Raw genomic sequence first — 112,001 nt, 5'->3', positions numbered from 1 at the left:
TTTTTTTTGTGTACGAAAGTAGCCCCTGCGTTCCCAGAAGCTGTGCGGAACGGCACCTTCCCTGCGCAGGGCTGAAAATCGAGTTATCTGGACTCCGCGTGGGTCGGCTCGTTGCGCGCCGGGCAGGGGTCCCTGCTTTCGGGACAGCAGGCTCGGGCGCTCAGCCCCAGGCCTGCAGGAGAAAGATGAACCCCGAGCGTCCCCGGCTGCTCCTGTGTTTCATCTCATGGCTTTTGGCCCACCCCTTCCAGCCGCAGCCAGGCGAGGAGGGCTTCGTGCCAGGCCTGGGTTTAGCCCCTCTACGGGTCCTGGCAGGCCCGGAGGAGGATATGGGCTACTTGCCCAGGGCAAGCTGTGGGGTGAAGTGCCTGGTGTTGGTGCTAACAGAGTGAGTTTAACATTATCAGCGCACAGGGCCACCTTTTGGGGTGTGATGGTTGCTAAATTGTTGGAAGTCATTATCGCTGGACTACTCAAACTATAAAATAAATCTTGTTCCCAGGGGAAATCTGCTGAGAAAGTAAAAAAATTGAGCTTTGAAGACTGATTCGGCAACCACAAAAGTATCTTTTTTCATTCTGCAGGTACAGTCACATTACCTTTCTCACCGTAGATGATATGACTTACAGGCTTTCTTGAAATACCACACTGAAAAATAAAATAGGAAGTTATCCCTCTTCAACATTTCATTTGGAAGATGCTGTTGCAAGTGTATCACCTTGAAATTTGACCTGCAGAAGATAGTCAGAACTGAGAACCTGAAATAATATAAGAAATGTTAGATGTGAAATGACTAATTGATGACTTTCTGAAGATGTCAGTATGAGGAAGAACATGACAGCTTTGTAGCACTCTGGGTAAGATGAAACATGAAAGCCTGAAACTGAACTGAGCAGAGTGCAATCACTGTTACATTAAATGAATTCCTTTGATTTATATAAAGAAAAAGTATTAGACAAAAGCCAGATAAAATTAAAAGGAAAGGGGATTTACACCTCCACCTCTAAGATAAATAAAACAATAGTAAGGATGATTATACGCTTAATAGACTACTAAGTAACTATTAAGTAACAAGATAGGGGAAAACAATGTGAAAAAACTCTACTTCATACTGGAGCATCAAAGATAAAAGATTCAAGCATCAAATCCCTTAAAGCAGGATGAAAGTAGTACAGCTAAAGCATCAAGTATCATTTTGAGTAGATGCTTGACAAGCCCTTGGTCCTTGACTTTGGTCTTGAAAGACTGAGCAAAGGTCAGTATTTCAGGCTGACGAAGTAATATAAAGAACAGTGAGCAATGCCAACACTACAAAATTATCTGTTCAAAGAGAAAGTATTTATCATTGTCACTCAGTGCTAGAAATGCCACCAGGTACACAGAATTACACAGTAAGGCTTGAAAGAGACCATAAACCATGAAGTTCTTGATTATCATAGATCCCCAAGCATATGTTATTTAGATATTAAGTATAAACCTAGGAGAAGAAGTAATTTAACACATATTCCCTTGTGCCATTTCAGAAGCAGCTGAGGAGGAAGACTTGAAAGAACAAATGCACATGACACGCCAACATTATATTCTGAAATTTGAAAAATAGCAAAGCAATACAGCTGTCATGCAAAGAGTCTTTCAAAGGGATCTATCAGAGTTAGACTGGTATCAGAAACAAGTTCATTCAGCCGTCTTGAGTTTTGAAGTGAAAGGGTGGATGGCAAAAACTACACTGATGTTCAAAGTCCTAAAAAGAGAAAACCAGGGAATGTTCTCCGAGTTACTGCTTGGAGTTTATCCTAACAGCAGAGGGCGGCAATTGGCAGGGAATGACTCTTGAAGCTACTCATTGCTTCTAATCGAGACGGCGAGCTGAGTAGGTGACATACGATGGAGATAAGTTAAACCTGTAGTTTCTATTTATTAACGGAGAAACCTTCTCAAATACAGTAAGAAGTCTGGGTTAGACGTGACAACACACAGGCTCCTGGGAGGACCGTGGTACGCTTGGCAATAAGTTTTAATTAATAATCTATTTCAAAATCACCAAAACAAATCAAAGTGTCCTGATACAGGAAAAGAAGCACTATAGCAGACTGTTATGCTTCATGAACAGCCTAGTATGAAAATAAAGGAGGAGGTGTGAAGGATGATAACACAGAGATATTATTCTCAAGGTTTCTTGTAAGAGGTCTCTCAGACCTTACACCTTGTTTTTATTCTTGCCTGTGTACATCCCAGCCAGAAACTTGGCTGTGTTGGAGCTAAATGAAATAACAGTGTACATCTGTACAACATGGTATTATTGTTTATGTAGCCATTTGGATTGGTGTTCACAGAAAAGGACTTCAGGGAAATTCCTTTTTCTGGGCTCCTTTTGCAGTAAATGGAAGCAGAAAGGCTCCTATAGCCTGCAGTTCAGCACAAGAACTTAATTTCACAGAATCACAGAATGTTAGGGGTTGGAAGGGACCTCTGGAGAGCATCTAGTCCAACCCCCTTGCCCGTGCAGGATCCCCTAGAGCAGATTACACAGGAACACATCCAGATGGATTTTGAATGTCTCCAGGGATGGAGACTCCACAATCTCCCTGGGCAGCCTGTTCCAGTGCTCTGTTACCCTCAGAGTAAAGAAGTTATTTTCTCATATTCAGGTTAAATCTCCTGTGTACCAGTTTGTGACCATTACCCCTTGTTCTGTCACTGGACATCGCTGAGAAGAGTCTGATCCCATCCTCCTGACACCTACCCTTTAGATACTTATAACATTGATGAGATCCTCCCTCACACTCCTCCAAGCTAAGCAGACCCAGCTCTCTCAGCCTTTCCTCATAGGGCAGATGTTCCAGTCCCTTAAACACTTTAGTAGCCCTGTGCTGGGCTCTCTCCAGTAGTTCTCTGTCCTTCATGATCTGGGGAGCCCAGAACTGCACACAGTACTCCAGGTGAAGCCTCACCAGGGCAGAGTAGGGGGGGAGGATAACCTGCCTCGACTCGCTGGCCACACTCTTCTTCATGCACCCCAGGATGCCATTGGTCCTCTTGGCTGCAAGGGCACATTGCTGGCTCATGGTCAGCCTGTTGTCCACCAGGACTCCCAGTTCTTCTTCTCCAGAGTTGCTTTCCAGCAGGTCAACCCCCAACCTGTAGTGGTGCATGAGGTTGTTCTTCCCCAGATGGAGTACTCTACGCTTGCCCTTATTCAACTCCATTAGGTTTCTCCCTGCCCAGCTCTCCAGCCTGTCCATGTCATGCTGGATGGCAGCCCTCTGGTGTGTCAGCCCCCCCCTCCCAGTTTTGTGTCCTCAGTAAACTTGCTAATGATACACACTGTCTCTTAGTCCAGGCCACTGATGAATATCTTGAACATGACTGGACTGAGTACTGACCCCTGGGGGACACCACTAGTCACAGGCCTCCAGCTGGACTTAGCCCCACTGACCACAATTCTCTGGGCTCTGTCCTTCAGCCAGTTCCCAGTCCGTCTCACCACCAAATCATCCAATCCACACTTCTCAAGTTTGGTTGTGAGGATGCTATGGGAGACAGTGTCAAAAGACTTAGAAAAGGTGATCTTTCTCCATGGATTTGAAGGGGAATGTGAAGGGCCAGGCAAGGCTAGCCTCTGTTAACACTTTCCACCTCTTTATTGTCCTAAAAAAATTCTGCACATAGATCTTTGACATATCTATGATGGGAGACTTACATTTCCAGTGTGGAATTCTTCAGACCTCTCTGCTATGACCTTGTGTGTAGGTGCTATAGAGTAATTCCAGCTACTACCTGCTATCTATACTGCTATAAATATGCTTTACATAACCCGTTTGGTCTCATTTATTTTAAGGTTGTTGTAATACAGGCCCTCGTGTCTGCTTTATTCACTAAGCTTTATCACTATCATCAGGGCTTTGTTGTATGTAGGACAGAAGTTGGAAAAGGGAAATCAGACATCGGTGTTTCCTTACACTTAATTTTATTTTTATCAGGGGACTTACAACATGTCTGCAACTTTTCTCACCAGTCATAGTAGCAACAACAAACTCCAAACATCTCAAAACACATCCACTATCTCCTGCCTAACTTAACCTTCTGGTATAATAAAGTGTCAAACAGAGAAGGAGATCTTAAGAACTCCATTTGATGCTTTACCTTGACTGTCCCTATTAGAGTTACCAAGTAGCAGATACTTTGGTTTGTTTTTTTTTTGTTTGAACCAGAATTTAGTTTCAATTTGAAACAATGCAACCCAAGCAGTATTTTTTCCTGTATTTTGATTTCAAGAAAAACCTCACTTTTGTTGATTTTGGGAGGGAGAAGTCTTGAGAGAAAGTAACTTAATTTATTAATTATGAAATAACACCCCTTTTTAAACATTTATTTTAAGTTTTAAGGCACAGAACAGTTTTCAATTAAAATGCTACACTGAAAGGCAAAATAATTTGCTTCAGACATAAAAATACTGTTACATTTCTGAAATAAAGCATTCTGTTTGCAAAATATATGGAAAATGTTAACATTCATGAACTCTTCACTTCTTGATTGAAGCAATTTATGAAATTGAGCCTATTTTCATAACTAGTTTTGATTTCCCTGAGATTGTTTTTTGTTTATCTATCATTTATTACAAATACTTTTCTCAGCTCCACCCTGAGTTTCAAACCCACATGATAACTGCAAGGTGTTTGTTTCTTTGCTTCTAAAAACTGTGAAAAATATCACTGATAAAGTACTGTGCCATCACTGGAGGTGTTCATTCCTATCTTATGTCCTGCCAAGGTCAGCAAAGCTCAAACTTCTGGAAATTTAGACTAGAAAGTTAGAGTATGTATGTATGCAACCTCATCTCTGCCAGCTCTAGCAGACACCTGCATATTCTTCCATCGTAAATGAAAGTTTCTTGCATCTCTTAGCCAATTATTCAAGCCATTCAGCAACCCTTCCGATGCACATTTCTACAAGCATGTAAGCCATTGCCATGGGTGCCTTCTAGCATCCTCTTTTACACACCCACCTTAGAATCAACAGACTTGGTTGATCCTCTAACTGCCAACACTGCAAAAGAACACAGAACAGAATTGGCCTTGCTGGTGCAGGAACGATGGCCTGAGGATCCAAGGCATCCTGCATCTCTCGTAGGACCAGATATCCAGAGGCCAAGCAGAGATGATCCATATATATACATTGCTTCTCTTCACACTCACAGATTTGCTCCATCTCATCGTTCTTGCTGTGCAGCACAGCCATCTGCAACCTAAAGAAGACAAGAAGGAGCTTGTGTACATCCTGCAGAGTGGCTGGTATGTTGATTAGTTCTTAATTTCCTTGATTTCAGAAATTAGAGTTTTGCTGAATCCAGGACTCTAAAAAGTCCTGAAGGTGCACAAAGTCCTCTGATTTTTGAGTATCAGGATTGACAACATTTGGAAAAAACCAGAGGAAATGGGAAACAAACTGCCTTTCTATGCTTTGTGACAGGTTCTGAGAGGTTGTCATTCATTTTCCTTTTCCATACAGTTTATTTGTTGTCCACAAAAATTATTAGATTAAAAATTCACCTAGAGGTTGCTAAGTGTTAAGAACAAAGTCCTTTATTTGGTTCCAGTGTTCAGTGACCTTCTTATTGCTCCAATAATATCAACGGTTTCTAAATACAAAAAAAGTTAAATGCCACATGTCAGATGATGGACAGTGGATGTTTTCCCAAGGGCAGACCTGAGCTTGGCTGAGTGGAGCTGTGGTTGGAAGAGAGATATCTACCCTGCCTGGGGCTGCAGACCACCTGGGAGCAGAGCAGTTCTGTTTCAGCACTGCATGCCAAGCTCAATGACAGGGCTCAGGGGTATGTGGAGTGTTTAGTCACAGCAGACAGTGAGCCAGGCTGAAATCACTTGAGTTGCTCAGCTAAGCATCTACAGAGGCTCCTGGTCAAACTCCATTTGGCAAAGGAGTGGCCACAGCCGAGGGGAATCGCAGTCATCCTGCCCGAGGTCCTGCCTGCAGCCTTCCCTCTCCTCATGGCACAGAGGTACATAGTGTGTGCCCTGAAATTCTTGGCTGTATGTAAATTATGACAGATCAAGAAAAGGGTTTGAACGGTCAATAAAGTATCCCTGTGCTAAAATGGTGGTACCTGTGATTACCTTTTACACACTGGGACAGAAGTTAACAGGAAGACAAAGCATCATCAGAAACAAGACAGCAATTTCAGGTTATACTTGCCCAAGAAGAAGTGAAAAAGCTTCATGATGCTGTTCTCAGTGTATGACGTAGGTGTTCACCACAAAGGAGACAGGCAGGACGCTATTACAATAATTCCCATGTGTACAGTAGATTGAACTCACAGTATGTTTGCAGACACTTTTAGAGCTAAGTTTAATTCCTTCCATGTCTGGGAGAAAGGAAGATAAATGAACTGTGTGGTCATCTCAGTAAAATCCAGCTAGACTTGTTATGTGAAGACAAACCTTGAAGAGAAACTGTTTTACTTGAAGAAGATTTAGTTGGAGAAGAGTCTGAAGGACCTAAACTTGAGAATGAAATTGGTTAAACTACATGGGGCAGTGTCTCTTCAAAGTGCTTAATCACAGCTGGTGGTGTATGTTGAAATGATGGAGGTGGCACAGGGGAGACACAAGAGTGGCTCATCCTACCTCTCTTTTCTTTCAAATGCTTTCTTTTCCTATGATTAAAATATATATTTAAATTATTGCCTCAGGTAAACTAAGTGATGGAAAGATTGAATAGGTGGAAGTATTACAGGCATTAAAACTGAAAAATGTGCCGTGGAGGGAGTTGGCAGGAAGGAAAAGATTAAATAAACTGAGAATCTGGCTAGACTCATGATTATACCTGTACCGTGCTACTCAAGTCAACTTTCCACCAGAGTTAATGATTACTGGTATGCGTCACTCAGAGTGCCGTAGGAGAAAGATTACTGAGAAGCCTATTTCTCAGCTCCCAAGACAGTTTTTCCATTGCCCTCTCATATTAAAACATGTTCTTGTAGAATGTGTATTGTATCCTCTTCCATTCCACAAAACACACAAATCATTTCTTCACTTAAGGCCCAGAGGCATCAGGGCCTCAAGGGCACCGCCAGGCCTGGCCATCCCTGCCCAGCCTCCCTCCACCTGCCCAGGGCTCAGGACCCCATGTCAGCCCCCCGGGGATGTCAGCCCCCTGGGGATGTCAGCTCCTGCGCCAGCAACACTGCAGAAGGGCCCAGTCTCCAGCTCCCCACAGCCCTGCCCTCACAAATACGTTGCTCCAATCAATATCCTATGTTTTCCTCTGACATTTTAACTCACTTTCCTCATCCCATCCTAATTCTTCCTTAGTTCTTCTCACTAGCTTTCCATAAAAATCTTCCTACAGCCTAGAAACCTCAGTTCTTCCCTACTCCTTTTTCCTGAATTTTACCAAAACCCCACATATTCATCATTGCACTGTGTTAACAGAACATGGAAAATCCTCATAAAATGACAAATCATAGTTTCATAATAGTTTCGTAAAACCATCATGCACATAGACAACCTCTAGAGGACTGCCAAAGTAGTATCTTAAGTATGTTAAGTAGTAACATAGGCTTAACATTATTTGATAAACTTGGACCACAAACTGGGAATGATCTTTATTTAAGCCATTCCCTGAAGCAGCCTGGCATGTGGAAAATAATGTGTTACTGCACAATAATGAGACATACATGGTAGAATAGGAGAAGTGTGTAAACTTTGAGGTGTGACTGAGTAGAGGAAGCTGGGAATAAAACGACAGGGAAAGGGAAGAAAAGGCTTTGAGTTAGGACTCTGGAAAGTCTTAAGTGCCTCAGTGTAAATTTAGATTCCTAAAATTCCCATTCAGCTGTCAGCTGTTACTGTAAACAAGTCAGTAACTAACTGGAGAATCTAGCATTTCACTGTCTCCTAGGTAAAGAAAAAAATAGTCCATCTTGTTTGAAAATGCCCAAAGGACTATGTCTTCAAGAAATGAGCTGCTGAGTCTTTTTCAGTGCTTCATGGTGTGTACAAGCTGGGCATACCTTAAGATAGTTCACCAGAGGAGTGTATCCCACATGTTCTCACAGTATGTCTGTTAATCATGACAATTACTGAACTTCAGAAGAAGGCCAGTGGGTAAAGTTTACCATCTGTAGAGCAGAAATTCAGAGGGCACATCACCTGTGTGGCTGAGCATCAGCTGAAACCTTCCTGGCAGATGTAGGTGCACATTGGATTTATGGCAAGTACACACCACTGCCTGTTTGTGCTGTGAACAGTAGTCACCTGTCTGCTCCAGCCAGACTGCTGGCTGTCCTAAACCTCCTGCCTTAACTCATGCTGATCAGGAAAAGCTAAATTGCTCGTGATCCTCTCCTAGTAAATCCACGCATGCTTTTGGAGAGTAATTTTGTTGCCAAGCTGTATGATATGAAGGGGGAGGAACCAGGCTTTATTTAATGGGTTAAAGAATACCCACTCTGGCCAAGTTAGGCTGTTACCACTTGCAGCAAGTAATTAAAAATTAATCAAGCTCTGAAAGGAAGTAAGAGGGAAAGAATGAGACTCAGTGCAGCAGAGAGAGTGATTGCCCTAACCTCACAGAATAGAAAACTTGGTTCTAGCTCTTGTTCCAAGGTCTGCTTGTGTATTTTACACTAAACAGAAACTAGAGTAAGTGACCAAGATCCAAGTGTTTCTGCATACTTCATACACAACTCCCATCACCAACTAGTGACAATCTCCCGCAATTTCTCACCCAGTTAGCATTTACTTTGACATAAAAGCTTCAGCAAGACATCCTAGAAGGCATGCTGAACAGACTACGGGGTTGCTGTTAGGGCATTTTAAGAAGGGCAGGGGTATATAATTTGTTGGGCACAGAAGGGACTGCACTTAGTGCTTTCTGAGTGCTCCAACCACTCACCTCATGAGCTCATCAACTCGTGTTGCATACCTGCCTCTAGGCCTTGCCCATGGAGGCTGTGACTGTCACATTGCTAGTTTTCAAAGTCCTCTCTTCATTATTACTGTTAATTAAGGTTTACTACACTAAAGCCTTGATATCCCCATATTTGTCTGGCAACATCTGATTTAGCAGCCCAACAGGAGCAGATCTGCAGAAGCTAAAGTACTAAGGACCTGACATTCACACGTTCAGGCTTTCCTGCAGACTAGCTCTAGCCTGGTCCTCTGGATAGAACGCCCATTAGTGAGCGGAGCAAGCGGAGTAACCTTTAGGACACTAAAAACTGAAGCATACAAATGATTACTTGGTTTTCTTAAAGCTGGTGTATGCAGCCTAATGTGCCCACATCAACACTGTTGCACCAGAAGTTCATGGTTCAGGAGGGAAAGTCGGTGTCTTGGTAAGTCTCTCAGCATGCGCGTTAAGAGTCAAGTTTTCCAGAGCTTATTGCCTACGTACTTTGGAAAAAAACTTCCGTCTCCTGGGCCAAAACAGAACTCCTCCATGAAGATCAGGTGTTGTGCATGTGCAACGCTCATCTCCTCTGCTGAATTTGCCAGCACGTTCTACGCGAAAAACGAATTGCCCGAAACTTTCCTACTCGCCACAAAGGCTGGGCAGCATTTATTTTGGAAAAAAAACAAACACCCAGAATTCAAAATATTTGGGGGGAGGGGGGGGGGGTGCGGGAAAATTAGGAGGATTTGATGCAACCTGCGGCTCGGAGAGGCTCGGAACGCCGCTCCGCAGCGACCCGTGTCCAGCAGAAGGACAGCCCCGCCGGGACGTCAGGATCCGCTGGGCAGGTTTCAGGCGCTGAGGAGCCGGGGAGCCCTCGCCTCGGCCCCCAGCCCGCCTCGGCTCACCCTCCGCAGCCCCGGGGCAGCGGGAGGCGCCAGGGGACGGGCCCGGGGAGGCGAGGAGGGGAAGCCGCGCTCCGCCCGCCCCTCGCCGCCGCCGCCGCGGAGCAGCAGCAGCAGCAGCAGCCGCAGCAGCAGCAGCCGCAGCAGCAGCAGCCGCAGCAGCCGCAGCCCGAGGTGAGGGGAGCGCAGTTCCCCGCGTCTGCCTTCCCCCGCCTCGGGGCCGGGCAGCCGGTGGGGCAGGGAGGCGGGCGGCGGGGCCTCTCCTCCGGGAGAGGCGGGAGGGGACGGGGAGGGGGAGGCGCCGCTCGCTGGAGCGGAGCCGGAGGTTTTGGCTGCGAGACGGAGCTCGGCTTAGGGCCTCTCGCAGGCCCGGCCCGGCCCGCCCGGCTCCCGCCGCGCCCCGGCTGGCCGGGCCCGGCCTGCAGGCCCTGCTCGCTGTGCCCCCCGCCCCGGGGGGCAGGGGCGTCCCGGGGAGCGGGGCCGAGGGACAGCCCTGGGGTCTGCTCGGGCGCAGCTCCGGGGATGGAGTACCGCTGACAGCGGGGTGATGGAAACCTGGAGGGGCTGGGGCCGGCTGCCCTTTCGGGTGGCTTTGTTTTCCTGACTTTCTGCCTGCGTTGAGATGCCTGGGCAGCTTGTGCCTCTCCTCGGCTCAGTGATGCACCGCTGCCGGGTCACCTTCAGTGAGAGCGTGTTTAGTTGGAGCTGCGTGAAACTCCATGTGGCTATTCCTAACTGAAGACCTCAGTTGAGGAGAACAAGCGTATCCACGGATTTGGTTTGATTTTGGTGGCTTTAAGTAATGCGTTTTTTCATTAAACCCCTGTGTCTGTAAGTTGAAGGCTCCTGTTGCATGTGTGCTTCTTCAGGATCCTGCTTGGCACACAAATCAGTAGTTTACAAAATTCGTCTGTTTTCTATGTAAATACGTTTATCCTGTGTCAAGTAGAGCAGATCTTTGGGAGATAGATTTCATTATGTATGACTTAACAGTTATTTTGATTAGGAAGAGCATCCAAATAAAAGTGTTTGAGGTGTTAAAGTGGAACTTGAGGCATCAACATTTTGGACAGTCATTAGTATTTGAGCATTTTTAAAGAATCCAGCTGCTTACAAATAAAATTGTACCTATACCCTGTAAATGGAAGTGAATCTGCAGTGTACTGGAAATAGCTCTAAAGGAGATGAGTGGTATATTTTCTTAATACTTCAGGAGTCAGAGCAGTACAGAGTTCAGTAGTAAATCAGGAAGATCTATATTGATTCATATAGATAATACTAAATAAATTTCTTGGAAGGCAGCAATTGCTGGAGGCCCTGTTCTTGGAAAAAAATGTCACCCTTGCAGGAGAAGACTGCAAAGTTACATACACCACGAATACCAGACAGTATATTTCTAAATAAAAAAAAATAATAATGTTGTGGTAATGATGGAAGAATCTGAATGGAAGATGTACTGAACCTTAGGTATTACAGTAAAGTGTAGCCAGTAGCCTTAAAGGTCTAAAAAGCAAGTTGTAGTGCTGAGTATTTTGGAAGATTGCCTTCCAAGGTCACTTGAACCATGAGGCAGGAGGTCTCACTGTCTTGCATTCAGACTTTCAGTACATTGAAATTAATTTTGTAGGTTGATGAAATCCTGTGCTGGGCCTAGATATGCTCTTGCAGAGGTTGATTTTCAAGTGGGGGGAAGTGGGGATGGCCAAAGGGTGTGACTTTTCTGTAGGTGGACAATGCAAGAGAGAGATCCTTGTAGTTCTCTGGGTATGAAAAGACGGGCATTGGTGTTTTGGGGTGCATGCTGAATGTGCTGACTGTGAGGAAGACCCTTCTGCAGGTGTTCAGCACCAGACTCCCATTTTTTCCCATCAGAGGTCAGTCCTTTTGGAGCATGCGTCTGCTACGTGCCTGCATTTCCTATAGGAGGAATGGGGATGTGCAGCCTTCTCACCTCCTGATGCTGAGTGCGTGCGTATGGAGAGCAGAGCTCATGGAGGACACCACAGAGAAGCATCCCAGGGGTTGCCCTGACTGTAGCTTGGGTGTATGTACTGCATCAAACACAGCATAATCAAACAGTCAAAAGAGGTGATTATCCTGCTGTATGCAGCCTTGGTGCAGCCTCATCTGGAACAGTGTGTGCAGCTCTGGGACCCACAGTTTAAGAAGGATGTGAAAGTACTCAGATGTGTTCAGATGAGGGCAACAAAGCTGGTCAAAGTTTTGAAGGAGCGTCCTGTGAGGAGCAGCTGAGGACTTGGAGCTTGTCTGGTTTGGAAAGAAGGAGGCTGAGGGACGACCCCATTGCTCTCTACAGCTTCCTGAAGAGGGGAAGAGGAGAGGGAGGTGATGAGCTCTTCTCCCTAGGATCCAGGGACAGGACACGTGGGAATTGTTCAGTACTGCATCAGAGGAGGTTTAGACTGGACATTAGGAAGCAATTCTTTACCGAGAGGTTGGTCAAACACTGCAACAGGCTTCCTAGAGAGGTGGTCAATGCCCCAAGCCTGTCAGTGTTTAAGAGTCATTTGGCCCTTTACAACATGCTTTAACATTTGGTCAGCTCTGAATTGGTCAGGCAGTTGGACTAGATGATCTTTGTAGGTCCCTTCCAATGGAGATGGTCAATTCTATTCTATTCTACCTCTGCCTGCTAAGATGAGGGGAATTAAATGAGGCCAGGTTTGTAGGAAGATCCAGTGTATTTTGTTACATTAAATTCACATACTTGGGAAAAATAAACGTGCTTTTTTTTGCACAACAACCAACATAAAAACCTACATAAAACCAAGAGCTTGTAGTTCATCAGGAAAATGGTCTTTGCATTACTGTGTATTAGAACATTGTTGGCATTAGCTTGGGAGTAGATGTTTGTTGTGATTAATAGCAGACATGTTACTGTTTATTTTGGAAGGGGCAATGTTAAAAACGCAGATGAGAGGTGAGGTTCATTGCAGGTTCCCAGGAGAGGAATGGAAGAAAATAAAAGGGGGAGCCTGAAGGATGTGGAGAAATTGAATGGAGACAGAAGAGGGCTAACAAGTTGAATGGGTGTACACAGCACAGGATCTACAAGATGAAGTTGAGGGGGCTGGGTGGTGTGGTAAGAGAAAGCAAAGGGGCCTACAGTGGCCCCTATAGTGGCCTACAGTTACTTGAAGAATAGCCTCAAAAATATCGGAACCATTTTTTTCCTTGGTAGTAGCAGGTGGTAGTGGTGAGATATTAGGAGAAACTTTTTCATTAGGGGGTGAGCACAGCCATGCAACAGGTTGCCTAGAAAGTTCATGGACTGCTTGTTCATCTTAAAAGCCACAGGTGTTATGACCTAGTGTTGGTGATAGCTCTGTGTGGAGCAGAAAGCTGGACTAGATAATAACTGTATCTCCCCTGTCAACAATGTTTCTGCACGTCTGTGATATATGATGTAGAGTGACCTATGGAATGGAGTGTATGATCAAGTATCAGAGAGGTATGTGTCTACAAATGACCAGGAGGATGAGAGACTGAAGCCTACCTGAAAAAGGCTACCTGAAGTCTACCTGAGAAACTTCATACCTACCCAGAAAACCAGGAAGGCATAAACATGGGACATGGTGGTAAGGCAGGGGCAGTGTTAGGGGACTGAAATATTGAGAAATGGTAACAGGAAGAGCAGGGTTTTGGAGAACAGTAGTAAGGATGAGCAAGGGAATAGGATAATTCTGTATGATGGAAGAGAAGGATGCTCCTGCCTGGGGACAGTGTCTGAAGCAGCTGAGCAGGAGCTGGGAAATGGGAACACGGAGCTGGGGAGTACTGGGAATCATGGTCAGGCAGGGAGATAAGTGCCAGTTGTTGGTTGAAGAGATGTATTTTGAGCAGAGGATGGTGAAGTAGGTCATGTATGCAAGCCATGAGATGCTTTGTGGGGATCAAGTGTTTGGGGTTGGTGGAGCGAGGCAGGAGTGACGGGCAGACATGGAGAGCTTGCGTGGCTGCAAGAGGCGGTCTGGTGCGTGGTGACACCGGGCAGGGGTCTGTTGGTGCGAGCAGGGAGGAGGGCATGTGGGAGCGGCATGGAAAGGGCATGGAGGCATCAAGGGGAAGAAGGTACCGCGCCTGGGAAGTGGACGGGATTGGCGCCGGGCAGGGAGCCGAGTCCCCGCAGCGGGACATCTGGGCGGCGCGGGGACAGCCCGCCCGCAGCCGGGCCGGGCGGTGCGGGGCGGTGCGGCCGGGCCGGGCGGTGCGGGCCGGGGCGGTGCGGCCGGGGCGGTGCGGGGCGGTGCGGCCGGGCCTCACTGCCGCCTCCCCTCCGCGCAGGCCGGGGCTGCTATAGCGACGCGGAGGACGCCGGCGGAGCCCGAGGGACAGCGCCCGAGCATGGTGAGCGGCGGGCGGGCGGTGGGTGGGGGCGGCTGCCGGCTCGGGCTGAAGCGTGTCTCTCTCCCGCAGCCCTTCACCAAACGTGCCTACTACCCGCTGGCGGAGGGGGGAGCCGGGCCCGACGCGGGGCCCGCTTCGTTCCCCGCCTTCCAGTTCCGCGGGCGCCACGAGGCCCCGGACTGGCGGCGGCTGAGCGCCGTGGACGTGGAGCGTGTGTGGCGGGAGGGGGACGTGGCGGCCTTGCAGGAGCACCTGGAGCACGTCACCTTCTGCAGCGCCGAGGGGGAGCGCTGCCCCCACTGCCAGGGCCCCGCCGACCCGCTGCTGCTCAGGCTGCTGCGCCTGGCCCAGCTCTGCACCGAGTACCTGCTGCACTCCCAGGAGTACCTCGGCGCCCAGCTCGGCGCCCTGGAGGAGGCGCTGCGGGCGGCCCAGGCCCAGCGCGACCAGCTGGGCAAGGAGGTGGCCCAGCGCGCACAGGAGATCAAGGCGCTGAAGGAGGAGTGCCATCGGAGGAAGAAGATGATCAGCTCCCAGCAGCAGATGATGCTGGAAGCCCGAGCCACCTACCACCAGGTAAAGGGAGAGATTCTGGCAGCCTGGACGCCCACCCCTTGCGAGGCATGGGCGGCGGAGCAGCTGGGGTGCAGTCACTCGCAGGGTGCAGGGCTGGAGCTGCAAGGACCAGTGGCCTAGCAGAAAGGGAGTGCATTGATTGCAGGTGCTTTGCTTCTCGTCTGTGTTTCACAGACGTTTGGGAGAATGCTGTGTCCTCTTGAACAAATCCTCTTTTCACTAACAAGTGCTCTATGTGCTTGGATTTGCTTTGATACATTTGAAGAGTCAGATATACACACCTACGAAACCTCTGACAAACATGTTACTGTTTTTTGTTGCTGCCCTTCCTTGGGTATCAACTACATAGTCAAAAAACGTGCAGGGCAAGTACATGAGAACTGATGCTAAGAAGTAACTTACCTATTGTGAGGTGTCACTTTCCTGCAGTCATGTTCTCCAGGCACAGAATTTCTACCACCAATATAAGTTCAACCATGAAATACTACTCTTAAATGGTATTGGTACCTACAAGTCATACATTTAAGACTCATTGGTCAATACTTTCACCTCAGGAACATTAATTTAATTTTAAATAACAATTTTTTATCTTATATTCTTATGCACAGTGTAGGCATAATATGCACATTGTGTATAACACTGTGAAAGGTAGTTGGAAGAATAATGTTACATAATTCAAAACCTAAATATTCCCTGTGCTAGTTTTGTGTCCTGCAGTAAGAGCTTTCCTTCACTACCAGCAAGTCAAACTGACATGATATTTGTGCTTGAATGGATAACATTATTTCACAGCCAATTTCATTCCATAAATCATGTGCAATCTGTTACACTGTGAGCTCCTCTTGGTTGGATACTGGATCTCTTTATTTTGGTTTTATGTTAGCACTTTTTTTGCATTTGTCCAACAAAATTTGTCTTAATAATTCATGGCTTTAGGGTTGTCTGACATACATGTTTAATGGGATACCTGACTATCAGTGGCAGTATTTTAAATATTAGATGAAATCTGGGAATTTGATTGTGCTGATGAGATTTCAAATCTGTTAAGTCAGTCTCTTACAGTTGTCTCACACTGGTAAGGGAAAAGGACTTAGTTGAGTAATAGTGGTTTATTAAAATACATTCATTTGGAAAAAGTATGAGAAAGGTAATGAGCAACCCTGCCTAAACTGATGAGGGGCTTTGATTCACAGTTTTACCAGTATGTTGCAAAATCTGTAGTTCGTAGAATCATAGAATGGTTTGTGTTGGAAGGGACCTTAAAGATCATTTAGTTCCAGCCCACCTGCCATGGGCAGGGACACCTCCCACTAGACCAGGTTGCTCAAAGCCTCATCCACTGTGGCCTTGAACACTTCCAGCGAGAGGGCAGCTACAAATTCCCTGGGCAACCTTGTGAAAGTGTCTCACCACCCTCATAGTGAAGAATTTCTTCCTAATGTCTAACCTAGATCTCCACTTTCCAGTTTTAAACCATTCCGCCTCATCCTATCACTACATGTCCTTGCAAAAAGCCCCTCTCCAGCTTTCCTGTAGCCCGTTCAGGCACTGGAAGGCTGCTGTAAGGTCTCCCCAGAGCCTTCTCTTCTCCAGGCTGAACAATCCCAACTCTTTCAGCCCCAGATGCAGCTTCTGTCCTTGTACTTACCCCTTTGTTTTTAATATTCTGGACATTAGTGAAGTGTACTTTGAACGTGAACCAAAGAAGTATCTTAAAATGAGTTAGATCCAGATTTTACTTTTAAATTATTACTTAAAAATAATACATAAATTCTACGAGAAGTAATTTTAACAGCTTTATGCTTCTGAAGGATGCTAGATAGCATGTTGATGTATGTACCTTTTCTTACAAAATTGTGTATTGTTGCCTTACTTTGGTTGAAATGCCTGAGTTTTTTACTTATCTATAGTTCTTGCATTGTCATCTTACGACTCACTTATGTATACTCTAACTCATTTTGTTGGGGTTTTTTTGTTTGTTTCCTGACTGTAGTGCTCTCCTTTGCTGTGATACAAGAGCTCCAGAATAGAATCAAATCATCCTGGTTGGAAGGGACCTTGAAGATCAAGTCCAACCATAACCTAAATCCCCCTGCCATAACCTGATTTACCCATTCAGTGCTTACATCATGTCACTAAGCACTATATCTACATTTCTTTTAAATACTTCCGAGGATGGTGACTCCACCACCTCCCTGGGCAGCCTGTCCCACTGTCCAACCTGACCTACTAGTTGGCTGGAGTCAGTGTGTATTTTGCTGAAGAGTGTTGTCTTACTTTTTTCTTACACTTCTGTACTTACCTATTATATTAATCTGTTCTCTGTGGTTTGTGTATGAATTTGAACTTGTTGGTCAGACACTTTTTGTTCAGAGTTTGTATAGAGCCTTGCACAGGGAGATTCTTGCCCATGACCATCACTGCAAGACATTAAATAACACAAATGCATTAAATAACTTTACAGAAATGTGTTACTGGTGGGAATTTTAGTAATTATTCTTGTGAGATGGAATTTATTAAAGTTACCTTCTTTTGACATTTGAACAAAATGTAGTAACTCATTAAAAACCTTAACCACTATGCTTACCAAACAGATGTTACTAATAATAACTGAAATGTTTTTATCTGTTTTTTGTAGTGTCAGTTTTGTGAAAAGGCTTTTATGACCTATTTCTTTTTACAAGGCCACATGCAGAGGCGTCATCCAGAAGAGTCTCAGATTGGTATGTGCTTTAATGTTATAAAAAAATTAAGATAAATAGCTTGGAAAAGTGTAAATATAGTGAGAATGGGCAGTCCATGATTTTGTGTAGCTGGGAAGAATTATTTTCATCTTCCATTTTTAGGTGGCAGATACCAATTCGTGTTAATGCAAGCAACACTGACTGACAAAATGTATTGGGTGACATATGTATAGTTTCTAGAAAATAATTACCAAAAAATTGTATGTCATATTTACAGTACCTTTTCAAACTAGCATTCCTGCTGAATAGCATAGTCAGTAGCAGAGGGCAGAGTACAGTTTCTCATTGGATGTGTGTTATGAAGGTGTGGGTAAAATGAACAAGTTTTACTCCAAGGAAAGTACATTTTGTGAATATATATGAATTACCAATACAGAAATTAATCCAGCTCACTTGAAATCAGTTTGACTAGGATCAGGCTCTCCCGAACTAAACTGATTGTAAAATATAGTGAGGAAAATAAGCTGTCAATAATAATATAACTTTATAAACTGTCAATAATAATAGAACTCCATGTATCTATGATGATCTCAGTTGCTATAACATTTACTTCTGTACTTTTGTCTCTCTCCATTGAAAAATGTTTAGTTTGAAGCATACTGCTCTCAAAGTTCATCTTTAAATTCTCTCCTTCCAGTTAAGACTGCATTCTTATGATTTATTGATAAGGACTAGCAAGTATTGATAAATGGTAGCTATTAGAAATGAGTTAGGAAAAAAAAGCATGTGGGAAAAAACTAGCAGGGTCTGAGCTGTAGCTTGTCGGGCAAATAAAACAGCAAAAGCAGTGAGAGTCTTGAGTAAGCAGCTACAGAAGCCTTAATATATTAGAGGAAGAAAGAAGCTCTTGAGCCCTTTACGCTTGATAAAAATGATACTGGAAGATGTTGCAGAACAGAACCAGTTAAACTAATTATCATAGAAATAATTTGTTTGCCATGGCTGTGTGAGAGAAATACTCTGTGCAGTTATTTCTGAAATGTCTTGTATTGTGCTCAGATTCCCAGATGATGGGCTAGTAAATCCCTGGTAAATCAAGAAAATTTTTCAAGGTGAAGGCGTGGTATAATTTTTGCATATTTTAACATGTTTTTGTACCATGACATTCCTTCTGACTCACTCCAGATAAATAAGGAGTTTTATTCCAAATGGACTGTTTACAGAAGTTATTTAGAATAAATTAAACCTAACAGAATTGAATAATTGAGGTTCATTTTGCCCTTCATACACCCTTTTTTGAGTCTGTTTTGCTTAGATTCCTTTGAAATGAGGTAATAAGATACTTTTTATTGTAAATATTTCATAAATTATTTCACATACTTGCTTCACATATTGGTATTTTTCAGTCTTTGAGGATCATATTAGCAGTCCAGAGAACATAGATGTTTAAAAGCATCTTTGGAGAATCACAGTAGTGTGAAGGGAAATGGTCTATGAGAGCCACACTTCGTGAAGATGTTACTGAAACGCTATGGAAACGTATTTGCATGAAGTATCACATTTCCAGAAACTACAGCAGATGTTTTTTAAATCTGTGTTTCTTTCAAACAGAACAGAAGAGGAAGGCAAAGACAGACATATTGCAGGATGAAGTTGATAAACTGAAGGAGCAGTTGCAGCTCACCAAGTCTCAGTTAGAGGCTGAACAACAGGCTAATATGGTCAGGTTTTCTAAGGTAATATGTGCTAAGTAATAGGGACCTCTCAAAAGAGTTAGTATGTTTGACTGTGTTCACTCATTTTGTAACTGGAATAGAACAAAAATACATGTACAGCTTGTCTGCCTGACAACAGTGGTGCTTGGGCATTAGAACATATCTCTCCCCCCCTCAATTTTTAACATCTGCTTTTTCCTTACTTTTGTTCTAGGCATGCTTTAAATGAATACTTAAGACTTCTGTTAGCACTTTCGAGTTCATAAGATGGGGGCCTGTTACTGAAACAGATAAAATTGCCTTGCTGTAGTTAAATATAAGCTGTTTCTAATATTATGAGATCTTTAATGACTAAATGTTTCTTACGTATGACTGTGATTTTATATGTAACTTCATAAACAGAGTAAGATCTATTCTTCGTTGTGAAGAACAAAGAGGCGTAAAGGAGACATTCAGAAGAAACAAAGCAATCTAGACCTTGCATGTTGATCTTTAAATGTTTAGAATTTGTTTGACTGGAAAGCCAAAGCAGAAAGTAATCTTAGCTACTGCTGTCTGAATAAAAAAAAAACCAAGACTTAGAATTATATAAAAGCACTATCTGTTTGTGATCACATGCAAGACTTTATTTAGGGTGATACTGAGTCTTGTGGTAGTGCTTACTAGTTCATAAAGAGAAAAAAAGTCTCTGAATTACATAATGGGGTTCAACAAGGGCAAATGTAAGGTCCTGCACCTGGGGAGGAAGAACCCCATGCTCCAGTATAGGTTAGGGGTGGACCTGCTGGAAAGTGGTTCTGAGAAGAAGGATCTGGGAGCCCTGGCAGATAAATTGTGAATTGTCCAAGAAGGCAAATGGACTCCTGAGTTGCATAAAGAAGAGTGTGGCTAGGAGGTCGAGAGAGGTCATTCTTCCCCTCTGCTCTGCCCTGGTGAGGCCACATCTGGAATACTGTACCCAGTTCTGGGCTTCCTAGTTCAAGAGAGATGGGGAACTAGTGGAGAGAGCCTAGTGGAGGGCAACAAAGGTGACTGGGGGATTGGATTCCGTCTTATGAGGAAAGGCTGAGAGAGCTGGGACTCTTTAGGGTAGAGAAGAGAAGGCTGAAGGGAGACCTTATGAATCTACAGTATCTATGTAATCTAAATTCTAATAAATTCTAATAAATATATAATCTAAATAATCTGAAGTATCTAAAGGGTGGGTGCAAGGAGGATGGAGCCAGACTCTTTTCAGTAGTTCCCAGCATTGGAATGAGGGGCAATGGGCACAAGCTGGAACATAGGAAGTTCCATTTAAACATGAGGAAAAACTTCTTTACAGTAAGGGTGACAGAGCCCTGGAACAGGCTGCCCAGGGAGGTTGTGGAGTCTCCATCTCTGGAGATACTCAAAACCCGCCTGGATGCAGTCCTGAGTAATGTGCTCTAGGGGATCCTGCTTTAGCAGGGGAGTTGGACTAGACGACCTCTAGAGGTCCCTTCCAACTTTGACAGTTCTGATTCTGTGATGCTGCTTAGCATGCTCAGCCATTCTAAATACAGACTGTGAAGTCATGTATTACATAGAGTGAATAGGTATCAATCATTCACTCACTTCCCCAGTTCAGGACCTAACATCCATCAAATTAACCTAGCAGAAGCCAAAAACAGTTTACTAAACTGTATCAGGGTGAGGAAGTCTGAACTCAATACAGTTGACAGCTTGCAGAGTATTAAGGAGAATGTGCATGTTTGTTTGCCCTGTTATTGTCCTTTCCCACTTACACACTTAGGGCCTCTGTAAGAAACAGGATGCTGAACTAGATTAATCTAAGGTCATTCTTGTGTTACTTCTTGAAGCATACTTGTTTTACTAACAAAACTCATAGTTTGCTACCCCAGAATTCTTAGGAAACTGGTGTTTTTTCATGGTTTTTGATGTCACAAGGTTGCCCATTGAAAGTGATTGCTTCCCACACATAGTTATGGTGCTTGAATTAGTATTGCATGTGGGGAAAAATAACAAATATGTTTTCAAAATAATTTCAGGAATGTGAACAGCAAAAATCAAAAGAAGAAGGAATTCTACAATCATTTCATAAATGGAAAGAGGAGGAAAAAGATAAATTGGCTGATGAAATAGAAAAAGTGAAAGAGATGTTTATGAAAGAGTTTAAGGAGTTATCTTCAAGAAATTCAACATTAGAAAATGTAAGTGATTTAAATTTTCCAATGCTTTAAGGTCTGTATCCGTTACAGTGGATGGTAGTGAAGTTCACATATATGAAATGTGATGTAGTCATCCTAGAGGTCTTCTTACAAAACTTTAAAAATAATGGAGGGCTGATAGCCATAATTGTATATTTGCATACAGCTTTCAATGATGCCTTGAGCAACTATGTCAGCTTTCTCTTACCCCTTGACTTTTGACTGCCTGTTTACAGATCAGTAGATATTTTTATTACTGCTGTCTGTTAGGTAACCTTGTATTAACATTCTTATAAATGGCACAGAGAGGACTAACCTCTCTGCATTATAGTCCTGACAGCAGAACTGCACATGTTTTAAATATGTGTTCTGGAAATGCTTTCCAGAATTTTAACTAGAATGAGAATTGCATGGCATTACTAGAACAGCTTAGATTTTGTAGCCGCTAGTTCCTGCATATATTTGCAAGGTATATTTATGTTAGATGTATATATTAATTATTACATAAAAGTTGATAAATGCTGAACACATGAGAAATGTGAGAAGGGTCTGACGCAATCTCTACGTAGTTATGTTTAGAGTACATTTTGTATTAAATGATAGTTTTATAAAACAAAATCTATATACATATTCAAGTCTTCATTTTCCCCCCCCTGCCTTTTAGCAACTGTTAGAATTACAAAAGTTCAATATGCAACAAAAATCCAACTTAGGGACACTGAAAGATAGCCCAGAATTTACAGAAGAGAAACCTCAGAGTCCTCAGGATTATCACAATATGGTTAAACTTCTTGAAAAACAGGTAACACTGTAACTTCATGTATTGCCTTTGATAGACTACTTGTGATTTGGGGGGTTTTTCCGCTTTGTACATTTCTGAGTATGATTCTAAATCTGTAAGTAAAATTCTCAACCTTCTCAATGTCTAAAAAAACTGTTTTTAAAGATTTACTACTATTTTTAGTACAATCTCTTTAATGGAAATCAAGGAATTATTTCCCTTATCCTTTAGAAAATATATTATTTGTTATTCTACGTTGTTAAATATATTAAGGTTAACAATGTATGGTTGCAGCTAAGTTCTAGAAGGCTCTAAGTTTACTTTTTTTTAATTTCATCTAAGAAAATTCTGTTCACTCTCAAACTCAGTTTATTAATACTGTTTTTAATCATCATTGTACAAAATACATTGTTAATGATTGTTTGAAATTACGTTATTTGGGGGGAAAAAAACCCTGTTCTTACTACCCTGATTGTTAACACACAGAGATGTAACAAAATAGTTGTGTATTTCTCACTCAAAGTCAAAAGATACATATAAATCAAGGAGCGAAGAGGTAGTTTCTAGCATGACTGTTAGGAAAACCACACTCAGATGTATTAAACGTGCCAATGACAGTTCTATGTCTTAAATATGGGATTACTCAAGTTTCATATCACCAAAATCTGCTGTGTATGTCGAACTCAATGTTATTAATAAGAACTAATATTGATTTCCTCTATACAGGAAAGTAAATGGACATCTAGAATGCAAGCCCTTCATCATGAACATAAGACAGAAAAGTCCCTGGTAAGTGGCACAGCAAACCACTTAAACTAGAAGGAGACTTATTACTTATTTTCTTACCCATGCAGTAGTTCTTGATGTGCTATCATACAACTGTTAGATTAGAAAGCCTAGATGTCAGGAGTGTATAATGGTGTCCTCTTAGAGGTATTTAATATCTCTGTATTTCTGTTACTCTAGGGCCTTGACTTTTCAGTTAGGGCCAGAGTTGAAATGGGATGTATCTTTAAAAATCAGACAGACACTTCAAACTGTATCTCTGTTTTGAAGAGCTCACAGCTAGTTCTGTGAGTACTGCATTATACAGTTTTCCCTGCATTCTGTGGATATGCTGGGTGGTTGAGATATAGCTTGCCAAAATGGAGTTTTCATCTACCTTGTACTTCCTGCTACCATGGACCCGTGGCATTTGTCTCAATCTTTTTTTCTCTTTTCTGTCACTTCTCTGCAGCTTTTTGTGTTGTGGCTTTCTAACTCAGAAGCTGTTCAGCTTTTCCAGGAAAAAAACACCATGACGTTTTATTTTGCATCAGTTTATATATTTTACTATGCAAAGCTTTATTCCTCAGATTTTTTTTATGTCTGCATTTCTTTTTAATATCTTCCCCGCTTTGTTTCTCTTGCTTCTTTTCCTTTCATTTTACTTTCATCTGCGTGACCATGTAAGAACTGAGCAGATCATAGTGGTCTGACCAATGCTTCTCCTCCTCTGACAAGAAAGCAGTGGAGAGGAACCATGGAACATTCCCCCAAAAGGATGTAGTTAATGATACCCCCCCACACAATTCAAGAATAGAATTAAGGGAGGAGTAATGTAAGTATTACTTTTGGGATGATGCCCCTAAAATATTGTTCCCTTTCTTCTACAGTCAGAGCTAATATATTAGATTTATCATGCAAATTCAAACCTCATCTCCTTAAAGTATTATTTAACACTATAACCAAACCATGTTTATAGATTTGTGTGCTTTCTCCTGCAATCTTATTTTTGGGCAATCTCATGTGTTTGCATGTCCCTTTGTATTGAGATTTAGGTAGTCTTCCCTCTGTAAATAAAAACTTATCCAGGCAACTGTTTTGTAATATATGCAAGTCCCAATGAAATCACAGGAGACACTAGCTTATTTAAGCTTTATAGCATTAAAATATTTTATATCATATTGAATTACTTTTCTTCTGATTGCTTTCTAGCTACTGTCACAGATAGAGAAGCTTAAATCGTCAGTGAGAGAAGAGCAGAATAAAACTAACACCTTTGACAAGAGGATTGAAGAGCTAGGGCAGAGGCTTCAGGAGCAGAATCATCTGATTATTACTCAAAAGAAGCAGGTCTGTTTTGTGAAGCATGCTGTATTTCAGAGACAATAGGACACAGAGAAACACTTTACTGGCATTTGGTCTTTTCTATATCTCTGGTTGCATAGTTAATAATCCCAGTTGGTAGGAGTGTTACTGTAGTATTTTGGTTACACTTTGGAAATTATGTTGATAAATAAGAACATATCTGGAAAAGAGACACAGGAATGTAAACCCAGGCTTAAATTAAAGCACAATTTAGAAGGAAAGGATTAATAAATCATATGCTTTTAATAAGTTCAACACAAAGTTAAAAGACTACCAGGTCACAGTAACCAAAGACCGCATAGATGAAAAATTTCTGATAGTGAGCAGGATTTAATCTGCCATAAAATAATTGTAAGGAGATACAGTGTTTGAAATTTGGAAATACGTGACTTCTCACACTAGAAATGGAGTATCATGTTTCTAATTGTGAGAATTAATTAAATTATTTGTTTGGAAGTGAATAGGGTTTTTTGTTAATATGTGCATTTGTTTAAACATGACTGTAGATTTTTCTGAGGTGATGAGTGGGTGACAGTCTATTCCCTTTGTTGGTCTGGTGTTCAGTCCTTACTATCCATTCCTCTGTTAGATTATTTTTCTTTACAAAGCATTACCTGATTCTACACACTTTTCTTGAGATCAGTTTTAAACCTTTACCCAAGTGTTTAAAGAATTGAAGAGACAAAGAATAGCTTTTACATCTCCATCTTAGCAAATTTGATAGCTAGGGCAATAGAAGAGGTCTTAATCCTAGACAAGTTACGTGGAGTAAAGTGACTGTTTAAAGCAAAACAGCATGACCACAGATATAAAATGAGTTTAAAAGGATCCAAGTTTGGTGCTTGTGAAATGCAGCTGTAAAGATCTACCTCCTTAATACCTGGGAACTGGAAGGGCTTGAGAAATAGATGGTACTTCTGTAGAAGCTGAACTGAATGCACAGTGAATTAAGGTGCTACTGTTTATGTCCTAACTGATACATAAAAAAGGGTGAGGGTTCAGTATCTTGTGCCAGCTCCAGCTGACATGGACTGTGTGTCCATATGGTTTAGGTTTAGCTTCCCTTTTGGGAATTGGAATGTAGAACAGTGTTTTAATGATACTGGATTCACAAGGTTCCTGTTTTCTTTAGATCAAATTACAGACAGCTTGTTTCCTCTAGGCTTTCAGTTTTGTTCTATGCATGACTTAGATGTCAGGTAGACAAAACTGTTGAGCAGGCCAAACTTTATGTTAAAAATTGATGTGTAATTATGTGTGTCCCTGGAGTGGAGCTGTGCTTGCAAAACTGAACATAAATTACTGAAGCAAATAGTATTTAAACTGTAAGAGCTGAAGTGGCCCATAAGCCCACTGTCATTTCATGCTATAGCTGGTCATAACAGTGTGTGCAAGGCATGAGTTCACATAAGACAACAAACTGAATTAAGTCTTCAGCATTCATTAAGCATCAATGAAATACACATTAGGCAGCAGAGTCCCACAGAAATAGTATTTGTCTCCCCAAAACATAAATGGTAATTTTTATTATGGAATAGCACTGAAACTAAGTATTTAGTACTAAATAAGTATTTCTAGATGTTGAGCATTTGCATATATATCTATTAATGTATGTATTTTTCTCTTTAGATAAAAGAATTGTCCACAAGGTCGGTTGCAAGCATGAAACCATATGATTGTAAGTACGAAATGTAAGAAAAAGCAGATTTAGTTCCTAATTTCAGCAGCTTGGCTTAAATAAATATTACAGATAATTAAAAAACACATACATCAACTGTACTGACTAAATATTGAAATAAAATCAGTACTGGCAATTTGTGTTTCACAAGGTACCTACCTGTAATACTATTTGCATGACTTCATATTTGTTTTCAGAGTTTTATGTTTTGCAGTTGTAAGGACCTGTAATGTTCAAAGTTGATTGCTTGAGTAGTGAAGAGATGTGAAATACAGCAGCTCTGTTGTAATATGTAAACATCTTTTGGCTTTGCTATATGAGGTGTAATTTTAATTATTTTTTCATGCTTGACTCTCAAAAAGGCACTCAAAAAGGGGAAAATACTGAAAGAGCAGACAAAATTGATTAATTTATCAGTTAAGGCACAGATGTTCAAAGAATTTTAAGAACTCTTGTATTTTTATCTGTGGAATTCCCTAATATCTGATGTCTGTTACAAACAGCTGAACCTAAAACTAATGTTTTGGGATGCAGTCCCCCACCACAAACATGAGTATAGTTGATGCTGCAGTTGCAGTGACTTGAAATAGGTTTATTGTAATAGATGGTGGCAGCTGGACTAATTCTAATCCCAGTTTGGAAACCATCTTGCTTTATTGTCAGGACATTAGCTTGAACAGAACCTAACAGGAGGGAGCAGGTTGTGAGGAGAGAATGGTAATAGTTTGGCTCTATGGCATCTCAGCTGGAGCTGGTCATATTCAGCCACTCTGAAGCACAGATCATGGCACACAAGGGAATTTGCCCCTAGGCCCCAAGATGATCTGAGGAATGTAGATGTGATAATTCCCTCCATCCAGTATATGTTCTATATAAGGTTTTCACTAATTGATAGGAAGCATGGGCGCAGCAGATCCTCTTCTGGGAATACAAGTGTCGATTAGGCTAGACTTGACTAAGTAGCCTTGGGCCAAAGCTTCTTCCCTGGGACATAAAGACAGCACACAGACGTGTCCAAAGAGATTGACTACTGCACCTTCACATTCCAGTTAGTGACAATATAATGACTAGTTTCTTTTCCTGGTTCTGGAAGTATTAAAAATGTTAAGTATATTTAGAGACATACTTTTATGTTGTGAAGGACCAATTTTTACTTTGTAAACTGTTTACACCAATATGCCCAAAATTCTGTAATTATAAATATGAATAAATATTGCAACATTTGTGAATTTTTATATGTCTGTTCTTTTTTGCTATAATACGTTTACATTATTTTTTACTTGTATGCTGTTTTAGTGAGCAGTACTGTAGAGCGTCTTGAAGAATCTAAACCAAGTCTATCAGTGATGCATGGTAAGTTTTTGATAGGTCCAGATCTAGTATTTTCAAATCTCACACTCTTGTCTTCTCAAACTTGTGGTTTGTCAAGTCATAACTGTAAGAGTATTTGTACTGATAGAGTGTAATTTGAATTGCTTTGCTTTATGTCAGCATTGAAAATCCCATGAAGTAATTGTAAAGATGCACTATTGACAATAACCAATGAAAAACAAAATAATTTCAGAATATGTATAGTATTGGACCACTTAAAGGTCAAATAAACTAATTGAGGAAATAAAGCAATATTTTAATCTGGACAGTATGCTTGTTTTCTGGGATTTGTATATGCTGGATAGGCATATAATGGAATTCGTATAGAGAAAAATGTGGAAATGTTTGTTTATAAGACTTGAAATTGTATTTTTCATGTGACTTGAAATGTCAAGGAGGAACTGTACAGAAGACACAATCAAAATAGACAGTCATCCCATCTAGATAGTTCTTCCAGAGTATATTTCTAGTTACATATAAATCATTATTTAGTTATCTTAACTTGTGACACTGTGATATAGTTTTGAAGTGGTGGGAAGTGATGAACCTCCATTTATGTTGTTTGGTACTTTGTGAAAACAGTTTTCACTTTTTTCTTACTATGCAAAGTAATGTAGAGAATTGTTACTGTTCCAATATTCTGTGATCAATTAATTCTTTACTTTCATTTCAAGTAGGAAAGTAATGGGGAAAAATTAACTTTGAGCAAGTAAAATACTTAAACCTTAAAACAATTTTATGAATTGCATTATTGAACTATAATTAAATAATCATTTTATTATTATTTCTCTTAGTTTAAAAACTTGTCAGGGGGAGAGGAAATGAAATGAGTCAAAAAAAAATGTACAGAATTTTTCTTCTTTAACATTCAAAAAATTATGAAAAGGCCTGTGAGGAAAAGGAGAAATATACAACAAGCTTTAGGAAACTTGATGAGGAATGAAAAACTGAGGAATATGAAGTGTTGATTTCAAAATACGCGTTGTGTCAAGAATTATTAAACTAAGGAAAAGAGTGTTTTATTATATAGTAAAATTATTTAAATAGTATAAAGATTTCTTACTAACCTATGCAACCTAGAAGTTCTTTGCTAGAAACTTTTAAAGTGAAACTATATAGATTAAACATTGAGTGGAGAAAACTAGTAATATATTAAGCATAGATTATTAATAATAGTATTTTAAGTAATCCAAATATTTTTCATTCAAACCAGCTTCATTGCACCAACACAGCAGTGCTGGTTGCAGCTAGGAGATCTCACAGCAAGTAGCGTAGCTATTGCCCTGAATTTAAGAAATGAGTTCAATGAAGTATATTGTTGTAAGGGCTTACTCACCAAGTTTGTCAAGCACTGTTTTCTTAGTACATTTACTTCCATTTGGAGTGAGGAGGAAAACGGTTCTGTGAACGTCAGTATTTACTCTGACAATTGATATCAGCTCATTCAGATCTTCCCTGATTTCTTGCTGCTTCAAATATGAAGCTCGTGACACCTTATGAACCTTTTCAAGATAGAAAAGGCTGTTCCTGCTGTTGATACACAAAAGAATCACTATCAGTTTATTATGAAACCTCAAAGACGGTGTTTCCTTCAGATTCCTTTGCTGATGATTATTTTATTTATCTCTGCAGGTCTCTCTGTCTGTCCCCTTTCTTCCTTCCTGGATTTTTTTTAAACTTACCCTACCTAATTTATGGATATGAAGGTTAGCAGAAATTATAGTGCCGTTCCCAGCATTTTCATGGCTCCTCGAGGGATTGACTTACATACTGAATTCAGAAATCCAGGCTGCATCTTGTGCCATCATGAGAATCAAAGTGCTTACTATAACTTCTGTACACAAATTAATGTAGCACAGAGCGTCTTTGAAATTACAAGAGCTGTAGTTTTCCTACCAAACAAATATCTGCATATGGAATATCTTCCTTTTCTTTCTTTTTTTTTCTGTCTGAAAGAAAACTAGTTTGGGAAAAGGCTCTCTTATGTCAACTTAAGTACACTTTTTAAAGTCTCTTGGAAGCTTTTGCATCCTAAGATTAGTTTTGCACATCTTAAGTCTGCACTGTGAAAAGATACCCGAATTACAAATGGGGTATCTTAAGTTTAAAATAGTGGAATAACTGTGTTATCCTGTTGCTTTTGTGTTACGTTCCTGATGTCTTGGGAGCTAATAATCTGCCTTGAATGCCATCCTGGCTGACCATTCTTCTCTCAGTTTCCGAGCTAGCTGCACGGTTTTGTGCAGATATAACTTAAGTCTTATCCTCAAAGATTACCTAAAACTTACAAATAGACAATGAATTAATGATTATTTTTAAAAATAATATTTTAAAATGATATTTTGGCTGCTATATTAATCTTGAAATTCTAGTTCAGTATTTAATATTATTAGGTCAATAACAGTAGGTCGAATTGAAGATAATGAAAAAGCAAAGATACTAGATTGTCCATTAAAACCTATGACTCAGTCTTCAAACATGGTACGAACTAAGGCTCAGCTATTGTTAGGGACATAACTGAAACATCTGTGGAAAATTTAGTCAAAGGAGTCATCCTAAACAGTTAACAGAGAATAGGGGCACCTTCAGAGTTTGGTTCAGCTGAACTAAGATCTGAATTGCTCTTTGAAGTTGCCTGTGTCTCTTCCTTGACTGTAGAAGGAGTCTGAGGTGACTAGGTTCCTAACTTAGAGGCCTCAGGTAAGTGTCAAAAATTTATCATATTTAAGAATATTGACTTTAAATTAATATTTGTGCTGCTTATATGCAGTATATGACTTCCTGTTGTTTACTCAGGAGAAAAATATATGAAGTGCATTGATTCAAAGATGACAGTCAAAATTACAGGTATCACACATTAAGTCTGGCATCTCTTCCAAAAACTTTGGAAATCTGAGTATAAATTAAAGGAGGAGATAACATCTGATAGCCATGGCTTACATTCCTTTCTTACATCCTGAAGAAGTGCAGCAGTTTACAGAAAACAAGTTTTATGTTTTATCCTTCATTTTAATATTGCAAGTGCCAAGTGCTTACTGTAGGGGATACTCTACTATAGGTAGTTGTAACACTTCTCTTCAGGCTAAAAATACTTTAGCATTTCATATTTCAGAGTAAATAGACAGGATTTATCCCTTAGATGTTGGCCAGAAACTGCTTTTCCAATAGTACTGTCAGAATATTGTTGTAGTAGTAGTAGTAGGTAAGAACAGCCAAATAATACATGATATGCTTGAAATATACACAACCTGAATTCCTCGTTAGATATATTTTCCTATTCCACCTGCATAGAAATTGTCTTTAAATACTGTTTAAAATTGATATTTAATGACTTGTCAAAGTATGCCAGGCACTTAATTTTTCAGTAATACAATTATCCACTGAAGAAATTGTCAACCTGTACTTTTGATACATACCATCTATCTCTCCACATGTATTAGCTGGCAGAAGAGATACTTTGGAAGATGTGGGATGACAGACACATCGTTGTGGAGGTCATCTTGACATGACTAGCTGGCCACCTGGGCACACTGCTGGCTCATGTTCAGCCAGCTGTCAGTCAGCACCCCCAGGTCCCTCTCTGCTGGGCAGCTCTCCAGCCACTCCTCCTCGAGCCTGTAGCGCTGCCAGGGGTTGTTGTGGCCAAAGTGCAGGACCCAAAATTTTGGCCTTATTGAAACTCATACAACTGGCCTTGGCCCATCAATCAAGTCTGTCCAGATCCCTTTGCAGAGCCTCCCTGCCCTCAAGCAGAGGGACGCTCCTGCCCAGCTTAGTGTCATCTGCAAACTTACTAAAGATGCACTCTATCCCTTCATCTAAATCATCTATGAAGATGTTAAACAGGAGCGGCCCCAGCACTGAGCCCTGGGGAACACCACTCGTGACCGTCTGCCAACTGGGTCAAGTTGCACCAGGGGAGGGTCAGATTGGATATTAGGAAAAATTTCTTCCCAGAAAGAGTGGTGAGGCTTTGGAACAGGCTGCCCAGGGAGGTGGTGGAGGCACTGTCCCTGGAGATGTTAAAAAAAGCCAGGTGGATGTGGTGTTTTGGGACATGGTTTAGTGGTTAGGGGGGGTAGGGTGGACAGTTGGACTTGATGATCTTGAAGGTCTTTTCCAACCTTGATGTTTCTCTGATTAATGATGGCTAGTATTAATATGGCTGGACTCAGGCCAGTAAGAGATGAATACAACCAGCTCTCATTAAGACTGGTGTTGATATCTATCATTTAGCTAGGTTCAAGCTGGAGGCTGACAAGAACTGTTACTCTGAGCATGAAGCTAGGTTTAGGTTTGGGACTGAGGCTGGCTGATGGCATAGGGTGAGGACATGTCTAGAACTTGCTACTGGGCTAGGTATAGGATTTAGCAATAATACTGTTTGGTTAGGGTAAGGGTTGGGACTGTTGAGGAGTAGATGAATCAAGTTTGGAGTTAAGGTGGTTCATGCCAGCAGCAGCAGATTATTTATGGAAGGGTCTTAAGGTCTGCAAAGGGACCAGAGAGATATAAATAACCCAGAGAGATCTGGTTATTGTTGAGCCAAGGTTTTATAGGGATCACTGAGCTTGCATTAGAATTAGACTTAGGCAGACATTGATTGGCAAATGAGAGTTATGGTTGAGTTAAGAAGGATCAGTTAAGCAAGGTAGCAGCTGCAGTCTGAAAAGGCTTGAGTATGAAGTGGAGATTTATCTGTTTCATAGCCCAGGAAAGGGTGGAGATGAGAGCCAGGGTTCATGTTGTGTCAGTAAACAAAGTATTATTGAGGTTGCATCTGAACTGCAAGACTGATACAATCTCCAGTTCTACCAGTACTCTGGTAGTCCAAAGCAAGTGATCTGCTGGAGTCCAGCATGACTGCCTTGCTTCAGCCTCTTGGGATACACTTCCAGTAAGGCAAGGACACAGTTTGGATGTTCATGTGGAATGAGGAACAGAAGTGAGTAGGAGCAAGTAATTAATATCTAGCTTTGAGTCCAAAAGAGAAGATAGCTGTCTGTCTAGGCTCAACACTTAGGCTACAATGAAAGCTAGGAGTTAGATCCTGGCCAGCAAGGTAAGATGTTGAAGATATTGATGCAGAGCAGTGCCCACTTGAGTCAGCTGAACTAGATTTAGGGCTGATAATTGAGAGGAAGGTAACTGCTTCTACCTAAGTTAGAAATTTGTGCTTGTTTAACACTGGATTGTGGCTTGTTGAGATTATGGGAAAAAAGGTATGATGGAACTAGAGAATACAATAATTACAATAATTCAGAGTAGTTAGGATTTCAGTCTGCATCAGCAGGATTGTTTTAGATATGGAGATTGCAAAGACTGCTTTGTGTAGATTTGAGGTTTAGCTGGGTAGTTGCACTTAAATGATTCCTGAAAATGAGCTTGATAATATTTAGATGCTGCTTATGTCAAGGATGTGCACTAAGATAAGAGCAGAAAGGTCTGATCTGATGGCTAGAAGCAGCACATCTCTGGTAGACATAAGGAGAGGGCTCCTTAAGAGATGTGATCTCCACACCTGCCTGTAAACCAGAGGAGTGGTGAACCAAGCTGCATTTTCTTACATTGGATTCCAGCATGTTGTCTGATAAATATCTCTTGGAATAAGTGTACGTGAAGAAAAAGAACAGGCCCACTTACACTGAAGAAGTTGGTGTTTCCAACTGTTGTTGCACTCACCCATGTCTTAGCTTTCAATCTCTGTCGTCATGCAGGGAACAACAATATTGCACATAGCAAGTAATATATCCTGGGTTTAGCCTTGCAACTATTCTTTTACTTATTTTAACTTCCTCTGTTCCTAGTATACTGAGAAAGAGAAGCATGTACCTTTATGCCAGATAAACAGACTGTTTTCAGGTCTGAGTTCTGGGGACTGGATTTTTCCTCTTAAATTACTTGACAAGGGCTTATGCAGAGATGAGTCAGCTCTTTTAAGCAGATTGCACTGGACTAAAGTACAGGTAAAACAAGTATAGATTAAATCCAATTACACAGCAGCTGGTTTACTGTCTAGTAGGTCCAGCCAAGAAACTTGGAGGACTCAATGCCTGTGCAGCTAAATTAAATCCCCCCACAATATCTCATCTGTGCTTCAGACTCTGTCTTCTAAAATGGGTGCACTGCAGGCTTTTGGGAATGATCCCAAACTGTGCTGGAACCAATAATGTTTTAGAGAATGTTGGCTGGTGCAGGGCAATGGTGTCCTAGGAACAAAAGTGTGGAAGATTATGTTCGTGCCCAGGAATGCTTTGGTCACTGCTAAATTTTAAAGCCTTAGTGACTGGAAGACCAGATGCCTATTTGTCAGTCACTCTCAGAGTTTTGCTTTTAAGTGATGCCATAAAATATATTGATATCTTGTGATATTGTGCTGGTATAATAAGCACTTTTTTAGAACTTAATTTAGTGCAAATTATATAGGAACAAATCTTGAGGCTGGTAACCTGCTTGGAAAAGCAGGTGAGAGGCTGAGTATAACCACAAGTATGGAAAGCATGAAGAGAGCTGCTGTCATACCCAAGGGTGTACAACACTGTGTGTTGGCCCAAAATATTGGCCAATAAATTTCCTCCTATACTGCTGATAGTTAAATGCTGAAAGTACAGTTTGCACATCTCTGTTTTTTTTCATAAATCCTAGAAGAGACTAAAATTCTAGTTTTAATTGAAATAAATTGATTTATGGAGATGAATCTTAACATTTTAAAAACCTGAATTGTTGTTAGTCTACATATAAGCATTTTCTTTCATCTTGTATCTGAAGTCTATAAAGTTGTAAATAAACTGTACTTTGGCTTTACATTTATATGCAGCAAATGGTACCCTACAGCTTATGAAATGATAATTTCAACATGTTTAGGAAGCTGTTTTCAGCAGAGAACATTTCATGTCTTTAAAGCATGATAATGCTGAATGTCACTATATTGGAGTGATTTGAAGATTTTTAAAATTTGGTTATATTGGAAATTATCATATATATATATATAATTTACCTACAACTTGCACATATGGGCTCAGTACTTAATAGTTCTCTGGAATGATAAATTAACATTTTTTCCTTACATTTTTTAGGGTTTATATTCTGGCTGTTTTACTTCTTTTTTTGTAAACTTTTAGCATCGAATTGCACATAAACAATATTTTAAAGTAAGTTTAGATATTGAAATGCTTCTTACAAGAAATGAATATTAGTAAGTATTAATAAGTATTAATTAAGTATTAATATACTTAATCCCAGGTGGCCTTGTCATTGTAGATGCCTCTAAACACCCCTACGTGGCCTCTGGGTGCCATTCCAGAAGGGCATGGCTTTTTCTATGACATACCAGCTGTGCCAATGGCTTAAAACTCTGATGTATCTGAGATGACACTGGGCACCCACATTTGGGCAACTGAATCACTCCTGAAGTGACAACTGTATTAGGGTCTTCTCTACAAAAGGTACCACCAAGGCAGTACTTAAAACCATGAGGTGCTTACAACTTAGCATTGGGTTTGTGATTGTTACGCAGCTTGTCAGCAATCAGGAAAATTGACATCAGTGTGGTTTTTTGCTAACTTTCCCACTCTGTATCTTGACCTTTTTCTGTCCTGTCCCATGTCCCTGTTCTTCCTCGTTATTAGAGCAGGCACCCTTGGTGCATATGCTGGAGCCCATAGAGGAGCTTTCAGAAGAGGAAAAAGGTAATGGTTGATTCAGCTCAAAATACAGTGGTATGTCTTTCTTGAAAATAAAAATGTAAATATAATTTGATAGCTACAGTATTTTTCATAGTATCTGAGTATGCTTATGTGGTTTGGATGGGAACGCTCCTTGCTTGTGTCAGTCTCCTGTTTGCTATGGGTGCCTGTAAATACTGTGATTTCCGTATGGATGCTCAATGTTTTTATGTAAATCAGGTTAACTCTTTGAAGCAGGTCATATTCCATATCACAGAATCACAGAATTGCTGGAGTTGGAAGGAACCTCTAGAGATCATCTAGTCCGACTCTCCCACTGAACTAGGATAACCTAGAGCATTTTACACAGGACTGTATCCAGGCGCGTTTTGAATGTGTCCAGAGATGGAGACTCCACAACCTCCCTGGGCAGCCTGTTCCAGGGCTCTGTCACCCTCACTATAAATAAGTTTTTCCTCATATTTAAATGGAATTCCTATGTTCCAACTGGTACTCCTTGCCCCTCGTTCTGACACTGGGAACTACTGAGAAGAGCCTGTTGCTGTCTTCCTTGTACCCACTCTTTAGATACTTAGATACGTTGATCTCTCCTCACCCTTCTCTTCTCCAGGCTGAAGAGTCCCAGCTCTTTCAGCCTTTCCTCATAACAAGAGATGCTCCAATCCCCCAGTCATCTTCATCACCCTCCTCTGGACTCTCTCCAGTAGCTCCCTGTCTCTCTTGAACTGTGGAGCCCAGAACTGGATGCAGTATTCCAGATGTGGCCTCACCAGGACAGAGTAGAGAGGGAGAATGACTTCCCTCGACCTACAGGCCACATTCTTCTTTATGCAACCTAGGATTCCATTGGCCTTGTAGGCAGCAAGGGCACATGGCTGGCTCATGGATAATTTACTGTCTATCAGGACTCCAAGATCCTTCTCCTCCAAACTGCTTTCCAGTAGATCCACCCCTAACCTATATTGGTGCTGGGTGTTCTTTCTTCCCAGGTGCAGGACTCTACGCTTGCTCTTATTGAACCTCATGAGGTTCTTCTCTGCCCAACTCTCCAGCACATCTAGGTCAGGCTGAAGGGCAGCACAGGCCTCTGGAGTGTCAGCAACCCCTCCCATTTTGGTATCACCAGCAAACTTGCTGAGGATACACTCTGTCCCCTCATCCAGATCATTGATGAACATGTTGAACAAGACCGGACCAAGTACTGATCCCTGCGGGACACCACTGGTTACTGGCCTCCATCTCAACCCTGATCCGTTGATATGTCTAAAGGCACCAGAAATAAGCAGAGCAAAAATGTTTGAAGGAGAATATCCCCTCACTAGGAAGTTCTTGGTGTTGAAGCTATTGCAGTGTGCGCTCACTCAGACTCTGCGTAAGAGGATAAAGAGCTCAGATAGAAGAAGGAAGTTGGTGGTGGAGGTTGGAGCCGATTGCTCTCATAGATGTACCAAAGGTACTTTTGCAAGAAATCTAAATTGCACCTACCTCTAAGCAGCCACAGCTCCAGCCAGGGTTGTGCAATTCTGAATGTAATTACATAGCCAAGTGTTGGCAGCTCTTCTTCTGCTTCATGTAAGAAAAACTTGGAGAAGGCCACATTTCCTGTGACGGAAGATAAGACATTGGTTCATCCTGCATGATATTCTTCTGAAGAAAGCTGACAGTACTTTAGATGAAACACCAAATAGCTGAATAGCATAATAATCTGTGCTCTGTGCAAAACTCAAGACCAGTCTTGAACCTTATAGCCCGTGAGTTTGAATTTGAAGGAATTATGCTGTTTCGAATATGAAATTGTCATCTAAATACATCTGCACACAAGTCAAAGGTCTCCCCAGGGAAAATACAGTGACTCTGACCCATCTGAAATAAAAGCTGCTCACATTTTTGCCATTCTTTCTGCTATTTCTCTTGCTTTCCATCTTCTCTCTTGATGGATTGTCTTTTATTCTTCTGCTGTGTCTAAAGGCATGGCCTGCAGTACAAAAGAGAGAGAGAAAGAATGCAGTCTGAAAAGATAGACCAAGATTCTTTTGTTTCCCCTGACAGCCATTTGTAAGGGGGAGTGTGAAAATTCTTGTCTTGGCAGATTATTTCATAGGATTATGTAGGAGCTGAAACAGTGGGTCAGACTTAAGGCCCCTTGTCTCCAAAGCTGTCAAATCTAGCAGGTAGGATTTTCTTAAAAAAAGAAAGAAAGAAAGTGGATCATTAAGTAGTTTCTCTAGCAAAGAGGATTTGGGTTGAGTTAATTAGCAAAAACTAATGTTACCGTTAATTAAGATAATGCTGGATAGTCTTGTTGCCCGTATTAGTATAGAGTAATTGTGAATTTTAAAATGCTTTTAGATGGATCTATTTTACTGTAAGGATTAACATCTGGAAGGGACGGGATTTTCAGAAGGCTTCTTTTAGCCTTCCACTTTAAAATGTTTCAGTTCTGGCTTTGTGGGAGGTTTTCATACTGCTTAATGCACCTTTTCCTGACTGGAGATAGTCTGGTAACTGTAGCACCAATGAGCATTTTGCCTCTTTTAGGACTCAGCTCTCCAGCCAAATCACTTTGAATCCCACCACTGTCAGGGACTGAGCTGTCCACACAGTTCCCAAAGCCGGATAAGATTTCAGCCAGATTCTGCCCTCTACAACAGAGACCTGTTAGTTTAGTAGCTGGACCATACCTATGTAGTTTTCATTACCTGTAGGTCTTCCCAGGATCCATTGGAACCCACTCCTCAAAACAATGTAAATATCATCTGTGTATCTTAGGGGGTTTTTGCATCCTCTTTATGATGTCTACCTTTTTCTTAAAGGACAGTGGCCCTTTTTGTTGTTTTTAAAGAATACATTTTTTTGAAATTCACAATATGGAATAACTCCCTCATTTATGCTCTGGCCTGTGAGCTGGCAAATGACTCTGCTGCCCTGTAACGCATTTTGGAAAGTGACAAACTCCTGCCCAAGATTTACCTTTCATTTCAGGGGGCCAAGTTGGAAGTGTGGTTTACAAGTTGGGAGTATGCTTTCCTGGGATGTGCTGTGCCCCCAGCTTTGCTGACCCCTGTCAGACAGAAGCATGGCCCACCATGGCCCCACAGATTATGAGTTCACTTGGTCTAGGTGGCATTCAGTAAAACTTTGTCTTGCTAGAGACACTTCATAGGCAGATTCCAAATGGGTATATTTTGCTCTCCTGTGTGACTTCCTAATACTTTGGCCTAACTTAGATGTCAATCTTTAATTTAGGTGGAAGAATCTGTCTAGATGATTCTTTATTTCTTGCATAAGAGTTCATGTAATTACTGACACTTAAAGCAAGGGAAAGAAATAGAGACTTCTTTGTCTGCTTTTAAGTATGTATGATGTCATAGACCTGCACAGAAGAAAACACAACACTGAACTTTGTCCTTAAAGGAGTTTCGAAGATAATTATTATCCATCATGTATATTCTGTGAAGCGGTCTGCCTCAGACTAAGGTTTTGTCTCTACCAAGACTTTTGAAAGTGTTAACAACTTTCCAAAGGTTTTCTTTCAGTAGGTGTTTTTTATCAGAGAATATTATGTTGTTTGAAGCTTTTCTTGAGAACAAGTTTGTCATATTCCTGTTGTAATTCCTGCTAGAGTTCAGATTTGTTTTGAAATACCACTTTTAGAGAATTTCATCAGCAGAAGATAGTCTTCCTTTTTCAGTACTTTCAAAGTCCAGTTCCACAAGTAAAGATCTCTGTTGTTAAATACTCAGTTACAAGGAAAAATAGAAGATACTTGTGATGGTGAGCATGAGGTGCTGAGATATAGATTCCAAGTGAGCTGACTTTAGTAAGCTAGCCCAAAATTTTAGAAAGAATGCAGCTCCATGCAGATAAAAAGAGCAGATCCATGTCTATGATGTTTCTAAGAAGTGCATGCTTCAGTGCAGTTGTTGTTGTCTCATGTGCTGTGGATTTTTCAAATGTCTCTTGAATGTATTTTTCCATTCTTATTTCAGAAATCGAGAAAGTTGATGATAAAAAAGGTAGAAGTAACCAGTATTTAACGAAGGCTTTGAATATTTATCCTTCTTTACTTAAAGAATTACGAGCTAAGTTGGAGCAAATCCTGGAGGGGAAGCTGGAATCCTTGGGAATTAAAGCAGTAAGATTATTTTGAGTTATTTAAAATAGGGGTAATCTTGGTCCCACTTGTTTTGCTGTTCTCTTTCACTCCTGTACAACAATCCTCAACCCATAAAATCCTAAGCTAAATTTCCACATGATATAGATACATGTAATTCATTAACCTGAGGGGGATGTCAATCCAGTTAGGGCTGTGGAGGATACGGCTACACCCGTGAGCAGTGTTACCAACTTTTGTGATTTTTCTACAAGCTTTGTGATATTTGGAGTTTAAAACAGCATATACGGTTGTAGGATGTAAATCCCAGAAATAACAGCCCCTGTGTTTACAGTACTGTTTGTTTCCTTAGGATGTTCGTGGTATCCCAAGCGATCGCTTAAATAAAATTTTGCGCGCTATTGAATCTGCTAGAGAATGCAAACAGAAGCAGGAGCCTGAGATGCAGGAAATTCGAAAGCATCTTGAACGCCAAGTTAGCTTTAGGGTTGAAGAGAAAGCATCATCTTGTAATAGACCCGTTTCCTGTCCTCAGCTTCCTTCAGAAGGTTAAAAAACCCTTTTATTTTGTTTTCTTACGTTTTAAAACTGCTACGGAAAGTTTAATTTAGAAACGTTTCTGTGTAGCTGGTTTCATAATTTTTCACATGAATAGCCTACATAGTTAGGGCTAACTGAACAGTTTCCCTTAAAGGGATCTTGACATTGTGTTTTACTGCAGAAATCCTAGCTCCCATATTGGCAAGATACCTGGTAACTCTGAACTGTTCTGAAGAAAAAAAATCAATTTTTTTTCTTCTTTTTTTAAAAATTATAATCTGCAGCAGAGACATCTTTGATTTTGGAAATGAGATATAAAAGATACCAAGCATTGTTTCTAATAGTGAGGTATGTAACTTCTCTTGTAGATCTACTGATGTTCAGTCAGCTGGGAAGTTCCTCATCTGCCACCCCACGAAAACCAGCAAAACGGTCTTCAACAGCTGTCCGCCCAGCTGAACAAAGAACAGCCTTCACTGAAAATACATCTACACCAAAGTAAGAGATGCTGTTCTCATAGTCCTCATACCTCAGGTAACAATCCCAGGTGTCTGGGGTTTTGTGGCTGATGTGAACAATTCCTGCTAATACGGGAAGAATCGAGCAAAGAATTTGCGTTACTCCTATATGAACTTCATGCTTACTTTGTTGATCGTCAGTCTTGAAATAACTTGTCTTATTTTTAGATCCAAGAACCTTTATGGAAATGGAGTTTCCAGAAAGACAGCTAGTATCACGTATGTTTTGTTCCCTTATATTTTTGAAGAAAACATTTTTGATGACTGAATATTCACGTGCTCACCATGCAAAAGCTATTATTAAGCAGAAATTATAAACACTTTTTGGGCTGCATAGTTAGTCTTTTTTTTTTTTAGTATTATTCCATTTGGGTCTGTTATTATAATGCCTGAAAGACAGCATGTTGTCATTTCAGCAGATGTGTTCCTGTTGTGAAGCAAAGAGGGACATTTGATAAAATCAGAAAGTATCACTTCCTTTAGTTTTGTTCTGAGATTCTCAGATGATTTTTCAGAGCCAGTAAAAAGCATTTCAGGACTCAGGTGATCTTGTTTTATTCGGTTTATTGATATTTTCTTGCTATGACCAAAATTAAACATGGTATTCAGTCACACCAGGCACATTACTTTGTCGTTTCCTGCACTTAAAAATTCCTAAATTACTTTAATCTAACAGAATATCAGAACAGACTTCCTGTGATTGCAGGTTGCTTGACCCTGAACTTTGCTCTCTCTGCTGATCCATGGAAGCCTGTCTTTTCTTGCCTGGCAAGCCTTGTTATATATTGGTCTGTTGTTTTGTAAAGATAGTTGCATAGTTGGAAACAGTCATGTCTATCTATATAAGAGATCATTTGGTGATAATTTTCTGAGTTTATGTAGCAGCATGATTTTTTTTAAATAGTTTTATGGATAGTTAGAATTTATGGGAGCTCCTGGGTTTTTTTTCACATAAGAAAAATGCACGTTATTGTTGGGAAGGAAAATACAAGGAAGCTTAAATATGTATATAACAACACAGTCAGTGAAACCCAGTAAGTTCTTGGGTCATGTGTGTTTGTGCTTTAGAACTCCACCATTCAGTTCAGAGGAAGAAGCAGATGAAGATGATATCAAGCAGTTTTACGTATCACCAGCTTTATTGCAAAAGCAGTCGAAAACATCAAGCAGCAAAGTCAGTGCTTTTCAGAAGGTTCCTAGCAAAAGCAGTATGGATGGGTCAGAGGAAAGCGAGTTTGAAGAAACGGGAACACCTGCCAAAACTTCAAAAGGTGTTTTCACTACTTTTGTATATGCATGTTGTAACAGCTGTCCATTATTTTGCTTTCCTTTATAATATTTCTGCATTAGCAAACATGATTAAGGCAGACTAAGTCTCCAGTGTATGTATATTTGTGTGCGCTTCATGTGCACATTTGAGAACAAGTCTTAGGAGGAGCAGCTGAGGGAACTGGGGTTATTTAGTGTCAAGAAAAGGAGGCTGAGGGGAGACCTCATCACCCTCTACAACTGCCTGAAAGGAGGCTGGAAAGAGGTAGGAGCTGGTTTCTTCTCACAAGCAACCAGTGGTAGAGCAAGAGGAAGCGGTCTCAAGCTGCCCCAGAAGTTTAGACTAGACATTAGGAAGAACTTTTTCACTGAAAGGGTTGTCAGACATTGGAACATGCTGCCCAGGGAGGTGGTTGGGTCACCATCCCTGGACGTGCTTAAAAGTCATCTAGATGTGGCACTTGGGGACATGGCTTAGTGCTGGATTGGTGAGTAGGGTTAATGGTTGGACTCGATCTTGAAGGCCTTCTCCAACCCAAGTGATTCTGTGGTTCTATGTTTTTCCTAATGTGTTGATATTAATATAGTACTTAGAGGTGTCAGTTCTGTAAAACTGAATGGTCTCTTCCAACCCAAACCATTCTGATTCTGTGATGATGCTTTTTTATATAAATTCAGAAAAAGAGACAATGTCTGCCTCAGAGAGCCTTTTTCTACTTATTTTTACATTGTGGAAGATTTCTAGAGTGTTTACAGTAAAGCCCCTTATTGTGAATGGAAAGTGTCAATTTATTTTTTTACTAATTTTAGGAACAGTTATTCAAAAACTGACAGAACAAGTTGGAAGAAGTCTTTCTAACCATGGGAATAAGAACAAACCAGCTGGAGGGATTAATGTTGCCCAGGCCTTTGTTAAAAAAGAAGAGGTGCAAGAACTGAAGGTATCACTTTTAATAGCCATTATTTCACTAAGTAATTGAACTAGATCTGTATCTCTTGGTTTTGTTTTTTTTCATGTTGAAACTGGCTTGATGGAGTGAAGAGCTTAATACTCAAAGATAGCTTTGGAATTATAACTAAGTACTCTTTTTGGGTATATCTGCACTGATACATGGAAAAGTGCTAGTGAGGGAGCTGTGGAAGTGTCCCCTTCATCCATGCTGCTTATCACCTTATACCATGACTGCTTTGGATTGTTAAAGCTAGCCTGAAGTTTGGGCACAATGGGTATCATTTTTGTCTCCTATTCTAGCAGCGTAGAGAGAGCCCTTCTTTACTTGCTTTCCTATTATCTTGCTTTGGTGGAGGAAAAAAATGAAATTGCTTATCTAATATTTTAAAATGTTTTTATTTCTACAGTTTTATCTGATAATGGAGCTCTTAAATACATTTTAATGAGGGAACAAATTCCATTTCCAAGTATGGCCTTTGTTCTGCTGCATGATTTACAATCATATACTGTTACCAAACTGCATCAGACATATCACTGATGTCTGTCCATTGAGTATGGCTTATGTTCACTATCAGAATACTAACACAACCTTAATCTTCAGGCTCATAAGATGTCAGTCTTCCCCTCAGTTTAGAGTTCTATCAGTTGTACACCAGATAGTGGATGGATTATGGTATTTCTTTGGAATAAGTCTTTAAGTTACAAAACTGCTTAGCAGTTTTGATTGGTGCTGGGTATTTACTTGATCAAAACTGTTTGAAGTTGACATTTTTGTCTGTATTTTGTACTTGAAAAATCAGTTGGGGTTTAGTGGATGTTTGAGGAAACTCTTTCTCCAGCATTTCTCAATATATGTGACTCTGACTTGCCCATTACCACACCCTCCAAATGCAGATAATTTAAAACAGCAAAATGTTGAATCCTGGTATGTTAATAATACAGCACCCTGAGCAGATCTGTCAGTTTCTGAAAAACAGTTTGCAGTGTTAACATTGAAATATGTAGCAAGATAGAGCGTTACCGCAGCCTCTTCCCTTCTTCTGACACGACACCTCCACATTTACTGATTTTTCTCTAGTATGTACATACCTTGCATTGTTTTCTAATAGCAGCCAAATCATTCTTTTGTGCAATGGAAGCACCTTCTAAATCTTGAGACTGTAATATTGAGAGACTTCTGGGAAATAAGGTTTTAGTTTTATGAGAAACCTTTTGCTTTCCACAATTAAGCTAATAAGGGTTTGATGCCATTGAATTGCATCTGATTGACAGACAGGGAAACACTGTAGTTCTTCTTTAAAAAGCTGAATGAAGATACTTGGTTCTCAGGCAGATGAGATAAGAAAGACTATGGATTTGTTGCCTCCAGGTTCATCTCTTTGACTTGACTCTCCTTTTGGGAACTCATTATGCAGATCCACCACTTAATTAAAAATGTACATGCTGACAGTGAGTCTTAAGAGGAATACATATTTTAACTTTGAGCACCATATGGGTTTTTTAATTTTCATTATTTAATTTTCTCTTTAAATAAACCAGTTTTAAACTAAAAGGCCTTTATTACAGTATTAATTTTTTCTAGTGTGCATACAGAATGCTTATATAGCAAACTAAAATGCCAACTTTCATGATAACATCATGTCTTTATTATGTTTGTGTAAGTAATATGCATCCTAATACTTAAAGGACTTTCCATCTCATTGGAATAGTTAATATCCCAGAAAAGACAATCCTTCTTTTGAGTTAAACAAGTAATACCTGAAAACATAGGTTTCTGCCCATTGCAAAACTGGCAGCACTCTTTAACTTTTGCAGTTCCTGACTTAAAAAAAAACCCCAAACTACAAACCCAGACTTTTAGTTTTAGAGCTATAGTAGTGAACTAATATAATTTAGATCATTGAATTATGTGGAATTTAAAACTGTGGTAATAGATGTTGTAAGGGCCAGTGCATTTTTCTTCAGCAGTTTCACATTGTTGTGTTTATAGAAGATCTCAGCACAATTTTAATAGACAAAGGAAAAATTAATCCTTTTTCTTTTCCCTGTTAGTTCACGGAAGTTGAAGACGGCGACTGGGATATTTCATCAGTAGAAGACTTTGTCTTGATGAAAGATGATAAAGGCCAGAAGGCACTGACAGTACAGAAAAACGAGTCAACTGCTGCACCTGTGGTACAAGCATGGGGTCTTCCAAAAACAAGTGTACCAAAGGGAGAAGGTAACTTATTCATGCTTCTACATTGTAAGACTTAAGTGCCTGACCCACCTAGAGGAGAACCTAAGTGTACTGCATTACACATTGTGATTCAATATATGGTGTTTTTGTAAGAAAAGAACTAGTAAGAAAAAACTGTGTTGATTTTATGTCCTTTAAATACATTCTGTTTATAACATGTGTAAACAACACACACACATAAAGATACTGAGATGCCAAGAATTTGAGATTTTAAAACATATAGTACTATTAGGCTTCAACCTTGTCCTAAAAATTAACCACCCAGGATTTATTTTTTTAATCTTTTCCCAAATTTAAGGGAGAAGGGAAATTTTCTTGCTTTGTCTTGAGAATAATGATCAAACTTCAGGTTTGTTCCAAGGTATTTAAGTAACCTACCAAGCTGAGGTAAATATTTGAGCTACTGGTAAAGTAAGAGCCTCAATCTTACACAGAACTTATATCATAGTTTCTAGCCCTAACATTTCAATATATTTAAATGTTAAAGCTGCATCAGTGATACAAAGATATTTCAGGTTATTTTTAAGAGAAAGTAATGTTGACACTGTACTGTGCATTGTATTCTGTGACAGAAACAGCCTTCACGTTATCAACACTTTAAATTTCTTCACTGGTTGAAACTCTGGACTTCCTGTAGTCCACAGGTGTTTTCTCACATAGCATGAGATTTTATCCCATAGATAAATAAAAAGTAAAAAGTAGCCCCCAAAATACTTTGAATTGCTAATATATTTTTTTTGTTGTTGTTATTTTAACAGGTCTTCATGAAACTGATAAAACAAGCAGCTTAGTCACTGTAACAGATTGGAGTGATTATTCAGATATATAACGGTTGTGTTCCTGATGGGAGGCTTTTGGGTTCTGTTGGGGTCAAAAATGTCACTGAAAACTTAAAATGTTTCATATAGGTCATGTGGTAACAAGGAACACTGTTTACAGAGCTCTTGTCTTTTAGTCCTGTTTTTGAAACCAAAATATCGGTACGCACACGACTGGCCATCTCTGTTTGGAAACGTGAGAGTTAATGCTGCTTTCTAGTGACCTCAACAGTAAAAGTCTCTTTGATTTCACTGAAGTGAAGATTTCACTTCTAATGTTTACATTAAAGATTGAAACTGGTCTTGCAAGAAAGCCTGTTAACCAATCAACAGAATTGACTCCAGAGTATTACTTGATAAAATTTTCAGATGCACATTTTCTTGTATTTTATCATAAATTTATATAAAATTATGAACATTTTAAATAAAATACTTCCATGTCTTAAAATGTTACATTTCTAACATGGTTTGCAATAAATACGAAATGAAAAGAAAAAAAAGGCCTCAGCTGTTAATCTAGTTACTATTAAATGCCTTGTGCTTTGAGGAGTTTGGGTTTTTTAATAGTCAAGTTTTAGTTTACGTGAAAGCACAAAAATGGGAAAAAAAATGTCAAGCTTGAGGGTAAGATGAGCCAAGTACTGACCTGCCATAGCACAAGGACTTTTCATATTTCTCTTTTCTCCATTATTGGCTGCCTTCTTAAAAAAACACAACAGTGTTGTGACGTGAATGAAATACAAAAATAAGGTAAAATAAAAAGAACCTCTGGAGTTCTTAGGCACTTTAGATGGCAGCAGATACAAAACCTTTTCTATCATACTGTGCCATTCACAACCAGGACTGTTCATTTTTTTTATATTTGCATCTTTGTCCCAGAATGAAACTCCAAGGGTCCATCAGTCCAAACCTCAAGACAGACCTGAGCTTGTGTCTAATTTTAGGGTCTCGGTCTAGAAAGCATTTTATGGTTATTCATAATCTCTGATCTCATTTTATTCAATCATTGTACAGATATTCCCACATCACATTTCTATGGACAGGTAATAAAAAAAATTAAAAAAAATAATAAAAAAGGATTAGCTGAATTTTTTAACTGTTGTAAATAATTCAGGAGTATTTAAAATAAAATTGCTTTGGGAACATCATAGGCAGAGCAGGCCAGATGTTATTGCCCAGGCGTTTCCCTTCCCTTTTGTAACCCAAGGGTGTGGAGCCATTCTGGAACTGAAGGTGTCCCACGCCCTACTTGGCAGGAAGGGACTTGTCACCTGGAGGGATGAGTGTTGTGCAGGGTGGGAGGCTGGTGGCACAAAGGAAATGTAAGAACCAGCTCTGAGCCTCGTCTTGCCCGCCAGAAAACTCCCCCCAAGCAGTAGCCTCCCTCAGCCTTTTCTCTCGCTCACCATCCCATGTGCATTCTCCTTCCTATGCACCCTTCTTGGGCTGTGCAAGACCCTCATGAAGGACTTTTTTTGTAAAACAACTGGTCCTGACTCTTCTTAGTACTTAATTAGTCTGCACCACTCCTGCCTTCCCAAATCCCACCCTTATTTTCACTGCAACCAGCCTCTCCCTCTTATTCCTATGGCTCCCAATTGACCAAGTTCCACGTTCATCCACCCGGGCAATGTAGCAAGGAGGTAAGAACCTGCTGATTCCCACTGGTTTGGGTATCACCCTGCACAGAGAAAGCAGGGCTCTTTTGTCCAGTATCCAACCCATTTCAGACACGGCTGCAATGACTTATCTGCTTTAGGGGATCCTGCTCTAGCAAGAGGGTAGGACTAGATGATCTCCAGAGCTCCCTTCCACCTCCTGCCATTCTGTAGTTCTGGGCCACCCTGCAGCCCGTGTGTCGGATGCCATTCCCATAAGCCACTGACATGCTGAGTTGGTAAATAACCCATTTATTTTTTTTTTTCCAAGAAAGCAACATCAGCTCATGATTTCCAGGTATAAACTTTACAATACCAACATCAATCTTAAAATATTATATAATAAAATTTACATCAATATGTAAAAAGCTGCAAGTTAATGTTTTAAAAAGTCATTGTCTTAGTTGTAATTACATTTGGGTTGGGGGGGGGAATCACTCTGCAGGAAACGTACAAACTCATTTTTAAAACGCTTTGAATCTTCCAACAGTACAATTAAACATAAGCATTCTTGTCAAAGTGCTTTGGTGGGGTTTTGTCTGGGACACTGTTGTGGACCTTTGTACGAGAAGACATCACAGATGCAGCTCCATTATATGCATAACCCCTCCTGAAAAGAAAAGAGAATCAACCATGTACAGCTCACCCCACAGACAGGCAACATCTTTGTATCCAAGCATTACAGCAACGTAAAACTAGAAGAAGTGTACAGGAACATACCTATACATTTCAGGGAAGGGGGCAGGGAGGGACACCTTCCTTGGTCTCATTCTGGTTTGGCGTTTCCACTCCAGCAACTTGCTTTGCAATTCACTTTTATAAAATATCGTATCTCCTCCTTTACAGCCCAGTAAATTAGGTCCCAATCCTGAAATATTTAGGCTGTGGCAGATCCTATGCTGTGCCTCTTCATTACCACCCCTCTTCTGCTGCTGGAGGTCTCACTGCCACCACCACTGTCCTTTGCCTCTCTCGCATTTGATCTGATGATTTGTGATTAAATAAACTATTCACATCTGTAAGATGACCTGGCCACTCTTCCTAAACCAGTGAATGCAATTTTTTTCCAGCTGTAGTAAATTTATCAACCATATATAACACAAGTATTTGTTCTGAGTCAATACCTTTTCCTAATTACATTAATGATGGAGTATTATCCTTAAATCCCATTATTTTCTTTCATCCAAACAATCCTCCTCACTACAAAGTGTTTTGGAAAGTAATCAAGCCACATCCATATATTAGGTAAAAATGCTCTAGTATTGATTTTTATCTGAAAGTACAACTTGTGTTTTACCTTGGAGAATTACTGTTTTCAGCTATTGAGAAGCAGAATATACTGCCACCAATTATGCAGAGTGAAGCTCCAGCCCATCCAATGAACAAAGCTGCTCCTAATTCATACCTACAGGAAGTTAATAAATGAGTTTAACAAAACAGATCATGAACTTAACAGTTTTTCAGAACAAAAGAACAACATTTTATTTTTTCCTGAATAACTTTCCATTGACGTACACGTTATTCATCGCAAAATCTGCAGCTCTGCTGTTCACCCATGTTCTTCTCATTATTTCCCTCTTACTCAAGAGCCAGACTTTGTCCCTGTGGTCACTTGGGCAATGCTTATCTCCACACACGGCCAGCCAGAGTGCCTGGCTTTTCCACATCTCCCCCTGGACTGCTTGCCTGCGGGTTTACATGATTCCCTGGTCCATGTACAACACAGTTCCCACCCCCTTGGACAATGTCAGGTTTGTTCCCACTGGCTTCCAAGCTGGACTGAAGCCTTCACTGAGCCAAGGACTAGAGCTGCTGCCTACAACTCTCCTTAACTCTCCACCCTGGTTCTTGGGATCTCTCTCCCTCCCTTAGCCACATTCCAGACCTGCTTAAAACATGAGGCTGTTATACCTATATATAATATGCATGTGCAATATGGATACACACACATATGCAACATATGCATGTACATGCACAGGTGTATCTGATACCTGCATATGCAGATATGCACATACATGCATACACATGCAGATGTACATGTGTGTACACATGCACACATCCGTGTGCTGGCAGCTTTCTGCTCTCATTCCTGTGGCTGGATTCAGGCTGGAAGACACAGCTCCACTCTGAGCTGTTGGGCACAGCTCCAGGTCACCAGCAATGGTCCTGTCTGCCACCTGGGGCAGCCACCATTTGTTTGACTCTGAGAGGAGATGGTGGTTCTTTAGACATGTAACTATACAAGGATAAGTCTGTTTCCAAAGCAACAGTAGTAAACTAAGGAAAAGAAGAGCATGGGAAAAGATTCTTTCCCCTGCCTGCTCAAGCTCAGCCTCCATAACCTGAGCTCTGGAGCTCCAAGATGAGCAGCAAGCCATGGCTGCCACTTGTCCACTCCACTCCCCAGCTCTTTGCCTGAAGTGCCACTCTTTAAAACACTTTTGAGATGACCTGCCTGTGGCTGCAGGCCCAACAGTCTCCAGAGTCTCATATCCCTCACTATTAGGACAGACCGTGTGTCTCCCACTCCTTCCCTGCTCTAGTTCCTCCTTGAGGAAGCCTTTGTCTCCTCCTGACTCTTAGGATCCTCTTAGGATCCCCTGTCCCCTACCCAGCCACAGTTATGGGTTGTCTGTGTGACAACCTGCCTGTACAACTGAAGGACTTCGTAGCTGCTTCCACATGGACACATCCTTATTTAATATCAGCTGAAGTACACAACTGAAAACACCTGTAAGCTTTTCTACAGAATTCATCTTTACAAAGATGACACTGTAGAAACACCCAAATATTGCCAGTGAGCCTTGACACCCAGAAAATTATAGTGACTTCTATGATAGGTCACAAAGGGACAAACACAGGCAGGAGAACAGAAACTTGCTTTTCTGTGTTTTCTTGAGGTTCCACGCAGAGGTAAAGCGCAGACTTTAAAAAAAAAAAAAAAAAATAAATGGCATGGAGAAAAAGCCACACCTTGGATATCTGTGCCATGGACACCCAGGTCCAAGCAATTTCTGCCTCGGGGATTAATTGTCAGAAAGAGATGGAGCTGTTACAGCTCAGAGGCTGGACACTTCATAAGGGCTTGGACCTGACTCTTCAAGACCCTGCTAGTGCTCTAACTGCCAGACTTCTTTTGCCTTTTCCATTCACATCATCCTAGGCAGAGCTTTTATTTATCATACCTTGCTAAAAAGGATCAGATTCCCCCAAACATTCTCCATACCCAGTGTGGAACTTAGGAACCCAGAAAAGTCAGCACAGACCACTGAGGTGCTGGACAACACAGGTGGACCAAGACTCAGGAAGGCTGTTGCTGTAACAACTTACTTGCCAAGACCATTTGCCTAGAAAGCAGGAAAGATAAGTTCATTTCCATCTAACAGCATTAAACAGTTGGCCAGGGGCTAAGGTGAGAGAAATAAGGAGACCAATTCCCATCTCCCTTCCTGAAGAATAAATCAAGATTACGTTGGGTTTAATTGGGTAGAAAAGGGTTACCTGACTGTTGCCCACTAGTTGAGAAAGAAGATAAGGGGTCCAGCCTTTGTTCTGGGGATTGGTTGTATTTTTTAACAACATTTGTTACTATGACAGGTAGAAAGACATTGCATATATGGACCCGTCTGGGGTGACTACCGCATCACTAGGTTAATGAGTTGCAGAGCTTCCCAATTAGTCTTTCTTCCACATCTTTAAACAGCTAAAAGACTTTTTGATTTACACTGGTGCTTATGAGGAAAACTTCACCTTCTCAATTGCATATCAACCTGTGTAAAGCTGCCTGGATTTTATTCAATCCATCTTTTCAGCATTTAAGAAGCCAACTCCAACCTCCCATCAAAATCTACTATGTAAAAATACCTTATCATATGACAAAGCCCTTATGAAGACTGGTACATTCAGAAAAAAAAAAAAAAAAGGAGATAGGCTTTTTTTTGGAAGAAATGTGTGCACTTGCTGTTTTTCCCTTCCCTTTTTATCATTAAAATCTTTGCGGGAAACACACCCTTCTGTCCTTATAAATCTTAATGAAACTGGTTGAACCAAAGCAGCCACTCTCTGAAGCCTGTGGCTGTGTATCCACTGTCTCCAATCAGTGAAATCAATCTGATTAGAGATTGCTTAGGGATCACTGGAAGCTCAGGAGGGAACAGGGCATTGATGAAGTGGCTTTAGAGGTGGTGATTGCTGAGGCCTACAAGAATTCAACTGCAGAGAATGGAAAGCCACCTCCAACTACGTTGATCAAGCAGGTGGAAAGCAGATTCTTTGTGGTAATCCAGGGAGGCAGAATTCAGTGAAAGAAAGTGCAGTACCAGTACAGAAGAAAAATATTCTAGTTGTTACATACATTAGGAGCATGAAGTAAATTTCCAAGCACACTAGTGGAAGCTTTATAAGCTAGCTGCATGTCAGCACATGTAAAGGACTTACCTACCTACCTAGCTACCAAATCAGCCCAACAACCCAAGGGAAAAAACACATTTTGAATGTATAATTATTATGATTCTTCGAAAATGAAAAATAGGTTCAAATGTAACAGCCATTCAGAGGAAAGAGTGAACTGTGCATGATCAATTCAGAGAAAAGAAGGCTGAATGAAACAATTCTCTATAAAAACAATGGGGAATCTATCAGATAATTTGGATAAACTAACACCATTTATCAGTAAGAATGATCTTGATTATGGAGTTCAAAATATGGCAAGAGACAAAAAAAGATAAAGACTGTAAGAGTTTTATCAAAAGTTATCAACTTTTTTTGATACAACAAAGGTTGTATCAAAAGTGACAAAATATTTTTTTAAGAACAGCTGTGAGAGCAACGTTAGCAAGACAGCAAAACAGAAACACTTATTTTATCCTGTTAGAGGTATATGAAGAATAATGAAATCCATCTTGACTGCAAGTATCAAACCACCCCGTGCTGTCCCTCAGACTGTGCATGTTATTACCTTGGGTCAAGCAATTCCTTTGGAGGTGTTTTAAATCGACAATGCATCAGGACAGAAAGTCCAGCCTAAGATTTATTTCTAAGTAAGGTGGGTTTTAGGGTGTCCCCGTGGTGCCTGTCACTCCCCAGTTAGGTACAGCAATTCAAACCAGAAGTCTCTTGGGCAACAGCTGTAGGTAGGTCTCTGACTCCTCCTGCCCCTGTACGTAATCAGGATGCCTCTTCCAAATGCAGAAGGTCGCAAGGAAGTTCTGATGGCTGGGATGATGATAAACATTTCCTGTCATTCATTCTCTATTAATGGCATCTCAAGCCTCTCTTTGACACCACCAGAATAACTTCAGGAGAGAAATGTGTGGCAACATGTGAAAGGCTGAAACCCAAAGCAGCACTCAGTGAAGAGCCAATGCCAAATTTCCACAATATACCTGCAAAGCATATAATTAAATGCTTCTGCAATGTATATCAAAGCAAGAGTTGAGACAAGGCAACAAAATACATTACTCCAATGTAATTTACATTGGTTGAGGGAGAAAAGAGTGAAATGCCACCATTAGCTTAATCTGACACAAGGTCATTGCATGAGCTAAACCATGTGCAACTCAAATTACAACTTCTGGCTTTCCTCTCTGCCTTTATCTCTGTTCTTGCCATTATATGTTCATGCAGTTGAGCTATGCTAGTTGCTCAAGAGAAAGCTAATTTCTGTTTTACTACCTTTATTTCAATATTTAATCTGGACTTCTCATTTGTTCACAGTACAACTCTGCTGTGAGGTCTGCTTGCCCTTTCACAGAGGAGCAGAGTAGGAATACAATGTAGGAAAGGGAATTCTGGCAACAACCACAGTATTTTTCACTAGGAACAGCAAGCCTGATGAATAATTAACTTCTGACTATATAGGCAGGCTCCATTTTCCTCACAGTACCTCACATCCTTGTTTCTTTTGGCGGCCTTTGGGTCCTGTCCTCAAGCAGAAACCATAGCAGAATTATGGAGGAAATCAATATGAAATTGCTTTCAAAAAACAGTGTCAGCCCTACTGCAAATGTGTATCCAGTTAATAAGAAGGACGTGGAGCTCATGGAGAAAGTCTAGAGAAGGGCCATGAAGATCATCCAAGGGCTGGAGCACCTCTCCTACAAGGATAGGCTGAGAGAGTTGGGACTGTTCAGCCCGGAGAAGAGAAGGCTCCAAGGAGACCTTATAGCAGCCTTCCAGTACCTGAAGGTGCCACACGAAAGCTGGGGAGGAGCTTTTTTACAAGGGCTTGTAGTGAGAGGACAAGGGGTAACAGATCAAAACTGGAAGAGGGGAGATTTAGGTTGGACATTAGGAGGAAATTCCTTAGTGTGAGAGTGGTGAGACACTTCCCAGGTTGCCCAGGGAAGTGTTCAAGACAAGGTTAGATGGGGCCCTGAGCAACCTGACCTAGTGGGAGGTGTCCCTGCTCATGCAGGGGGGCTGGAACTACAGGATCTTTAAGGTCCCTTCCAACTCAAACCATTCTATGATTCTATGATTCAGGCTATTTCCTTTCTATAAAGAAGAAACAGAAAGGCTCAGGTTTCCTTACTGAGACCATAATTGGGTCTCAGGGAAGTTTACACTCAATGCTTGATGCGTTCTGGAAGTAGCACCAAGAAAACTTTGAAATCCTTGTCTTTAAAGATAACTTTACATTATGTAAGAAGCCAAAACAAGAAAGTCTATGATGGTATAATTTACAGACAATGTTTTCAGACTTGGTGGATAAGATGCTAATCCAAAATCCAAGCACTGGTTCCTTAATTGCTGCCTTTGAAGGTCCTGAGAACAGGTTTAAGGGGAGTCTTTTAGGGATGCTTCTTACTTCTGGTATGGATCCTGCAATTCCACAAATTCACTCCCTTAAATTGAATTACATGTATAGTCAAAGCATTTATGCTCCTGCTTGTATCATCAAGGGTTATGATAAGGTTTATGATCCAAATTTCAGTCATCTGGATCTAAATATCTGTCATCAAAAATCCCACAGAGCCTGCAGAAACCTCTCTTCAAGAGGAATCAAGATTGTGCAGTACTTGACACTTCTACAGAAACCACCTTCTGTCAAAAGCTTAAGGAAATAATTTTCTTCTTTCTCGTCAAACAACACACCTAATGAGCACCTCTGTCTTGTGACATCCTTCTGCTGCATCTCTGACATAAACACAAGCTCCACTCCTGATTAGCCCTGTTTGCTCTGTGGCAAGTGCAGCAGAATCCCACTGAGCCACCATTAGCCTGGGCATGCAGGTTACAGTGAAATCACTGCACACGGAGGTGTTCATTCATTAAATTTCAGCACACAGTTACTCCAGTTGGAAAATACGATTAAATAAAATTGTAGCCCACTTTCCTTCTCTGCCCAGCAGGAGCAGCACCTGCTCTCAGTCTGAAGGGGCTCTGGCATGCAGTACGAAACTTAAAGTCTACTTCTTTGAAAGATTTATGGGTATAGGAAAGTACTTACTTTTGTGCAACAAAAGAAGGATCAAAGAACTCAGACGTAATCCTGTTTGCATACAGGGAACAACTAGTCATAGAGCACAACCCTGAAAAGCATAAGACAAACCATTCAGTGGAGCCAGCAGAAGAGCTTTGGGCCTGACCCTGAAGCCAATGAAGTCACGGAGAACTGTGCATGGAGTTCTGTGGAAAAGAAGCAGCTCTGGTATGACTTCACATATGCAGACTTAGAGAAATAAGGTATATTTACCAGAGAGTATGAAAATCAGTCCAGCTAAACAAGCTATTTTTGCTTTAGTCTGATCGGAGCCTCCAACTTTTGTACACTTCATCCCAACCAGTCCAAAAATGGCACCAAAGAAGCCCAGGCAGACGGCGGAGATCATCAGTCCTCTGCAGGCTTGGATGTAACCTGCAGTGAGAAAGAGTAAGGCTAACATGAGAACTGGGACCACAGGGGCTTTCACCATAGCTCCTCTCCCTCTGCACAATGTTACACATTCTCGACTGTGAACAGAATCGGACCTTGGCTGGAGTAATGTCACCTAACCCTTCAGTGTATTCTTCTAGGTGGTCTATGCCCTTCGTAGGGCATCACCACCTGAGCCCGGCTTGTAAGAAATATACTATGGCATTCAGGACTGCAAAAAATAATCCTGTGGCACCGGGTACAGTATCTGCAAGAAGCTCTACCTATGATGTTTTGAAGACCAACTCCACGCGGTCTGCACAGTGGCTGCCACGGGTTGCAGAGTCACTCTGTGCACATGGAGCGAGCCTTACATACCCGTCTTCTGTGTGTGTGTTGCAGGTGGAATACAACTGGCAGCAGGCTGGTAGCACTGACCCTGGCTGGGGTCCTGGGCCTGCCTGGACATGCCACCAATTTGATTTAGATCCACCAAGAAGGCCCTCATTCTGCAAGGAAGTCAAACATGTGCTCAGCTTCATGGACATCAGTAGCCTTTCCAGATAAAACAAATCACTACCATACTTCAGCCTGGGCTAATGGCTTGTGGCTGGATTTAGCCACATCAAATTTTGCCACAATGGCTGAGGCTGCCCTGAGCTGCAGCTCCCAGAGGCCGGGCCCTTCAGCAGGGCAACAGGTTGCTTGGCCTCTTCGCCCTTCAGCGAATATCTTGTAATTGCAAGACTGATAATCTCATTTCACTGTTTACAGGGTGGAACACTGCAATCTTACACAGCTGAATAACCATCACAAGATGTTTTTCTTCATAAGCTGTTGTTGGAGCTCATTTTAAATGAAAATGTACTTCCACTATTAAGGCATTCATTCTTTTTGCTTTGATCTCCAGTGGGTGGAAATGTCAAGAGCTAAACCACATTTTCACTGCCTATTACACCCAATTTTATGTAATAATAAATAAACAAAACAAAACAAAAAATCCCTCCTGCATAGAAGTCTTTAAGATATAGGAAATTAATAAATGAAAACAGGAATTAGAGGACATCTAGTCAAAACAGAAGGCAGCAGATTTAAGACCAGAAGTGCACTTGCTCATATAACAAAATGGTGGAACTCCCTTTCACAGGATATGTGGATGCTGAAGGTTTACAGAGAATCAAGAAGAGACTGGAACACTCATTTAAGATAAATCTGCATCTGGCTGGCAGGTCCTTGAGCTGCAGAAGGCTACCACTGAATCTTGGCCACCTTCTGCTCTCCATACTGCCACCCACTTTGCCACTGCTGGAGGCACATTAGCTCCAGGATGACTGCTCTGGGCTTGAAAAATGTTTAAAAAACCCCCACTGATTCACAGCTTTGCACAACAGGCAGCACACAAGAAGCCACTCGTAGTGTGTAACGCCCTGCTTTATCAGTCCTACCAAACGTAGGTGCTGTGCTGCACGTCCGTGAGCACAACCTGCTGCCATGTATCTACACCTCTTGGCACACACAGAGACTTCTTTCACTTGCAACGTGCTTCTGCAGCCCCATCTGCTAGTCAACGGAGCAACTGTAACTGTTGTACGGCTCTCATGTTGGAGAGCAAGAGCATAATTTGTGCCTGTTGAAGCATCTGTCATTATAATCAGGTATGCTAAGTTTGAACTAAAAGGTAGACTCCTATGGTAGAAGGATGAGCCACCCTTTGGAGAAACCTCCTCTTTTCCATCCATGATAAACGCAGCGGAGAACCTAAGGTGACTCGCCTCAAACACCCAGACTGCAGCAACCTAAAATCAGTCAAGACTATGACCTTTCTCATCCAGCTGGGCAGAGTAAAATTTCCTCAACAATGACACAGAACCGTCCACCCAAACAGTTCAGTTGAAACTTGGGTGATAGGTACACCTCTGCTTTTGAGTCAAATCCCCTCACAGAATCACAGAATGGTTAAGGTTAGAAGGGACCTTAAAGATCATCAGGTTCCAACCTCCCTGCTATGGCCAGGGACACCTCCCACTACACCAGGCTGCACAAAGCCTCATCCAACCTGGCCTTGAACACCTCCAGGGATGAGGCTGCCACAATCTCTCTAGGCAACCTATTCCAGCACCTCACTATCCCCATGGCGCAGAATTTCTCCCTGATGTCTAACCTAAATCTCCCCTCTTTCAGTTTAAAACCATTACCCCTTGTCCTATCACTGCCCTTTCTGGTGAAAAGCCCCTCCCCAGCTTTCCTGTAGCCCCTTCAGGCACTGGAAGGCTGCTATAAAGTCTCCCTGGAGCCTTCTCTTCTCTAGACTGAACAGCCCCAACTCACTCAGCTTGTCTTCATAGCAGAGCTGCTCCAGCCCTTTGATCATACTGGTGGCCCTTCTCTGGACCCTCTCCAACAGCTCCATGTCTTTCCTGTGCTGAGGGCACCAGAACTGTACACAGTACTCCAAGTGTAGTCTCACCAGAGCAGAGCAGAGGGACAAAATCACCTCCCTGGCCCTGCTGGCCACACTTCTTTTGATGCAGACCAGGATATGTTTGGCCCCTTACTCCTTTTTCTTCACTCAGGCAAAACCTGAGAGATCTCAGCAGGAAAAGGGCTTGATGAAGATTTCAAAAGGTGGTTCTTAGTGCCTAAATGCTGAGTATGAAGACAGCAGTCTTGCTTTGTTATTTTTTGCTACAGGCATGGAAAACTTGACTTTTACTACTTTTGGCCCTGTGTAATGTATTACCTTGTAGCACACAGGTAAAACGGGAGACAAAAGACTGGCAAGGAAGCTATTATTTTTTGACAGGTCCAATTTATTGACACTGTTAGTAGCTAATTGACACATTAAAGTGCTGAACCATGAACATATTCACCCAGAGGTCCTCTAAACTTTTATTTATGTCTGAAACTCCTAGGAGAAACAGGAAATACTCACCCCGACCGAAATAACCAGCATATGCTAGGAACCACCCAGCTAAAAATTCAGCTGTTCCTGAAGGTCAATACTCAGTTTTAAAATAGGTAGAGGGTAGTGAGACAGCAAGAAATAATTAACTCATTCACCCAGAAATCATTTTCAATTATAAACAGCATAAGCTGGAGGACTGCTCAGTTCTGCTGAATGAATAACCTTCCTCACTAAATATTTCACCAAATTGGGCAGCCCAGCCACAGTGAGATCTGCTTCAGTTCAACACAGCAGTCATCCAACTGGCACACATTTTTAAAACAAAACAGATTTTAAAAAGTAATCACAATCTATACCAGTAACATGGAAGAACAGAAGACTCTGTTAGTCCCACTGGGTCTACTGGAAGGATGAAAGGGTGAATCAATCACTTTACCAAATCCAGCCTCCTATTGTTTGGACCCTAGGTTAAAACTTTGCCTAGCATTTGGCTGTAAGAGTAATTAAACTTCTTTGCTTCCTAGAAAGCAAGAAAGTTTTATTGCTTACCAAGACTGCAGAGAAGTGTAAGGGGCAGCTATTTCTTCACACCCTTCCACCAAAGACCAAAGACTGTCCCCTTTCCAAGTATTTACTGTATGTATTTACACCATCTCCTGTAGGAAGCTTATCTTTACAGACTGACCCCAACAATGAAGCTCCCAAGCAACAAAAAGCCCTATGCTTTAAACAGACAAGCAGACAAAAACTACTCATAAAGTCATGTTTAGCAGCATTCCAAGAGAAACCTATTTGGTTTTGTGGTTTTTTTTTTTAAACAAATGTGTTTTGTCTTACATTGAAATTAATCTTGTTAGAGCTTTGTCTTTCTTGCCTCACTGCTCTCACACTTGCCTCTCATGCTCACAAAGAGTTAGGAAGAATTCATATAGTCATATCATAAAACACTCAGAAAAAAATATAGACAGTATTCTGGGGACTGTCACTTTCACAAGAAATGCCTCTGATAGCATGTTGCAGCCTGCATCATGGGAAGTTGAAGAGGTTGCCTTACAGATACAGCACAAATTCTTTCTAAAAGTACAGAGCCATTGATTTTGTACATTTTGCTAAGATCTAATATCCTCTTCTACATCATAAGTAAATTTCTGTTCAGCTCTGTTCTTGCAAAAGGACATTGGATCCAACATTGGAAACACAGTAAGTGATATGTCCTCTTTTGGGGAGGTGGTTTTATCGCCAAGTTTACACCTACAACCAGTAGCGCAAAAAGTCAACCCAAAATTATTCCAAGTCCCACAAACAGCAAGAACGGTTTTGCCTGCCCACAGAATATGGGGCTGCGCCCTTCACAAGGGCTGGCCAAACTGATTCCTTCTACAGGAATGCATAAATGTGGCAGGGCATCCCATGCAATTTTCTCGTGATGGCCTGAAAGCCATTGGGGCATCCCCGCTGACGTGCTGCCCTACGGCAACCCGGGGGCACAGTCCAAGACTGCTCCATGATGGAAAACAAAAAAAAGGGTAAGGGAAACCATTGCTGGATCACTCCTGACTCAATTTGTGACACTGCTTTTGAAGAAGGAAGGCCTCCTCCTGTACCCCACAGGACTGTCCCAGCAACCAGCATGGCAATACTCGGATTTATTATCCCCTCATTTTGCCTCTGATCCTCTGGTGGACCTGAGTAGTCACATCAGACAAGAAGTCTGGCAAAACTCAGAGGTTTACAATTTGATAAAAACCTGTTCCTGTAGCACAGGAACTGCTCTGCAAGGAAAATCCTTTCTAGCTACATGAGGAAGGAGTAGAGCGGAGCCATCTTTCCCTGAGACAACAAAAGCAGTTCTAATAATTTCCCAGTCCTGTCCTACCAATTTTTTGAGAGAACATGTTATCACTAGAATAACAGATCACAGAATCATAGAATACCAGGTTGGAAGGGACCTCAAGGACCATCTGGTCCAACCTTTCTTAGCAAAAGCACACCGTAGACAAGATGGCCCAGCACCCTGTCCAGCAGAGTCTTAAAAGTGTGTCTCACCAAAAGTATAGCGATGGGGTTATTGTTTCTGCTCACAAACGTCTCAGGGAAAATAGGAAGCCAGATCTGCCCTTTTCTGTGTCTTCAAGTCCCCCACCTGAGGATGGAGTGAGGAAGTTCCCCTGTTACAGATGACAGGGAATGGGACCCAGCTTAGCCACGGAAGTCGATGCAAAGGGCGGGGAGAGGCTACTTGAGGGGCAAGGCAGATTCAGCTTTGTGCTGACATATAAATCCTTCCGAACTATGTGTGACGCACTGCAGCCCTGAAGTATGCTCCTGCTCTGGGGAAGGGTTAGGGTGGCAAGGGGACACACACACCCACTGTCAGGAGGTAGCGGGTTCCCAGTACAGCCTGTAACCACCAGGAGGGGAGTCTGGGCTCACCACTGAAAGCAATCTCTGACTGTGGTGGCTGGCCCTCTGGCCCCTCCCAGCTTGCCTGTCCTGTCCTGTGGGGATTATGTTTCTCTCTCTCCAGGCTGCCTATCATTTGCTGCCTGCCATTTGCATTGTGCCTGGGTACCAGGATCTGGCTCCACAGCACTCTGAGATGTTATTGAGAAACACTGAAGCCAAGAACCTTTCACTGCTGATGAACAGTCTGGCCAGGAGGATGGGATGAGCCCCTTCCACATGTGCCTTTTAGATTCACTTGTGTCTAAAATGAGTTAGTGCTCTGATGGCTGTTTCACTGTGCAGCAGGTGCCTCAGAAACTTGTCTCTTAGGCAAGTGGAACATGTTACCCAATGCGCGAGGTTTCCCACACTTGAGCTTGGAGGAGGGGGTGGTAAGGACTTTGCTGCCATGTTTCTTCTCCTTTTTGGAATTTTAAACATGTCAAATTCTGCACACTTTGTAACTTCATTTCTCTTACTCTGAAAACATTAACCCAGAACTAAAAGAGCAGCTCAATAATAGATTTGGTGGATCTGAAAGGTTACGCACCAGTGATCACTCCCTGCCCGCCTACACACAGGCCACAGCTCCAGCCCAAGCCTGGGAACCACATTCTCAGCTGCTACATTATGCCATAGGGTGACTGACTCCAGCAAAGGCCAGTCAGCTCTCCCACCCCCCTGGAGGCACCAGCAAACTCCTCTGCAACTGTGGGGATGGGTCTAGGGAAGGCCTGGGGAATGGTACTTCTCCACTCAATGGAAGCATCCTGCAGAAGTAATGCTTAAGGGCTGCCTGTGTTACCTCTTTTTAGTATAAATACCTCTTTTAGCCCTTTGCACATAATAGTAGTGGGTTAAAGGTTTTCTGATATTGACATTAATTTGTGTCGTGATAATATTAATCCCTGTTATAATATATTAATCTCTGTTAGCGATATGATTAACAGACTTCCTTTCCGTTTTAAAGAAACCTTTCACACCAGAACCCACTCTCAGGCTCCGGCACAAAGGGAGTGTCTGGCCAGACTGTGAACAGCAGACTTGATTTTTTGGGAATACCAAAGGCACTGGGACATTGTATAGTTTATGAATTCGTGGCTATAAAACCTGGGGACAGGTGCCATCATTTAAAAAAACATTCCTCCCTTTCTTTACAGTCACTCCAGAACCTACAAACCAGTGCTTCCCCTGTTTCGATCACCTGTAATCAGTGTGGATTTATCCACTAAAAGTTAAGGTGTAAGTTTCCTGCAGTGACCCAGTCTCCCAGTAGGGCTTCCTGAAAGGGCAAAAATGTTTCCCCTCAACCAGGGAAGCATCGCAGCACCCACTCAGGCTTTGGTTTCAGGCACGCCAGCAAATCCCTCAGCTCTTGCTTCAAAATAGCACTGCCCTAGAACTCATCCGAGCAATGCATCACCTCTGCATACCTTTGCATCCCTTACTGCCCCGAGCTCTCACACTGTCATTTATCAATGAAGCAATTACAGCCGAGTTAATAACCGCTTAGGAAAAAAAGAAAAGAAAAAAAGAAAAAAAAGAAAAGAAGAAAAAAAAAGAAAAAAAAGGGGACATTAATTAAAAACAAAATGACGTAAAGGCTTGTTCTTCTCCACTGACCGTTGCACGGCTGGCAAAAGCATAAAAAAGAGGAATGTCACGACAGTCGGAAAATAAATCGGCAAGAAAAATGTGCCTGCATTCCTCCTGTATCAAATCCACACGCACGGAGTCTCCCGACGGTGAAAGAAGAAAAAAAAAAAAAAGGCAGGTAGCAACAGGGAGAGAAGCTGAAACGGGAATCAACCCAATATAAACTCAATCGGCGGGTTTTAGGGAAAAAAACACAGACCAAAACACTTCCACGGGAGTGCACACGCAGCGCGCTGCCGCTGCCAGGGGACAGGAGGGGACCCCGCCTGGGAGCTGCCTCCCCGGGACCCCTCGGACCGACACCCCCGCGTCCCCCGTCCCCACCCCCCGCCGCCGCTTCGGAGGCACCCGGGAGAAGCCCCCCCCGAAGCCCCCGGCTCCCGCAGACCGGCCCGGGGGTGGGGATGGGGTCGGTGGAAGCCTGACCGTCCAGCGCCAGCATGGATGGGAAGTCTTTGCAGTTGGAGACGCCGGTGGAATCGGTCACGCAGGTCTTCCAGAGGTTGGCCCAGAAGGTGGCGGTGGTGATGACCGTGCCGTCGATGGTGGACACCTTCCAGTAGTCGGTGGGCAGCGTGGAGGAGACCAGCACCCAGCCCGAGATGGTCAGCAGGAAGGCGATGATCTCCGCCGACGTGCTCGCCATGGGCCCGGCAGCGGGCAGCGGGCAGCGGGAGGGCAGCGGGCAGCGAGCGGGCGGGCGGGCGGCGCGGAGCCGCGGCAGCGGCACAGCCCGGCAGCGGCACAGCCCGGCGGCGGGAGGGGCGGAGCGGAGCGGAGCCGAGCGGGGCAGCGGCGGAGCCCCGGCCCTCGCAGCCCCAATCAGCGGAGGGAGCTCCCGGCGCCCCCGGGGCCGCCCCCGCCCCGCCCCTCCCTTCCCCGGGGTCCCCGCGGCCGCGCTGCGGCGCTGGCGGCGGGAGGGGAGGGAGGGGACCCCGGGCCCGGGTGGGGGAGAGGGGGGATCCCCGGGGCGGCGGTGGAAGACAGACCCGAAAGCAAAGCAGCACCGAGGAGACCCGCAGTGAGGGCTTCCTTGTCTCCTTCCCCTGCAGGGGGGCGCCGCAGGGCACGGGGGGGAGAGGGAGGGTGGCAGCAACTTGGCAAATGCTTCCTTAGCGTTTCCTCAGTGCCGCACCGCTTTCCGCGTGCGGACACCCCGCTGCCCCGCAACAAGCCGCCTCGGCAGGGCGGGTGGTTTCGAGCATTGCTTGTAGAATACAGGTGTGCCGGCCATATCGAGCACTTCGTATTCCTACAGGGAGATAAGCTTTTGAAAGACGTAGCAAGGTTGTTTTAATCCTCTGAATTTCAGCTGGCCTCCTGTTATTATCTGGCCACAGACGATACAGCTTTTAATAGCTGGTTTTGCAACGTGAGGTGCTGAACTTAGGATTTTCTACCTCAGTCTTAATGTGCTGGCGTTCGAGCCTGCAGCTCACAGGAGTAACGTTATCCACCGCGGCTTCTCCTCTTGTTCGAAGCTGTTTACTTTCCACATCAGTAGTATATTTGCCATTGATGTGGAAAGTACACTGCCGGTCTTTACTTTCCTCCTATTTATTTCAAAACTATTGTTACATTTTCTAAACCCTTTTGCCAGACGGGCAATCACTGGAGGATAAGAAGCCACATTTACATCATTATTCTTAGGATGAATGCTCTTTGGTTTTGCCATGTGGACATAAACCCGGATGCAATCACCTTCTAGATATTTAAAAAAAAAAAGAGAGAGAGAGAAAAAAACTAGCTAGAGTTAGGTGTACCCTTGGTCATGTGTCAGAGCTCAATGGGAACAGGCTGTTTGTTGATCTGTTAATGCCCCAGCAGGATAAACTGGGATCCACAGTCGTGTTAACTGATGCAGTGGCTCTGCGCACTCCTCAGTACCCTCTGACTTGCAGGTGACACGCAGAGGCATTGGTAGGCAATGGGGAAAGCAGGCAGTAGGTTTGCTAGCACAGCAGCATTGGGCATGGGGTATGCTACAGCTCCCATTCAACCTCTGTGCCAAGATGTCCTCTCCTATGGAGGGAAAAGAGGGATAAAAGGGAGAGAATGGGTCTGCTATGCTGTTGGGCAGTAGCCAGAGCTCACCTTGGGACACAAAGAACTGCTTCTGAGTCAGGGAATAGGGCAGGACCACAGATCCAAGTCTCACCTACATGACCTTATGATCTGTTTATTGTAGGGCAGGGCAGCAGAAAGGGAAAAGAAAAAATATTTTCCCCCATCACAGCACTTGGAAGTCTTGCAGACTAGGTTTCTTTTAGTGGTGGAAAGCTAGGTCAATCCAAGCAGCTATCTAACTGGAATCTAATCCAGTCTGAGGTAGGAGACTTGAGTCCCAGTCTGAGCCATGGTGTTTTCTTGGCGAGGGGAGCTCACCTATTCTTTTGCTGGTAAAGCAGCTCTGGTTCATGTGAAGCTTGTTGAATCCAGGGACTGGTGTCTGGGCAAATTTTGGCCAGGTCCCATCAGAAGTTTTCAGTGTGCTGCCACACTAGAACCAGGAGGCTAGAGTGAGTGTTGAAGGAAAGGAGCATGGCCTGGGAACCATTCGATCTGGGTCTAGCCCTGGGGATGAATAGGAGAAGAAAGAGGAGCTTGCTTGGAAACATAGGCACTCCTTCCCAGAGGGGCTGTGGAAGGGGCAGGTTGGGAGGATAACCCTGCTGAAGGTGGGTAACCTTGCTGAACCTGCTGCAGGCTCTGGCTGTCATCTCCAATAACCAATTCCGCTGTCCCAGACCACTCTGCTTTCAACAGAGCTGGACTTTGGCTGCCATGTGAAGTGTGGATCCATGTGTCTCTGGCAGGCACCTACCTACTACCAGGGACTTCATTGGGAGCCCATGCAGCTGGCTTAGGACAGATGAGGCTAATTCCACCTACAGGTGGAAGCAGGGCTATTTTATATGTTCATTCCCTTGCAACCTCAGTTTTATTCAGAATGATGTAAAGTGGCCTCAGAGTACATGGGAACCAGGCTCACTTCAGCTTCAGGGAAAGGCTCCTCTTCCCTACTCCTGACTCTGCTGCTTCTGAGGGGGTTTATGCCACTAGTCCAGTCATTCCCACCTTTCTCATCTAAAGTCCAACCAAGACATTGGGCTTTTGATCTCATCTGTGGTGATGTAAGCCTAAAATGACATTGTGCATGGCTGAGTGTTTACCCCAGGTAAGGGAAGCTGCAAGAGATACTCTTCCCCTGTGGCATTTCCTTTGTGTTGACTGGGGATCTGCAGGGATTCAACACCCAAAGCATTAATCTGTGAGGCTGTTTCTCCGCTTACTGCATTTTCAGCTTCTCTCTCTTGTGCAACTGCAAGTCCCTGTGTCATGAGCTTAATTCACACATTTTCCAGCTTCCAGTTTTCCAGAAGACAACTGTCCCCTTTCTCCCTGTTGCTTTGGTAGAAACTTAATATCCATATGAAGACATGTCTATAACACCCTCCAACCTATGTCTTCCTGCCACCATAGCTCTGATTTTGCTATTTTTAATTTGGGTAGTAGACTGAAAGAACTGACCCTTGCTTTGTTTCTTTATATCATGTTTGAGGACAAGCTGACTCAGGAATTTGTTTGAAGTTCCTCAGATCACTGTGGGACTGATTTCTGTTCTTTTCTGTACATAAATTGATCAGATCATTGCATTAACACAGTTGTGTGCTGAGCCATTTGAATGCATGTGGATTTATTCCCTCAGACTGGGAAAGAAAGGTGTTCTCACTTTTTTGTAAGAAAAAAAACATTTTTTCTGGCAAGTCTCTTTGGCTCTTGGGCATAAAAATGGCATTTGGGGGGGGGGGGTTATTAGTAAGTGTTTAGAACAGACTATTTCAGTTGTCAGAGACCTGCAACAGTCATCTGATCCAACTGCCTGACCAATTCAGAGCTGACCAAAAGTTAAAGCATGTTATTAAGGACATTGTCCAAATGCCTCTTAAACACTGACAGACCTGGGGCATTGACCACCTCTCTAGGAAGCCTGTTGCAGTGTTCGACCAATCTCTTGGTAAATAAATGCTTCCTAATGTCCAGTCTAAACCTCCTTTGATGCAGTACTGAACAATTCCCACGTGTCCTGTCCCTGGATCCTAGGGAGAAGAGCTCATCACCTCCCTCTCCACTTCCCCTCCTCAGGAAGCTGTAGAGAGCAATGAGGTCGTCCCTCAGCCTCCTTCTTTCCAAACTAGACAAGCTCCAAGTCCTCAGCTGCTCCTCACAGGACATTCCTTCAAAACTTTCACCAGCTTTGTTGCCCTCATCTGGACACATTTGAGTACTTTCACATCCTTCTTAAACTGTGGGTCCCAGAGCTGCACACACTGCTCCAGGTGAAGCACTCCAGGATGCAGTTTGTCCTCTCGGCTGCCAGGGCACTGCTGTCTCGTGCTGAGCCTGCTGCCAACTGGCACCCCCTGATCCCTTTCTGCAGGGCTGCTCTCCAGCCACTCCTCTCCCAGCCCGCTTGTGCTCAGTGTTACTCCAGTATCTGTGCAGAATCTGGCATCTGGACTTGTTAAATTTCATCCCAATTATGACTGCCCAGTGCTTCAATCTAAATCCCTCTGCAAGGCAGAGAGTCAACAGCACCTCACAGTTTTGTGTCATCTGTAAACCTGCTAATGGGGCATTCAGTTCCTGCACCCAGATAATTGATAAATATATTGAACAGGACTGGCCCTAAAGTTGAACCCTGAGGAACACCACAGGTTGCTGGTCACCAGCCAGGTGGAGCCCCATTCACTACAACCCTGTGAGCTCTGCCCTTTAGCCAGTTCTTCACCCAGTGCACCACAAATTCACTCATTCCACAGCTGGACAGCTTGTCCAGAAGAATGCTATGAAGGACAGTATCAATAACCTTACTGAAATGCAGAACAACTATGTCCACTGCCTTTCCTTCATCCACCAGATGGGTGACCTTATCATGGAAGGATATCAAATTAGTTGAACAGGACTTTTCCTTTGTCAACCCATGTTGACTGTGCCTGATGATTGCATTGTTCTTTAAATACCTTTCAAAAATACCAGTATAATCTTCTCCATAGTTTTTCCAGGAACTGAGGTTAGACTAACAGGTTTGTACCTCCCTGGGTCTTCCTTCACCCCCTTCTTGTAAACTGGAATAACACTAAAGCTTCCAGCTTTAAGCTACATATATTTAACCAATCAGAATGGAATATTATTAAACAGTTGTACTTTTAAAATTAACACAACTTCTTTTATTCTTATGTATAGAAGAGTCCTTCAGAAATGGGCTTTGCTCTCAAGTCTGAAATGCAGGATATTTTTTTAGCTCTTGCAGGATCAAAATCACAAGCAATCGTTATTGCCTCATAAGTTAAACACCGGATGACAACAGGATTTGTTCTGCAGCCAGGATAAGCAGGCTAGGGTCGTCATGCCTTTGTCCCAGAGTAATTTTTCTTGTAATTTTACTATGCATAGGTTGGGCAACCTGAGACTCTCTCCTGGCTCTGCCATGTTACGATTTCCAGGGTGCCTGGAGCACTTGTGCAAAAGTAAAACCCCCCCACTTTATTTTTCTGAGGCTGAAGGACAACTTCCTTGTTTGCCAGGGTTTCCCTGAGAATTAGAGTGTTGCAAAGGTAAGGGAGACGTGGGAAATACAGGCAGGCTGGTAAGAACGTCATAGTCTAGGCAAGGTCAGGTCTGCTGTCAGTGACAAATCTGAGGAGTACACCTCAAACTGGCGTATGCATTAGGGGAGATTAACACAACTGCAAAACGAAGAGGCTTGCACGGTGTTCTGCGTTGCGCAGAACAAAAAGTGCCGCCTGAAAAATGAACAACCAGATCCTCTTCTCCAAAGGAGAGTACACAAAGGAATGTTTCTGTGTCGTCTAAAAAAAAAATAAATATCCATCCAAGTGGGAACATCAGTTAATAATCACCAGTCCTTGCTGGGGTCGCCACTTTTGTTTTTCTTAAGCTATCAGAAATTAAATTAAATTAAATTACAGCACATCTTCTGTAAACTGCCAGGACAGGAATGATTTTAAGCTATGTGATTCATATATTATGTAACAAAAAAGTAAAAAATTAATAGGAAGTGACAACCCCAAGCATTTTAAAGGAGTGAAAAATTGCATTCCACAAGCCAATAAACTTTCCCCTCTCCCATCCTGTGCAGTGTGTTAGGACATTACAGACTTTGTTTCTTGACACGGAGATGAATGCATTATTTCTTTTTTTTTTTTTTTTTTAGCTCAGCTTAATTTTGTTTAAAAAGCCTGTGTTGTTCTCTGAAAGTTTGTAATACAATGCTTTTAAAAATAGATATAACCTGTTAAACAAACTGAGCAGGAAATGTGAAGAAGTGCATCTCCTCCTACTTTACTGGAGGTGCATTCCAGCTGGCCAGCAGCACAGGTGCAGCTCCTGCGTTCTGAACTTGCCTCCTCATGAAATTAGGTTTTGCTGAACTGGGGTAGGTGACAGTGGAAAGGAGGGAAACTCGGGGACTGATTTTTAAGAACGTGCAGCCCTGTGTAATGCATTCTAGAAAGTGTTTGCGAAACAAAAGATCGCTGTATCTAATGGAATTTAAAAGGGTTTAATTGAGATGGGAGGCAGATAAGCAAATGCCTTTCCAAAGCAGCGGGTGTTCAGAAGCGATCCTTGCAGTTAGCCCTAAAGATGAAGAGGCTGAGTCCTGACTAGCAGATGAAGTGCAGGCCAGGGTTGAGACCTTGGTGTTCCCAGGGCAGGAACACCTTCCCACCAAGCGTGTCCTCTGCCCTCATGTGCAAAAGCCAGTCTCTGCTGTTTCCTGAGCACTTGGTAGATCTGGGCATGAGCAGTCTGTAATCTTTTACAGGCACCAGAATAGCTCCCAGTTGGAGGACTTGGAGAAGCTGGAGTTAATGCTCTGGAAGGAGCACAGCAACTGGACAAATGGACTAAGTTGGAACATGGTAGATTCCCATTAGGTATTAGGAAAAAATTGTTCCCCCTGGGGATGGTGAAGCACTGGAGCAGGCTGCCCAGAGAGGCTGTGTGATCACCTTCCGTAGAGTTGTTCAGGACTTCACGGAACCCAGCCCTGAACAAGCCCACCCAATAAGATGTGTCTTGGACTAGATGTTCTCTGGAGGTCCCTTCTGTAAAAGATGACCTGCAAGGGTATGTGGAACCACAACATCCCTTGTTGTGTCTCAGACAGCTCAGGACAGAGTCTTGGGTTAGGCAAGCGTGAACAGTGCAGGCAGGCTATCCTTCTTCCCCCCTCCCCTTGCTCCTTTCCAGCTTGCCTCCCCTGAATTTCCAGCAGCTGCTCCACACATGTGCTGACCACCAGGCCTCGCCTTGGACCTCCTTACCCCCTAGCCCAGTTCCAGAACACTCTGGAATGTCTGGCTGTGGTAGCAGCAGACCCCAGAACCTTCTGGTTCCATGCAGGTGCAAAGCTCAACTGTCTGTCACCACACCGAGGGTGGTCCCTGAGGGGACAGAACGTTATATAAAAGAGGTGAAAGCCCATCACACCCTTGCTGATCCACCATCTGCAGACCAGGACCCGAGGCTAAGACCCTGCAGAGCAGGACAACACCTGGAAAAAGACCTCACTGGAACAAAGGTTGGTGATGTATCTGTCCTGTCATCTCATCTCTTTCCATCTTCACTTTTCTCCTAGGAGTTAAAGGGTTATAAGTCCCACTCATTTTCCCTAGTTCGCTCCCATTCACTAGTTGGAACAGTTGTTAATGTCTTCACAATTTCCTGCCATTAATATCTAATTAGCGGGCCCTTAATAAATCAGTTGTTACAGGGCCCTTCTAGGGCATTTGCCCGACTTTTTTCCACGGCGCTGCCGCCCAGACGGCACTCGCACCCTTCTTGGTGTGCGAAGATTCACCTCCCTTGAACCCCACCGAGTGGACAAGACACCTTCTGATCCGAGTTGTTCTGTGACCACGAAATTTTGTTACCTCACTGAAGCAACTAGAGTTGCACTGAGGTGCATTTGGCTGAGGGTATCTGTACGTGGTGCAGGGGTGCACTGATGGTGGTTACACCTGGTGTGCTACACTCAGAACAGGACTGCATGTGCTCCCTCCTGCCCTGGTATTTCACCCACATGCTGAAATCTTATTTTCACAAATAAGATTGGGGGTTTTTGTGGGGTTTTTTGGGGGTGCTTCTGGAGATGCTAAAGAAAACGCAAAGCATGGCGCAGAGGCCTCTAGCTCTCCCAGCATAATAACCCTTCCTGAGACAGTGGGGATGAAGAGAAGAGAGGAGCATCTGAAAAGTGGGATTCAATTCCTGAGTGGACACAAGGAGCAAAGCTGCTAGGCATACGCTTCAGCTAAAAGGGGGTAGTGGCAACTGGAAGCAGCAGAGGAGGAGATGACATGGTGTGAGGTGACTGGCAGGCATGGCAAAGGCCCCCGAGGAGGCAGAGATAGGCCACAGGAGATCATGGGTGAGGGGTGAATATTTGCACTGTGCTTTTTTTACCTAGCCCTGTGTAGATACCACCTAACCCCCCAAAAAATTAGTCCCAGTTTCCAGGTGGGAGGAAGAGGAGACAGGTGGAAGGTGAGGGCCTGCTTTATGCCTGCCCAGCAGTATCTCTGCAAGGAAGCTCTTTCCCATGCCCTCGTCTGGTTCCTCTCCCCGATTCCCACAGCAGCCCCATATTTACTCAGAGAAGGGTTGTGCCATGAGAGGGTATTGTGGTTTACCATCTCCGGCCCCACTGTTTATCAGACACTAGTTGTCCCAGCTGGTGGCATAGAAAGATTTCATTTAACCAAGAGCATGAAAACCACAACCTGGAGCAGAGCAGCTTTTGTAGCATGACTTAATCTGAGAGCAAATGAGCTGGGATCAAAAAAGGTCACGGTGACAAAGTGGAGTTAAAAGCTGACTTAGATCAACATGCTCAAGCAACTCGGAAACAAAGGGAGACAAAGGGAATAAGGAAATAATATGTGAATTTTTTTTAAATCAATACAGGCTCAAAAAAATAGATAAACTGCGGTTCAAATTAATGTGCATTCGCTCCATCAGCAATACTGCTTCTTTTGATCCCACTGTTTTGGTTTGGTTTCTGAAGTGGTGTGTGTATTTGCAATAGAAGTGGTAGATTTGACAAGAGGTGGGTAAAACCCTCCAGTGAAAAGGGGGGCTGCCTGCAGAAGCTCTTGTATGCAGAGGATGGATTCCAAATCAAATTTACATATGCCGAGCTTAGGGAACCACAGTCAAAACTGACAGTAATGAGATTTGAGGAGAAAAAAAAAAAACAAAAACCTTAAAAATGTAGATGCCAATGGGAGCATGCATGTGCTGGGGGACATGGTCAGGTTCCCCTTGTCTTCCCATCATTCAAGAGCATTGCATTGTCAAAAATCACATAAATCAAACGTACTCAGAATCTTTTTAGTGCACCAAGTGGTGCTTGTGTTCGTTTTGTGTGCAGTTTGTGTGTGGCATGTCATCTTCTTAATCATTCCTCAGTGCAATGTGGTGCCCCCATGCTGACTCTTGAGAAAACAGTGCCCGTGTCTACTACAGGTAGTAAATGAAGCAGTGTATTTATTACCTAGGAGAAAATTCATTTGGGCTGCTTATTTTTGCTGGGTCACAGTCCAGAGTAGCCAACAAGACATTCGCCAAGGGCAGGACACCATGTGCTCTGCCTGTTATGTTAATGCGTTCACGTTCCCATGCTGAAAGTATTTTTCTTCCACTACATTGCAGTAGTTCTACCTTGCCATTGCCCTTGTAAAGGAATAAAGCATTTTCCACTGATAATAGAGATTTAGGTATGCACTGTGTTTTTCTGGTTTCCTCTTTGCTCAAGTGTCTTTTCTCAGTTGGCTATTTCTGTGACTCATTTAAATGTTCATTCTAGCTTTTTAGTTCATTTTTGCTGCTAGCCAGGTGAAGAAGGGCAGAATCACTTTTGAGAATTTAGGGTTAAAACTTTGTAAGGTCTTTCTTTCATGTCAGAAATTAATTTAAACTTTCAGAAAAGAAGAAATTTTTAAACAGTTTTGGCTCAAGTCCAGCTTGTAAGGAAAGTTTGCAGCCCTGAATGGTGCTTCATGCACATGATCAATGTTCTGATTTTGGTGGTAAGGCTTTTATATGTATTAAAGTATCACACTGCACATTTTTTCAGTAAGCAAAGTTGCAAAATGGAAGAAAATGGGATAATGAAGCAACCTATTTACTTGTGCCAGCTCTGGGAAAATTAGTTTCTTCCCCCCTCCCTTTCTTTCCGTTGTAGTTATCTTATGTATTATATGTAGGTAGGAAACAGAAAACATCCCAACAGCAAATTAATGAATTTCAGAAGGCTCCCTGGTACAAAGTGGTGGCTTTTGATTGTAAATTGCTTGGCAAATACCAGCAAAATGTAAGTGCCAGCAGGTGCCAAAAAGTGACCGAGACACCAGTGCTTACTGTAGTGACTGCTTTTTGTTTTTCTACAGGATGGTTCACTGTTGACAAAAATTACTTTCAATCATGTTTGAGGATTAAGGGTTTATTTGGAAAGATGACCCAGAGTGATTTTTTCATATGGTATGCTGGGAAGTGCTGACTTTCCGATGTACGTACGGGAAAAAACTGATTTGGTAAGAGAGAGTTAGGACATCACTCAGAATGCAAAAGCTACAGGTTTGCTGCATCCATTAAAGAACCTGACATAAATGTTAAAAATTAGCTGAAGGAAGTGTTTGTGGTATTGCTGGATATACTGTTAATGCAAAATACTGTTACTTTAGTATTAAATGCAAAACATCATCATGCATGAAATTAAATTCTCAGTCATAAATCCTGCCCTTCCTCCTCCAGTCCCATTAAATACTGGGCACCTCTGGAGGATGTGCATATTTATGTGAGGGATTTTCTGGCCTGTAAAGGAAAGCTGGAGGGACTGCCTTAGGTGTAGGCATCAGCTTATAGGTGCCTGTGTGCACTAGAACCTCGTGGAGCTGCGGCCTTGTGCCAGCCATTGTCCTCACCAGGCACTTTCCAGTGACACGTCACATGCCCTGAGCTGGGGCAATATTGATTTTGGGATCACATGCCTGAACTAGTTTCATTTTGCCTCCCATCCCAAACAGCAGCTAAGCTCCAGCTGGGATCCCTGTCAAGCCCTGGAGGTTGCTCCAAGACCTTTTGCTGCCCATACTTTGCAGGAGGTTTTACCCAACTCAGCCGTGACTGTTTTCCAGCTCTGGCAGCACAAGCCCCAGTGCTGGACACCTTCACAAGCTGAGGTTTGCTTAAGTGTGACCCAAGGCATGAGTCCCTCTCACCTGCTGGTGGCATCTCTCTGCATAGCCCCACAGCAGCTCTGTTTCATGCCACTGCTTCTGGGGGGATGCTGGCCAACAGCCTCAGGCAGCTGTTACCCCCCAGCTCAGAGTGACTGGAGAAATGAAACAAATTATTGCGTTTGAGGATGGAGTTTGAAGTATAGAAAGGAAAAGTCACCGTTAAAACAAAGGGAAGATGCAGTCCTCCCCCGTGTTCAACAGAAGTTATTCCTCATCTTTTTCTAGCAAGCCTCACTCCTGGAACACTGACTGAGCAGCTCACCCACTTCACCAATCCAGTATTGTCCTGGCCTCTTCCAGGCCTCTCACCCACCCGTACGCATTGGCTGCCTGCTCTCGTCCCAACGAGTCACAGCACGAGTGGCTCAGCAAACGGGCATCCACAAGTTTTGAGCCCTCATCACTCTGCCCCTCTCACGCCTCCCCCAGTGGCTCCCACAGGCCAGTGTCGCATGCAGAAGCTGCCCAGTTGCCCAGCAAACTGCACGGGCACCAGTGTGTTTCTTGGCTTTTGGCAGGGAGTAGCAGCATCCTTGGACACATGCCCAGCAGCTGACAGGCTCTCTGCCCAGCTGCATTTCAGTGATTAACCTGCTACCTCCATCTGTCAGCTTAGGGGTTTCTACACCATACCAGAAAGACAGGAAAGTTAAAGATTTGCTTGAACTCACTGGAGATAGAATGATGCCTCAGAGGTGGGCACCTGTCTGGATGGTCAGCTAGATGTCTACCATGTGGTTGGTGCAATACAGAGAGCTGTAAATAAAGCCCGTTACAGCTCATGTTGCAGACATTGCTCTCCAAAGAAGGCTTGGAACAGCCAAGGGAATGTGTTTTTCAAGGCAAGACTGTAAGAGGTAACTGTCCTGTTTGCTCTGCCCCTGAACTCAACCGCTTTTCTGCAAGGAGCTTCTCAGCATGCTGGTGTCTGTTGGCTTGGGAAAAGGGCCTCTGCCAAGTTCTTCAGGCGTGGAGTAGGTCATTCCCTTCTCATTTTTAAAGTGTCATGGTTAATTTCTAATGAGAAGTGCCTTTGAACTTCTGAACTTTAAACTGAGCGGAGGAGGCTCTCCCTTGAGAACATCAAAACCTGTAGCTGTTCTCAGGGGAACAATTCATGCCACACACTCATCATGCCGAGAAGTTATCCTTAGCCTTTACGTGGAGCATGCATCATTGAATATATTGATATAGATGAGTAAATAAAATAAAGCCATTAGACTAGGATGCACATCCCTGAGAGCAGAATTTACTGTGCAGATTATCAAATGGACTGACATACCACTTGTCTTTCACAAAGAAAATCTCTCCTATCTTAGAACAAAGCAAACAAGCACACATATTTATATGTTTGTACATATTGAAAGAATGAGATACAAAGACTTTTTTATATCCCTGCCTTATGTCGTAAGAATGGGAAAGAGAGATCAGGCTTTTATAAAAACTGCTATTTCCTTGATACAAGAGCAAAATTATTAGCCAACAACCCTACCAACCACTTTTTAATCTTTTCTTAACAAAATTAAATACTTATACAGCTCAATAAGTTAGTATCACCACTACAAAGTGATGCAGCCAATACATAAAATGGCAAAACAGAAAAAAACCCCTTAGGATAAGTAGAAGAGACTAGAGTAATACAGCACACACACACCCCTCCCCCCTTTGCCAATAAAAATGTTTTTTCCCTTCTCCTTAAAGATATCTGCAACTAGGGATCACAGATAATGTCTGATCACAGGGCTTTCTCTTTATTCACAGAATTTCTTCTGCATTAGATATTTGTATCTACTACTACCCACCACCTGTATATCTTTAGGATTTTTCCTTACTAGAAGTGGGATGGGCATATCATAATTACAGCAATTCATTAGCCATATCAGGAATTATCTAGATTTACTTAAAAAACAGAAAGGCATTTCCTTTGTAAAAACCCCATGTCTAAAATTGTCTATCAAGACATTAATTTAATTAGGATTTTGCTTTTCATACCTTCCCTCCCCCCCCCCATCTACACCATTTGTTCCCTTGCTTTAGCATGCTTAATCCATTAAAAAAGGTTTCCAAAAAGAGCCAGCTGTGAATCGTGGGTCGTTACCTCTCATCGGCTCTCCTCCAGCAGCGGGTTATAACCAGATACGACATTCTGGCTTGGTTTGTTTGTGCAACAGCTGGGATTTTTGTAATGGGGAAGTAAGGTACTTGAGTAATCTCAGCTTGGTTTTAATAGGGCTGCAGCAGCCTGGAATGGAGAAGTGTTTCTGAGGTTCTTTCCCTGTTGGTTTCCAGCATTTAATGCTGATTTCACTTTTTTTTTCTTTTACGGTAGCACTCATGCCTGGCTAGATAAGCTATCTCAAGCCTTTCCTGATACTGCAGTGGGCAATAAGGATAGTGTTGAGCATTTCTGTAGGCATGCTCTGCAGGGTTTTTCACTTTAGAGTGCCATCAACTTCAGTTACGTTACCTTTACTGTCCCAAAATATTTGTTAGCTTGGGGCAGTACCCAGAGCTTTGATGGTGGCCCTGTGTAATCACTCTCTTGTGCATGTAATGTTGGAGTAATTTGTACTCATCAGTAGAGCTTGCCAGATTTTGTATTAAAAGGATGAAGTTGCCAGCTCATGTAAATTTGCTGTAGTCCTACTCTGCCTACTTCCTTCCTTCAGAACAACCAGCCCGCTGGCTTGCACAGTTATTTCTGCACTGTGCATCCTGGCAACTTATGGTCTTATTGAATGATTTCTGCTCATGATCAACTCACTAAATCATATCCAAAACTCATTGCCAGTGGTTCCTTCTGCATTATGAGCCTGATCCTGGTAGCTTTTGTTATTATTTTGGAAACAGTGAGGGATCAACACCGTAAAAGACAAATCAGTGAGGGATTTATTTTGTTATGTCAAAGAGTATTTTAATGTAGGTGTGAAGCAGCTGTGAATACTGTTTCTCCAGCTCCCAAACTGTTTTCTGATGCCCATTTCAGGAAGGATCTCTAAATTGTGACAGTAAGGGTTGCCTTTGCCTTATGTATTATAAAACCTAGGAATTTCTCTTACTTTTGTTGCTTCTTAAACTAAGACAATACTACGATGTAATGATTAGTGATCGCTCTTTGCTGAGGGCAGGGGTAATGTTTTAATGCATTTGTGTCTGGGGAGCAATCTTCAGATGACAAACCCCAAAGAAATGCAAAATCTTTCCCACCTTTGCAGGCTGTGACAAGAGGAGGGCGCAGAGTGTAACTTCCCCATTTGGCCAGGCCATGGCTAGCAATGTGATGCTCGCTTTGCACCTGAGTATGCAGAGACATCTTAACAGAAATGGTTTTGTGTGATGACTGCTGTATGTATGTTTGAGGGGCAGGGTTGCTGAAAGCAACTCTTTGTGAATACATAAATCACAGAAGGACCGTGTTTGAAGATTTTATTGTGTCTGGTGGAGGTCATACAATCTACACAGCATGTGCATATCTGAATTGAGTCATTATTTTGAATAATGATCCACACTTGCTCATTTTCCTGTGAACAGTTATGAGGAAGAAGGGCTCACTTCAGGCTTTCAACCCCTCCTCAAGATGTGTCAGTCTGTGCCATTTAAAGAGCACTGACAACAGCCATGTGAAATAGTAACAGGTGCTGATGACACACGAATAAACAGAGCTATTGATCTATGCAACACCTGGCAAAAGTAATCGTGCGATCTAACCACAGAGACACTCCTCTTCCTCTCTCTTCCCTTGACAGCCACTTTCATCATTACTTCTTTAGTGTCTCTGCAAGGGGCCCTTCATCCTGGTCACTGCGGCAACATTGGTAACAGCCTCATGAATAATGTAATCAGAACTTTCCATAGGTTCACTTAAATTTGCAATTAATATGATGTAATATGACAACTGGGGTTTGTCAGTAGGTACAGCATGGATAGCCCTGTCCCAGATTGTCACTGCAGAGCATTACCTGGCAAATGTAAGAAGTAGGATTCTCTTTAACTTCAATGTTCAAAGTCCAGAGAGTCACCCTTTTCTCCATATAAAATACATCAGGTGACTCCTACCCCAGAGGTAGGATTCAGTTCAAGATTGTAGACACCTAGATATTGGCATCTAGTCATGTCTGCATGCTAAAAAGATGTCCAGGTGCCACAGTGGTCATTGGAGCTCCAGGCAATATAGTCAAAGGAGTCTGGAGAGCTACTCAGCTGATCAAATATAGGGTGAAATGGGATGAACTGTGTCCTTGAAGTGCCTGTTTTGTTTCACTAACTGTAAAAGGAACCAAGGCTAACAGATTCCTATGTAGTCATCTATATTATGTCATGGGATGGGGTTTTTACTACGTTTAATGTTGAATCTCGTATTTACAAATGCATATAGAAACAGTCTGGAAAGTTTTCAGCATGCACAAATACAGGCTGGCAGCCACGTAGTTCTTTTGTATTGCTGGAGTTAAATTCTGCGCCCTCTTCTGGAAAAAATGCTTGTCATATTAATGTAATCAAATGTTTTTTAAAGGACATCTGTACAGTTAAGTCTTCTCTTCCTTTTTCGTAGAGCAGACTTGGCACAATTAACATTGTGTTACATGCTTGTTACATGCTGTCTGTTCCTTCAGTTCTGATCACTTACAAGTACCTGTACATATAGCTCCTGAGTAATGAATTTATCTGTTAATGAAGTTAATAAACAGACTCTGGTCTCTTGTGAAATATGACTTACAAGTGAATACACCAAAGTTCAATGAAAACAAGGATGTTTAAATTTTTTTTTTTAATTTTTAAAAAATCTATTGGTATCTGTTCATCTGGAAAATCCAGAGCAGAAAATGACTCAACAAGTCTGCATATAATCTCAACTAATGCTGTTTTACAGCGACATCACTCGATCAGCGTCTACACTGTTAAGATTTATGCAACTCATTCATAATCAGATCAGTCACAGGAAAGCAAACAGGAATTATTATTTCATTTGTAAGAGGAAATGGCACTTTTCAAGGCTACATCACATGCCTTATCTCCCTGAACAAGCTGAAATGTGGCAGATGGATAATGCAAGCAAAAGAAATAGTTGGACCCAGCAAGTTTGACCTGGGAAAGAATGGCAATCTTAGCTATCAAAAAAGAGAGCTACCAGTTCACCCACTCATGTGGAATGTTCATTGTCTGAAACTTGAAACATGTATGAAAAGGGGTATGACAACGGGCAGAGGGACAGCTGATTTCACAAACAGACCTAATTTCTTCTCCCTGGAAAAGCCTGTTTTCTTTCTGAAGCTCAGAGTGACTGGAGAGAGCTGACTATTTCAGTGAACCTTTTCAGCCCGTTAGCCAGGACTCTGCCAAAGATGTTATGACCAGGGTTAATATCCATTGTTGGTTTGTTAAAGGTACAAAGAGTAGTTTTGAAGGTACCTTGCAAAAACTTCTGCTGAGATCATACAGACTGGTGACTATGGTAAATTCCTGTGCCATTTTACTTTTTCCTATTCAATGAGAAATTTGGGAGAGGCATCATTCAGCTAAATTGCACAAAACCATTGACAGAACTATGCAGATCCCAGGCCAGTTCTCTTCTCGGGCCTGGATAAGGCAGGATCAAGTCAGAGACCAGTCTGACTGTTCCCTCTGCTTTGCTGAGCTGTTAAGTGTTAGCTTTGCCAATTGTCCTTGAAAAGGGATGCAGTACCTTGATGAGCTGGAAGACGGGTACAGGGAGAAGTTTGAAGCCCCCATAATCCAAGGGGAAATGGTTAGTGAGCTGCTATACCATTGGGTAAAAAACTGGCTGGATGGCTGGGCCAAAAGCATTTTGGTTAATGGGGTTAAAACCATACAGTGGCCAGTAACAAGTGATGTTCCCCAGGGCTTAGTGTTGGGGCCAGTTTTCTTTTATGTCTTTATCCATGATCTGGACAAGTGCACCCTCAGTAAGTTTGCCGATGACACCTCATTGGGCAGGAGTGTTGGTCTGCCTGAGGATCTACAGAGGCACCTGGAAAGCCTGAATCAATGGCCTGAGGCCAGCTGCATGGGATTCAACAAGGCCAAGTGCCAGGTCCTGCACTTGGGTTACAACAACCCCATGAAACACTACAGGGTTGGAGCAGTGTGGCAGGAAAGCTGCCCAGAGGAAAGGGACCTGGAGGTGCTGGTGGACAGCCTAATGAACATAAGCCAGCAGTGTGCCCAGGTGGCCAAGAAGGCCAACAGCATCCTGGCCTGCATCAGGAATAAAGTGGTCAGCAGGAGTAGGGAAGTGAATGTCCACCTGAACTCGGCACTGGTGACGCTGCACCCTGAGTACTGTGTTCAGTTCTAGGCCTCTCATTGCAAGAAGGACATTGAGGTGCTGAAGTGTGTCCAGAGAAGGACAGTGAAGCTGGTGAAGGGCTTAGAGCACAAGTCTGATGAGGAACAGCTCAGGGAAGTGGGGTTATTTAGGCTGGAGAAAAGGAGGCTGAGGGGAGACCTTATTGCTCTCTACGACTCCCTTAAAGGAGGTCATAGCAAGGCAGGTGTTGGTCTCTTTTCCCAAGAAACAAGCAATAAGACAAGAGGAAATGGCCTCAAGTTGTACCAGGAGAGGTTTAGATTGGATATTAGGAACAATTTCAGTACTGAAAGGGTTGTCAGGCACTTGGAACAGGTTCTCCAGGGAAATGTTGGAATCACCATCCCTGAAGGTATTTAAAAGATGAGTAGATGTGGTGCTTAGGGATGTGATTTAGTGGTGGACTTGGCAGTGCTGGGTTTATGGTTGGACTTTATGATCTTAAAGGTCTTTTCCAACCTAAATGATTCTATGATTCCATGCAAAGATGTGGAACCACCACCTTGGGGAAAGGACTAACACTGGATTATATATAAAAATTTTATGTCCAATCCTTTTGCTATTCCACAAAGAGCATGCTGAGTCTGAAGCTGCTCTTTTAACCGCAACTGCATTTGTTAGAAGTGCCCATATTTTGCATCTGTAAAGGTCCAGAGTCCTACTGTGCAGTTTCTGCTCACTGCTGGGTGTTGCAGAAACCACCAGATTTCCCAGTGTGGCAGGCAGAGTCACGCAGCTTTTGCAGAACCCCAGCATCCCCTGCTTCTCCCAGAGCCATCATTCAGTCCCCTAAAATTGAGAACCTTACAGCTCTGGCCAAGCTCTGCACCCCAGCAGCCCTAGAGAGCCACAACTGCTCCTCACTCCCAGCCTTGCCTGTGTGAATTGCTGGTGGCTCCTTTCTCCTTCAAAAATGAATGGCAGTTTACCTTCCTGCACTTTGGCTGATCTTGGATCTGAACACATTTTCATACTGGGACCTCACGGCGACAGGACACCAAGGCTTTCCAAGGTTGGGAAAAACCTGGTTTGGGGAACTGAATTTACTGTGAGTTCCCAAACTCTGCACTGCAATGCAGGAATGGGTCTGCTCACACTTTGATACTCCATAAGACCAACATGGAAGTATGGGGATGCAGAGCCTGCAACAGGAATGGAAGGTGAAGAAGAATGAGAAAGCAGAAGAAAGAAACTTCTATGATCCCAGGAGACATGGAAATACGAGGCACTTCAGAATATTCTGTCCATGGGCAGAGAAAACACAAGCATGAAAAGTAGGAGCAAGCCCTCAGCAAGAACCTGTCAGCACTTAGGACTGTTTTGACATGGAGCTAGGAAGGCATAGCAAAATGAGGTATGTGGTAAGAAAGGTTTACTCTCCATTTAATAGGTCTGGGAATGTGAAGGAGTCCATGATGTAATACACAAACCATGGGTCACACCTATGAGCCATGAGCCTGAGCCACCTGCTCATTTTGAATGGGATTTATCTCTCTTAGCTGTCTAAAGTTTAATATTTAGCCTAAGCCACTGACTCTTAAGTTCCATGTCTAGTGGATGGATGCTTCCAGAGGGTGATCTACCCCACTGACCTCATACACATTGCCCTCTGGTGACACCTGTCTGCTTTCACTTACTGCAGAAAGAGTTTAAGATTATTACCTCAGATATCCCCTTTAGACTGCTGAGATGAGTGAAGTGAGTCCCATCTCCTAAGCTCTGCTCAACTCAAGAGATAGTGCTGTTGAAATGAATGAGTGCATCTGTGCGCTTCTGGAAGAGCATCTTTCTGGAAAGGTGACAAACTGCACATGCTGTTCCCAGTGTGACACCTGTCTGCATCATCTCCTGTCTGTGGAAAGACCCTGTGGTCACACCTCAGAAGGACTTCTCTCCTCTTAGATGATGCCTGCTCCAGCTTGGTTGCATGAGCCTGGCATTAAATAATATCCTAGAAACTCAAGCAAAAAAATCTGCTTTTAGCATAACAAGTGGGTTGGCCTTTACGTGTGTGGAAGAGTCTGGCCTCAAATTATGGTGGAATCAAGGTATTGTACAGCAAAAAGGTCACATCAGGAAAGGGGAAGGAGTGCACCTTTGTTCATTGTTTTCCCAGGAGTTGCTGGTATTTATGTAATTCACTGGCTGTGTGCGCCCTGGCTGCCAGAGTACACAGCTTTTGAAGCATCTTTCTTTACTCAGGCAAACAGCAGGTGGGATCAGTGGGCAACATAGTCATTCTCATATCAGTCTCCCTTTCAGGGGTACGGATGCTAGGTTTCCTCTAAGTCTGCTCCCTAGGGAAAAGGATGTGTCTGACCAGGACCTTGAGAAATACAGCATTCACATTTACTGTGTTACTTATGATAGGGTGAAATTTCACACTGTGTTGCAAGTCATCTGGAATGTGTTTGCCTTGGCATGTCCTCTTATTGCCCTCAGTTGAAACACGGCCATCTCCTCGGGTGTCTGTTCACACAGATCTTGCTCATTGAGTCGTTCAGTAACTCTGGGAGGAAGACATGGCAGGCTGCTACCGCTCTGGTCACAGCTACAGGGTCCTTCTGGTGCTCCAGGGGAGACAAGGGAGGGGTTTATCACTGGTGCTTAAAGAATTGGGATCTCATTAACATACACCTCTAGGATGCCCACTGGGAGTAGCTCTGGACCTGTTCTTGCCACTTGTTCAAGAGACTGCTACATTTTCTGGTATGGAACGGGAGGAGCTGATAGGAATTTTTGAAACTAGTATATTCTGCGCAAAGTGAGCTGGATGGAAATGTCTGGGATTTTTTCTTTTCTTTGGCACTCAGTGCGGAGTAGGAAAGCTCCTGTATGAGAGGTTTTGTCCTAAAAACACTGCTTTTCCCAGGACAGGTCTAATGCTATCTTTGCCTTGTGAGTAGGCCTGAGTGTGTGTTGGTCAAGCCATCACGATACTCTTCAGTCATGTTACCTGACAGGCTTTTACAGGTATTCACTTGCACTTCACAGCATCTCTGTGGGGGGAAGAATGGCTTTTCACCTGCTTCATTTTCTACCTGAAGTCTTTTGCCACATTTTCACTCTTCTGTCATCACATCTGTTTTTCTTGCACTTTTCCCTTTCACAGCCCTAAGCCAAGAATATTAATAACTCCTTCCCTCTGTACTGACTCATTCAACTTTACCCCACCTAGTTACTTTTTATTTTTTCTATTTCAGGTGCCTCAGCTATCTCTGTGTTGTACTGAAGTGTTGCAGTTGTTACAGGGGCAATTACATGCCCCCTACGACAGCGTAACCTTGTATTGCACAGAATCTTGGAGTGGTCGGGGTTGGAAGGGATCTCTGAAGATCATCTAGTCCAACCCCCCTGCCAGAGCAGGATCAACCAGAGCACATCACACAGGAACGTGTCCAGGCGGGTTTTGAACGTCTGCAGTGAAGGAGACTCCACAACCTCTCTGGGCAGCTTGTTCCAGTGCTCTGTCACTCTCACAGTAAATAAGTTTTTCCTTATGTTTAGCTTGAACATTATTTTCTGCCCTTGAGGATTAATGTCTCAGCTGCCCTTTAATTGTAAAATGATCGCAAGAGTGTTCTGGATGTGGGGATTCATTCCCATTTCGATGAAAGAGAGGAACACAGGAAAAAACACAAATAAAATTGCCATCTGCCTCCCTCTCACAAGGTCCCATAAAGCTGTCTCTCATGGTCACTTCTAAGGCAAGCTCCATTTGCAGGGACAGTCAGCCCCACATTGCTTTCCAGGCAGGAGGTTTGCCTTTGCTCTTGCAAGGGAGAGAGAGACCTCTGTATGTGGGAGATGTTCTGCTGCTTTTCTCTGTCATTATAAAAACGTGAGTAAATGTGGTATTGATCATTTTTCCCTATGTATTTGTCTGATCCTGTTGATGGTACTTTGTAAATGCTACTTTTAATAGTTGGAATTGGTGAATGAGTCCATTCGATGTCACAAGCATCAGTTCTCCAGGCATCATTACGTCAGCCTTTCAGCAGAAGTAAATCATAGTAAGTGACCTGATTAGTAGTCCTTTTAAGCACATGAAAACATTTGTTTTCCTCATACCATACCATATAATTTTGTTTCTCACATCTGAGCCTTGCAGTATTTGAAAACAATTCTCTGTCTTTTCTTGATGGCTTCTGTATTTATCTTTTTTTTTTCTTATGAGTAGACTTTTCTCTAAATTGCCCCAATATACTGTATTTTCTTTTTCTAAAACTTTCCCTAACTTAATTTAGGATTTGACACCTACCAGACAATGCATAACAGGCTGAAGATCTACAAGAATCCCATGTTTGAACATTGCAGCTCTAGAATGTGGAGCTCTTCCTACCTTCTTCTCAGCCTTTCTAATGGGTGGTCTCTGTAGGCACTGGGTGAAGAAGACAAAGCTGCAGCTGCAGGTGCAATGCGTGTGTTAAACGCCTGGAGTTCAAATCTGGGTCAGGGCTACGGATCCATTTTTCTAACCTTCAGTATCATGGAGACACTCCTGTAAGGGACATTTAAACCCCTATTTAAACTCAAACATTTTCCCCAGGTGGTAGAGGGGAGCCTCACTAGTAGGGTAGTGTTTGTGGCCCTGTGCTATCTAAAGGACTTAGCTCAGGCAGTGGTCTTGGCTGTCCTGACTGGATAGTGGTTCAGCAGTTCTCAACTGAGACACTTGTGGTACTTTGAGTAACTGATCTAGTACCAATTGCTACTAAGATAACTAAACTGTGTCTCTGTGAAATTTCTTCTCAACTTTACCAGACTATTTTTTTTGCTTGAGTACAGGGCACTTCCTGGAAACCTTTACTAAAGCTAGGCTTTGTGCTCCATGGTCCTGAGATGCAAATTCTGTGGGAACATAACATACAGACTCTACAGCTGGTGCTTTCAGATTACGGAGATAAAATTATCTGCACAAGTAGCTACAGAAGGTGCTCAGGTACCAAATGACCATTACAAATAGCACACAGAGGTCCCTTCCAATCCCTACTGTTCCGTGATTCTGTGATCTGCCAGTGTCACAAATAGGTCACTTAAACCTCCCTTTCAGGGGGTGGTCATCCTAGCTCCGGGATGAAGCACATCTGAAGAAACTTGCACTAAGACATCTCAGCTAACCCAGCTTGAGCAGACTACCATTTCAGGGAGCAGTTTATGCCAGTTCTCTAGGATCTCTCTATAGGCAAGACAGTCAACAGAGGGGGAGAGATACCATATCCAAAAATAGTTGTCTGAGGTAGGTGGAGTGAGTGGCCTCTTTCTTTCTTTCTCTTGGCAGTAGGGAGAGTGGAAGCTAGTTATTTAATTCTTACTGTCCTCTTTGCGCCCATTTTTTGGACATTAGAGGATTTCCATCTTCAGCTGTGACAACCTGATACCTCTAATCATATAATGTTTGATAGAAGGTAATATCTTTTTATGTTTGCAGGATAGTGATCTACCTGACTGGGGAGAGATAGGATTAGTTATTTGCACTTTTTGCACACTTAAGTGGACAATAAATCCCTGATCTGCTAATTTTCAGTCACTTTGAGGTCTGTCATATATCTTTGAGAACATTTTTCCTCCAAACTAGCCATACTCTGAACAGTGATTTCTAATGAACCTAATTACAAACCCGTTTATCTCATTATTCCACTGCACTGAGCTACTGTTGTAGGCAGCTTTGGGTCTGCAAGTGATAAAATCTTAGTGGTTTTATATAACTTCTCTCTATAAGCAACTTATTGGTAGGAGATTTATCTTACAGCCTTTCTTGTGTTAACACTTCTTTGTGTCCCCATCACCTGCCGAAGAACATAATGTTTTCTGTAAATAATACTTAACCTGTATTCAGGACATCTCATTTTACTGTGTATTGTTCTCTGTTTTCACAGAAGTGTCTCACAGAGGTTTGGACTCTGCAGATACTCCGGACACAGTTCTTGCAAAACTGGTTATGTCTAATGTTTTGTAGCCGTTCCAAAACACCTTCGGCAATATCTGCTCTCTCACCTATTTTAACAATTTTTCATTTATTAAGTCTGAATGTTCTGTTGCTTGCATGGGCCTGGATTTTTGAGCTGACCTTGGAAAGTGCAAGGCATGTGGCAGTACTCTCGTTAATAGCAGTAGTAAGGCACACAAGATTGCAAGGCAGGCTGCATGGAAAGCAAAGGTGTGCAGTCTGAAGAAACACTGAAACTGGACTTAGGATCAGCTTGAAGAACAAAAGAGATGCAGCCCCACAAAATAATACAGCAGCTCAGGATTCAATTCAAAGTACATAAATCACCAAGGTGGCTCAATTTTGAATTTGTTCTGTCTGCTTTCAAGAAGGTAAAGATCTGGAGAGGATCTCCTTTGCAATACCTTTGTGACTAGTACCTTTGGCAGGTCTCTAGTACCAATGGCTTTGCCATCGATGGAGAGAGCATTGTTGTGAGCTGTTGTCAGCTGGGCTGGCTGCTGTGGACACTGTGTTCATGCACAGTTTTGGTACCTTCCTAAAGGCACAAGAATTACAGGCTGCATCTGCATTGCTAAAGGAAATCCTGAGGATGAGACAGTGCTGGACAACAGCAGTGAGGATGATGAAGGTCCTGGTGAAGTCCCAGTGGCTGTGTGGGCAACTGCACCTGGAGACTTCAGTCTTTAAGAACAGGACCTCAAACAACCAGGAGCCACCTGGAGTCAATATGTTGCATCTGGAAGGGGCTAGAACACTAATAAGGAGCCTTACTGCTGTTTCCTTATATTGGGGCAGGGTACAGCTCAGTCAGCTTTAGCTAAAAATTGTCATGCAGATTTGCAGATTGCAGAAGAAGGCAATCCCAAACAATTCCTTCCCAGCTTAGAGCAATTACAGTAAACAAAGCAATTAAGGGGCAGTGCAGGTACACAAGCATGTGTGGCTAGTGGCATTTTAGTTGCCCTAATGTATCTTCCAGCACCCTGACTGCAGGATGTGGGTCTCCTCTATCATATTTGCCAAGCCTGTGGAAAGTCTCAGATATTTTCAGGGTTTTTAAGATGGCCTGTGTTTAAACACCTCAGTTGTTCCCTTCACTCTTAAATTGGATGAGCTTTCCTCTCAGACCCAGATTAATCAGATTTAGTTCAAGAGTGTAACTGGCCTGCCCTCCCCCTGCAGAGAGGAGGGGAGAGAGGTACTCAATTTACCTAAAATTTGATCCCCTCCCTTCTGGAGTTCTCTATACAAGTGCTGAAGCAGAGTGTAAATACTGGTTGACAATGTTTAGTACTCAGATTACAAGTATGCTTAGAGATTATACTATTTATCACGGTCTGCCCAAATAACAAACAAGTAAACTTTAAACTTCTGTGATTTTTTTTTCCCCTAACTAAGCAGCTTAGACAAAATGACCAACTTCTCAGGGTGCCACTCCAGCTTGGGCTTCTCTTTGTCCACTGAGTGCAGTGGGAGTCCAATACGTCAGTGAAAGGTCTCAATCTCATGGCACATCTGAGCTTCTCAGCTGAAGAAGCAATTCACCTTTTGAGATAAGGCAAAATGTGTCCAGACACTACCAGAAAGCTCCTTACCTGGGACCACGCGAAACTGCAGGAATACTGCAGCTACACCTGAGAGGTCAAACACCCCAACGTATTTGGAGAGACTCCCTTACTTTTCTGGGCACAGGGCTGGGAGCAAGGATAGCCAGATCCCAGGTTCTGCTTTGGACTAGCCAGTGCACCTTTGTGGTCCACTTTAGTGTACAATAAGGAACTACTTCAAAAGCATGCATGCTTCAGACTGAGTTTTAGAGAAATGTTATCATTAAGACCTCACCTTGCTGATAAAACCTATTACTTTACTTAAATCTTATTTCTGTTAAGCTCCCTTAAAAAAAGAAGCAACTCTTAAAGTATCTTTTTCCCCTCCTTCATAGAGCTCAAAAACCTCTCCAGATAAGGAACACATCTGATAATTGATTTTGCATTAAGACCTAATTGACATTCCGGGCACTGCCATAATTCAACTGAATGGCCTTTAGAGGGAGGCAGATCCAAAGAATCTATGGAGAGAGGCAAGTATTTTGCAAGAACAGAGTGCCAGATCTTGGTGAATAAAACCCGAAGCTGAGACACCTGGCTTGATCTCTTTGGCCCTGAGTAGTACTGGTTAAGATTGGAATACCCCTCACATTATTCCACTCTGAAAGGACTCATAGAGCAAAGAAAGGCAGGGCTAAGTTATCTTAATCTGCTCATGTCAGGAGACCTTTCTGCTTTGTCATATGGGGAGTCTTCCTTTAGCCTTAGAAGCTCCCTGGAGAGTAGGATTTGGGAATGATAGAGAACCACAGGAGCACTGAGGGTTTTCCTAAAAATTTGAGAGAGGTGCCTTCGTGTCCAATATTATAAGGCATAGTTTGAAGTAAATCTGTGACCTGAAGCTTCCTGACTTCTGTCTGCTCTCCTGTGAGGGACTGGGCAGCAATCTTGTCTGAAAAATACTTAGGTGCAGACCTAGAGCCAAAATCCTAATGGGTGATTTTAAAATACTGCATATTGGATATGTGTGATGCTGTAATTCTACCTAATTGAAGCATTTCTTTTGCACTAAGAAGAGTTTTAAAGACAGAAGATTAAAGATCTTTAAAGATCAGAAATGGCAGCAAAATCTCTGTGGGTAAAGTTCCCTGCCCTTGCTATGTCCTTTTTATGTCCTGGTGGCACATTGATGGGGCAAGAATTTCCCAGTGGGCATTCAGCCAGGGCAGTGTGGCTGTGCAACACACTTCTGGCAGACCAGAGCTGTTTTATGGGGAGAAAGCAGATGTCCTAAATATAGCCTGGGATGAGATGCCGAGTTAGAGACGTTCATGCAGTTTTCAGCATGCGTACTTCCAGTTGTACAACTTCGTGGCTCAGTTTGGGCCACACCAACTGGCTCTTCCCAAGACGTATCAGCTCTGGAGTGTGCCCTGAGAAATCCTGAACACCAGTCTGGCCTGTTTTATTTTGTGCCGTAGACAGAGCCTTCACAGGCTCATGGAAGATTTACAGAGTGGCAGAGGTCTGGAAAAGGGCAAGCAGGGCCAAACTTGAAAACACCACAAATCAAAACAAATAACCCCCCCCCCCAAAAAAAAAAAAATAGACCTCACCCCACAACAGAAACACCAAGGAAATAAAAGTTCATACACCTAATGTCAATTGATGGATTTTTTGCTGACAGGTAGTGAAATAAACAATTTGTAAGTACCTGTAAGACAATGAAGAGATGCATAAATGCCAGTAGAGATAAGTCATGTCAAATCAATCTAATTCTTTCCTGATAGAATAGAAAGCCTTTTGGGTAGGAAGCTGTACTTCATAGCATCATAGAATCATCCTGGTTGAAAGGGACCTTGAAGATCATCAAGTCCAACCATAACCTAAATCCCCCTACCATAACCTAATATACCCATTCAGTGCTTACATCATGTCACTAAGCACTCTATCTACATTTCTTTTAAATACTTCCAGAGATGGTAACTCCATCACCTCCCTGGGCAGCCTGTACCTAAAATGTTGTATACCTTGAGTTTTTTACACTCAATAAAAACAGTATGAAGTTTGCTGAAATCACCCTAAAGCAGAGACCCCAAACACCTGCTGAATCATCAGCGGATTTTTGTCCATGATGCTTAAAGAAAGGGTCTTCAGGGATTTGTGTTGAACTTGCTACATTTTGTCCTTTGCTAGCAAATAGGAACTTCTATTGCTGGCTAAGCTAGAGCACAAACTATTGGAACTACATGTGTATAAAGCAAAGTATTCCCAATTCTGTTATACAGTTCACATTATTTTTAGACTTGCACCTAGTTCCCCCATAGCCCCTGCTCTCTCTGAGTGTGGGTGCTGCCCTAGCCAACACACCGTGGTGCTCCCAGATAAGGGTCCTCTGGAGTTCCCAGGCTTAGGAAAGGAGGTGCTAGGCTGCTTTTATAAGAGATGCCGTGCCTGAGACTTAGATAAACCCTGGTAAATGACTGTTAGTCGTGGTGTATACCTTTTCCCTGATGTTGCTGAGGGAAGCTATAAGCAGATTAATGAGTGCTGGGCATAAGCTGAAACTTGAATCACATATATTAATAACATCCAAGGGTTGTGCAAGACAGCATTTCAAATGGAACGTGTAAACAATGTTTGATGTTTTACATGCTGTGGAAACCTTACCAGGTTTGTATACTTTTACACGTGTTTGTCATAATTGGATGGAACATCCTAACAGATGGTTTTTAGTCTTTTGCCGATGAACTTCTGAATGTCTAGAAATACGAGATACATTTATTGGGGGGAGGGGAAAAGGCAAACAAGGTTCACGTTCTCATAAATTTCAAGGACAAAAAGGATTATCCACTGTAAAACCTCTCCTCCATCTAAGTTAAGTCCAGTTGAACATGCCAGCATAAAAAGCAAGAGGAACCAGAGAAGGAAGAAACACCTGTGCCTGGATAATGTGACACCGTCCTCTCCTTTTTGTCTGTAGGAGGAAAAGGTTTGATTTTCTGTGCTCACAGTAATTTGGGAGAAATTAAAAAGAGTTTAGATAGTTTGTGTATTTTAGACCTAGCAAGATACAATCTTTGAGGCAACATGTTTAGGATAAGGCAGTCCTGTTGCCATGTGCTACACATGCCTTTTTTTTTCTTCCTTTTTTCTGTTTTTTTTGTTTGTTTGTTTGTTTGTTTGTTTTGTAGAATGTAATTTCTGTAGACTTATCCTGACATTTTCTTTTACAAATTTTGACACTACATTTTTAATAGGCCTAAGTTCTGTTGGCCTGATGCAGTCTGAACCTGATGTAACTCCATAAAAATCTGTGGAGTTTCCCTGGCATCAAAACTGCAATAATTTAGGAATGACTCAGGCTTTGAATTTCTTGGATTTTGCCAGTAGGAACTTGGAACCAGCAATTCAAAAATTACTTTTAATCGCATCCGGAGATCCCCATTTACTTTCAAAGATACAATCTTCATCGTCACATACTCTGGAACAGCACACTTGCATTCATGTTTAGAAGCTTAATTATGCATCAATTACATGGGGAAATTTTAAATAAGATTTGCTGGTCCTTTTGTTTCATGGATTTTACTAACACATGCTGTTTATTTTGGTATCACTCTCATAGCTGGCATGACTGATTTATCTGATGACTGATTTATTTGACTCCAGCCATAAATATACTGCCAAAACTTCAACAAAGGGCTCCTTTGGAAAGGATTTATATTGTCTGAGTGCATTCTAACTATTAAATACTTTATGAAAATGTCCATTGATTCACAAAAGCTGCCTGGCAATTCTATAGCATTAAACAACTGAGCTTAACCAGTCCTTCCTCTTGATTAGCCTTTTTGCCTGCTGTAACTCCTCCACCAGCCTAGTAGTAGTGAAACATCTTTCATAAAGGACAGCATTATGTCTGCACGAGGAAAATGAGAGACAGCTTGACTTTGTGTGCCCATGTGTGTGCACAGAGCATGTTTTATGTAAAAGCTTGATCAAAAGAACAAACGGCAGGCTTAGTTTCTGAAATAGCTGGCGTTACCTCTTGCGTGAGTGAGATCCTCGCTGTCAGCAAATGCCTATCAGAGACTTGTTTTCCATAGTCATGCCCATCACTGCTCTACAGCTAAAGAAGAAAGTGGATTTCATTAGGGCATCCATGTTCTCTGGAAAGAGGGAGTGACAGGGCTTTGAACATCAAGGACAGTCTGAGTCCTGGTCAGCTGAAGGTCTATTCAATGAAGACTGAATGATGTGGGATGGAGATGGGCTCCTCAGACTGAGGTGACATTTTAAGGACTACAGTGCTCTACTTCTGCAGAAGTTTGGGCAAAAGTGTAACTCCCATCAGGCACAGACTGGGAGAAGGGAGAGAGGTGAGATACGGGAAAATTAGCTGCAGGAGGAAAGCAGGAAATCGATCTCTGTGTGCACTTTGGTTTGGATTGAAAGTTGTGGGCATAAATTATATCCAACTAATCTGAGGCAGGGTAGGATTCATCTGCAGGTATCTGCTGAGTCTGGGTGGGATTCGGTCAAATCCTGCTCAGTATGTCTATACCTCCACTAATCATATGTTTTACTATCTATTAGCCCATCTAGACTGCTCCTCTGATTTGGTGTAGGTGTCTCCCAGGGATGGAATGGATCCTGGCCTAAAATGGGACAGGATCCCTTATCCCTGTTGACTATAAGGGGATTATAGGATGACCTGCTTCCCCACAGCACTTTACACCACAGAATCTGAAGTAGTCTGGGAGAAATCCTAAACCTGTGCTTAAGGTCCAGTACAGCAATTTTAGCACCTCACCTATGGCCAGCTTCAGGTGCCTGATGAAGCAGGACAACATCTCCTAGGTAGGAAGGAAGAAGAGCTACAGGACCAACACCACTCAAGACTACTAAGGTGTGACTCCCCGTTCTGTATGCAGGATTGCAACCTCCTTGCAAATCTCAGCTGTTGCAGAGGACGTGAAGCTCACTCAAAGCATTGCCTCTCCCTGCCAGCCTCCCTAGACTCTCCTCTGAGCTGGTCATTAACTGGATGGGTTTTGTCCAGATTCCATTTGAAATGCCATTTGTATTTGATGCAAGGAAGATAACATACAGCTTGATTACTAAAGTTTTTTGGCCTATATTGTGTCCCTGCCTCTTCCATTTTGGACTGTTTCAGGTATGTTAGGAGAATATTGTTTGGCAGTGAAAAAAGCACGAAGACATCCCAGAGATGGGATGAATGTGTGTGTGCTGCCTTTGCTCATAGCTGGACATCTCTCAGCATTATCTAGGTCAAACCATGGGCATCAAATGTGCTCTGCAAGCACAGAGAAAAGCATCTATTCCAAATTCAGATAAAAACTAGGAAGTGTATATAAAAAGGCACGAGAGAATTTATTATCAACCAACCTTTGCAGATGAAAAGTCCACTAAAAGACCTTCACAGGCCGAAGGCTACTAATAAGTGGACTTTAGATACTTTATAAATTATATTTTCTGAATTGCAGCTTCTCACCTAAGCAGGCTGCAAGGGGAAGTCATAGAGAGGAGGTGAGGACTTCAGGGGGCACGTATCACTTCTAGCAGCTAGAACTGACCACCTAGTGTAAGATTGAGCTGGTACAGGTAACCATAGAGTAGTAACACAACCACAGAGTAACAAAATGAAGCTAAGGGTTAGAGGTAGGCTGTCTGTAGACAGACAGAAAAAGAACAGTAACCTTTAAGGCTGAATGCTGAAACTGCTGGTAGTCTTTGTGGTAATCCAGACTCACCATGTTCTGTGGTGTTGTCATGGGGAGCAGATTATGCTCTTCCTGTTTGCAGCCACTTTTTACGTATTTGAAGGCTGTTTTGGTGCCTACAGTTAGTCTACTCTTCTTTAGACTAAACAGCCCTAACTTCCAGTCTTTCCTCATAGGTCATGTTTCGTAAACTTGAGGGATTCGAGTTACTCTTGTGCTCTTTCCAAGTGCTCTGCATCTTGCTTTGAGTGTAGTACCCAAACTGGACACAGTACTGCAGCAGAGACTTTGCTTGGGCCAAGCAGAAGCCATTTCACATCTTATAGACAAGCTACTTTTTATAAATATTTTATTATTTTTTTCTTTGCAACACAGTACTATCTATATGTCATACATTGCCTGATCCCAACTAAGAGGACCCTGGGTATTGGATTGATCCCTGCTGGTTCATATATGCAGATCCAATAACTGACCAGAAGCTTGTGGGATTTTTTTTTCTCTGCTGAGTTTCCAGTAAGTTATTTAGAAAGGAGAAGGTAGAGATTTTGAGGCAAAGAAGCGAATAGATTGAAAAGAACCCCTTAACATTACTTGAGCAACAGCACTGGGTCAGACATAACACTGAACTAAATTATGATCCTGTCTCTGCTAGTGGAATGAAGGAGACAGTAAGACTGCAAAGATGTTGAAAGAAAATGGGAAAAAAATAAATAAATCCACTCACAAAATATTGCAGTTGGTAGAACTGAGTGAAAGCAGATGTAACCCAGTGAACTTCAGACCCTGAAGTAATGTTATTTCTTTCACTTACTGAGAAAAGTGAGCAATGCCAGTGAAAAAATCTCTGGCTCCAAAAATCATTTGTATGACTCATGCATAATAGAAATGAGTCTTGTTTGGAAACAGAACTTTCATCATCATTTCTTCTTCTTTTAAACAGTTACTTAGGAGCTTTGCGTACCTAAGCTACATTTCTTTTCTTCTTAGCTCCTCTCTCTTGTTCAGCAGTGCTCTTCCTTCAGTATTGTGAACTGTAACCAGCTGGCTGCAAGGCTGCGTGTGCAAGTGAGCAGAACATGGAACTCCGTTGGTGTGTTTTCAAATTTCAAACAAAAAACCCCAATTTTTATCTGAACTGATCCAAAATGGTAAAATTTTAAAGAACAGGAGGTTGAAAGCACTCTGATTCCTTTAATAAGAGCTCCCATTCATTCTTCTGATTGAAGTGCTAGAATTTTTTTTGAAATTATCTAATTTCTCCAAGTTGAGCAGTTAGCCTTCACTGACATCGTGGAGAACTTGGGCCTGGTCCCTCCTGTACTGAAAGTGGTGGCCAAATTGTCACCACCAGGTCAAGGTCAGAGCCTTGCAAGCTTACTTTCTGCTTTCCTAATGCCCTGCTTCTGTCAAGCAGTGGGATGTGTTTTGGGTTGCTGCAGCCTATGTGTTTTGTCAAGAGATCTCTCCCTATCCCATGCCCCAGCTGTTGCACACCAGACTTGCTTTCTTTGGCTGCAAGTGTTTTCCCTCCTTGAAAACTGCTCTCAGAAAAGAGGAGTGCAAGAGAAAGCCATTCCTGTCTCCCTGACTCTCCTTTCACCAGGATGTATTTGAATCTGGCACACCTAGGTCTTGCTGATGGAGTGCAAATCCTGTCAGCTGGCCAGGGCCACCAGTTGTGCCTCACTCTGCCCTGGGATTGCCCTTGGGCACAACTAAGGAGTGATCTTAGGAAGCACTCAATCATTTGCATATTATTGCAAACATAAAAATAATCATACAAAATCCGCGGGATGTGGGGTGCTGCGGAGTGTCTCTTATCAACAGGCTCCACAAAAAGCTCTTCCTTCTGTTTATAAAGAGTTGCAGACAGGAAGGGTGAGGGGGGAAAACACGCCCACCTTGTTTTCTCCTGTGAGCAACAACGTTTCCCTTAACCTTCACCAAAGAAGGTAGCGAAGCATTTGGCAAACAGGCTTGCGTTAAGCACCTTGGCTGGAAATGCTGATGCTGTTAACACGCAGAGCTCTGCTCCCTGCGTGCCGAGGGGAGGGGAGGGACCCACCAGCCCTGCAACCATCCTCCTGGCAGCCCAGCCCACCCCTGCGCCTCGTGTCCGGGCAGAAGTTCTTCTGCAGCTGGGAACTGCTGCCTGCCTGCCTGCCTGCAGGGAGCGGGGGAGGGAGGGATGCTGGCTGGGAATGCCAGCCTCTCCTCTTACCTCTCTCCCTAGCCGTGCCAAGCAGATCCTCTCGGAAGGGACCACCAGCAGCAGCCAGGGCAGGGGAGCTTTGCTGCTCGAAGGAAGCCAGCTGAGCCATGGGTTGGCTCAGCTGGCTGAGCCAGCCATGCTGGCTGAGCTGAGCCATGGATTGGCATGGGTTGGGGTGAAGCCTAGTGAAGCCCAGGCCAAAGTATGGCTATGGTGGTGCTGGATGTCCTAACCACAGAGACCCAGCTAGTCATTGACCTGCTGACATTGATCCCTGTAGCACAGTCTGGAAAGTGCCATGGTCTACAGAGTTGGAGAGGCACTACCCCTTTGCTCCCAGCTATGCCCCTGCACTGAACCTCCCCTTATCCAACCATGCTGCATGGTATTTACTCGTGGGGAAGGTGGCTCTACTGTATGTGGCCCCCTCCTGCCTCATGGACACACACTTCAAACTGTAGGTTATTTCTTTGCCTTTAACTATCCCACCTTCTACCTCAGCTGAGCTCCCTGTGTCTCCTGGAAGGATGTACCCATCTCAAACACCTACACAGAGGCAGTGGCAATGTGCTGATCCCTCTGCAGCCCATGCTCTTGGGCTCCAGTGTTGGCCAGAAACAAAAGAGGAGCCCTGTGGTGGGCTCAGCTGGAAATGCCCATGGGAGAAAAAGGCAGAGGGAGAAAAGCAAAGAAGATGAAGGCTTTGGGGTTGCCAAGAGATGTGCAGAAGTGTCATGTTGTGGGGTAGTGCCATTGCCTGCAGTGCCATGGACAGGGATGTCTCTAGCAGAGCTCAGCGAGCAGTGCCAGCCCACAGTCTTTGCTCATCTTCTGGTACTGCAGGGTTAGAAGCCCTGGCTGCTGTCAGCTGCTGGGATGTCTTTCTGAGTCAGCAGGAATTGACCCAAATCTCTGCCAGGAAGGAAATCAAATTTTCTGCCTTCAGCTCATATCCTGTCCTTGACTGTGGTGGGTTCCCTTGATTTAAAAGTGAAGGTCCAGGGCTCTGACTAGGACGGTGGGCAACTTCTCAGCTGGTGGGGCTTCTTGGTCAGGTCACATCACCTTGAGATTTGAAGAAAAATCCCACCTCATTGGTACAGCTGATGTGGAGATTGTGTAACCTAGCAAGATGAGACCCAGCTGATCAGGAAAGCTGAAGAGGTTGGATTTTGCACTGAAAGGATATATTTGCAGGGAGCTTTGATCTGAATGGGAACGTGCTCAGAAGGGTCAAAAGCCCTCCATGAAGCCAGGAAAACAGGTCTGCTCAAAATGGGCCTGCACCTTGCTGCACACAGAGAAACAAGACTTACTGACGCTTGAAAATGCTGAATTTCTGTGAAGATCCCATACAAACCACGAGTTTCTAGAGACAATATTAAATCATCATATTGGAAGTTTTGTAATAGCCCCTGAGTAAAGCAAAACTACTTGTGGCAAAACTACTACGAGGTTGGACTCGATGATCTTAAAGATCTTCTGCAACCTAAATGATTCCATGATTCTATGAGGATGTTGAAAAGTGGTGTAAATTAGAGGAAAATTGTCTATTGCATTGGTTTTGCTGGGATTTAATGCTATAATCTGTTTTGTACGTTGGAACATTTCCATTTAAAATATGCCTAGATGCCATTAATGATTATTTAGTTAATTAAAGTACCTCTTTTCCCCACTTTGTGTAACAACTACTTCTGTTATTAACAAAAGGTGGCTGACTCAGAGCCCAGTACGTGGTGTGATCCGTGCTTGGATGGGATGCCAGCCTGGGGCAGCAGCTTGGGCTCATGGTGGGCTTGCAGTGAAGAAGCTGTTTATAACTCCAGAGAGTCCTGTTCTCCTGGTCACCCCGTTAAACACTGTACTGAGATACAATTAATGAATCACTTTCACTGTGTCTTCATGCCTGGGGTTTGGTTTCTGCTAGCCGGATGACATGTCAATAGAAAGGCTTTTATGTGACATTCTGTGTTATTGTTTAGAAATTCATTTGTGAAGAAGGAAAAGGCAGTCTCCAAATAACAGAAGATTTTGGCAGATTTCCATCTGCAGCGGAAATTTAGAACTTCTGAGCTCTCGTTTCCTTTGGAAATATGAATCAATGTGTGTTGCCCTGAATATGAGCCTGAGACACACCTTTGTGTCTGACTGGTATCTGCAGAAGCATAGCCTCACATCATCTGGACACAAAAACAATAGCAAATATGAAAATGGGTAGAGTGAACCTGGTAGAAAACCAGTATATGCTATTATGAAAGCAAATCCATGAAAATCTTCAAGTATTTAGTTTTGCTTCTCATTTTGCCTGTCAGGTTATGTAATTGTAGTCTTTCAAATACCAGTAGAGCATATGTAACTAACTTTTGGGAAAATGAGCAGCTAGAAGGGAAATTTGAGAGTGTAGCATAAAATAATCCTATAAAATAAGATCAATGACATATCCAGTTGATGGTGTAGAGTATTAAAATCCACCACACTGAAGTCTTGATTTATGCAAAACTGTTCAAAAGCACAACATAAATTTTAGCTCAGGATGTGGAATTTAAAAATTCTGTCTTTAAGGAGGTTAATCCTGAGGATATGTTTTACTAGAGCTTAGTTAATTTCCTCCAGATTAAGATATGTTTTCTTTAGAAAAGTGAACACAGTAAAAAAGAAACATAACAATAATATGATCACATCAGTAGACTGTTGGGTGTGGTCTTTAGAAGCCTTCAATGCCTCTGTTTTTTTAAATCTTTCAGATACTTTTTTAGAAATGTAAAGGGAAAACATCTGAGTGACCGGTACAAGGTATTTAAGGTAAGAGATTAACAAAATGTTCTCAGAAGACTTTGCATGTGCCTGAATTTCAGTATGTGCTTTGCTAAATTAAAACCATAAACGAATTTAAGTTCTAGTTTTTTTAATGTTTGGGCAGGCAAGAACGTCTCTCAGCATCTCATAAAAGGTCATTGTAGAGGCAGAACAAGAATCTGGCTCTCCAGCTTTCTCTCCAGACCAGCACATTTGCTCAACCCCTCTCAGTCCCACACCTGGCACAAAGTAGATATAAGGCCATCTTGTTCTACGGGTCCCTCTTATTTATCTACCATCCTTTTTCTTGAGTGACCTCAGCTAGCTAAATGTTAGTTTGCAGGGTCTACACAGATTCTGGCAGATGTGTGCTCAGTTTTATTGGTTATCTTAGCCATCTCAAGTGGCACCATGAAGTATCACCATCAAGTGACTCTTTTTAACATCTCTTGTTCTGTTTCCTTTGATCCTGGTTTCATGTCTTTCTATTAATTTGTCTCTTAGAGAAAGCATCCCTTGGAATAGAAGGACTTTGCTGGGTTGTTATTAACAGTGAAACAAGTGAAGGTTTGAATGCTTGGCTTTGTGACTTAAAGTTTGTTTTGAATATATGTGTGTTTTAAAAAAGAAAAGTAATAAAATCCAGGAAGATTTTAATAGCACAAACCCATTATTAAGTCCTGAATACCAGAACTTAATAAGGAAGGTTCTGCTTCTTCACTTCAATAGTGAAGTGTCATCAGAAGTGCCCTTTTCCTTGTCAGCTACTCTCCTGTTCGTCTCATACATTCAGCTTTGGATCTTTCTCATCTGCCCAGCTTCCAGGCCTCTGCATCACCTCCTGCAGCCCTGGTTACTTGCCCCCATGCTAAGATCATTTGGTCTGTGGGTTCATGAGCTGCTGCATGGCTGTTCTGGGCAAATGAGCCCATGGACTGAGAGGCTTGGCATGGGAAAAGAAAGTGCCCTTGCACATAATAAAGCCCTGTTTTAAGGCACAGCTCTCTGAGCTGATGTGCTCTCTCCTGTGTTAGGAAATGCATTCCTAGAGAGGACTGACAATCTGAATCTGAAGCCCACAGCGAGACCCTGGTAACATCTCTGCTCCAAGTATTTACCTCATTTGAATCAGTGAAACACTGAAGAGGATGGATGCATTGATCAGCCTCTAAACCACCAGAGACCCTGGTTATGAGGATAACCAGACACTGTAGAACTTGATGCATGTGGGATATAAAAAGGAATCTCATGTGCACAGCTCTATTAAAATGGCTGTGCTCCTCTGGTATCTTGCTTGACATTGCAAAACTGTGTGTAAGTACCCCGAGACAAAGAGTAACACCTGCACTGAAGGATTTAATACCCCTATTGTCTGTGTATTGTTTCTTGCCTCTACCGAATTGGCACTTGACTCAGGCTTACCCAGCCAACTCCACATGGTATCTACAGTACATATTTTTATGCACATATATTTTTGCTCTACAGTTTCTCATCTCATAAACATTGGCTATACTGCACTTATTTCCCCATACCCATTCCCAAGCTATTTACTGCTCAGCCTTTCTCCTCCCCCTTGCACCACCCCCTGAAAATGGTATATATGCGAAAAGGCTAAAGATTTAAAATCTTAAATCTCAGCAGAATTCCAAAATAATCAGCCTTAATCCTTTGTACTTCAGTCTCCTTCTCTCACCTATCTGCCTACCATGGCTGGTTTTGCCAGGTCTCCTCTCTCCTCCTGCTGCAGGGACTTGTAAAAATGAAATGGATTGTATCTCTATAACTTTGAATGAAGCTCTGGTTGCAGCACAACTGCTAAAAAAGATTAGAAGAGGTACATTGGCCCTAGGCTCCTCAGCACAAGCTACAGGGAAGCTCCCCTCACCCACCTCAGGGCTCACAGGCAGACCAGGGTACAAAACCTGTTTGAACAGAGGTATTTTAAGATGTTGGCTCCATACCAGTTACTGCTGAGTCCTATTCATTTTGCAGTGCACTCTCTGCTGCTATGTAGGAGTAATCAAAGAAAGCTAAAAGCAAAGCAGAGATAACAATCTATCCTGGCGTGAGTATTAGAAGATGAAAGTGCTTTGTTATTAATGTCCCAATAACAAGCTTTGCATTCCCATCCTTACAGCAGCTGCATAGGAACCACACTAGCAAATAGCAGCACTTTGCACCTTCCAGATCTCCTCACTGATTTTCTGCAAAAAGACCACCTCTAGGGGACTGTCTGCCAGGCAGAAATCTGTAAGGATGACTGAAGAGAAGCATGAGCAGCATTACTCTTGTCCAGGTCTTGACAAAAGTCAAAAAGATCTCAGTGCTGTGACCTTCGCCCTTGTACAGAGGTGGGAAGACAGAACATTTATAGCACAAAAAGAGGATTGTAGAGATGCTGTCAAACTGCCAGGTGTAAGCAAGAGCTAAAAAGGAGGGATGGTCTGCAATGCCTTATGTTTTCCTGGAGTCCTGCAGATCTAAAAGCAGTGTCATCTGTCCCCTGTAACCTACCATCAGCTTCTCCTCCAAAACTGGCAGCGGTCTGTGAAAGCCTCCACCCTCGGTGTTTTCCAGCTGGCCCCGGGCAGTCTAGTTCTGCAGTTCTTGGACTGCTTTTGTGTATCTTTCTGGTCACAGAACCCACAATGGACACACCTCTTTTCAGCCTACCCCATAGCTCTGGACTATTCTGCTTCAAGTAAATGGCCAGAGCCAGACAGTCTTTGTAGCAAATAACAGAAACAGTGATTCATTGTGGTTTAGATTAATGAATTTTCAGAGTTTATAGATTAAAATCTTGGAAACAAAGAACTTGAAGAGAAAACAAAATTTGGCAGCAGGATTCCTTGTAAACCACTTCAAAATCTCTAACCTTCAGTTCTGAGATCCAAAAATCCAAGTTTCATAGAGCTGCACTACCTCCTGGGCTCTGGGTGCTTCCTCTGGAACTTGCCACAACCATGGAAATCCTGGGTTTTGCTCTGGATCTACTGCAAAGCTACAGCTGAAGCTCCCTGAGGGAAAATCTCTTGGATGCTTGTGAATTAGCCCCCTCCTTCAGTTTGTATCTGTTCTGCCAGAGGCTGCTAGGTCAAACATGGCTCCCTGCTTTCTGAGTGGCTCTGCTGCATATGAATCAATTCCTTCCTTCACTTAAAACCACTGTAATAAGACCTGTTTGGTCTCAGACTAACTCCCACCTAGGCTGAACTGTTTAATTTACTTTCTTACTTCACTTTTAGGGGCAGGGGTAGGGGAGAGGGCAAACAATAATATACAATATAACAGATTCAAAAAATATTTTTCTGTGTATTGTCCTGACACCTCATGACCTCTAGTAGATTACCAGCTTCCTCTAGGGACCAAACATGCATTTCAGGCTATCTTGTTTGAGCAGAGGGGCAGACTTAGTCATCTAATGTCAGAATGGAGGCCATGAGCTTGGAAAGAGGCTTGCTACAATGGAGAGGCAAATTGTGTGGGTGAAGAGATTTACCAAGATTTAACACCCTGTTTCTCTGCATATACAAAATTTCCTGTGATGGAATCAGCATTTCAGTCAGTCCAAACCGTGACCCTTCTGCTTGCTGAGAAGTAGAGATTACTTTGGAATTAAGCTATAAAACTCTGAAAGGGATTCTGGCCATGTCTCATGGTCAACACTCCTAAATTTCACAGAATCATAGAATCATAGAACCATTCAGGTTGGAAAAGACCGTTGGGATCACTGAGTCCAACCATCATCCCTACTCTACAAAGTTCTCCCGTAAACCATATCCACCAACACCACATCCAAATGACCCTTAAACACATCGAGGGATGGTGACTCCACCACCTCCCTGGGCAGCCTGTTCCAGTGTCTGATCACTCTTTCTGTGAAAAAGTGGGTGGTGGAGGGGTGGCTCGGTCTCCAGACCAAAAATCAGCCATACCCCCATTCAGTTCGCACTTTTCCTAGAAGGATTTGCTTGCTACAGGAAAGCTCTTAGACACAGTTACACCGCTCCCCTCCTGTGGCCACCCATCCAGGGGACGCCGGGACCGGGAGGCGGCTCCTTGTCCCCACCCGGGCTTCCCCGGGGCCGCGCCTGCAGCACCATGGAGAGAGGAGCGCGGCGGCAGCGCTGCGGGAGGCAGCGGGCAGGGAGCGGGGACGGAGCGGGCAGGGAGCGGGCAGGGAGCGGGGACGGAGCGGGCAGGGAGCGGGCAGGGAGCGGGGATGGAGCGGGCAGGGAGCGGGGACAGAGCGGGCAGGGAGCGGGCAGGGAGCGGGCAGGGAGCGGGGACAGAGCGGGGACGGAGCGGGCAGAGAGCGGGCAGGGAGCGGACAGGGAACGGGCACGGAGCGGGCAGGGAGCGGGCAGGGAACGGGGACGGAGCGGGCAGGGAGCGGGGACAGAGCGGGCAGGAAGCGGGCAGGGAGCGGGCAGGGAGCGGGCAGGGAGGGGGCAGGGAGTGGGCAGGGAACGGGCACGGAGCCGGCAGGGAGCGGGGACGGAGCGGGGACGGAGCGGGCAGGGAGTGGGGACGGAGTGGGGACGGAGCGGGCAGGGAGCGGGCAGGGAGGGGGCAGGGAGTGGGCAGGGAACGGGCACGGAGCGGGCAGGGAGCGGGGACGGAGCGGGCAGGGAGCGGGCAGGGAGTGGGGACGGAGCGGGGACGGAGCGGGCAGGGAGCGGGCAGGGAACGGGCAGGGAGCGGGGACGGAGCGGGCAGGGAGCGGGGACGGAGCGGGGACAGAGCGGGCAGGGAGTGGGCAGGGAACGGGCAGGGAGCGGGGACGGAGCGGGCAGGGAGCGGGGACGGAGCGGGCAGGGAGCGGGCACGGAGCTGGTGGAGAGCAGGCAGTGGATGGAGAGAAGGCAGTGGATGGAGAGAAGGCAGTGAGCAGGCAGAGAGCGGGGAGCAAGCAGAGAACAGCGAGCAGGGAGCGAGCAGGGAGCAAGCAGGCAGCCCGTGGGTAGCACTCAGTATGTGAGGTCACATCTTGAATCCTGTGTTCATTTCTGGGCCCCTCTCTTACGAGGAGGACAATTGAGGTGCTGCAGTGTGTCCAAAGATGGACAATGAAGCTGGTGAAGGGCCTAGAGCACAAGTCTGATGAGGAGTGACTGAGGGAACTGGGGTTGTTTAGCCTGGAGTAAAGGAGGCTAAGGGGAGACCTCATCTCTCTCTACAGCTACCTGAAAGGATATCATAGTGAGGTGGGTGTCAGGCCCTTTTCCCAAGAAACAAGGAAAAGACGAGAGGATATGGCCTCAAGTTGTGGCAGGGGAGGTTTAGATTGGATTTTAGGAAAAGATTCTTCACTGAAAGGGTTGTCAGGCATTAGGACAGGCTGCCCAGGGAAGTGGTGGAATCACCATCCCTGGAGATATTTAAAAGATGAGTAGGTGTGGCACTAAAGGACGTGGTTTAGTGGTGGACTTGGCAGTGCTGGATGAATGGTTGGATTTGATGATCTTAAAGGTCTTTTCTAAACTAAACAATTATATGTTTCTAAGCATAGCTGGAATTGCTCTCCACACCCTGATGAACTCAAATGGTGTTTGACTATGCCAGCTGCTCTGGGTAGAGGTGCTGCAATAGCAGTTGCTTTGTTTCAGCTTCCTTCCACCCCTTAGCTGCATTACAGCAGCAGCTTCATGAAATGGCAGCTCTGAATCTGTTTGCCAACGTGACCCAGAATGCCTGGGCACTGCCCTTTCCCTATCAGCTACCATCAGGATAGCACTACTTGTCCCACCTAGCTCCATCAGAACAGGCACTAGGGAGACTAAGATGCCAGGAGATCTGAGGCAGATCTTCTGAACTAGCAAAGGTTCAAGGAGGCACATTTTTTTGACTTCCTGGTACACCTTTCTGAATGCATAACATGGAAAACCAGAGAGTGCAGAGGAGTCATGAAACATTGCCATAGGCTAAGCATGCCAAATGCTGAACCAATTGTTTGAAGAAGCCCTGAGGAATTTGGAAGGTATCATAGGAAAGGGATGTGGGCACAATTCAGTTTCCCAGATACATTTTTTATGTGAATGAAAGAGCTCTCTTTAGCATCACCAAAAGCAAATACTTAAATAAAGTATCTAAGCAGTGCTAGCATAGACAACTAAAAGCTAGCTTTTGTTAAATCTGGAGAATTCTGGGACGGTAAGAATTCAGGATGATAAAAATATGAGAATAATGAAAGAGAGGCAACTACTGCTTGTGGAGCACTAAGGAGTTAGCAGAAGGATAGGGTGGGTGGAAACTGTCATAAAAAGTCAGTGTCTTACTGAAGTCCACGACAGCTCTGACTCCAGTGGAATGAGGAGCTCAAGTTCCCATGCTTTAAAGGCATTTTATGGGTCTTTCTTACTGATAAGGTCCTAGAGGTTAATCAGAGATTAGTGTTTTTATTAAACAATATTGTCTCTCTGTTAGTTTTATTTTCTGGCATTTATTGACTATGTAAGTTTATGCCTGTGTGTAGTGATTCCTTGGCTTCGATCATATAATTTCCATGAGTATATCTAGTGCACTGATAATCATAACCAACTTAACTGAAGACACAATGTTCCCAGATGGCATTTAGCTTGAAGCTTGCTGTGTTTGTGTCAGATCTGCCAAATGATTTTGTTGGATACTTCTTGTAAAGCAGCTGATTTAATAAAAGATATCGATTCTTCCCACAAACATTGCCTCAAATGACTGTAGCTACAACCCTATTACTATTTGTGCTATAGTAAATACATTGTACTCCTCCAGGTTTTTCCATCTGAATGTTCCAGTCACTGCAGCAGAGTACACTGTGGCTGCATGTGTGAATGTACATGGACATTTGGCACCTGCCCCGCTAGCCTGGACACTGTGAGCAGTGCGGCCGTGTTAACCCAGACTTCCAGAAACATGAAACCCTCAAGATCTGTAGGTTGGCTGGGTTGCTGGAGCTGAGCCATTATTGCCTTGTCTATGCTCCTGTCAGCCCAACTAGTCCTCTAGCTGAAGGACAGTGCTGGTAAATACCTTCATACCACCTATGACTACAGGGAAATCCCACTCAAAGAAAGACTTCTGGAGTCTGCTTTTTTGTTTACTATGAGTTCAACAGAAAAAAAGAAATCTTAAAACTTCTTGCAGCTTATACAGAAGCCTCTCCTGCAAAATCATCCCAAAAGTGCAACCAAAAATGTAATGATCAAATGAATTTGCTTTGGTGTAGAAGTGATTTACGTTACTTACTGCAAATACTTTCTCTGGGGTCACCTAAAGATGAATAGGTAGGAATAGAATGGGGAGTTTGTGTAGTAGAGTTATCTTTGGCTGTAAGACAGATTGCAAATAGATTCCATAAAACCATAAACATGCAAAAGAAAAAGTTGTATTGCCAGCCCATCCTGAGATCAGTATGCCAATAATGATGATGTATTGAAGCTCTGAGGACAGAGATACAAGTTAATTACTTCTTTAACATGAGTGTTTTATTGTTTTACAATGTAGGACAGAGTGAGAGTGCAAAGCTCTTTCCCTGTTAAACTCCTGTTTTCCTTGGATTACCAGGAGTTTATGTTTAGCAGATTTTCCAAACAAAATACCTCACTCTTTCTTAGTGGTGTTTATGCTGCACGTAACATTACCCTTTGCTGGTGCATGTACTGGCAGGTTAAAATTAGACTTCCTAAATGTCAGTACAGCAGCTTGCTATACTCTTACTTTAGCAAGAGTGTGCTGCTTTTATCTATTGTGAATTTCTTGTCTATGTTTGTGTAAACAGCAAATAAGCAAAGTCTTACTCAGATGCTTAAGTATATATTTAAAGGACACATATTTTTTTATTCAAGTTTCAATCTGCCAGTGATCAAAATAATAGTAAAAATACAAAGTGGCAAAAGGATTGCAGCTCATTATTCTAAAAGCAGGTTTTGTACTATTACTCATGTCAATAATGATAGTTTCTAGTTACAGAAGGGTTGTTGGATTTTTTTCTTTAACTCTCAACAGAAATCTCAGTTTATGGGTGAGTTTTAATGCCTTTTAAGTAATTTTTTATGAACAGCATTCCTTAAAAGAAGTAAAACTCTTCTCATCCGTTCACATCCCTCATATGCAATTTGTGATGGTTTGGAACTGAGCATGATAAACTGTGTACAAAAATGATTCTGAAATTGGTCTCAAAATCCTCTGTATGTGTCAGAGTTCATCTGTATGTCCCAGAACACAGTCTGATGTGGCAGGGGCATGAGAGGCAAGAAAATGTATGGGTCTGTAAAATCCCCGTGTTTCCATGTGTGTGCAAGGAGGGTGTGTGTCTGTGACCCTGTGTATGTAATATGGTAACAACTGTGCAACAATATATTTTCTATCTCTTTCAGCCACTGAACGTTAGTATCTTAAAATTGTGTTTCTTTCTGGTCTCATAAAACCTTTGGCTGACTGGTTCTGTCTAGCTGGGATTTCTTTTCTGGTTCCCTAAAATACCAGTATCTTGATCCAATTTTTCCTACTCTAGCCTGACTCCATCTTGCTGGTGTTCTGCCCACATCTAGGAGAGAGCAGTCCCTCTGCCCTTGCCCTCTTCAGTGCTTACATACAGTTTCACTGAGAACACTATCTTGCCTACTGTCTCAAGGCTGAACAGCAAATAGAAAACAAACATCTTCATTTACTGCTTTACACATGGAGCAAAACAGAAAACACATTGCGTAGTACACTTTGAGTTAGTCCCTGTCTCTGAGAAAACCTGTTCCTGATAGAAGGCAAGAAGACCTTCTTTGTTTTTACACTCTGATAAATGGCTTCCAAATCCAAGACTTTACATTAAAATGGACATTCTGAAACAGCACATCTTTGATCTTCAAAGTTAAAATATGAGCCTGTAATATAGTAGGTACATACACACACACCTAAATCCCAGCATATGAGTATTTATTTGCATTGTATTCGAGGACACGGTGTTTTGCTGTCTAATTTCCTTAGATACTAAAGAGAGTACTGATAGCTGTCACACACCTTGCTCTCTTTTCTCCTCTCTCCACCCAGCAAGCAGGATGCTTATTTTTGCATGGAAATGAGAGCTGGAAGACAGTTTAGCCCATCTCATTGCTACCAGGGGTTTGTTACTGACAGTGTATTTACTGGAACTTCCCTCATGCTAGCAACCACAAAGTAGAGCTTACTGTCTTTCTTGAAACACCTGTCATTCCTACAAAATTGCTTCAGATAGTCTGCCTACAATATCCCTTACTTACATCCATTACAATGCTTTAATCATAATCTCTTGCACAAGCCCAAATAATCTTTTTGTCCTCAGGCTCACATCTTGCCATACACATAGCTCTCCATATGTTCCAGTTAAATTATACTTCCTTACCTTCTACTTTGAAGATGGTGAGGTGAGGTCTGCAGTGAAAAGCCCCCAGTGCATTGCCAGCACAGTTCATCCAAAGACCCTGGAAAACCCAAGTTGCAGTGATAACAGACGATGCTCGACTAGTGACTTTCCACTCATTTGATGCAGTAGCAGCAATAGCAGCTCCCAGTCCACAGAAGCAAAAGATGAAAGCTATAATCTGTATTCCTAACATGTTTCGCTGTAATCCAGGGGCTTAGTAATGCCACTGTGTGGAGAGAAAAGTGCTTTAGTCATGTGAGTAAGCAAAAAGGCATAACATAAGCAAATTATACTTGAACAAGTTCAGTAACACTTGCTACAGAAAGTTAATGTGGCTGAAAGAAATTGTCATGCTTGAGTGATTTAAGAAAGGCCCTAGGCGTTACAAATGCTTAGAAAGAAAATCAAGGTACAAGTTTATGGGAGCTAATTACTAGTACTTACAGACTGATTTCTAATTGTAAAAATGAATTAAAGTGTTTTCATATTTTTTTTTCAATTAAGGTACTCCAGTTAATGCTTAATTTTTAGTTAATTGGAAACTTACAACCATTGCATCTAGCAAAATAAGTTCAGAGTCCAAACTGTACAGCACCATTTAACAGATTACCATAACATTTTAGAAGGATCACACAACACTTGCAAAAGAAATTCTTAAAAGGCTGTGAAATCAATTCAGCCTTAACTAGCCAACATACAAGCAGGCCTAAAACAGTAGCATCTTGGAGGCAGTATCTGTGGATGTACTTGTAGGATAGCAAATCTGGAGTAACAACAGAAACAGCTAGTGGTCCTTGAGCAGTGATGCAGCCACAGCAGTGAGCAGAATGAACCTAGTGTAGCTCCCAGTGAGAGTTCTTTGGTCAGTGTAGAAAATGTCCTGCTTCTTATGGTAAGTCTGCTCTGCACCATGAATATAGGGCAGAAACATCTTTCCCACCCCTGACTGAGCTCCTGCAATCTCATGCTGTGAAAAATCCCCCACAAATACCACTGATTTAATAAAATGTCATATTTGAAGTAGTAGGCATTGACAGCACCACACTGAAACAGCTATTCTACTTCCAGCTCCTGGCTATACTATCCTTCCTGGTGTGGGACCTACACACAGTTTTGCAGAGATGTGGCCTTCACTTTTTTAAGATGCCAGTTTCCAGCTTTATTCATGTCTTTCCTGATTCTCTGATCCTTTTGGCCTCCTCTCTGAAGAATGAGCATGCATTTCTTCTCTTTCCTGTTACTGTATGCCAGTTGGTGACATGAGATCACCCTGGATATTGAGCATACATCATCACTTCTGACAATGAGAGTAATCTATTTTTTTTCCCTTTGGGTGTTTTTAGTGTTGCACTGGTGTTCCCTTTTACAGCTCTGATAAGCATCACACTGAACTTTGGTATTGGGGTTTTCTGTAGACTTTTCAGAGCTCAAGGAGGGTAATCAAGGATACTATAACATCACTGACATTCCTTGTAAAGAGCAAGAGGAGTTTTACTGAGACTGTCCTATTCAACCATCACCTGATACTTCCACTTTAACCAGCCTTTGGCTTCATGCTGAGAGGTAGGAACCAAAAGTGTAATTATACAGACCAGAGAATAACATTACAAGAAGGAAATTCTTTTCAGAGTAACTGGTGTCCCACACATCAAGGGCAAATAGGAATCTTTTTTATTAACACAGCCAGCTTAAGAAACATGAAAAGTGGCTTTGGTACAGAGCAACACTGTAATATAGCAGGTTGCTTTAATGATGAGGACACTATTAGACAGAAATAAAGCAATTTTTCCTTGCTATCAAATAATGCAGTAACATTTTTCTTATGCAAACAGCCGATTTTCAGGTAATCCTTCATGTATCCTTTCAATAAATTTGAAAAGGTACAGAGGAGAATACAGAAATGGGTCCATCTTTGAAGCAGATTCCTGAGGGCTAGTATTATTTTTTAAAAATCTACCTCTGCTTTACAAAATGCTGGGGAGTTTATTTTTGTTCTTTGTTCAAAGGCTGTGTTAGTTGACAGAGGAAATTGAGAAGAGATGACAACCTTTTTTCACTTGTCCCCCATGACAGGACAAGGGGCAATGGATTCAAACTCGAGCACAGGAAGTTCCACCTCAACATGAGGAAGAACTTCTTTACTGTGAGGGTTACAGAGCACTGGAACAGGCTCCCCAGAGAGGTTGTGGAGTCTCCTTCTCTGGAGGCTTTCAAGACCTGTCTGGATGCCTTTCTGAGTGATCTGCCCTAGTTTTGGTCCTGCTCTGGCAGGGGGGTTTGATCTTCGGAGGTCCCTTCCAACCCCTACCTTCTGTGATTCTGTGATTCTGTGACATTTTTTTTTATTTTATTATTTATTATTATTTATTTTATTATTTATTATTTTTATTATTTTTCACTGATTCAGAAAAAAAATGAGAAGCTGCTCAGCCTTTTGCTATGCATAGCAGTGTGCCTTATCAGTGCAGCCCAGGAGGAGCTACCCAGGCTCAGCAGGACAGGGCTACCCAGTTGCTTCTTGGTGACCCGGGCCAAAGGCAGCAGTGCCTCCTCGTTAAGACCTCCTTCTTTTAAACTGGTGTCATCGGAGGAAGGGACTTAATTTCTAGCTAAACTGCAATACAAACTCCTAAGCCATTTCTCCTTGTCTCTCTCAGATGGTCATATACAAAAGTCCTATCCACATTCACCCATTAGTGTCTTGCTAGTGGGACACTGAAAGCCACTTACATGAGTGGAAAGTGCCCATAGGCACCACTTGAACTGCAGACTATACTTCTAGGGCTTAACGAGGACTTTGTGGTTTCTTGGCCTTTATCCTGATTCTCTAGTGCATGACTTTGTGGAATTCATGGTTATAAGCACTTCACCCTGCATTGTTTCTAGGCAGTTAGTGTGTGAGTGATGAATAAATTAAACAGATACTTAAGTGATAAGAAAGAAGTAAGCAGTCCTGTTTACAACCCTCATTTCTTCTATAAACTGTCAGGAAGCAAGTTAATCAGTCATTTAAGAAGTTCAAGGCAAAGTTGAAAGTTAACCTGTTAATGGTGTTTTCCATTATATCAGAACTTCTTTTCTCTGTTACTGAACAGTCAAAAGTTGGAAAAGAGTTGGGAACTTAAGACATGTTTAAATACAGAGTTGGAAAAGGGGAAACATTGCTGTAGACTTTTGTTGAACCATTTTCCCAAAACTCCACAAATACACTAGCTGATCACGTGGCAGATTGCTGGCTCTGTTTGATTGAACACTGTAATGTGTATATATACAGTATATACAGTAACATGATACATATTTATTAGTACCAATAACTCCCTTTTAAAATCAATTCAATGCCAGTTTTTAAACACACATGACACTTCTGCAGCAGGGCAAGAATGTTTATACAGGCGAGCTGTAGCTTCCACTTTGTGGTTTCTTCTTCTTCTTCTATGTTGATTGCTGTAACCTACTAGCTGGAGAAGTTCCCAAGGCTGATATGTTGGCTGATACAGATCTGACTGCTGACAATATGTTTCCCTCATGAAGACATACATACTCAGCTAAATCAAATTAGCTGGGGGAAAGTTACTGTAAAATTAAAAAAAAAGGAACTAAGTGCAAATCAATCCTAATATTATCTGATAAGAAAAAGGAGAGCTCTGCAAAGGAGGTAGCTAAGGTGACATGGAGACAGTGTACCAAATAAATAGCTAGCAATGGCAAAGGTATCTCTCTGCAGGGAGAGTGGGTAGACAATGCAAATTGATCCCGACCAATCATGAAGTTGGATAAGGAGTAAAACTAGAAGTTGCAGAGATTGAATAAGTGACTCCAGACTTCTGGAGAAGTTAAAGAAGTAAAAGAATTGTGTAAAGCAGTGAAGAAATCAAAAAACCTGGAGACATTCAACACAGGCAAGGGCTAAGCTGTATGACACTATGGCTGAGCCAGTAACAAACACAGAAAGGGTTCCTGAGAACTGGCTGTGAGGTAGGAGATGGTGCTGAAAGTAGGAAGTATGCATTCCAGTTTAGTGCCAAATCCTGCTGCCTCTTCCAGGTGCATGCACCCTTGAAACTCTGGGTAAACAGAATAGCAGGCAAAGGCTGAAGGGGCACCATCTAGAGAGGAATTTCAAGGTGAAATGAAATCACTGGAAATGCGAAAGTTGAAGGAAAAGAACTGTTTGCAATAGCAAAAGTACAACATCAGCTTATAGTGGTATGAAGCAGTTGCTGCCTGAGATGTTTGCTGCTCACTTTGTTACTCACAAAGTGTGACATACACTCACAAGGTGACATGCACAGTTAGCAAAGGTAATCTCAGTCTTATGCTCATTCCAAATTTGTTGCTTTTTATTGAGCACTGCAGTCACAATACAATCATATGATTAGAATATTACTGTTACATACTATAGTATAATCCTGTTACTAATAGCACAGTTGTTACATTGCTGTAGAACAGAAACTTCATATACTCATCAATAGGATAATTGCTTTGAGAATAGATGGATATAGCAGGTAACTCAGTTCAGGATTTACACTAACTTCGTACAACCTAGGTACACACATATGTAAGAATATATGAAGATGTCTATTCATACATGTATGTATTTAATATCTATATGGATACAAGCTATGCTTTATTATATTTTTAAGCATTTCATGTTAGTTGTTTAATGAGCAAACTGCTTACTCATGTGTTATTTGCATGAGCACTTTTTGAGCATTTGCCTGAGAATGAGTGGGATTTTGAACAACTGGTACAAA

The 112,001-nt window shown here is 42.7% G+C and overlaps 2 protein-coding genes across 6 annotated transcripts; one reads left to right on the top strand and one right to left on the bottom strand.

The window, feature by feature from the left end:
- The first annotated feature begins 14,130 nt into the window (after positions 1 to 14,130).
- DZIP1 (DAZ interacting zinc finger protein 1) lies at positions 14,131 to 45,927 on the top strand. Of its 4 annotated transcripts, none has more exons than XM_051608351.1 (19): positions 14,131 to 14,189; positions 14,259 to 14,765; positions 17,450 to 17,488; positions 19,066 to 19,185; positions 21,195 to 21,356; positions 22,018 to 22,155; positions 22,861 to 22,923; positions 24,112 to 24,249; positions 25,894 to 25,942; positions 27,239 to 27,295; positions 34,942 to 35,001; positions 38,988 to 39,133; positions 39,465 to 39,660; positions 40,021 to 40,150; positions 40,339 to 40,389; positions 41,239 to 41,441; positions 42,250 to 42,380; positions 44,444 to 44,612; positions 45,389 to 45,927. In XM_051608351.1, the coding sequence occupies exons 1-19, from the start codon at positions 14,187 to 14,189 to the stop codon at positions 45,457 to 45,459; spliced, it is 2,433 nt and encodes an 810-aa protein (XP_051464311.1). In that variant the 5' UTR covers positions 14,131 to 14,186; the 3' UTR covers positions 45,460 to 45,927. The 4 variants fall into 4 exon arrangements, with proteins under 4 accessions (XP_051464311.1, XP_051464310.1, XP_051464313.1 ...); XM_051608350.1 differs by having other exon boundaries at positions 17,404 to 17,488; positions 19,061 to 19,185; XM_051608353.1 differs by lacking the exon at positions 22,018 to 22,155 and having other exon boundaries at positions 17,404 to 17,488; positions 19,061 to 19,185.
- Positions 45,928 to 47,338: 1,411 nt separating this feature from the next.
- On the bottom strand, positions 47,339 to 107,440 carry CLDN10 (claudin 10). 2 transcript variants are annotated; one of them, XM_051608358.1, is made up of 5 exons: positions 107,227 to 107,440; positions 54,803 to 54,964; positions 54,557 to 54,638; positions 48,404 to 48,511; positions 47,339 to 47,716 (listed from the first exon to the last, which is right to left on the bottom strand). In XM_051608358.1, the coding sequence occupies exons 1-5, from the start codon at positions 107,438 to 107,440 to the stop codon at positions 47,602 to 47,604; spliced, it is 681 nt and encodes a 226-aa protein (XP_051464318.1). In that variant the 3' UTR covers positions 47,339 to 47,601. The 2 variants fall into 2 exon arrangements, with proteins under 2 accessions (XP_051464318.1, XP_051464317.1); XM_051608357.1 differs by lacking the exon at positions 107,227 to 107,440 and adding an exon at positions 62,394 to 62,729.
- Positions 107,441 to 112,001: the final 4,561 nt, after the last annotated feature.

The sequence above is a fragment of the Apus apus genome, chromosome 1 (assembly GCF_020740795.1).
Source record: "Apus apus isolate bApuApu2 chromosome 1, bApuApu2.pri.cur, whole genome shotgun sequence".
Lineage (NCBI taxonomy): Eukaryota > Metazoa > Chordata > Aves > Apodiformes > Apodidae > Apus > Apus apus.
The sequence above is the reverse complement of the archived record's forward strand: the minus strand, read 5'-3'. Positions and strand labels throughout refer to the sequence as shown.

Excerpts from the sequence above, each read along its gene's own strand:
- CLDN10 (XM_051608357.1), bottom strand. The coding sequence starts at position 62,613 with ATGGCGAGCACGTCGGCGGAGATCATCGCCTTCCTGCTGACCATCTCG. Across the intron at positions 54,965-62,393 it reads ATCCATGCTGGCGCTGGACG|GTTACATCCAAGCCTGCAGA; the intron begins GTCAGGCTTCCA and ends TTCTCACTGCAG. Across the intron at positions 48,512-54,556 it reads CCTTCTTTTGTTGCACAAAA|GTATGAATTAGGAGCAGCTT; the intron begins GTAAGTACTTTC and ends AACTTCCTGTAG.
- DZIP1 (XM_051608350.1), top strand. Across the intron at positions 42,381-44,443 it reads AAGAGGTGCAAGAACTGAAG|TTCACGGAAGTTGAAGACGG; the intron begins GTATCACTTTTA and ends TTTCCCTGTTAG. Across the intron at positions 44,613-45,388 it reads AAGTGTACCAAAGGGAGAAG|GTCTTCATGAAACTGATAAA; the intron begins GTAACTTATTCA and ends TTATTTTAACAG.